This window comes from Danaus plexippus (genome assembly GCF_018135715.1).
Source record: "Danaus plexippus chromosome 9 unlocalized genomic scaffold, MEX_DaPlex mxdp_24, whole genome shotgun sequence".
In the NCBI taxonomy this organism is placed as follows: Eukaryota; Metazoa; Arthropoda; class Insecta; order Lepidoptera; family Nymphalidae; genus Danaus; species Danaus plexippus.
The window spans coordinates 81-144,259 of NW_026869847.1; the positions used below are offsets into that span (position 1 = coordinate 81).

The 144,179-nt window shown below is 33.9% G+C and overlaps 6 protein-coding genes and 1 long non-coding RNA gene across 10 annotated transcripts; 2 read left to right on the forward strand and 5 right to left on the reverse strand.

Annotated features, from left to right (window-relative positions):
• Positions 1–4,513: 4,513 nt before the first annotated feature.
• LOC116767623 (uncharacterized) lies at positions 4,514–7,823 on the reverse strand. The gene is made up of 2 exons (XM_032658034.2): positions 7,339–7,823; positions 4,514–5,300 (listed from the first exon to the last, which is right to left on the reverse strand). The coding sequence occupies exons 1-2, from the start codon at positions 7,614–7,616 to the stop codon at positions 4,694–4,696; spliced, it is 885 nt and encodes a 294-aa protein (XP_032513925.2). The 5' UTR covers positions 7,617–7,823; the 3' UTR covers positions 4,514–4,693.
• Positions 7,824–9,782: 1,959 nt separating this feature from the next.
• LOC116767689 (ubiquitin-conjugating enzyme E2 S) lies at positions 9,783–12,065 on the forward strand. Its single transcript, XM_032658134.2, has 2 exons — positions 9,783–10,305; positions 11,494–12,065. The coding sequence occupies exons 1-2, from the start codon at positions 10,158–10,160 to the stop codon at positions 11,964–11,966; spliced, it is 621 nt and encodes a 206-aa protein (XP_032514025.1). The 5' UTR covers positions 9,783–10,157; the 3' UTR covers positions 11,967–12,065.
• A 2,214-nt stretch (positions 12,066–14,279) lies between these two features.
• LOC116767679 (lens fiber major intrinsic protein-like) lies at positions 14,280–17,213 on the reverse strand. Its single transcript, XM_032658120.2, has 4 exons — positions 17,052–17,213; positions 15,180–15,721; positions 14,892–14,972; positions 14,280–14,818 (listed from the first exon to the last, which is right to left on the reverse strand). Exons 1-4 carry the CDS (start codon positions 17,062–17,064, stop codon positions 14,693–14,695), a joined length of 762 nt encoding a protein of 253 aa, XP_032514011.2. The 5' UTR covers positions 17,065–17,213; the 3' UTR covers positions 14,280–14,692.
• Positions 17,214–20,948: 3,735 nt separating this feature from the next.
• Positions 20,949–24,239, reverse strand: LOC116767745 (aquaporin AQPAe.a-like). The gene is made up of 5 exons (XM_032658207.2): positions 23,280–24,239; positions 21,871–22,301; positions 21,629–21,766; positions 21,228–21,308; positions 20,949–21,155 (listed from the first exon to the last, which is right to left on the reverse strand). Exons 1-5 carry the CDS (start codon positions 23,287–23,289, stop codon positions 21,015–21,017), a joined length of 801 nt encoding a protein of 266 aa, XP_032514098.2. The 5' UTR covers positions 23,290–24,239; the 3' UTR covers positions 20,949–21,014.
• Positions 24,240–32,040: 7,801 nt separating this feature from the next.
• LOC116767437 (brahma-associated protein of 60 kDa) lies at positions 32,041–36,061 on the reverse strand. The gene is made up of 6 exons (XM_061527243.1): positions 35,649–36,061; positions 33,624–33,826; positions 33,314–33,546; positions 33,158–33,240; positions 32,469–33,068; positions 32,041–32,403 (listed from the first exon to the last, which is right to left on the reverse strand). The coding sequence occupies exons 1-6, from the start codon at positions 35,787–35,789 to the stop codon at positions 32,107–32,109; spliced, it is 1,557 nt and encodes a 518-aa protein (XP_061383227.1). The 5' UTR covers positions 35,790–36,061; the 3' UTR covers positions 32,041–32,106.
• A 3,074-nt stretch (positions 36,062–39,135) lies between these two features.
• Positions 39,136–46,064, reverse strand: LOC116767471 (uncharacterized). 4 transcript variants are annotated; one of them, XM_032657799.2, is made up of 3 exons: positions 45,776–46,064; positions 45,136–45,211; positions 39,136–39,735 (listed from the first exon to the last, which is right to left on the reverse strand). In XM_032657799.2, the coding sequence occupies exons 2-3, from the start codon at positions 45,201–45,203 to the stop codon at positions 39,477–39,479; spliced, it is 327 nt and encodes a 108-aa protein (XP_032513690.1). In that variant the 5' UTR covers positions 45,204–45,211; positions 45,776–46,064; the 3' UTR covers positions 39,136–39,476. The 4 variants fall into 4 exon arrangements, 2 of the variants coding, with proteins under 2 accessions (XP_032513690.1, XP_032513689.2); XM_032657798.2 differs by having other exon boundaries at positions 45,756–46,064; XR_004353309.2 differs by lacking the exon at positions 39,136–39,735 and adding an exon at positions 43,912–44,120 and having other exon boundaries at positions 45,756–46,064.
• On the forward strand, positions 39,792–55,383 carry LOC116767472 (uncharacterized). The gene is made up of 2 exons (XR_004353310.2): positions 39,792–41,514; positions 54,901–55,383. It is a non-coding gene; the product is annotated as an uncharacterized LOC116767472 (long non-coding RNA).
• The last annotated feature ends 88,796 nt before the right edge of the window (positions 55,384–144,179 follow it).

The following is a 144,179-nucleotide window of genomic DNA, read 5'->3' on the forward strand; positions in this document are numbered from 1 at the left end:
TAAGAGCACACATATGAAGTGACTAAAATTGATCCAGAGGGTGTCCTTCTAAGTATTTTTCCGATATTTGGTCTTGGGCATACGGGTCCGCGATCCCGGATCCTCGATCCACCACTTTCATACCTTTATATCCAGTCCATAAAGGTGGTGTCTTGTACCTTCACCCCCCCCCCCCTATTCCCCTTCTTTCCCCCTGATCGAGGTAGTCATTACTAACTTAATTGGTGATGGTCGCCGTCATACAGAGGGAGAAAATATTCTCAGAATTTGTATTGCGTCTGACTTAGCTGTCGTGAACACGTTCTTTCAAAAGACTGCGCAGCACCTTATAACATATAAGATCTGGTCCCACTCAACTCAAATAGATTATATGCTGACCAGACGGTTTCATTTCGGCAATGTGACTAACTGTAAAGTCATTCCTGGTGAAAGCCTCAGGGCCCAAAATCGTCTTCTTGTCATGTACTATGTCGTCACCCCGAAAAAGAAAGTAGCCGAGAAACGTAAGCCTCGATCAGGTGTGGTTGCTGAATGGAACGATGCAGACCAACTTTCGGGCAGAGGAAGGTCTGACTCTGTCAACTAATACCGAAACTGCGCAGAAAGTTTGGGATTGAGCCTAATCAGCAATTATCAGTCAGCTGTGATAACACAGCAGGTAAACGAGTTCTAAGCCTTTAAGAAAAAAAAAAGAAGACTGCCTTTTAGCAGTGGCAGCAATCAAACTCTCCTGAAGACAGACTAGAGAACATAGCAGCGAAACTTGCTAGTAAAAGGGCTGTTTCCAGATCCCGAAGTGACAGGTTATCATCGTTATATGATACACTTGAAACTACGGAGGGGCGCAAGCTCATTTACAAATTGGCACGAGCATTTATAAGTTACATTAAGTGTTTATAGAGTAATGAAAATAATAATAATAATAATAATGTTAAAGTTGCAGTAAAAGCTTCTAATGAAAGTTAAAGGTGAGTATTTTAAAGTCAAATTTGCACACACTATTTCAGCATTTCACGAAATGGTGGAATACTATTCTATCGGAAATATCGACATCCTCTAAAATATCAAGTGAGCCATCTGTGATTTATCTTAAAGTAATAGACTTGAATGAACTTGTACAGTATTTGTATTTTAGTATAGCCATCATTTTGAACGTTTTATGTGTAGTGTCACTACACTATTTATAATGTGGTGTAAGTGTGTCCGTGTAAAGAATTGTAGTGTACGTAGTATAGTTAGTTGTGTAGTGTAGATGTGAATTACTGTAGAGTAATTTAGTGTAATAGTATAATGTGCTTCACATTTTCTTTTTTAAGCTCAGGGACCCCACAGATTTTAAGCTCACTTTTCAAAGAATTTTGATTTTGTGCTTCGATGTCCTGTTCAAGCTGAGCGACTACTGTTTTCAGGTGAGATATTTCTAGGTCCCCAGATTTAAGTAGTTTGCTTAGTTCAAACTTCAAACTGGGAGATGACTGACAAAATACTAGCCAAATGCGTCCTTAATTCTTGAACCTCTTTTCGGAGCAAACCAATATCTTGGCCGCCTTGCTTCATTTGCCGAAGTTCACATCTTAGCTCTAGCATTTCTTTGAGTAGATCCGCAGTGTTAGGTCGGTTCAGTTATAATGTCGGGGGCGTCTTTAATGTGCCACGTGAGCCTCGCAACGTGATGACATTATTACATGAAATTGTGTCACTCAGTGCATTACGAACATACTCTTCATATTTGACTTTTGACTTTTTGACAAGAAACAAACAAAGCTGTACGCTCTTATAGAAATTTATAAGCATTACGGATCGTACGGCTTATTACACTTAGAGCATTCCATTAGTTTAGAGTTCCTTATTGGTTTTCCACATGCAGAGCAATTGGAAGACATTTTTAACACGCTTTTATTAGCTTCACCTGTATGTTTGTATGTTTGTTTGTAACCGACTCCTTTGAGCTCGATTTTGCCATACTTTGACCGATCAGATTTAATTGAAACTTTACTGTCATCATTTTGTAATGTCCATAATATAATGATAACCGTGATTTAGGAAAAAACTTTTTATTTACAACAAAACAAAATATTCAGGATAGAATTTTCAATTTATTTATTTGGCGGAATAAAATTCGATAACCTGCATAACCTTTGATTTACAGTCGATGAAGTCACCAACGTTAATTAAGATGAAATTTTCGGAGGAGCCTGAGAAACGGCTACCTCATCCGAGGAAGGTAGTAGGCACTCGATTTACCCATTCCCAGATAGTTCACGGCGTCTTGTTCCGTATGCATACAGTCAAAGCACATTAATGTCTGGCCCGGTTCATGTTCTTAAAAATAATAGTTTAAAAAACTAAAAAAATCACGCTTTTATGGAAAACCCAACGAAAAAATTCAACTAAAAAATGAAAAATAAATAATAGTTTAAAAAAACTAAAAAAACACGCTTTTATAAAAAATCCAACTAAAAAACAGGAAATAAAATTTAATACATTTAGATTAAGAATAGTGTAAATAAAAAATAAATGTACATTATTGTAAAAAAGCGTGGGGTGCATAGTGTCAATAGTTATAAACATTTAAGAGACAGAATGATCTTTACTTTGATAATATTATAAAAAAGCACTGTAAATGCACCCCACGCTTTTTTACAATAATGTACATTTATTTTTTATTTACACTATTCTTAATCTAAATTTATTAAATTTTGTTTTCTGTTTTTTAGTTGGATTTTTTATAAAAGCGTGTTTTTTTAGTTTTTTTAAACTATTATAAAAAGAAGGTTTGAGCATAAATCACGACGCTTGTTCAAGGCGGATTAGCGATTTCAAACTAATTATTTGAAATTATCTATAATTAATAATATTTATTTAATTAACTAAGGAGGAAACTTAACATTAATATTAGTTACCCAAAATTGGTCTTGGTCTAGTACTTGCATTTTTTTGCAAGACCAAGACCGCGTAATTTTAGCAAACCAAAGCCGAGACTGACTATGTAAAATTTAAGCAAGAACAGCACCCAGCCCGCGAGTCCCTTATGTCTTGCATTTAGGACCGAGTGTCTATTCAGGGAGTAAGTATAGGAGTTCGGGGTATAGGCTTAGGCCTTAGGAACTTTACGAGACACAAAAAAATATATATTTTTTGGAAATTGTACTTATTTGAATTACGAACAGTAGATACCATAAACAAAATGCATAACGATTGAAAATATCCATTAAAAGAAAAAAGAGTGCATCCTTAGTTTTGAACATCGGTATTGTGTGAGATAGTGTGCGGTGCTTTGTGCGCATCATCAAAGGTCGGGTACTGGCCTCTCATAGAAATTTTGCAGCTATTCGGAAATACAAGGTTAAGATACACGCGCCGGCCGCATACAAACAATCGTCGCCGCCGAGCCGCATACAAACAATCTTCGCCTCCAAGCTGCACGCACAATATTTTACACTGATTGAAGTCACAGAGTACAAGTATTCCAAAGAATAATATAAGTTTTCGAGTACTTAGAATTGACACGAATACATTATGCTGTTCTGTTCTGTGTGGTTTTGTATTAATATCTAAACTAACGTTTAATAAATAGCGACAGGCTAATATGTAATTCGTATAGTAGTGGTGGCCTGAAGGTTAAAAGCCCGCCTCTCACACGCGAGGCCGCTAAGGGTTCTAAACCTGGCAAGTACTAATGTGATCTTTTCCGAGTCATAAGTACTTTCGAAGAGTATTTAGACACCACTGGCTGGAACAGACTACAGCAAGCCTTGGGGTCTAAATAGCCCAAAAAAATTGCTGGTGCAGACGGCAAGAGGAAACCACTGCATTTATCTCTTCCCATGAAAGTCATAATGTATCACGGTTCACTGATACACGATGACCACGACGAGTCTGCAGAGACTCTTGCGACGAAGAGAGAGGAGGAATATGTAATTGCAAGACTTGCGAAACTCTTGCTGACCAAGACCAAGACCGGGAGTGTAATACCAAGACCAGGTATAGTGATGAAAGACCAAGACCAAGACTGCCCAATTATCATCTTGTTCTTGCATTTGGACAACACTCATGACATAATAAAATTAAAAATATTAATTATATCAAGTTTTCCGTCACCGTCTGCCATATGTATGCCATGCCATGGTGTATATATACTCTTAGAAAGTACATATGACTCGGAAAAATCACATCGGTACTTGTTAAGTTTCGAACCAACGCCCTCATGCATACGAAGCGGGTTTTTGCCTTTTCTTTATTCTGTCTTTGCCTTTTCTTTTTTCTGTCTGTGACTTCCCATTTCTAGGTGAAGTTGGGTTCCATGTTTTAGCATAGCGCCCTCCTTGTTATGAGACAACATTAGCCATACATTTATTCGGTTGCGAATTATTTCGAGACGGGCAATGCTTTGTAAATATCGGCCGGAGAAATCAACAAAAATCTTAAATGGAATATTAAAATTTTAAAATTATATAAAAGAAATTGTTTTTTAACACAGTCCCTTTATTCTTTAATAAATAAATACACATAATAAGCTTACACATTTCTTTAAGGTCATTTATTTTAAAAGTCATGAACTTAGGTTACAAAATAGTTTCGTTCGACTAAGATTTCTTTTCAATGCTCTTTCACGTTCATCGAAATGATTTGATGAGACCTCGCCTCTGACACCCACTTCCCACCGCCAAATAAAAGTTTAGAAAGGTCCAACTCAATCTGCGGCCAGCGGTCTGATGACCCGAGGCAAGCGAGCGGTCACCGCCTCGTTTCGTTCCACGTCCAGTGTAGCGGGTGAGGAGGGGGCAGGGGGACGAGACGGGGACGGAGAGGAGAAGCGGAGATGCGGTCGGACCGGAGGGGGGAGGTCGGGGACCTGGGGAGGAGGGGGAGGAGACGGCGCCGACAGGTCCTGAGAGGGACGCTTACGACGACGAACGCGGCGACGCACTCGGCGCTTCGGTTCGGTTCCAGCGTCGAGCAGCATTAATGCCTGTTGTTTCATTTGTTGCAATGAAGCTATGGAGCCGTCCGCGTCATCAAATGTACTTTGTTTCGTAACTTCCATTTCATTTTGTAGTGATGAAACTGATTCAGGTGACGCAGCTTCCTCGCGGCGGGGGAAGTGAATATTCTGAACGGCCTTTTCACTGGATCGCTCCAAGTCGTTATCTGAAGGGTTATTTGGTGTCATATCACAAATGCCGCGACTTGAGTTGGTGGCGGTTATTTCACAGCTGCTGTTATAGATGGTTTCCATTCTCTTCGAATTTCCATTGCTCAGATAATCAATATTACTATCTTCTTTCAAAGGAATGACTCTAAAAACAAATTAATGCATCAATTAACAAAGCAATTTATATATAAAAATATAAAGTGTCGTGAAATAATGAAATTAACAGAACAGTGGAAGACAATTTAAGATGAAATTTACATTTCTAATACTGTATTTCTTCTAAAATAAAGAAGTATCAATATTATTGTGGAAGGATAACTTCTACATATAAAGGGTAATAGAAAGATAAGAGAATCTTAGTCATTATATAGGGAAAGTTAACAAGATGTGGTTTAACAATAACCTGTGAAGCATGATGCCATCAAAGTAGACTTTTCAAATCTGTTTGAGAAGTGTAAGAACAAAACCTTTGATTGCATTGAACATACATAAGTATATAGAGCCCAAGAAAATCATGCAAACTCTAGATACATAAATCGTTAAGGTGATGTACCGTTGTATTACAATTTGATAAATTGGAAAAATATAAACAATCCAAAGAGGTGTCTGACTAGCCGTCTCTTTATTCCCAAAACTATACACAGCTTTTTTGCCCAACATTTTTTAAACCTAAAAAAGCGCTATGGAGTCACTATACATGGAACACTCTTAAACCATCTGAGGTTGCAGATGATCTCATACTATTCCCACAAAATCTATTTTTCCCACAAATATATTGCAACAATTAACAATAGAAAGTAGTAAAACAGATGTACCAATTAAAAATGAAAGTAAGAAGTAACAACTTGAGAATAAGAATAACTGTGAGAAATAAATGGAGGGAACTAAGATGATTACATCAGTGTAATTCAGCTCCTGTCCCTACACTACAGAGACAAACATCAAAAGAAGAGTAAACTAATCTGGAGTAAGTATGGATCTCTAAAACTGATTAAGGATACGACAATAAGCAAATGTGAAGGAGAAAAGAGATTTCAATATATACATAATACCAGTACAACTTCTTATTCGCCATTAGCTTGGGCTAACTAAACAATTTTTACAAGGAATAGTGAAGGTAAAATAAAAAAAAGATTAAAATAAAAGACATCAAATTAAAAATAAAATATGTGGATTCAAATGAAAAAGTGAAACATATTAATATCCACAAAATATGAAACGACCAACATGAAGGCAGACAATATACAGTCTAAGCTACATCACTGGAAAGATTTATGTAGATCTGTTTAATTGTTTTTGTATGACAGAGTAACATTTATATGTCTTCACATGCATGTCCGATACCTTCGATATCAGTAAGTTTAAAACAATATACCATTTCATTCATCCACACATGCATGACAACTGCCAACATTTGGACAACAATGTATCCTAAGGTTTTTCAGACTTGTGTTAACGCACCCTCAATCTATAGATTCTGACAATATTGTCAATCTACTTTGTTAGGAATTATCTGAGTTATGTGTATTGACTATGTAGCTGTCACAAAATAATATTTTAAGAGTTCTCATCTACATCAGTTATAAAACTGATCAATATAAATCAAGTAATTGTCAAGATACACTGCTTATAGAAGCAATGTATCTTGACAATTACTTGATAAATCAGAACAGCACATTATTAATTGCTTAGACATATCTTTGGTCTCTTTTAATTTTAAGGATTTAAGTATGACCCTCCCATCAATCTGTTTTAAATAATATTGTCATAATAATTGGTCTGATGAAGTTTTATTACTTTCTGTGATGTTAATTATTTCCTAAGCTAAAAGGCAACCACAGAGAAATATATACCATGATTGGACTTGACACCAGAAAATCACAAAAATCTAATTCCTTGTTACAAGCAGTCATAACTTATACATATATATAATATTGAATGCTTCCATGTTGGTTGGCTGGAAGAGACCTCTTGTCAGTGATAAGGCTGCCACAATTGGTCATTTATATCTACTATAATTCTAATAGTTGTTAATTTAAAGGTGTACAATGAAAAGTATTATTATTGTTATCGCTGCAGCACCATTAAATTTATTTCAAACCATACTTGGCAACTTAAATATAATTTGAATACATTACATGAATGTTAAATTCCATACAAGCATATTTTGGATTTATACCCACTGTATTGTCTCTCCTGGAACGAGTAGGGCAAGAGGCTCGCTGGATGGCAACATGTGCCCGTCAATAGACAGACAGAAAGCATCAGTTATTGAGAATACTTTTTTAATTCGTCTCTCCAACCACCTCACCCGTCGACGCCGCGGCACTAGCATGTAGCAACGCGAACGATGATCTTGGAAATAACGCCGCAAACACACACTAACTCTGAAACATGCCCTACTCTTCACGGACGAATCTGATAATTCCGATTCATTTGAAGTATAACTACAGTTTTTCATGTTTCTAAACACCTGACTTTATAGATCTAAAGTAGAGCTTTTTGTAAGAGTTTAGACTGAAATAGAAAGTCTAGATAGTGTAGACCAATTTTAAATTTCGATCTCTCGAGAGTGATACCTACTACCTATAAACTATAGCATAAAATATTTAAAATACATATGTATAATTCTTTATTCTTGACTGTCTATCAATGTATTAACTATTAGACAATTGTGTCCTGTATTGCCCGTCTTGAAATTCCTTCGATACGTGTGCAAGCATTCTATTCGACAAATACAAATTTGTAAATGTACCTTTTTAGTTTTGACATAAATCGTGATAACAATTGCTTCAAAGAAAAAATGTAAGCCAAAAAAAAATTACATTTTAATAGGAACCATTCAGGTTTTCGGAGGCATAATGTTACAGCTATTTAAAAGTTAAATTCTTGATTACAATTTGAGTAAGAAATCATAGAGAACATAACATTATAATTTCATAGCATAAAAGTTTTTGTAGTCATAGAAATATACTTACTTAAGAAATAGTAATTACTTTTGAAATTGTAAGTAATAAAAATTATTTATATAAATATATTTGAAATATTTTCCAATATTTATGCAAAAAAGCCATCTTACCTAATATATGTTATCGTTAAAAACAAAAATATAATAGTAAGGAAAATATTACTCTTGTTTAGCTCTTTCCTCAGATTTCTAAGAGTAACAACATTTCGTCTTGAAATTTATAATTGTCAATATGTCTAAATGATCATAGTTGCAATATTATTTTTATCCAGTTTTTGCAGAACCTTCCGTTTCAGATGTATCTATAATATAAAATTAGATTCTTATTTTGTTACCCTCCTAGTATTGAATTAAAGTAGTATTTCTTATACACTACGTATAAAATGTTAGAATTTCTTTCTTGCCTATAGTTCGACTGAATCGGAGTATAATTTTGACATATTTATTTCTTTATGGTAATTACTATTTGTATAACTATATGTGTACGCATACGTGTATATTGTAGAATTGATTTCTTTTCATTAGGTACTTTTTATTATTACTTGAAAAGATGAATTTAGAATGGAAATTAAAATGTAATCTGTTAAATTTGGAAACTGAAGTTTAAAACAAGCATATTCTCGTATATTTTGTCTATCTTGAAAGGATATTAATTGATGTGCTCTTATGAACAAATCCAAATAATTAATTATAAAAATATGAAAATGTAAAAGTCAATTATCGATTTATAGAACAGTAATACAAAATCAATGACCACCTCAAAGATACTCAATAAAATTTTTAACTAATTATATCCATCAATGCCACAAATGCCAAATTTTTTAATATTGCGTCAAAAGGGGAGTAACAGGATGAATTAATTAAAATGTAAAATATCGAAATGATCCTTAACTTTGTATCCAAACTTCTTCAATATTGTACTTATAACATGAGTAAGGTCAGTATTGTGGTACCCCTTTATCTAATTAACTGTGGAATTTTATAAAACGTTGACGTCATAGTTATTTGTTAATGATCCAGCTATATTTATTTACAATGTAATTGCTACTATTTCTTTAGTTGGAATGATCTTTATAAACTTTCCAACTAGTGTGGTATCTCTACATTTATTATATCTCAAACCAGGTCTACCAATTGAAATTTATCGTTATTGATGGGAAAGTGTTGGAACCCAACAATTTATCGCCTTCATTTGAGTATTTAAGGCATTTAAAGGGCATTGAATAAGAACCACGATTTTAGGGGCGATTTTAATTAACCGACACGCATACTTATATATATATATAATAGATTTTTTACTTTGAGTAATATTGATTTTATGCATAATCAAGATGGAATACAATTATAAGTGTGATATTAACGTTGCCAATAATTTATAATTGATGCTAAAAAAAATATTTTCGGGGCCCTTAACTAAAAAAAATGAATTAAACTATGAAAAAAAATTAAACATGAAAATATAATTGATATATATGTTTTTTATTTTTATTTTTAAATATTTGATTTTATAATACGTAAGTTTAATGTATTTGAAATTAAAATAACGATACTCAACTGAATATTACTCAGCAGAGTATAGAAATAAGTATTTTAAAAGATAATGTCTATCATGAAAAAATATTTCAATTATTGCCAGATTAAATGAAAAACAAATTCTAAAGTAGCAACTTTAGACAGATATGTCAAAAGGCGATTTTCTTTAACTCTTTTTCTAAATTTTAACGAACTCCAACAAGCTTCTTTATTGTTATGCGTTTATTTTTTTAGTTTTAATTCTTATCCAAAATATTTTACAATATAAGTTATAATTGACAGAACATAGTGCATTCACTCTAAACTGGAAAGTCACACCATTACTTATTATAAATACTCAATAGCTGATAGTTGATTAGTTGCTGTTATTTTATGTCAATAAGAGAGGTAATAACGTTTTAAGTTGCTCTAATCTTGGGATGGTGTAGCAGCTTGCAGTCGTGAGCGGTGCTCACCCAAAGTACTATCCATTGGGACACTACTAAACAAAAATTCAGTAAAATGTCAAACGTGGAGAACGTTTGCCCCCAAGTTCTTCGCGGAGTGACGAAGGAGCTACGGCGGCTGGCAGCTAATCCTCCAGCCGGCATCAAGCTGGTGCTGCGTGATGATGATATCACAGACGTGGTGGCGCTCATCGACGGCCCCGGTAAAGACTCATGAAACACTTCCTTACATTTACAATTATTGCCATATCGATATACATAAACAATATACCTTCTCAGGCTTATACAAGGCACATTGAATAAGTTTTCATATAATATGTGCTTTAAAAACTTTTTTTACAATATTTATTATGTTCTGTAAAAGTAGTACACTTAGTATACATAATGCAAACATTAATGGAACTTTATCTTAATGTGTTTCTCTTCTCTGTCTTAATGTATTTGTTCAAAATATGACTAAACAGATTTTTAATAAATTAGAGTATTATTATATAACATGCCAAGTATCAGGTAGTTTAGGTATTAGAGAGGTTTTAATATTTTTGTTGCTAAGACAATAGTCAGCAAATGGAACTCTAAAGATTTACTTCTTGTTAGTACATTTATATTAAATGTTATGTATGTGTGTGAGGATCCACATATTGAATGGATTTTGATAATTATCATGTTTGTGGTTTAGTTTATTTGGTTAAACACATATTTTATAATCCAGTATCTAATAGATAGATTACGAGGGTCACACTTGTGTCTGTACGATACAAATATGCTATACATTTATTTGTTCTGAATTTTCTTTGATGCTTGCTAGTCAACTAAACAAAATGAGATATGTCCATTTAATACTATATCTCTTGTTTAAATTTTAACAATTAATTCAACATTACTTTAATTAAAAAAAAAGCAATTATACATAAGTTCTTAACTTTTTAATAAAAAGATTTATATAAGTACTACATATTCAGTAATGCTTTTTTTGTACATAAAAAACATTGTTCATATAAGAACCAACACAGACGAGAACAAACTTATTAATTCATTTTGGTAGAGCATAGTAGGACCTGTTACATCAAAATTGGTCTCGCCATTTCAATGATAATCTTGTACTAATAGATTAGCAAAAATGTTGAAAATATCATTTTGTAAAAATTGATGTTGTGGTACAAACAGACTCTCATTGAAATTATTTGTAAGGATGTCTTGGGTAGTAACCATTTAGAATTCTTTTTTGATCAAAATTTTGTTCAGTTACAATTTTGGGCACATCATTAAATCTGAGAATAAGAGACATGTGATTAAACCGAACTTAATACAATAGAACAGGTCATAGCGCGTTTTATTAATCCATTGTTTAAAAACTGTTGTGCTACAAGAGATGCCTCATGTCGTTTCAGCGGACACGCCGTACGCTGGTGGCGTGTTCCGGGTGCGCCTGTGTCTGGGGCGCGAGTTCCCCACGGCCCCTCCTCGCGCGTTCTTCCTCACTCGCATCTTCCACCCCAACGTGTCGTCGGCGGGTGAGGTGTGCGTCAACACCTTGAAGCGCGATTGGCGGCCAGAGCTCGGACTGGAGCACGCTCTGCTCGCCGTCAAGTGTCTGCTGATCGCCCCCAACGCAGACTCAGCGCTCAACGCGGAGGCGGCCGCCTTACTCAGAGACCGCTACGACGACTACTTCGCCCGCGCCAAGCTCTACACCGACATACATGCGGGGGTCGGGGTGGCCGCGGTGTTTCGTGAGGAGGCGGCTGCGGCTGCGGCTGCGGCTGCGGAGGGGGACGGGGAAGGGGGGCCGAGGGTCAAGCGTGAGCGGCGCGTGGGAGCCCCGCCCGCAAGAGACAAGAGACGTATACTGAAGAGGTTATGAGAGGACGGCGACTGCTAAGATTATAATAGGAATGTAAAATAATGTCTCTAATTTTATTTAACTTTTAATATGTGATAATAAATTTTGATTTTCTTTATATTTGCCCCATGTTTTATTTGTTCTTGGATAATTTTATTTTTGATGTCATCGGATTAAATTATTTTCTTAAAAATTTTAAGACGATTGTAATATGAACTATATATAATAAGAGTATGAATGCGTGTTAAAGCGTGTAAAGCGTTTTGAGTCTTTCATTAAGAAAATGGCAGCAGATAATAAACGGATTCTAGAATTATATTTTGCGATTTCTGCTTACACTGTCCAAAGTGTATTTGTGTTCCAAACAAAGGAGCTGTCCGAGCATGTAGTACTGGCATACTTTTCCAAGTATGTGGAGGCACTTTTGCAGTTGTCTTAGTTTTGACTGAATGAACCGGCAAAACTTAATGTTAGAGAATACTTAGATACCTAATAATTGAAGACTTCGTTGGAAATAGTTGAAGTCAAGGTGAAGAGACTCTTCCGGGCGGACCAAAAGACCTGCTTGCGTTTTGTCCAAAATTTGTTTTTCCTTTCAGTTTAAACTCTTGCCGCCAAGAGGGGTATTTACGTAAATATCTGTGTGTACGTGAGCGGGCGGCCCTTTGTGTGTGTTTTAGTATCTGTTTGTGGCATCGTTGGTTTCCAACGGATTGACCGATTTAAATGCGATTTTTGCATTTGAAAGTCGGCTTCCTTTCGACGGTTCTTAACTGTTTGGTTAATATCTGTCTAGGAGTGTAAGCGTATCAGCTCTTTTCCAAATTAATGTAAGGCATTTTTGGCCTGTGACTACTCTATTAAGCGCCTGACACGTTCTAGTACAACCGTTAAATAATAATTAATGTATAGGGGTTTTTAAAACTGTATAAAATTTGTATAAAAAAACGAAGCCTGTATTTAGCCTTACAACACGGCCAGACTCGCTGAACCAGTGGGGGATTGATCTGGAAACTGTGGAGATGTCCGAACCCCTCACATGATCCCAATCGGGTCTTCTCACTCGGTTTCCAACGGGCAGGATGGAGTCAAACTAACATTATATATAGTTGCGGGGCAGCCTTTCACGACCTTTTCGTATGGCGGTGTGAGTTTGGTCTGATGTGTGGGAACATAACCGTTAATAAAAAGAAGTATTGAATAAATTGTTTTTAGAAATCAATTTAAGACATGCTGAATGTTGGACTCGAGTCACGACGGACCAAACTTCGAAGTTGGTATTTTAGTGCTAGAGTTTAGTGCAAACAAAATTTTCAATATGTACTGATTAATTATTTGAGATCATAAGTGCCGACCTTTTGCATATGTTAGTGTAGCGGGGGGAATAACCTATAAATAGTATGCGACTACTGCTAATGAGACTCAATTAAATTTACCTACAACATTACAAAATATGTAATAATAAGGAAGTGTATTAGGACTCTTCTGTTTTATATATAGGACGATATTAAAGACAGGAGTCACAACCACGTCATAAAAAGAGGTGCTTAGTAAAGTGTGACAGTTTCATGTCCACGCAGACCTCAATGTAGTTCACCGCGAACAGCTGGGGGTTTCAGAAGGACCACTTTCGGGATCAATGATCTAGATTCTAGAGTGGTAAAGCTAAAGTTTTTATGTTCCTACTTCGTATCGACGAAGTAGGAACATAAAAAAAAACTATTGAGTAAGTTGATATTTTTATTTAACTTTTGCATCGTAAATTACTGAGAACCATTAAATATACTGGAAAAACTAGAAAAGAAATCGTGTTAGAAATGTAAGATTATAACTTCTGTTCTAAATTATTTATTGCTACATTAGGTATTGTTAGACTTAACAGATTGTAAGTACGCCTTGATTTTCATATAAGTGGTTGATATAAAAAATTTCCATACTTAATTTAAAAGTAAAACTATACGCCAGCATGTAGCTTTTTCATGTATGAGGAATAATTTTTATTTATACTTGTGAGTTTCTCTGTTTTAGGTTAATATATTCTTTAATTTACCTACAAGCTCGCAAATATTTTTGATGGTCTTATAGAAATAAAAGAAATAATCCAAGGTTTTGAAAAATGGTTTCTACTTTTATAAATGAGACAAAACTAGGGGTCAGCATAGGTACTGACAATGACAGGTGGGTACTACCTAGTTCGTTCTCTGTACTGTGTAGTGATGGTGATTCGTATGTTTTTCCATTTTCTGCGATTTTTTGTTGGACTTCCATTTTTATCAGGGTGTAGGTGATTAATTAAATAGTTTGGGTATGATTTGTTATTATAAATATACAATATAATATGAAAAACAAATTTAATTAAAAAAATATATTAAAAAATTGTCTCAATTAATATTATAACAATTATTAAAATGTAAAACTTTTTGAATAATTAACAATAACAAATAATTTGAATCCCTGTTCAACCGTCTTATAACCTACGTCACCTTCATTTGTACATGTTACCTCGACTAGTGTTGACGTGCCGTGCTTTCATATACCGGAGTCATACAATAGGTGTAATTCGTTTAATATATATGTGTGTGTATATCAGTCTACATTTCCATGAGAAGACGTTTCATGTAATCGATCCAGTGACCGGGGTGAGTATTATCGTTTCAATCAGAGAGCATATTTTCTATATCATCTGCTTCCAAAGAGTTCATCTTTTTGAACGTTCTGGAAGTAGATACTTATCCCGGGTCAGTATTCTAAGGTTTATCGTTGAGCGGCAGTTCCTCAGGCTGGGCGAGGGGCGCGGTAGGTGACGGACGCAAGGCGTGGCGATGCAGGAGAGTAGCCAGCGCCGAGCCTCCCAGCGGACCTACCCAGTACACCTGCGGCACGCGACATGGAGGTAGATGGTATTTTAATTTGTGATTATGAAAAGTGAAAGACGTCGTCACTCACCCAATGATCCGCCCGAAACCCTTGGAGAACGGCGGGTGCGAAGCTGCGAGCGGGGTTAAGACTCGCACTCGACATTACGCCCTGTAAAAAAATACGATAACAGATATCACCATGAAAATTATAATTATGTTTGATTATTTTTATCGCTATTTAAGAGGTTATCGTAGGTTTCCGTCAGTTCAAGGTTTTAAACTCTTTTATAAAAATTTAGCTTTAATAATAAATTCAAAAATTCGCTACCAGGTACCGGAGCTACGCAGATTAAGATGATGATAGACCGTGACTTACTCCAGCGTAGATGAGTCCGGCGATGGTCAACCCGAACTTAATGGAGACGGCGGGGTCCTCCTTGCCCTGTTCGTGCGCTCGCCATACACCGCAGCACAGTAGTGCGAGTACGGCGGTCAGCAGCGCCTCCACCGCGGCCGCCGCCACCGGACCCACGCTCCCCGGGGCGTTCCCACCCACAATGACGTCACCGACGAAAGTTTCAGGCGTCAGTGCCATCAGCAGCCCGAAGCCGAGCGTGGCGCCGAGCAGTTGAACGAGCACGTAACAAACAGCAGGCAGCAAGGCCAGCCGGCGGTCCAGCACGGCGGCCAGTGTGACGGCGGGGTTCATGTGCGCGCCCGACGCCGGACCGAACGCCTCCACGTTGGCGACCACCACGAACCCGAAGGCCAGCGCTGGGTGAGTGAGAGGAGCCGGCGCGCCGTTGACGGGCAACAGAGACGCCACTCCCAGCAGCACGAGCAGCGCCGTGGCCACCAGTTCGGCCAGCAGGGCCCGCCACCAGCGACGGAAGAATGACGCCACACCGGTCGATGACTCTGTTACCACAATTTTTCAGTACTGATATGTACTCGTACCATTCTTTTAGTGGCTCAGTGCTGTTTATTTTGAGCATGTTAAAAGTATCATTGAACAAAATATTGACCAAGTCGGCGTTCATTGGAAACCGTTTGCTATAGAATCATTACTTAACGATATTCTTATAATCAAGCATTCTTACGAGATCTTCGATATAATCTCATTATCTAACCTGACAGGTTAGTGGTGTGTAATTTCTACGAATTTAGTAAGTATTTTATATCTCTAGTGATTGTGAAATCATATATAATAAATCATTTTTATAATGTTTAGCGATAAAACGAAATATTCGGTAGCTGAAAGTAAGTTATTAGATATTATATCTGTAATAATGTGAGCCGGCAAACGACTCCAACTGTACTCCGGTAAGTTTCGTGAAATGAATGAAAAACAACTAAAACATTTTATTGTAATATGTTTTTGTGTACGTTTAGTTCTGTTTACGTAAACTGAATATCTCGTAATAATAAATCAATGACGTTGTTAATTATGTTTATGATTATAATAAAACTAATTACTAATTGCTAAGTCCTCAGAGAGCTACTACCTACATCCTAGTGTACTGTTTGTTTGACAATAACAGAACGATAAAGACTGCGATGTAATATTATGTAATTATGTAAAATAAAATGTTTTCCCGCCATATTTATATCGTTGTATTTAAATAATATTTAAGTTGTAGTGTCGGGTGCTATTAAGCGTAAATGACGCAATACTGCGACCTTTCGGCTTTGAGTATTTAAATTATTCTTAACGTTATTTTAGTAAATTATATCAAGATTATTACCATTGTATTAAATAAATTATGTTCGTACTAGCTCATACAATCAGTCGACGAACTATTGACTTTAAGAAGTAAGTAGGGACCTTTTTGAAATTGAATTGAAAAACGAAAACACCAATTTTTATTTACACCGGATGCAAATATGAAAAGTAAATGTAGAAGTCGCAAAGGTTAGATACAAACACGAAAATAAAAACGTTCATTGCGAAGAATGATATTATATTTTTATAAGATACCTAATTCAAATTTATAAATAGTTTGTAAGGAAGCACGAGGCGACGAAAGCATTATCACCAGATACAGAAGCGCGCCACGACAAACAAAATATTTTCATACACACGCGAGCTTTTTTAAGAAGTTTTTATGTAAATGGTAAAAGGTCAGAGTTACAAATAAAATATACAAATATGTACACTAAAATACTATCAAATGCTTTGAGATTTGTGGATTGTTTCAATATTTTAATTTTATCAAGGAAGCAAGAAAGAATTCACAGCCATACTGACCGTTGGCTGGCATCGCGTGTCCGGGGAGTGAACGTCACCGAGTACCGTGAGGCGCGAGCGTCGCGACACAACTGGCTGTGTCCCCAAGCGCGGGCCCGAGCCTCGGCCTCGGCCCCCGAGGCCCGGACCCGCTCCCTATGTCCATACATCGTACACGTACTACATCACCCTCATTGAACCTGAAATGAATTTGTGACCAGTACGGAAATAATTAACTACAATTGTTGTACATAATTATTTTTGAAACGTTTTACGGAAGTTATTAACAGTATTCTGAGATCGAAATGGGACAAATCAAATGAGCTGCGTGACTCGCTAGGTCAGGAACTGATTAGAATATAAAGTACCCAAGACCTGTTTAGTAATGTTTATTTATATGATTTTAAATTAATCTGTACCTTCTCTAGTATTACTTTATAACCATTACTCACAATCGTATATAGTAGGTAGTCATCTCGCTCTCTTCTCTCGTCAATCTTCTTACATCGAAGCAATATTCTAAAGTGAAATAACAACAATAATCGTTGTTTTAGTTTTTCATGACGCTTGACACATGTAATATTAGCAATTAGTAGTTTTGTTAATAATATGATATCTATTTAATAAATAGGTACAAGAAAATAAGAACAGCAACATAATAGGTTCTTCGATCTCGAGTTTTCAAGTATAACAGGTGAGTTCCTACTATTGTACAGATTTCCATTTTAACTGTAAGGCTGGCCAACTCACGGTAATAATATATTGATATATACGTATATTATCGATTTAGTTTGAATAATACCAAAAAATCTTTGGTTCAATAACAGAAATAAATGCGCGCATTTTGTTTTTAAAATCAGCATCGCGAGACTCCTCGTGCGACTTTGAATGGTTAAGACATCGATGGTGTTGGAGCTGATGAGCTCAAGCATCAGTCATCTTGATATGATAGTGAATGTTTATATTTCGGAAATGGCGCCGATCACTCAAAACATGTCAGTTGAAACATCTCACGTGTTCTGAGTCGGCCCAGTTAGTAGTGAATTGATTACTGCATAACAATGTCATATTATCTTTGAGAAAGTCATTGTCCACGGAAAAATACCTATAGCTCTGTATTGCCATTTTCTCAGTCGTGGATTTGAAGCTGTCATAAATTTGATAAGAGAAAAGGCATTAAAACAAGAAGTACTTTTAAATAAAATAATTTGTTACATAATGGCGGCAGCTTATATTATAATGAGATGGTCTTCATACAAAGGTTAAAGCGATATAGTTAGTTTTAAATAAGATTGTTTAAATAGTGCTGTTATCTTAGTTTACTTCATGATAAGTCCCAGTAATACTTTAATGTAATATTTTAATTGTCGCCACTTCATTCATTTGAACAATCCGTGTAGTGCACACACACCTACATATATCTAGCCCCAAAAAACAGCAACAACTTAGTGTTATTATTTTGATTGCTTGTGTTATCAGTTATCAGACTGAGAGCGGAGGGTATCGCTGTTATCAGGAGGAACATACGTATGTGATACTAGTTGCGCTGAATTACTCCCGAAATAAAACATAGTTCACATACATTCGTTCATGTAAACATGTTAGAGCAGTTACATTGAAAAAATCCGCTCGATGTGAAGGAATGAGACTTTATTATATCTTTGTAAACTCCTTTAATGCCAGAAATGATAAGAAACATGAGATCGCACCTGTACATATTTATGTATGTGTGGGATCTGCCCAGCCCAAGATTACAGAAAACTACTAAATCTTATTTAAAAGTACATTATATATTATAATAAAAATTTGTAATCTTATAAATCATCTTTTAAATTAGGTAATTTTTTAATCTTAGTAGTTATCTTCTTGGTTCCTCAAATGATGTGACGGGAATCAGCAACGATAGATATTTTTCCATACAAAGTGGTTTTACTTAAACGTAAATTAGTAATGATTAGGTCAGTCGCCATAATTTTACCAGTTTATCCTGTCCAAGTAAATCATCCCAGGTCGTATTGCTTTTCAGTCGCCCTGGTCAAGGAGGCCGGAAGTACAACTCTAATAAGCTTAAGTGGTAAATTTCTCGCAGCAAGTTGCTTGTCAAAAAATTGTAGTCTAATTTAATAATTTTTTCCTTCCTTCGGTAGTGGAGGTAAATCATAAGTCGTGACTTATTATTGCGAAGAAGCAAAACATCATTGCTCTAGCACTTTTATTTATCGACGTTTCAAAATAGGTAGTAATTTGTTCACACACATTGTGAGATTTTTTTTAAAAGACTTTCAAAATAGATTTTCAGGCATGTTCAATATTCAATTCAACGACCTTCATCTATTTCGAGATTTAAGATTAGAGCTACCTCCTTTTCAATTCATTGGAGCAAAATCTTATAAGGGCGTTTTGCATCTTTAGCCAGACTCCCTCTTTGCTAGTACTTAATACTCTTAGGGCGCATTTTCATTGGTCGATAAGGCCCGCATTCGGGGTGCGGGAGATTTCTGTAACGCATGCCATAGGGCCCGCAAAGAGTTTATCGTTTTCACTGGTCGTCAGAGCCCGCATACGGGGTGCGGGTGATTTCTATAACGCATGCGAATACCGTTATTCCGGAATGCGGATATCACCCGCACACGTTTAATCGACCGAGTTATCGACCAGTGGATTTCATTGGTTGTTAGCTCGCATGCGGGTACTCCCCGAATCGGGCTAACTGCCGACTTATCGACCAATGAAAATGCGCCTTTAGTATTTGAAGTGCTAAAGCACTAGAGAGTAGTGAAGCTAACGTTGTTACTCCGTATAATACGACATTGTATAGATTTTTCAACTTCTAATCTTAACTTTATGAAACTCGATACATGCTCCCAGCTAAAATAATTCCAAGGTTGCGTGTACGTGTATTGCACCGCAAACCGTTCAAATTTAACAAAAACATTCTATGACTGTAATTTATGCGTAGGTAAGATATATTAATATTAATATTTGAAAAGATTGCTTTGTCTACTTATTGTCTGTATCTGCTGCCACGCTCGGGGACCTTGAATTCACTGGAGACTGCAAGGCACTGAATAGTCATGGCTGCGATAATAAACGGTATCATTCGCCGTCGCTTGGCTTAATTAAAATTTTCCAAGCGGAAGTAACAGTTTTTATAAGCGGGTTTGTTTAAGTTTATTTGGTTTAAAGTTTGCCTTCTATGGTTTCCATCGTAAACAGCAATCGTGAACCGAGTAGATAACTTTATAAATAATATGTCAACGAAGAGATCTAGTTTCATGAAGCGATTGTTTACTTGAGTAAATGAGATCATTTTTAATAACACTTTGGATTAAAAACATTCAAAAGTTAGAAATGACCTAAAAAAATAATCAATTTTTTGTTTCATAGAACTTACTAAACATTAATGATGAAGATATAAGACAACCAAAACTCTAAATGTTAAATATGCTTACTGCCCGCGGCAGTCCTCATCCGTGTTAGTTCCACATCTTTGATTTGTTTGTAGTTTATTATGAAATCACTAGTTTTATAATTGCTCCTATTTTAATTTCATAAATGTATATTCAGAGAGAAATCAAAATATGATGATCGTGATACAACGTCCCTTTCATGTCTAAGGCTTGTTGTCTTTAATTCTTACTTCAGCGTGCGTTTCGCTTCACTTCAAACCTTTTATTTCATATTTTTTTCAGTCAGTTGTTACATGACACTATAGCTCGTGAAGACACGCCTTGCCATTAGTATTACATGGTCATTGTATCAAAATGTAAAGAAAATGTATCGTGTACGAAATTCAACGCAATGAACGAAAAAGTCGGTCGAGATTAAGTTCGTTTTAAATTTAGATTAAAAAGAGAATAGTGAAATTTTTCTTTTTTTGTTTAATATTTTATTAAAAATATAAAAGTGTGCAGAAATCAATCTATAAAGTACTATGCTTTATTAAGTTATTGGCGGCTCGTCGATGACACCTCATCGCTCGGGCTACGTCTTGTTCTGTTGGTGTGTGTAGGTGCATGTAGAGGAGGGTGCGGTCCGGCGCGGGGCGGCGGCGGTGTCCCGCCACAGGGCCGCGTACAGCGCCACAGCCAAGCAAGAGCCGCTCAGGGGACCCACCCAGTACACCTGCGACCGCACGAGCTCTCGATTATTATTAAAAGTGAACGGTTAAGTCACCGATGCGGCGTTGGTCCGTACCCAGTGTGCGGTCCAGTTTCCACTGCAAAGGGCGGGGGCGAAGCTGCGTACGGGGTTCATACTCGCACCGGTCAGGTCGCCCTGTAAATGAACCGGAAATTAGTGATTTTATTATTTTTACTCCCCTTGATTAACTTTCCCCTTTTCAACTCTTGAACGGCCAATATTCTATAGAGGCGTATTTAGTTCATTGTTATGTTACAGGGACATCGAAAGGAAGGAAGGCGATAAAATGCTGCGGAACTAATTCAAAGTAGACAAAATATGTACGAAGGACTTGTATATGTCACTGTAAGTACTTCCTAGAAGAGTTAGGTGAGTTATATTTCTTTGTTACTAATAGAAACTAATTATGACTACACTTGAAGACACTAGAAATAGTATTTTGATAAAATATTTACTGCTACGAGGGAGAGCGATGAGACGGTGAAGCCGATGCGGAGTGGCCAAGAGTCGATGAGGTATTGATTCCGTACATCCCACGAAGACAAGTTAGCCAGCGCCAGGCAACAACCCAGCAACATCTCTATCACCACCGCCTGAGACATACCGTAATTGAAGAAATATTAAAACGTCGCCAAGTTACGAGTACACACTAAATATCGAATGGATAATCAGGAAATAATGGAAAAGTGCCTATCACCTGATATACACTGATATGAGAAGCGGGCGTCGTGATGCAAACAGTGATGATGTCCCGCGAGGAGAGAAGGCGAGCGGCGACTGCCCCCAACGCGGAGCCCGCCAGCTGAGAAGCACACATAGCGGCTGCCACGGGCAAGGGCGTTCGTCCGGACAGGGCGGCCGCCACGGTCACGGTCGGGTTGAGATGAGCTCCGGACACGTGGTCGAAACACTGCACTATAAGAGCCACCACCAGGCCCGCCGACAGAGAGCGCTGCAGCAGGCCCGGCTGGGGGTCGGCCGCCGCGGGCAGACATGACAAGAGAACAAGCAGCGAGGTGCCGCACAACTCGGCCGCCGACACCGACCACACGCGACACCACTCGCCAGCGCGTTTGCTTCTGGCGCTCCCATGGCCTCCCCCCACTGGAAGGATATCTACTTCGCTGTCTGGCACATTCAAGTATTCGTTAACAATTTTATTATTAAGAATCCATCTTTCATCCCTATAACTACTTCTTGATTCAGTTCTTAAATACTTCTTACTAATATTATAATTGCGAAAGTAACCGTCTGCTACCTTTTCACGCCTAAAGCAATGAACCGATTATGACGAATTTTGGTATAGAAATAGATAGAGTCCTGAAGAAGGACATAAGCTACGTCTTATCCCAATAACGATCCCAAAATTTCACGGGTGGAACCATGAGGTGCAGTTCGGGTTCAGTGGTCGTAATGGCAGAGAACAACTCTGATGTCCACGCGGACGATGTCACGGGAAAAACCTAGTGAATAATAAACAACTAACGAGTGTATGTGGTAGTCGCAGACCTACTTGTCTTGTTCGTTCCATAATTGTTAGTAGATAATGTAAACTTATCTTTATCTTTAATGTTGTAGTCTTTATAACGTTACTTACAGTCGTCACTATGTAAACAATACACCGAGGTCAAAAAAAAAATATTTTCACAATATATTATATTAGGCATTAAATACGTACTGACGTTTTGATATTATCACTGATAAAATGAATTTGTTTTTTTTTTATTTTTCGGTCAGTTGATGTGTCTAAATGTAGGAATTACATAAAAAATTTAAATCATTATTCCCGGAGGAGCACGAGAAAGACTTCAGCGAGAATAAATTAAGCGAGTAAATAATAATACTTTAAACAAATTTGTGAAAAAAGACGATCCGCTGAACTCCGTTAAAGTGAGGAAACAAATATAAATATGATTCATGAACCGGTCTGTAATTAAAGTGAGATTACAAATTTTCTAATATATTTATTACTTTCAAAAAAAAAAAAAGATCTTGTAAACGAGCAGGTTTATTAGTATCATAATTTTTCAATAATTTATTAAATAATTTTTTAAACTAAGAAAACAATAATAAAGTCTAGCAAAAAGAAAATTGGTATGTACTTACGGTCGACCATAACGGAACACTCCGATACACAGAAGTATAACTAAATTAGATTTTAATAAATTTACAAATTCATTTTAATATTGGTCAAAATAAAAAATCCACTAACTAAGACGGCTATACCTCTGATATAAAACACGGCCGCGTCGCTCGGAGGAGATGGTTAATATCATCGTAAGTGTGTTTTGTTACAAAAGGACATTACCATTTGAGTTACAAATGAATTGTCTGCGGTGATAGAAGACTGTTTGTTCTAGTGCTTATCGAGCCTCTCTACACTACATTTTATATAACTATTGTCTTATATTTACAGAAGCTATGCTTTGCCGATATTAAATTACTCTATTTTAAGAAAACTTCATGTATCCATAAATCTGGAACATTCAGGGCGTCTTAGGATTAAGGAATTTGATATTTTTATTTTCCTGAAATTAGAGGTACAATTGTCTATCAATAGACAGTTATTAAAGCGATTGTTTGTAATTTCAAATTATACACTTTTCACTGAACGCATGTCGAAGAATATACGATTCCTCCTTATTTTTTTTTTAATTATTTGTCTCTCCGTTCGTCTTTTCGTTCCAGCTAATCCTTAGAATTCCTGGACCGGTTTTGACAGAAATTTCATTAGCAGGTAGGTAATGACTAATGTCACAAGGCCTTTTAGCTATTTGGAAAAGGAGGAACTTCTCAATTCGATTATATGTTTGTTGCGCTATTACTCCTACAATTAAAGCATGATTTTCAAAATATTATTTTATTGAAAGGGCTTTGTCTTAACGTTGTTAAAAGGATCGTCTAAAAATCGTATTGCAACCTCATAAGGATGATAGCTCGTATTTTAAAGGGGATTAAATATGTAGGCAAAGCCACTAGCCAATACCTAATCTTCTAAGAAAAACATGAAAGTAACAATAAGTTTTGTGACAATAAAATATTTATATATATACAAGGTTTTGCCCCCGACTCCGTCCGCGTGTCTATTAGAACTGAACTCAGAGGGAAATGTAAGTGTAATGTGTGCTAAAACATAAAACACGGATGTATTGTGCTTACTCTGTCTTGTTTCTACCTACATACGTTGCAGTTTTTTCATTATAAATAAATGAAGCTACTGACTGCAGAGCCAACTGGCGCGCTAATTAAATATATAAAGATATATGGTTAGAAAAATTTGTGACTCAGTAACAAATATGGTTAACAAATATTTGTCTCCTCACTTCGTAAACTTCACAGTGCTATAGCTTATTTATCCACAAATACAAAATACAACTATTATCCAATTACTATTTACTACGTAAAGACACGAAACATATTGTGGTGTCTGTCACAAACCTCTTTATAATTTTATAAAATACGTAGGTACCGTTTTAAAAACTGTGCCGCTAGTAAAAACTGTCATTGTACAAAATAAACCTTTTGGTTTCATCTCGAAGACTTTCTTATTAAGTGTAAGATGAATAAATATTTGTTTCGTTGGCTGGTTAGGAATTTGCGACACCAGTTGAAGAAATAAAAAAGGTGCTGCAACGGAATCATATATTTGTCTCAAAATGTAATTGACTGTCTTGTATGTATATTACAAATAGGTAAAATGTTAATTCTTTAAAGGAACTGTAACATACGTAGTAGAAGTTTCTTCGTAAGTAATATTAAGTTCTCTGTATCTTTGTAATGAGCATGTGCGAGCAGACTCGTGACGCCTAGCCTGAGAGAGCTCGACCTTGCAGAAGTAGGGATTTTAGAAAGAGAACATAAAAATTTTCTTAGTTGTCCTTTAAGGCCTGAATGAAAGAAAAATATAATCATACAATGTGCAGTATACTAGAAGCAAGAGATTGTCTTTTAAAAGGTCTCAGCACAATCTTCTGCCGAAAAGAACCACAAATCAAAACATTATCAGCGAGTGAAAGTGTGTAACCGTAAATTTTCTCAAACTTTATTTGGGCTTCCCGCAATTGTATCTGATACCAAAGGGAACCCCAAAACTAAAACATTTATTGAAACTTTCGTACAACAAACACAAAATAAAACGAATTCAAATTGTTTAATTTTTGAAGTCGTTTCACAATTTTCCTTGCACACTTTTCATAGTCTACATTATTTTCTTAGTAATTCACTGCCTACTAAATCCGAGATATATTTTTTTAAACCTACATCGCAAATTGTATAGCTTGATTTTATACAATCCTGTAATACTTTAAACGGACGCTCTATGTCGAACTGCTTAGATATCTTCCCATTACGGGACAATTTTATTTGATGCTTTTTATCCTAACTTCCAACTTCTTTCCGTGTCATTTCTTTCCGCTTCAGTATTTATATCATTTTAACTGTTTTTTGAGATGACGATTTGCTTTAGTCTTAGGTTGAGTTTTCATTGTAATTCTTAATACCAATCGTTTATTTCTTTATTAATTTTTTTACGTCGACGGGATAACGTGAGAAGTTACGTTGACGGGATAACGTGAAATCACTCGGAGTGTACAAAGACTCGTATTTTTTTTTGGATGAATTTATTATTTTTCAAAAAGACACCACCACTATTAGATACCAAGATTGATTTGTTTCTATATGGAATAGTGTGGTTGAATAAATTAAGTACATAATACTTCGTCTGTTCTGAAAAACAAAAAAAAACCGCTGCTGTGAAGTCTGGAATCGTCTTTCTAAGTTAAGTTTGTTCGTCAACGTTAGATACTTTTATTAGTTTTTTCATTATTAGTAATTATAAACGTTCTTCGCGTAATATCATTTTCACGACGGGATTTTCCGGATTTTTGATTAGTGTAATATATTATATTTCTTCTCACATTTATTTATTACTAAGTCTTACGATCTAGGTAGATACAAAAGGACGAAAATAATATAGTTAATATACATACATATTATGCAAAGTAATCAATACTTTACATGTATATATGTAAATAGAGTATAGTTGATAGTTACTCTGTGTGTGATTCATGGACCCGTGTGATGTCATCGATTGATTTTTCTATTATAACCAACTCGTCGAAGCGTTGACGCTAAGACGCGTCTGAAGGCGATCAAGTCTAGTTGTGTCGAGTTTTCTGAATGCTTTTTTTAATTTAACACCGTCGTTATAATTCACAAACTTTTAATATAGTATAGTGTAATCTGAATTCTAAAAATATAATGTTCTAAATAAGGTACAGCCTTGTCGGCGGTAGTACCTACAGGGAATTTATCATTACATAAGTATAGGTACATCTTTTTCCCAACAACCATAATAAACTCTCCTTAAATCATGAAAACTAAGTAAGCTGTTCACTGTAACCCTTCTTTCCTCTCTGTTTTAATAACTCTCTACAAATTTTAAATAAAATATTAAGAATAATATTATTATTCTAAATTTTATATCTATCACGTTAATTTTCTACTTATTTTAATAGTTTTCTCACTTTTATATAAAAACATTATAAATATAAATACTTAACACATTGTGAATCAACATACCTACGACTTCCAGTACGTGATCAACCATACGGCACAAATAATATTAAGGTATTAGATTATTTAGCATTGTCATTTTAGAGCTTAGTGATTATAATAAACCTAATTTTCAAAATTTATTTGTAATACAGATACTGTAAGAGCGCAATATAATATAAATATCGACTTATTCCCTGGCCAAAGAGAAGCCTGGTTATATGTACATATTTAAAGAAAGTTGGTATAAATAACAAGCCACCTTGACGTGTCGTCTTAACCGACCGCCATAATCACAGCCTCTTTTTATTTAGGTGCGCTCTGAATTATCTTTTATAGACCTATAAATCCTATTCCATATAATTTTACGATAAGAGACTCGGTTTCCACCACATTCTTTTGTATTATATTACACATGACTATTGATATTAATATATGTCACTTTGACTATTGAACTGTCGCTCCAGTCATTGAGATATCAATCAAACTATTGAAATGTCAGGTAACTGTTTATGTAGTTACATTTGTCACATAAGTTATTGTCACCTCACACACGACAATATTATATTAACATTCGTATGTTTTCGCCTTGCGTATGTTGTGATACCGAAACTAAATTTTTCGCAGATAACTCGGTGTGCCTGCGGGTGACCAAGTCGGTGCCGCCGGCCGCGTCTCTCCAGGTTTATGATGGTCTAAGAGCGTCGTGCGACAAAAGAATGCGCCGGGTTACCACAAGAGAAATAGTAGAATATTTGGTATCCAGTTAATGCAATTTATGCAAAGATACCGATAGAGGGATAGAACAACATTTCCACCTACCTGAAGGTGGAATGATAGTTACTCGTTATCCAGCTTAGGTGTATAAAAACAAACAGTAATAAAACTATATTCCTAGAGTCCTCGAGTGTGTAATACGAGTTTGACATATTTCTCAGTAAAGCTATTCATCCTGGGTGAATCTCTTCCACGAGTCAATGTTTATCACTAAATGAGCTATGAGAGGCCGAATGAAAAATAGGAGAAGGTGGATGACAACACACGCGATGAGTTAATGAATTAATAGTCACGAAAATGCAACCACAACCAGCCCGAGCTCCCGTATTCATCTGTACAAACTTAATTAGATGTTTAACATATCCATTTCTATAATGGATGTGTGATCAATGGTTGTCCAAAACCAAAAACTCAAACGCAGACTTGGACCACGCGGCAGGTTTCATAAGTTTGCTGAACTTAAAATAATAATTTACTTTGTTTATGAATCCGCCGGAGGTGTATCAAGGAAATTAGATCATATTAATTATTATTCATAGATTTATATACCAAGGGCAGCAGGGACGGTTCTAACAGATCAGGACAGGGTCGCGATGTACTTGTATAAATTTTTATACCGTCTTCCCGCTAACGCCAGTCATCTCCTGAGATATGTGAGCTACAACTTGGTGGAGGTAACACACATGTGTTGAATGACGTCATTCTAATTTACTTAATCGTTCGAGCCAGCTTGTTCCTAACGCACAAGATATAAATATCTTAAGATAGGTCTGACTACACGGCGATCATCACAAGAATGATATTAATAATTGGCTACTTGACAGTTTATCGGAAAATATTTTAAATTTAAATGAAACTAATATATTTCGGACATACTATGCGAATTTTATTATTTTAAAACTACATAATCCCGACGTTTCGGTTACTTTTGAGCGGTTGCTAAAAATAAAATTCGCGTAGTATATCCGAAATATATTAGTTCAATTTAAATGAATTAAACTCGCGATAGTCTTAGATCTCATTACATATTTTAAAACTGTCTTATGTTTATTTTATACCTCTTACATTGATCTTATTTCATAGACAACAAATGATATTCTTCTCCATTCGTTTGATTTTCGTGCTTAAACAGTCAATCACGTTATATTTGCGAGTTGTGACTTCATACTTAGATAAAGTAGACAAAGACAATACAACCTTTTATCTCTTATGCCTATTTTAAGTGGAAAGTTAAAAGATTTTTTACTTAAATTTTGAAGCTACAAGACATGTGCTGTACCTATATACATAAGTAACAACAATTAAATATTACAATAAACTGTTTGTACACGTTCCTAAATGTGCTAAACGTCGTAAACAGTGGTTACAGTTAGCACGCCGAGATCCGCAGTTTACATCTCATAAATGTTTTTTTTGGTTGTCCAATAAGGACTTGACAACTTTTTGTCAAAATAAAATAAAATCCATCTGAGATATTTCAAAAACTTTATTATGGGATTGAAGTCTATTCAAAACATTCATGAATGGAACTCGACTTCGGTCACATGTCTCCCGCGGGCAGGTTTGCTGCGGTAGACCAATGACTTGACGTAGCTCCAAAAACACCTAAAGGCGTCAAAACGCACGAACGAAACGGCCCCAACCGACGGGTCCATTTCTTGACATAACACTCATCAAACTTGTTCTTCAAAAAATCGATCGTATCGTGTGCTTTGTAGCTTGTGGCGACCTCTTGTTGAAACCACATGCCGTCCAAGTCCATATATTTCCATTTCGGGCCAAAAATAATCGATAATAATGGCGCAATAACGATCACTATCGTTGACGAAAAGATACGCCCCTATGACGCCGCCAGCGCGCGAACCGAACCATACAGTTATCGTTTGTGGATGAAGTGGTTTTTCAACAGCATTTTGTGACATTTCAACAGCTGCAATATTTCCGACACTACGACCGACCGGTAGCCTCACTGGCACGGCAACATCACACAATAAGTGGACTCAAAGTTTTTCACTTAACTTGTTATAGCCGTCTTTTGGAAGGACCAGCTTTTGCAGTACTATCAGTAGAAGTCTTTCTTTTCTGACTAGCATCTTTCATTGTCATCAAGCCTTGAGTAACAGAGCTTCGAAAATCCTTAACAGTAGTCTGTTTCATTATAAGTCCACGTATGACGAATGAATTTACAAATGTAACGTCCAGAAGACCCCAAAACAACCTGTGCCACCATTTCGGAGATTTGCGATCAATACAGTAAATGGCTCTCAAACGATCAGCTGTATCTACGCCGCCCATATAGCTATTATAATCTTTAACAACTATAGGGCATGTTATGGTAGATTTGGATCCATTTTTAACTTTACGTGACACAACTGCCGTTTCATTCTCATGGAAATTTGATACTAAATGAACCACTTTGTTATCCTTCCATTTCCAATATCCAATGTCTAAATTTGAAAATCGATCATCACTGTCGCCCCTTTTCATTTTAGAATCAGCGAGCATATTTCCGGCCAGTCCTTTTCTATTACTTCGGATAGTTCCACTAGCGTAGGTGTTTTCAGTTTTCAGTTTCTCAAGCAAAGCAACAGACGAGAAAAAGTTATCAAAATAAACTATCTTCCCTTTACCCCAATCTTGTTCTGTCAACTCCAAAACGACTTTCTCTCCCAAGCCATAGCCGGTAAATTTTGAGTTCAGTTCTTCGTCTTTTCCTTGGTAAAACTTGAAACTTCTTTATATAGCCTCTCTGGTCAGCAAGACACCACAACTTGTATCCTCTTTTTATGGGCTTCATAGGTAGATATTGTTTCAAGACAGACCTACCCTTACATTTAATCATAGACTCATCTACACTCAGTTCACGAGTACCATGATAAACCTCTTGAAATTTTTTATTGAGTGCATCAATCATCGGTCTAATTTTATATAACTTATCTTTACAGTCTTTAGGCATTTGGGAGTTATCATTGCAATGCAGATGAGATAAAATAATAGCAAATCTATCTCTTGGCATTGTTTTGCAAATAAGTGCATTGTTGAGATCAGGTGCTGAAGAATAATGGTCTCTCCACGCCGGACGAGTATTGTAACCCATAAAAAAATTCTTACCAATAAATGTTAGGAGTTCCTCCTTTTTTAGGTTTAATACTTTGCCTCTCTGAATAGCATAAAGGTTACTTTGGTACACAATATTATCAATAATATCTTCAATCAAGACTAAAAATATATCAGTTGGGGTGCTACAGTGAGCAAAATCGTCTTCTACTACTCCAGTATCTAGAACGTATTCCGGTATGATTGTATCTAGGTCCCTCTTTTTCCATTTGCGGTTTGGTTCGGGTAATCGCTGATTAGTTTTGAGTGAAGACGTATTTGTAGACGGTAGATCAGTCTACAGACTAGATCCAGGTACATCTAGTGTACACACTAGATCCAGGTATTGGAGATGTTGGTACCTGATTTTTAGGGCACTCCAATTCATCTTCTCTTGAAGGCGATGATGGTGGAAATTCGGTAGAAATATTTTCTAGAGCTCTTTCAAAAACCTGATCGAAGCCTCTTGGTGAGGGTAGTTGAATATTTTCCACTTCATCATCGGACACACCTGCATCAGAGTCTTCGTCACAATCCGGAATCTCTTCTAATAGCAAGGCTTCAATGAGAGCAATATTGTTTGTAATATCCATCTCAATGGCTAAAACAATAAAAAATAGCTCAGAACAATAATTTAAAAAAAATTAACAAAAACATTCATTTACGATAAAACAAAATACCCACATCATAGAGTATGTGTTTTATGAAAGCCCATACTTTTTTAGACTATAATCACCTGAAGGTACTTTTAAGTCCACATAAGTTTTTATCAAATATTCATATAAAATAAAGTGGAAATACGTTATAACAGCTTTTATAATTGTAGTCTGTGATATAAACAACGTAGTTAGTAACAAAAATAGCACTTACCTATGATATTCTATTCATGAAACTTTTTCAATCACACCGCACAGGAAAGTGAAAAAATGTGCGACAAGTTGTAACTCGTTACTCAAATTCTTCGGCAATGTCGCGCGGTATAACAAATAACGCGCTGTGATTGGCTTACGGAAACGGTACTCTAAAGGATCGTCAGTTGTAGTTAACATAAAGTGATTTCGTACTTAAGTTATTAGACGAAAAATGTGGCGGTACTTTTAAGTACCGTAAGGAGGGAAAGTGTTAAATAGCAAATTAATATACATATCACTTTTTCAGAGATGAAACAAACCGGTACACAAAAATTAACAAAATAAAATAGAAGTAATTAAAGTTCGGAGTTGATGTTCTTAAACTAATTCACACAATTTAAGTGACGTGTCGAGCCGCGTGCCGCAGCTCACACCCCGCGGGTCAGCAGAGGCAACGCGAGGACTCTAAGGCGCTACCGATGTATTGAGTCGTTGACCACCAGTTCTTTGAATTCAATAGAAAACCTGCTGAGTAGCAACAGTGAGTTGTGAACTAACTAAGTCGGGTTCCGGGAATAAGACAGCGGACACTCGGTATTCAAAGAACGTATAATATAAGAGTAGTGTTGGTGCGGAGGTCACAGGTCAGTGGTCCCCTAGAGGCGGGTGAGGTGATGGTGCGGGCCGGCCAGCGCGTGCTCCAGGTCCCTGCGGCGCGCGGCGAGGCGGCCGTGCAGGTACCGCGCCACGCCCTCGCCCGCCCACGCCTGAGAGTAGAATGACGACCGCCGCTCCTCTTCAGGGTTCCCGCCGCCCCCGCCAGCGCCGCCGCCGCCCATGGTCTTGAGGTCGCGGGACTGAGATACCAGCCACTTCTGGATGAACTGCTGCGGGTCCTTGCTGAAGCTCAAGAAGAACTCCCGGTTCGTCTTGAGCTGGTTGATGGTGTCCACCTGCGAAAACACGAGGGCTGTAGTGACGGCTACCAGTGACCGGTGACCGGTCTCCGGAGACTCACCGTCTCGTGTATCTTGGAGTCGAGCCCCTGTATCTCCTGCTGGTTGGCGGTGCTCATGAGGAAGCTGTTCATCTGCGCCTTGAGCGTATCGTCGACCTCGACGTCGATGTCGTAGCAGGCCGTCTGCTTGGCGTCGTGCGGAGGTTCCACGGAGATGAGGTGGTTGATGACGATGGGGTCGGGCGCGTGCAGCAGGGCCCCGAGGCGCGCAGGGACCTCGGCCAGCTTCATGCGCGCGCAGCCGAAGATCTGCTCGAGGTACTTGTCGCAGACGACGTACTCGCGCTCGTGCGGGTCCTGCAGCTTGTGGGTCTTGACGTACTGCCACAGCGCGTTGACGATGACGGGGCGAGCCTGCGTGTGGACGCCGAGAAGCCGCGCCAGGCGCGCGTCCAGCTTGAACTGCAGCGGCTGGTAGTCCAGCAGCAGCAGGATGGTGCAGCGCACGTTCTTGTAGCCGGGCCGCTTCACCTGGAACCCGTCCGTCTCTTGGGTGGTGAGCGTGCGGTGCCACTCCACCAGGTGGTTGTCGGGTCCGTACAGCTCCTTGTCCAACTCGATCACCAGAGACTTGAAGAACGACGAGAATTTGCGTTTTACCTGCGGAATGTAACACTCGTTGTGACTCCATGTGACCGTCGACCGCTAGCGACCGCTCTAACAAGTTTATGTAAGAATCCGACGCGGACCTTATTTGGATCATTTTTGGAGTCGTCGAGGAGACGACCTTCCACTCTGAGTTCCCAGGAGGCGACCGCGTTGTCGCCCTGACCTGAAATGTAAAAGGATTCGAGTGAAGTAGAACCATGAAGTCTGCGTGACGATGCTTGTGCCTGGAGTCTCACCGGGATAAAATGTGTTGGATATGAATATCCGCAGCTTCCGCTTCTGCTTCATGGGTCTCTTAAGCGCCTCCTGTATGTCGAGCCTCTTCCTCATGATGGTGGCGTCCAGCTTCCTCTCGAAGGCCAGCAGGTCCATGTAGGCCTGAGACTCCGGTACGAGGTCGCGCACCTTCTGCGGCAGCACCTTGTCCGCGAGTCGTTTCTTCCGCTTGCCGGCCGCCACGTAACCCTCGCTGAAAACGAACCGGTGACGACTAAGTAGGAACACGGTCGAGCGTTCACCTACATCTGACCGGGGATGGTGTCGTACCCTCCGTAGTGTGTCTTGTGTGGCGGCGGGAGAGGAGCGCGTTGGTCCGGTGGTCGCTTGACAGAGGGCGCGGGCGCAGGCGGGCGGGGGACGCCGGGCGGAGGTCCCGCGCCGCCCGGGTACTGAGCGGGCCCGCCGGGGCGAGACACTCCCACTGACACCGGACCTGCGCCCGCCGGCGGGGGGGTGAACCCGCTGCGGGGCTGAAACGACACAAACAATACTTTATACTATGGAATACTGAATGGATTTGCTTATATGTTTTATAATAATTAAACAATAGTATGTTAAGTGAGGTATCCCGTATCATAGCATCCATCCATAGGTTCTAGAATCAGATATCAGTTGACATCATAATGGTGTAGTTGTCTTAATGATGTCTGTTACCTCCAAGTAGAAAGTTTTGTTGTGGAGTTAATTGTAAAAAAATATGTTTGTTTTAAACATCAAACTGAATAAGTTTTATAATAATACATTAACTCAAACTCGCTCTTGTGTATCTTTTAAAGCCTAAACAAAACATTGGTCTCATCAAATGTCTCTTTTTCTATTTAAAAAAGGACATCACAAGAATATATACATCGTCCACAGTAACCCCGGTTACAATATAGACTTAATAAATTAAGCTATGATATATATAACAGTCCATCATGCGTCTATGAACATTCACACCTTCACTACTCTTAAGTGTTATTTGTTAATATTTTAAGATAGACACTATCATTATATATTACTAGACACTAGTAGACACCACACACACCTTATCCTGTCGTGTCAAAGGTATCACTCACACAAGGGAGCCGGGTGATGTGATATAGTTCATTAAAAAACCATAGATAGTGGATTTCAACAATAAATTCCTTATTTTCAACTTATATGTATAACTCTCATTAATGCAAAAAAGCAATACAATGTTACTTTAGAATTATATATGTTCATAAACAATACTGAAGGTGTGCGCTGTGAATTCTATCTGAAAAACTGAAAGACAACTGTCAAATAACTGATTTTTGTTTAAAGATTGAAGTAACCTTCTTATGCAACTGCCAAAGAAGTTGTGTTAAATGTTTAACACAAGAGGGAGGGAGAAAGAGAGATACACAAATGTAGAAATAAGGGAAAAGAAAGAGAGTAGGTCGGTACATTCCAAGTACATGTGCATGGTATTCTTGCTTTGCAGCAAAGTCAACAATGTGAGTGAGGTAAATTTCATATCGTTGTTCGATATTAATTCATTTCTAATATTCAATATTTTTTTAGTTTTACTTGATATATACACATCTAATACAGCAGTATTTTATTTTCGAATATAGTGGATAATAATAGTTTACAATTACAAAGTTTCAATTCTTCCAAGCGAGAGGGTTCACACACTATTTTTATAAATATGATTATTTTATATTTTCCCCACAATTTCTTTATTTCTTTCTTTCTTAAGAACTTTCTTCTGCTAATAACAAACAACAAAAAAAGTATTGCAATCAGTCCAGCCATGTCTGCATTATGTTGTGACTGAGGGAAATAGGATTTATTTTTATACATGGAGATGACATCTCTCTTAGTAGGTTAGCATCTCTCTTGTAATTGAAATGAAAACAGGCAGACTGTGTTTTTATAACATTACAATACAAATCTTATAAATTGTTCAATTTTGTCATTGTCTGTATATTTTATAAAATGTTGTTGTGAGTCATTCAAAACATGACTCCAGCATGGAGACGACTAGAACTATCTATATGAATGATAATTTTCCCTTCCACATTTATAACTTTACTGTTTATATTTTATAAACCAATTGTGATATTTCTTAGTTTATAGGGTCAAAAACTTTACATGTTATTTTTAGTGTTGATAAAGTCTAGTGAGTAAGACAGGAAAAATATTTTTTTATGGAACTAATATACATATGAAATAAGATTAACACAAAAACAGTTATATTTATGGTTTGAACTACCTTAATCACAACCTATAATAATACTTTTGCTAAATGCGTACAATACGGTTTTATATAAATACAACACGTACAGGAAAAGTAGGGCCAGCATAAGGACGCGGAGGCATCGGCGAGCCCGGTGGCTGTGCGGGCCCAGGATAACGCTGTTGAGGCGGCATGGACCCCGCAGGCGGCGCCGGGCTCGGCCCACTCGCAGGGAATCGTTGGGCCATCACTATTCACTGAATTCTAGTTAAAATCAAAACAATATTCTTATAGTACTAAATGACACTTCATTGTATGCTGACACAATAAGTCAATTCCATTCATATAATGATGGATTAATTTTCAGAAACTAATTATAAGTTCAATGGTGGAAGCTTAAAATTTGAACTAGTAACTTGTTAAATATTAAACAGGTGGAAGTTAAAAGTATTTGATATAATTATTTAGATTTAATACGCTTAGGACGCCATTATGACAGTTGACATTGGCATGACACAGATTAAAACTACAATATTAAATATTGAGCATAGATAACAGGACTCACTAGACACTAAGTACCCTATTACATGACAAATGTAGTGAAAATTAGTAGATGAGGAATAAATTTGTACGATACGTACATATATGGTTTTGGAAATGATTAATTTATTTAATAAATTAATATATATTATTAATAGTCTTCGTTTAAAGAATATACTAAGTTCTCCCTTACCAAATTACAAAACGAAAAATCTTTTTTCTTTTTCTTTCTGACAATATCAAAGAGTACCTTCACAGTGGTTTTGCGAAATCCACCGGAGTGGATCAATAAAATATTTTAATAATACTTTTCAATTATTACATTAAAGACCATACCATCAAGGTAAATAAATATTACGAGCTCACTAACGAACTCAAAAGAGATAGGTTCGTTGTGGATTTGTACGCGGTAGAAGTGGGAGCGAGAGGTATAACGGTTAAATTACTCTACAACCTTCTAAAAGACTTGGGCCTATCCAGAACTAATATCAATTAATTCTTGGAACGTACTTCGAAGGCAGCCCCAGTAGGTTCTTTCAAATTTGGATAGGTAGAGAGAGGAGCTTGGACGGTTGAGGTGAGCGTTTAACGAGCGTTAGATAGGGACCCGTTAAACCAACACCTGGGTCGCAACCTTCAGGGACTGTTGAAGCTCCTCTACCTGCAACGCGATGGACCCGGCACCCGCAAAGTGAATCCTTTGAATGCTAAAAGTTTTCGTCTCATATTCATCTCTGAAAATGAATGAATGGAGTACCTAATAAATAAATTTTAATTTCACGTATCGATAGTGTTTCCGCTACAGTATGGAAAGGAAACAATTAAACTTTGAACATGTGAACCAAACACGTATGTTAAATATACATATTTTTAATGATTGTCACAAAGTATTTTGAGTCTCACATTAGCCAAATAACATATTGATGTGCATATTGCAAATTTTACGCTTAAACAAATGGTTTTCTGATTTCCAGTCAAAGAGAATCACTTTAGAAGACTCTTTAAAATCCTTACTTATTTTCAATTTCATATATTAATAGCAATTCTAAATGGAAACTAGTTGAAGCATTATTGATTTAAGATGATAGGAATGAGGTACGTGGCTGTCACCGCGTGCCTCAGGGGGCAGCGGCTTTTGAAAGGTTCTGTAAATTCTGTCACACGTCGTGCAGAAGATATATCAAATGAACTTAATTTGTTTAGGATATAAAGAACATTATCCTTAATTGTTTTGTTAAAACTAAGCATTTAATGTATTTATTGATATTTGATAATTTGAGAAACAAACAATTTTTTCAAATTACATGTATAAATTAACATATATTTATACATAGGTACTGTAATATACATTTTGGGTACATATATTTATGCAGAGATGCATCAGTCCATTAGTTTCAGATGTGCCAAGATCCCTGATATAGAGGTATTACCCATTATTTAGGAGATATGTTCCTGATTACCAGTTAATTCAAATACCCTTGGGATCCTCATAAGTATATACTACATTCCAGAGTATAAATCTGCTCATTGTCAAAATTTAATTAGAGCGCTATTCCCTTCGTCACATTGTTTGAGCTCTGAGGCAGATGTAGCGGAAATGTCATGAAGAAAAATTTCCCAGATATGTGGTCCACGCGCCTGGGGATTCGCTTCTTGATGTATTTTTAAAGCAATCCAAGAACAAGAAAGCCTTTGAGAACAAGAGAAAAGTTACACAAACAATTTGTGTAAGTGTTATGCTATTAGATACTCTATAGAAAATGAACAGCCTCGTCTTATATATCCTTTTAACGTTCAGTATTGGCATCCAGAATCGACTGGTAAAATAAAAATAAATGTAATTTTACGACAGGATTTCAATCGGATTACAGAAAAACTAATCCAATAGTTTCCTATGAGAATAGTTGATTCATGAGTCATGATAGGATTACTTTTTTTTTAGATATAACTGTGGTAGCTGTTGTGACGGTTCTTCTGGACCTGTAATGTCAACGTTAGTCAATCAGCTGGCCAATTAATAACTCCAGACTACAGTTGTAAAAGAAAACCGGGCCTGTGCTTTATAAAAGACAAACGCAACATTGCAGGACCTGCGAATTGCAAAATTATCAATTTTGATCCTTGTTACTATTCATAAGGTAATTAGCACTTTTATCAATTTTGTTCAATGTATTGCAAAACAAAAAAGATGATGCAAAAAATGATTGCTGCCAAAATTTTACAGCATTAATTATTATATGACAAAGGTGCAGTAGATCTTATTGATTCATACTTTCATTAATATTAAATAATGTATAATTTCAGTAAATCTATATATTTCGTACTTTGTCTCTGACATGTTATACGTGGTCTATTTTTTATGGGACGACAAGTCATAGAATCTTATATGTCAGCGTCCGAAATGTCCCATGCCTTGATTGAGGATACGATAAATCTAATTGCGATTGTTAGACAAATTTTAACCGACAACGACTGAAACCTTTTAAATTCTAAAGCTAATTTTAATTACTTCGCTTGGACCTTCGTTTTCTCTTGAAATACAAAAACCAATGAATAAGAACATTTTGAAGCATTAATGCTTACTGTACCTATATGTCATTGAATATGTACTCGTATGTAACATGTATAGAAAATAAGTATTATTTAAATAGCTATAATAAGTGTAGTAAATAAAAAAAAACATATTTTTTAGGCAGAACTAAAAACGATATCAGCTAAACAATGTCTAAATAAAATATTATATAATGAGAACGACATAAGGTTACATCAATAACGTTTTTATAAACTGATTTCAATAAAACAGATAAATTATTCATTAAAAAAAAGTTAAATGAAATTATAACTGGTTCCTTTTGTATTTCAGCTCGTCCTTATGTAATGTGGAATCGTCCTTATGTAATGTTTTATATTCACGTCACTTTTCGTTGGAGATTTAAATTTGGATTTTGAGATATATTACGAGCGTATTTACATCAGGCTTTCAGTAAATATATTAAAATACGATTCATTTATACAGGGTGATCATAAAATTAAAAAGTTTTTTTTTATGCTAATTTAAATTTTATTAATTTGACTATACCAAAGGCCGCCGATGGACGTCGGTGAAAATATGTAGTTTCCTTCGAGGTGAGACATAAGGCCGGGTAGTGGAACGAACATGATGTATGTATCGGCGCGAGGTCGGTAGGTCGCTCCTGGAGGCGTGGAGTGCGCGGCGCCGCCCCCGAGCCCGTAGCCCCGAGCCGGCTGCGGTCAGCCTCGCAGGCCGCCGTATTCAGTCTCCGCCGCGCCTCGTCCTCGTCCGCACGCTCGCGCTCGTCTCCGCACCGTGCTCGCTCTCTCGGCCAGCAGGAGTTGCGGTTCGCATCTTACCGGGCAGCATTAGAGTCGTTCCGTTATTTTCTAATACTGTCAGGTAAAGATGTCGTCCGCGCTCCACGTTCTGCGATGTCGAGGAAGGATCGTCTCGTCTGAGCGAGTGTCGGCAGGTCTGCTGTTCTATTTGCGAGGAGTTCTGTCGGCAGAGTGCTCGCGGTGCTGAGGTTATGACACGTGTCGGCGGGATCCTCGGCCGACGACACAACCGGCTTCTCACCGTCCTCGCACGTGTCCTGTCGAACGAATTCAGGAAGTTTCGTGGCCGACGAAGGTTGTCTACGGAGAGTATGAGAATTCATTTAACATTTACACTTCTACAATTATTTCGATATTGACGGTACAGTGACTCGTTTTTTATAAAATTGATCTAATGTTACATTTGATTTTTATACTTTAATTAAATGAAAAATCGTAATCGTAAAAGTTTCGAAATTAACCGCCGAAGTCGACTGTTGAAACGAAGTCGCGAGGAGGCGACCGTCACACGTGTTGTACTTTGTATTCTCCATATAGACGTTATCGGTTTATTCATATCGAGTGTACTGTGAGAGAAACATATTCGGAGTCACGAGTCCGATACACCTAGTTACTGTAACGCTTAGAATTCGACAAATTTAATTAGAGTTATAACTGATGAGAAGGGAGGAAGCAACAAGTCTCCGACCCGCCGCGGCCGTCCTCGACTCCCTTCATTCTCGCATCCATTTGAGTATGTGGTATCGGTATTGGTTAATGCCTTTTTGGATTGATACTGGGAGTGAACGGTGACGCGTTACTTCCTTTTATGTTATAAAAAATGTAAAATATGTTATTGGCTTATTACTTCATTTCTGTCGACACTTCGGTAGTGGCAGGCTAGGATGGGTTAAATGCTCTAGTCGGAGATGCGGTGCATTATTCATCAGCGGGTGGAAAGTTTTGTCTTTTCGAATATCAAGATGTGGGTCAAGGCCCTGGTTGGCCGGTCCGCTACTCGCCAGTCGCGATGCCTACTTGATGTTCATTTAGATGCAACCTCGTTCAACATTGCTTAATTACTCATTATAACTTCCGTCTCGATAATTCGAGGAAAAGTTTCTCTGTTTCAATTCAAGATTTAAAATAATAGATGTTAACTTAAACATTTATTTAAATAACCTACCGAGATTCTTATTGGAATTAGACATGCCAAACTATTTGTAGTCATTAAACTGTATTAGCACCAGCATTCACTGAAAATAATTTTCAAACGCAAAATGATGTTTTTGTTGTGTCAGAACAAACGTGTAGATAAGAGTAACCGAGCACTGACTATCAGCTGGTGTCGAGGGTCGAGCGATACGATATTGTTTTTGTCGGAGCGGGAGACCGCAGGCTATCGAGGGTTATCGCACTCTTGTTTCGAAGTTTGTAAGTTGGTTCCTTCCACGCGGTTCTATCGTGCTCTTTAAATAAACACTATGTTTTATTTGGTTTCGGCTGAACGTAAAGCTGTGGAGGAGAGCAATCAGGAGACTGGTGAAAGCAGCTATAAATTAATCGCTCAAGTGGATTCCACTTTCGAAACGAATTCTTATAGGTACCGGATCGTCGCCGCGGCGGGACCGGTTCTTAATTTCCTATAGGTGTGCGCGTTATGCATCTATTTCGGGAGTCGATGACCGCCAGTTTGGCACTGCGGCCGGTTTCACTCTGTCCGGGACTATCCGCCGCACCTCCTCGGTGTTCGTGTCGAAGGCACGCGTGCGTATTTTGAGTGGGTGACGTCACGAGGCGTCCCCTCTAACCCTCTGGTAATAAATGATCATTATTCGTTCTGTGAGAACAATCCCGCCATGAACATGATATCCCACGTGGCGATCGCCCCGAGCATTGTTGTCGGCTATTTTTGTCATCCGCTAAAATGAGCGGCAGATCGCTCGCCCGTCGATCTCCGTGACGGGCGCTGGCGCATTATTTGTTTCTTTATTTACGTCAATAGTTTGTTGCACAAATCGCTACTGCGTTATTTATGCGAGGACACGTGATGTGTTAAAAAATAACCTTTTGGATGTAGGCATTGTGAAAAATTAAAAGGTTGGTATAACAATGTACGTCTAAAGAATAACATTGTGTAACGCATAAATTATTTGTCCATCGACTACATCTGTCATTAGAAACATTGCTTATATGTAAGTGCAACGGCGGTCGCGTATGGTGGCAATTCATTATCTCGGCGATAGGAAATGTATGTGGATTGTGGAGGTACGGACGTACGTCGCCGGAGCCGGTCGCTGCTGGCAAAAACAAGTCGATGCGTGGAGCGTTGTGGACGAGCGACCCGACAGGTTGTTCGTCGACTAGCTTTCTCCCACCGCGCTGACTGTGGAACAACTACACACATCATTTAATTTCGTTCAATTTCGACATCGATAGATAGATATAAAGTAGGAAAAAGTTTTGTAAAACATGTGGATAAAATAGGTCCGATAAAAATGTCATCACTACTAACCTTATCTAAGTGATGAATGATCGAATTGTAATGTGAGTTCTTACAAGGCCAATATTTTTCAAATATATACAATGTGTCGTTACTCCTCCTGTGGGCAATCTATTTCTAGTTTAATTGGAGATCATAAACGAAAAACATGTTTTGTAAGTCCCTCGGCCGGACACCTCGCCAGCGCGACGCGGCGTGCTCGTAATAAAAAGGCTGTTTCGACATTGTAAGTGTAGATCCTCACGAGTTCACTTCTTGAAATGGGATTAGCTTGCCACATCTGGTATGGATTTTTGAAAATAATTATTGAGTATCGGGAACAGTAAAATGATCATATATTAGGGCATAAATAATACTCCACCTAATCTTTCTCTTTTAACATCTGTAACATATTATGGACGAGGTCACTTGTTTTAAAAGAATCAAAGAAAAACAATTATTTACTAATGTTTTAGGCTTTTCTCTAACTTCAATGGATTAAAATGTAATGTGTAGAATCAATTTGGGTCTCAGATAAGGAAGGGCAAGCGATTTAGATATGAGAATCATTTTAATACTCGATAACGGACGATAAAATATATAGCACGGTCGAGGGGTTTTTGTTTTATATAACACACACACACACACACGGACAGATTGGACTCTCAGGGAATACATACATGTGACTTTGGCATATTGAGAATTTGTTATAAAAGAAGAAGACTAATAATGCAAACGAATCATTATTTCTCCCGATACAACCGAACTTAGTTGATTAATATTTTGATTGAAATATATTAATTAAGATTAGAATCTAAAAATCAAAACAAAACACATCGGTACATACTTTTTCTATAAACGGAATGTAACTGGCGCTAGCCTTTCTTTGTCCCAGTAGCCATGTATTGAACGGTCGATCTTATCGAAGGGCCGTCAAGTCATACTTATTCTCTCCGGTTCTACCAACTTTATCCTGAGCGCGTCCTGACAACAACCGCCACATCTGAAGGATTCAGTTCAAATGATTATTTCCTTTGCTTTATAATATATTAATTTCTGAAGTTAATTCTATATGAACTGACACCTCTATATGCCGTCCATATCTTATAGTCCGGGTGTGTCTCAGTAGGCCGCTGGTCGCGCTCCTCTCCCGGTTACATTAATCTGTAATCCTACATTCAAGTAACGATCTGTCTGTGAGTGGTGTGTGGAGATGGCCGTCCGTGTGCCTGCGACCAGTCGTAATAAACTCAGTCCGGTCGCTTTCAACTGAACAGTTACTTTATCTGCAGCTCTCGTAATCTTATGCTAATGCAGAGCTGTTTTATTTAAATTTCTCTCATAAAATATAACTCCTACATTAGTTTGGAGGCGGTTCGTCGACCCGCGGACGCGTATGCCTTGTGTTATATGTTATGATATTTATGGGCTGACATTAAGAAGAATTTTTAATATGGAAGTGTGTGGTGTTTCGACAGAATACCTAACTTAAGTTTTATCATCGACTTGGTTATAATGGGCATCTCTTCGTTGTTACATCTGTATATATATCTGTGTGTGTATATATGCAAGTCCTCGTCACGGCCGACTCCCTTCGATACTTGGCTCGGTCTAGCTGCTTGCGTGTTCAAAATCACGCTATTAAATGCTAATTGCAACTTGCATTTTTATTTACGGAATTTCTTGCTCTATACATTATTTATTACTTTTTTTTATTCACGCTTCCGGATATCTAATCCATGACTTGGAAACTGCGCTATTGTGTCCGTTGCGAAAATGATGGTTCCAGAGAATTAGCTCTTGTTTGTAACGATGGCTTATTACTTAGCTATGAAGTAGTCTGGAGAACTTATTTTCCTTGTAGTAAAATATATACAGACATAACAAAGTTAAAACACTTGCTCTTATAATCATTATTTTATTTCAAATAGATTCCCTTCCAAAGAAGTTTTAAAAGTAATTAACAATGAAATTGTATAAGATTTTCAAAACATATCATTATTACATGAGGAGTTTTTAACAATGGCCTTTAATGAACATTGGCGTTACCATTATAACCACGAAGTGAAATTAAAGTTTGAGGCGGAAATAATAAAATGACGCAGGTAAAGTGCACCGTTGTGGTGGTTTAAGGCGAGAGAGAGACTCCTCCAAAAGACTTCAACGACACGCGGACCGAGTTCAACGAGTGTAGGTTGGCTCGACGTGGTGAGGAGGTTGCAGGCTGGGGGCGAACTCAATACTCATACCAAAAATATATGGAATATTAGAGTCCACTATGATTTCTCATCCATAGCAAAGAAAATTAATGTAGTTCAGGAAGTTTTATACAAACAAATATTAAAAATGTATAAATATATAACACGATTAGGACCGTGACTGAAGTTGTGTTTGCAAGTCGTTCGTTGTTCTTGTAGTCATTTATTTCATATAACGTGTAACGTCTAAGTATGTCTTGGATTAAATATTTTTGCAAAAATAATAAAATAATATAATAATGAGAAAACTAATCGGGAGAGGTAGAAATAGTTGATATTATTTGAAACAATATCAAAACTTATCCAAGGCGTATGGTCGAATGTTTTGGGGCGACCACATGCCTTATATCACTCTGTTCTTTATAAAAATAATGATGTATGTTTTTTGTTTGTCTGTATCACTGCCTATATCTTCGACCTAGGAGTTGATGAGGTCGAGTCTCTTAAAGTAATATGTAGCTCTTTATATTCCTTTTTTAACTTTCCATCCTGCACCAAACTATTGAAATCAGAGTACTACATCTTCAATGGAAACTATAACTGTTATAAAGGACTATGTTTCAATGCTTTATTACACAAAATTCCAAAATTCATAATTAAATTGTGTATTCTTTTTACGATAATTAATCAACGGAATGTAATTGCATGTTAGCGAGTAATGAGCGAGCCGTCCAGCGACTTTAGACGGGCGAGGGGAGGGATCGGACGGCCCGAGAGGGAGGTTGAGGGGAAGGGGGCGCTACTAAAAACTATTATTAGAGACATTTGCAATTTAATTAACGTAGCTATTACAGTACCAGCTGTGTTGTACAGAATGACCCTCTAACGGCCGGAGAGCCCTCGCTCGTTGGAAACGTATTCTCGAATGAACCTCATTTAAGTTTAGTGTTCAACGACGTGTTGCTGTTCCTAAACTTTAGAGGCTTCTTTTTTAGCTGTCGATGTTTATACACGAACTGATCACAGAGATAAGCGATTTACCTTAACCGATTTGGTAGCAGTGTTGAGGGGTCCTCAATATACAGATCTTTTGAAAGGCGACAGCGCATTCCGTTAGCTGAGGACAAGGAAAATTTATTTATAATTAACACCAGAACGGAGTCAGTGAGACTTTGTTGCTTGTTTGATCTTTTGTTTCCCCATCGACGGTCTCTTAGATTGCATTAAATCAACGGCCTTCACAGATACTTCTGTCCATCGATTCAAGGCGGTATGATCTAAATATTTTGTTAACAAATTAATTCAATTCGACAATTTATTACAGCCATCACGATCATCGAACGATATGGAATTAGGACACAATCATATTAACCTTCAGTGTAGACGGTCTGTTTGAACAAATGTATCGGGTCTACGTAGTGTCGGACGAAAAAGAGGTATCGATAAAATAATGAACACACGGACGTCCCTATCATTATAGTATCCGTCTAGAACACACTGCAGTGACAAATGGCAGTTTAGCGGACGGTATGTGAAGTGAGTTGGGTATATGGTGTGATGGCTCGCGGCCGGCGCCGGTCGGTTGGAATACTAGTTTTGAAGCGGGTCTATTCCACCGGCCCCGACGACCCGCCGTCCACCTGTCGCACGCCCGCTCCTACCTCCTCGCACCTCCTCGTACCTCCTCATGTTTCCTTGCCCCTCCTTGCACTTCCTCTACTCGCCCGCGCGCCAGCCAGCCTCTGCCTGTTGTCTTTACTTCCATCGGCCACTGTGTCTTATAACCTGTTCCGCTTCCTTTTAATTACTTCGCTTCGCCACCAATACGGTTAAGTTTTTCCAGGTGACGAACTTAACCTCTAGAGAGAGGTTTTAGTGTTATTGTATACGCGAGGTCCTCCACGTTGTTGCTAGTGTCAGACTCATTACGATGACGAGGATCGCAAAGTGCTGAGTTGGAGCGGTGTATTTTTAGCCGTTGGCTTGCGTGGCGTGTGTGATAGCGCGCCGTGGTGTGCGTGAGGCCTGCGTGTGTGTGTGTTTGTGTCTGTGTGTGTGTACGTGTCGTACTTTACATACACACTAAAAATACTCGGTGGCGACATGCGTGTGACAACGTGGCGCCCGCGCATGTCTCTCTGCCTGTTTGTGTCAATACATTAGGAGCCACTCAATGAGTGGTTTTATGTGACGAACATTCTGTACTAACACACAGAGCTGGTATTGATTGGATGTTTAGATCGTTTGTCACTTAGATAATCTTTCGAATCTCTGTTACTGATATTGTAGAACATTACATGTGGGATTTATTTAAATCTATTTAATATATGTATGTTTTATACTTCGAATTCCTATCGAGCGTCGAGTTACGGCTAGATTCAGCCATTAGAAAGTTAATTAACCATTCGGTTTTTTACATACTGAGTGTCCAAAAGCCAGTTATACTAAAAACACAATTCTCTTAACTTTCATGAAGCACGCCGCGCTGTCCCGCTCTCTCCAACACCTAACGAGTAGAAAAGAGACAAGGAAATTATTTAAATGACAAATAATTTTTACAATATCTGTATGTTTGAACGAGGACAAATAATGAGTGGAGTAACTTTAATTGTAGTAAAATATCTTTGGTAGATATTTAGTCAATCGATAGAAGTCGACCTTCGATCACACGATATAATATTTAGTTTGGAAAATATTTGACGCGTCTATTTATTTACTTGCTCATATAACAGTTATTTGAAGTGTATTTTTTCTTGTTGAACAGTTATTGTTATTATATATTTTACAGTTGTTCTTTGTGTTGTAATAATTAGTAGGTGTTTAATGTTTATTGTTATTTATATAAATTTAGTTTTCTTTTTATCTAATCAAATTATTTTGTATTATGTAATAAAGTCAGAAGTCCAATTCGGCCGCTGTCAACATATTTTATCCTTAGTTCGAACTTAAATCGCCACACTACATACGAAACGTTTCCCGTTGTTCATTCAACAACCTTCGTCAAGACCGTGATGTAACGAGATTTATTAATGTCAAACTGTGAACGCTCCGTACGTACCGTGACGATGCCGACTTGGACTAAACAGACTGATCATTAAATTAAAAACATAATCAGTTTTTGTTTGTAATTTTTTTGTAAGATTCTGTTAATGATTGCATTCGATAATCTTGGACAGCAACACATCCAGGTGATCCTTCAGATATTATATAAATTGAAATTTTCGTCTATTTTTATATTTTTTCTCGTCGCACGTTTGTTTAAATCAAGATGTGATTGCACCTGGACAACTTCACAGGCTGTATATGGTGCGAGTAAAGGTTAAATTCACAGCTGTCTCGGTATCGAGTTCTTTATTATAAGGAATATGAAACTCCGATCTTAAACGGTCACTAAGAACCTTTTAATAAAAATGACTTCTCTCCTGACATCCTCATCTCTTTGTGTTTGAATTTCACTAAACCGGAATGAATTCTGAAATGTTTAACTTTCAATAATGATGACTATTATTATTCCAGCGGCTTCTGTATCAGAAGTCGTACGGAGCGTTAACTCGACCGGGGCGTCTTATCAATTATCGTTTTCTAATCGAAAGATTAAATTTTTTTTGGGTGGTAGGATTATAATTTAAAATTATATTTTATTCGTGCTTTGTCGCGATCCGTTCTTGATAACAATATTTTATTAAACTAAACGTTATTTGAAGGCCAAATACGGATATATTATGTCACTGTCTCTAACATAATGTACTGTAGTAAGTTACTGACTTTACACAAACGTAAATCTACTACAAATATCAATAATTAATAAGGTCGCACCGGAGCCAACACGTCCTCGGCGCCGGGCGTCACAGACCGGCCTGTCATGTGTATGTTACGAGCCACGAGGTTGCCATCACAACACATACAATACAAGTAGCTTTTATTTTTTGGCTCTCATCTGTCACGTTGGATCACATGGGAATTCATAGTACATCAGGTCCAGGCCCGAATCTGTACATCATACTAATAGCGGAGTGTTTAGGTGGCCGTCGCGTATCAGCCGGACACCTGGACAGTCGGGATGACAGGCAGCCGGGTAGCTGGCGGTCGTTGACCCACCATACCCTTCATAACACATGACTATATCCACATACCACTGGCCTTTAATGTCCCGTTACAACACAGTTCTGAATCTCGTTCTGAGCCCACGTTTTCGACTCCAGCGGTTTCGGTCTGTATTTATTACGATTTTGTCGCGCGCAATTAACTCAGCTCACTCTGACACTATATTTAATTACAGACTCCGTCTACTTATTTGTAACGACGTATAAATATAATGAGTGTGTGTTTCTTGTGCCAACATAACATTTTTTTCATGTTGATAGTCTTATTCTTACTATAAACATTCACTTTTTAGTGTCTCGGTCAACATGAGGTCAAGTCGTCAAAATGAGTAACGTTTGCAAAATGTTCTACGTTTGCCGTTAAAATGCTAACCATTCAGTCCCACCTCGAGCTGGAGGAGGAGCGGTCAGACCCGAGGTGTTTGTGAAGACCTCCCACCTCACCAATATGCCATGCCATGGCATACTATTAGCTGACTTTGAACTGACTTCCATTTAGACTTATCAAATAGACGTTTGTTGTCAAAGAATAATTCTTTGAACTTTAATCAGTATTTTTGTGAAGTAACAATTAGTTTGTAACTGAAAACACCGACGTCGTAAGAATGGTGTAGTGTTTGTGGCGGCGGATTTCGTCACCGCGATGGTAATTGAGGGTAGAGTTCACGTTACTTGATGAGGATTGAATTATGAATATATTTAATATGTCGCAGCTACGTGGTGCCTGTTACTTAGTATTGGTTTTACTAACAGATTCATTAATGTCAAAACAATTATTGAAATCTCTAAAGATTTAAACTAAACTTGACATTTATTTTTATCATAGAACGAAGTTACTTGGCAAAGGGATGTCGAACTTTGTCAATCGTTTTCCTAAACTAAAAAGAAAGTGTAATCAATCAATCACTCTTACGACAAATTCTATCAAATTAAAATTTATGGTCAAAATCAAATTCATTATTGAAGAAACCAGTATATGTAAAAAGAAATAGACTTATTTGTGTACAGATATGTGTAGACTAATCGGCTAACTTCTTGTTTTTGAATATAAAGATTATAATTGAAGTCTAGTGTGTCATTACTTATTGATAAACATCGCGTCCGAAGGAGAAAGATTCGTTGTTTTATCAATAATAATGATGAGGGACGTGTTTCCAACGTTTGTTTCAAGCGAACATTTACAGTAACTCGGTGTCAGTCTTCAACAAGGCAAACGGCCGCGGCCCTGTGAACTAATAGACGGCGTGGATATTAAATTATAAACACTGAGAGTTTGAACCGATTTCAATATTAATAAAATATAAAAACTGTGACGAGACAAACAAACTTTGAAATACATATACCTAACACCTCCAAGTGATGTAATAAAGACATATGACAATAACATGTTGTTATAAGTTTTATTCTAATTTAATAAAGCTGTTGTTTAAATCAATTCGAATAGGAAAGGGAGGTTCATGAGTAATATAATATATTGTGATAGCAATGTTTGAGGTCGGATACTTCGTTCTCACTAACGCTGCGTCCCTCGTCCATGGGTCCTGTCGAACGGTTATATACGTTTTACGAAATACTGAAAATATTGAAGAAATCAGAACAGAGATTGGAAGTGGAAACCGAACTCCACGGAATCACAAGCCGGACTGTCCCAGTGTCTAGTAGGTAGCTTCTGGTCCACGGTCCCCAGAGGCTTGCTTTTGTTGATTCATTTTCATTTTGCAATTGATACCGATCGCCTATTCAAATACTCCGCGTCCATTTTATCTTCTGACCGGTAACCCATTAAGATTCGTCTTGATTTATAATCAACGATCATTTTTTCAAATTACTTTGAAGATAATATGAGTTTATTAAACTATAAAATTTACACATTTTGATTTAAGCCTGTAATCTTAGAAATAAACGTTAAGTTATTTGAATATATAAAGACGTGTTCTTAATTAAAATCATTCCTTTGACTTTTGGTACTGTGAGGTCGATGACAATTATCTCATGGATTAAGATTTTAAAGATTAGACGCACTCGTATTATTTAAATTGTAAAATTTTGCTTAATATTAAATATAAATTATAAAACTTTCGAGTTCTTCTTGTTCAGTTATTCCTGTGGTCTTGGTTTCGACAGTTGTGTTAATAAGAATATAAATAAACGTTGGATACAAAGCGTTCATTTAGTTTCATCGTTTACGTACTTTTTGCGTTAGAATGAATATTGTTTTCTTACTGAATATATATTTTTTACTGAATCGAGAGCATACAGCAATAACTACTGCGTCATGTCGTAATGTGTCAGTCTTAGCTCGCGACTTCGCCTCGTCTATTATGAGAAGTCATTTATTAATTTATATCTAATTCATTGAATTGTGTCGAGAATGAATAAGTAGCAAGTAACACACACCTGTATACATTTTAATATGATATCGGTCTTATAGCAGGTACAATGTCGTCATGATACTGTCCCTAGTACGACAACGTCCCTGTGTATAACTAACACTAGTCAAGTGGAAAACAAACGATACTTTTATTATTCACGTACAACAACACAATTCCTCCTCAGTGTCTCGTCCCTCGCCCCTCGCCCTTCGCGGTCATCCTTCACTCACCGCCACGTTAATGGCCCCAACAATTTATATCCATTACTATTCAATTCGTTAACCTTTAAGCCGCGCTACTGAATACATAACTAATGTATGTACGATACAACTATTGGTAAAAGTAATTGTTTTAAGTTTTCATTTCGAATGTTAAACACTTGAAAGTGATCGGGCGCGTGTAATTTGTGTGGACTCCCGAGTTACCCGCTACTTTGATTCATAAAGTATGTAGAAAGTAGTATTTGAGAGTCGTCTGTCTGACAAGACGTATTGAGAGGAATCCCCTTTGTTATATGAAGAGCGAGTTACAGTTGAGAATTTGTCAAAGACGAGTTAACAATTGGATGTAAAAAACAAACCGCCTCGGACTACTCGTGTTCCGCGGACTCGATACAACGGAATTAAATATTAAATATGTCTGAAGGAATTATTTAAATGTAACTAGAATTTAAATTAACTAACACACACGAAGGATACGCAGAGTGGAATTACTACAGAAACTTTAAGCCAATAACTGGAAAAAAAAATGTGTGCAATTCGTATAACAAGATCACGTTGATTATGAATCATAAAGCGAATGCATCCGTGAGATAAACTCGCATACCACGCTCGACACTCGACGCAGGCTGCGAGCGAGACAATATACACCTTATTCACATTGTAATTAGGAGCAATCACACAGACAGAATACTCATGTAGTAATCGTCTATAGCATTGTGTTATATCCAAATGAGAATGATTTTTAGTATCATCTCAAAAAAAATATAGTCTGCAGTTACAGCTCTGAGGATCACAGTTACATTCTGGATCAGCGAACACTACAAATTAATTAAAAATTCCAATAAATTTTTGAAGACATAACCACTGTTCACAGTCATTAGTCACATATGAGTAAACAGTTTAGTGTTAGTTGTACTAACAATTATATACTTTATGAACTATGGAATTTATATAAAATGTATATAAATGTCTGGGAAATAATAAATTCAAGTCCGATGAGACAAACATAACCATAAGAATTATGAACTCTAATAAAGTAAAGCCGAGGTTACAGTTAGACCTTGAGGAGCGAAAATTAGACGATCGTAACAAAAGTTCAGGTTTACATATAACTACAAATATACATGTGTTATGAAAGAGTTTTATTTACTTTATAAACATTTATACTTTTTAAAGCCAAAGATGAGATACTCGTTACAATTTAGGAATTTGCCTATAAGTCATCTATGAAGGCAACATTAATTTAGTAAGCTTGGGATAATGTTCTCGATGTGTGTCACAGTCTGGAGAAGCCACATTAATTTGTGCGGAGTTCAGCGGTTCCGCATCACGACGACACAATACTAACTGGTCGACTTATTAATAGACAGGTGTTGTTCCATAAATAACGAGATATAAGATGACCGGCTCTCACGAACATCCGAAAGAAAGTTCCGCCGTAAATACATTGTTAACGCGTTTGTCCCCATCACATATTTTTATAATGATCAATAATATTGACTGCAGTTGATGTTCAAACCTTTCCCCCCACAATGTAACTGACAGTATAAGTAAATTAATATTTTTTATATTCCAAACAGCAGCTGTACAAGATAATTGAACCCATAGAACCAAGATTGAATATAGTGAGCAGCACGTGGTGGTCCAGTATACCTACTAAGGAGGCGAGCAAGGTTTTATGGCTTTCAAAGATGTTAAAAATATATAATGTGATGCTCTGAAATTTATATTCATTCCGTTCAGAATTAAAGTTGAAAATGTATTTTTTTTAATATGTTACTGGGTGACTACAACAAAAATTTAACATAGTTGTTGAACCAAGTGAAAGTTGTCTGAAAACGGCACTGGTGAGTTTGCGATGGACAAGCGCTGGTATATTACAGGTTCCGAAAATGTCGCCAAATATTAATATAGAAGGTGAATGTTGTCAATAATTACCAGCTATGACAGGGATGTTGGCCGTCCATCGAACGGGGCGGAACATTGCTTTCCTACACGAGCCGTGGTGCCTGATGGTGTGTGTCTGACACTCTCCGAACTCTCCGACCTTGATTTAACCAGTTACCACTTCCTTCTGAATTTAAATTATTCCTTACGATATAAAAATTTATTTTAATGAGGTCGTCGTCGGCCCTTTCTTTAATTTCTTTTTCTTAATTAGTGTACATATTTTGTAATTTAATATTTGTTTAGTATCTGTCATTAAGTTAACGCTGGTTCTTTATCGGAACTTCAGTCTCCTTAGAATTCTAGGACGTGATATGTTGACGTTGACACATGCACAATCTCGTCCAGACGCGAACTTCAGAGATCTTTAAACGCGCTATCTATTAACATGAATAATGTTGTTTTTATCTTTATGTTAAATTAAAAGATCGTAAATATTAAGCCATTTTTTTAGATAAACCTCCGCATTGAAAAGATCATTATAAAAAAATTATTACATTTTTATAAAACTGCAAAGTCCATCGATTGATTAAAAGTATCAGCAAAATCAAAACATTGATGTTTGATTAAATCAAAAAATATGGAGCGAATCGAGAGAAATCAATCTGATAGGATCTCGATTTATGTAAATGCGTGTTCTCGATCACGACGGTTTTTATGCGGAGTCGGAGACAAGTGGTATTTACAGTTACGACTGAATCAAGGAACAAGAGAGCGAATGAACGAACGAGCGATATGTCTTACATGGAGGGTGAGGTGCATGTACATGTTGGTACCAACTACTGCGTACTGACACCATTCAATGACTCCTTCACTTCCAAATGAGTAGCTACAAGAGAACTCGTTCTGTGAGACCTCAGTAATGATAATTATTATTTATCCTTATTAAATATGCTCTTTCCAAATATCACTACTGTATAAACTCAGTTTTATAATATTCTCTGTAAAACTCTTGTTTTCGAACTATGATTACTTTTTGAGTTCTAATGAAAAAATAAAAGTTAATGTATCTGTAGGGTTGACCAAGTCGTAGCTGACTGTCTGATTGTTGTCTGTCAAAGATAGCTGGAACATAGTCATGGTCATAGTGTGTCTAACGATATTGTTGCAGAGTTACACTTTACTTCATTGTTTATTATTCGTATCGTGTTTACACTTTGAGGCATAGGAACATCCAACAGTTTATGTAGTCATAATTATTTAATATATTATTTTCTCCGCTTGTTTAACTAAAATGGTGTTTAGGAGAGAAGACTGGTTGGTTGGTAGGTTTTTTAAAAATATTTACAGATGAATAAGAAATACTATGTATATGTGTTATTATTGGGCTGAGCGAAGGCTGTGAAAGGAAAATATGATTATATTAAAAAGCTAAACTATTAAAAGTTGAGTTGTGAACAATACTTGTCTTAAAAAAGTTTATAAACGTTTAATTACTAAGCAGAAACGGAAACCAGTAGCTGTAAAGGAAAGCTTTGTCCGAACAAGTTTTGCGATAGATTAATAAGAATAACTTCGATAACCTTAAAATATAATAAGTAATACAACCCCAGCTGGTTCTGAGTTATTATTGGTCGTTATCTCGCGCGCTGTGGCCGGCTTGTTATCACGATGAATCACTGAACTCCACTCATTGTTTCATTTTTCGTTTGACAGATAACAGTCGGATATTAGAGTAGGGTACATACATTTGACACACAGACCGACACACACCGACCGTCGGCCGGAGACTATTACGACAATAATATTTAATGTTATTTTTATATCATCTTATGAGCGAGTGTTAGAGTTATGGTTTATGTTTATTTTATTTAGTGTTTGTTACGAGAATGACTAGCTCTCGTCATTCGTTCTAAAATTATACTTTGAGGAATAGAATTGTTGTAAATCACACAGAATATTGTTTGAAACAAACTAAGCAATAATTGAGACAATATGATGATAAAAGATGAAATAATAATATATAAATAAGTATATATAAGATGGAAGTAATCAATTCTCGTTCTCTACGCGATATATTTTTTCCTTTGTGTCTTAATGATTTTGTAAACATAATTTCTTATTAACACAGTATCGTGTCATATATCCTCTCTGTTGTATTTAATGCCATATTCTCTAAATTAAGTGACACAAAATATTTAACTATCGTATTCAATGTAATAGTGTGCGGGACAGTCATCGACCGTGGAGCAACAACGTGGAACATCCGAGGAGGAAAACAGGAGAGGAAACAAAAAAAATAAATACATCTCGTGACGGCGCAAACACCGCGTTAACAGAGAAACATTGGAAATGAAAATAATTATTGTTATACTCCGATGACTTCCTTCAAAGACGTTGCCGGAGAAGGGTTCAAAATAGTAGAAGAGAGTGCTTAGAAAAAATATTCTGTATTTACTTATGGAACACTTTGAAACAAAAACATTTTGATCCTTATATATCGTAGCTCCAATCTGCAAAGAGTTGGGATCATACAAGTGACACGGACTCGAACAATCACTAAGTTGCAAAGATCCGTGGGTGACGAGCTGCTGGATCTATAGTCGCTTGTATCCTGAGGAGAATTGTTGATTATAATTAATATGAAGTGTTCTTAAGCTTTTACACTAGTTTGTATTCTGACGAAATATAATGTGTTTTATATGATTTGAGTTTTTTTTACCATCTGCTTGAAAAGGGGACCTTTTTTTTGTATATTTCTGACAGCTTTACTATTTTTGTAATGATTATTATTTTTTTAATTAGTGCCATTATGAATAAAGAAATATTGAGATGCGTTGGATTTTAATTCTTTTTAAAAACCATATTCTCAAAAAACTGCATTCAATAATCTTGCAAAACATTACAAACAAAAAATGTTGATAAAGACGTACAAAATAAATGTAGAAATATTTAAAAGAAACACAGTTGAAGAATCTCAAATAGCATTTTAACAATAATAATTGATTATACAGCTCCTAATCTGATTTTGTTTATTATACACCAGTTACTGATTCGGTTTCGGTCTTGTCATACAAAACATCTAGAACGTTCCTCTTCGAAGACGTTCCTATTCACAGATTGTGATGATTAATTTGCATTATATTATGACAGTGTGTAACATTTGACATCGGAGACAGACATCGTTACCCTAAATTATATTGATGTAAACGAGCTCCGTATCGAGCGACGAGGGACGAGCGGAGAGCGAGTACCAGCGAACTATGAACCAACAGAGACGAGACATCTGGACGAGAACAATAAGGAGTACACTTACACTGTGTCGCTTACACACTCCGAAGTTGACGGCTGGATGTGAAGTTACCTTTCAATTCACATTAAATAACAATTAATACTTCAGGTCAGGTCTTTCAGAATGATAAAAAAAACCTTTGAGAGACGGAGGAAGTTCTATTTGTTTTTTTATTGTGGGATTTAGTCTGTATAGTAAATATTTTATAATATTACCGCTCTCATCTTCGCACGCAATTTTTTCACATTTACCGAGACACGTCGCGAGACATACAATCATTATACTAACTCTATACATGTTTAGAAAATTAAGAACATGATTTTCAAAATTGTAACCCAGTTTCGTCGGCGGTCGTATAACGCATTAGCTCGCTGTTATGTCATCGGTGAATATTTTCGAGCATTAAATAAAGATGAAAATAAACCTGTACACTATATTTTATGTTAATATTCAAAGGGTTATTCTGAGCTGAATGAATGGGTTGCACTACTAAATATAACACAGACACCTTCACACTGTAACACATCGAACTAGATCTATCTAACGGAATGAAGATATCATTGAGGGTATAAAGTAAATACAAGTTTACCATTTCTCTCATTAAAGGCTGGTTCTTGCTACATTAAAATTTTGCAAAAAATTTAGGTTAATGTAATACAAATATTGTTTAATCCAAACATTTTTCAACCTTACCCTAGAAGTCCACACAAGGGTTTTACTATATAATGGTAAAATATGCAGTGAACTATATATTATATATTAAATATATTTTTCCAATAGAAATTACTTGAGGTACATAATAGAACATACTTTAAATTATTAAGTTAATTTGAACTTATAAAGTTATCAAAATGATATTACAATCTCTTGTCTACACTCCACTCAACCTAGATGCCTTAACGCAGCTTAAAATATCTTTAATTAATATTATTTTTAAATCAAACCTGCCCTCTGTTTTTTTTGTCATGTAATAGCGGAGTATTTATGTCAAGATTTTTTTTGCTCCACTATTATTTCATCGTGAGACATGAACGCCTCTGCGTCTTCCGTTAGTCTTAATCTATTTGTCAGGACTGACAACATTTATCCTCAGTCTAACGCGAATAGTTGAACAACTCTTTCCATTCTATATATAGGTTTGCTAAAACTTGGTGTTTCAGTTTTCCTGTCAAACTTGTCCTCGAGTTTAAATAAACTTTATCGTTTATTTAAATTATCATTTTAATTAAAATGTCTATAAATTAATTTAAGACAAAGGAGCACGAGTCCTAAGTAAATATATATTGTTTTTCTTATAAACAACTTCAGTTTTAATATTTTTAACCAATCAAATCAGATTTCAAACCTTTATCAATTTGATTATTTATCCTAAAATCGTGTCTGAGCTATTTATGAGTTGACGAGCTAGTATTCTATGTTTGTACAATTTAGTCTGACGTCACAACATGGCGTCAAAAGGTGTTTAATAACACTTAATAATTTCAGAAACTCAAAATCCTCAATTTGTTTTTGGTTTTTGCATATTTAGCTGTTTGCGTATCACCAATATATTCTCAAGTCGTGTGAAATAGTTCGAACATAGGAATTTCCATTCTTAAAGTTAGATAAAACAGTTCAAAAAACTGCTGGTTCTAAACGAGATAATTTTTATTACTCAAAACATGAATAATTTTGTAGGTGTACAAATTTTGAATAACAAGGGGTTATTGTGGTTCTACTTCCTGCCTACTTAATATTAATTGAAGTAAGTAAAATAGATTTAAAGCAAACAGTTTTGCAGTGAAATATATATATATTTAAATAGGCAACCCGAAAAGTTGATAATTAATAAAAATAAAGGATTCTCATCAACAAGTCTTTCTTCAATCAAAGTATCGATATCGATAACGATAAGCCGAACATTACTGAACATCTATGAGCATTCCCTGGCTGCTCTGTCTGCCCCACATGAAATGTTTTAATGGGCAATCCTATGTGATAGACCCAGCGAAGGGATGAATTTCTGGGCCTACAATGTTTATAAAACCTGAACGCAGCTCTAAAGAAGTGTAATAATTTTCACAGAAAAAGTTAATTGATTGATAATCGTTGAAGGGAGATCGAACGTGATGTGTGAGTTTTGCGTCGTCGATCTTTGAAATAAGACCAGAACGACTAGAATGTAATTACTTAATAAGTCGTCACGTCAACGATCTCTCTAACTTGTTTTCACTCGTTGTAGGACAAGTGGTGAAGATGATCTCTAACTGGTCGCTTTTCTGCCAACATTCAAAAATTTTTGTTCATATCGGTACAAGCTAAGATTAAAATATAACATGAGATTCTATAAGTATCGGTGGTCCTAATATACATCTAAAACAGTTTATTGAGCTAACACCACTTGCGATTAAAGATTTAGCGTTAGCTACAAAGTATTGTGAGGATAAAAATTCAAATTTAATAATGTAAAATCCTTAACTGTTTTCTAATTAGTTACTCGTCATTTTCACTAATAGGATTTGGTAATATGTGTCACATTAATGACGGCCAATTTGAATCTGTTTTCATAATGACGGCCAACAAAGGCACTCATTCAATAAATAAGCTAGAACGCCCTCACTCAAACAGATGAGTGGTGAATTCTTTGTATTTAAGACAAGAATGAGGCATGGATGTGATATTATAGAAACTGCAGGTTCAGGGTCTTGTAAATAATGCCATTACATATTAAGTTTTGTTATTGTAGTTAAAAAAATAACTTTTATGTGATTCAAGTAACAACCGATTATATTTTGGTCATTGATAGACAGGATGGTAATTTTAAAATCAGATTCCTAGCGGACAGTATGGCAGTTACGAGTTTATGACTCTGCACAGCTCTGAGAATATCAAAGGATGAATGTAATTCACGCCTCACGGTCCACGGATTGCAAGCGATGAATGGCGAATTTGTGACACTCATTTAATATTTATGTAATGAGTTATGAGAGTCACAAGCACATATATTTTTATGAAACTGGTGTTAAAGACTTTTAGTCTGAGTAATGATAAATATTTAACTGTTTTCATCCAAACTTACAGCAGATAAATATTGATTGTATTTTCTTAAAAATAAATATTACCCATTAATAATTATAGCACGCAGGTATAATGACTTTAATTCATCCAATGATTTGCTACTTTTAACATTTAAATATACATCGGAAGACGAGATTGCTGCATAAATAATATTATTGCATTTCAATGTAATTGGTGAAATTATAAATACTGTTTTCAGGTCAGGAACTACTGCGACATCTCATGCATAGGTGAGTTAACTTCACAGTAAGCGAAACAATTCTGAAGGTCTATAACAATTTCGTATTAAATTGATTTAATTTAAAATTTCTTTAACATTGTGATGACATAAATGATTTAAATTAATTCAAACGCTTGAACAATCAATTAGGAGGCTTCTCGTTTAAAAAAAAGATAGATTATATTATTTATTGATATTATACCTACACGAGTATGTGAGGCAATGGGTTAAGATATGTAAGTAGAAGAAATTAAATTTGAGTCGCAATAAACGATAAATAGAATTATAAATTGGGTTTACCAAGATGTTGGTAACATGGAATATATTCAGGGAGCGGAACAATTTAATGCAATTAACCTAACACAATAGCAAAATACGTAAAACCTTTTCGTTAAGAAATCGTTATGGTATAATTTATTTTAATATATTTTCGGCAGTTTAGTAAAGATGAGTAAACATTTAAAGGGAAGGTTTTGAACCTGTGATACCCGGGATTTCCCACCGTAACCGTTTTGCCAATAAACCTATCGTGCCCCGTCTCGCTCGAGGAAAATTCACCTAAAAGTTTCAACTCGTACTCGTAACGAAGCCACGTTTTTATAGTTTATTTACGTTAATTTTAATTCATACTCATATTATTATAAATAATGTATGTATTATAAAAAAACAGTTTTCTATTTGCAAGCTTTTTTAGGTTTTATTAACCCGAACCAAAAAGAAAATGCGGTCTGTAGAGCAGTTCAGTAAAATATTTTCTATTCAGCTATTATTATCAACAAATAAACATAGATACTACAACAAATATAGGTACATAGATATTTTTACAGCAAGACTTAAAAAAAATAGCTAGAAGCTGCTTTTTATAAATATAGCTGTACGTAAGAATTAAGTGTGTGCAAGCCTTTCATTGATTACACCATCAAGCAGTGCTAATTATCTTCTCGACTCTTATTTGAGTAAACAGAATCGGAAGGTTGAATAATTATAAAAATTTGGAAATTCTTTATAGGTGGGAGTGCCTCAAGGTCTTGTTTTTGAATTTCTTATTTTTAATGTAGGTATTGAATCTATTTAGTATTCCAACAATGATGCGATACACCAATTGAAGGGTTTAAAAGTAAAATAAGGATTCCGGTAGACTTGTAGAAAGGTATGTGAAGTAGGTTTAATGAATTGCCTTTAACAGACAGGTACAGTACAGTCCTCGAGTCCCTTGTGGACAAACTATAGAGAATCACAGCTGCATGTTATTAGCATAAAATGTCGGTAAATTAATTAATATTAAAGTGATATGTGTTTCTACTTGAATTAAGATATAAATATTTGAATGTTATTATAGCTTACTCTTCCATATTGATATTAAACATGGTATTTATTTCAATACATCTCTTAACATAAAAAACAAAAGCCAACAAGTTGAAAGAAAATTAAAGTGTTTTAAATGTTTTCTTTTCGTTGTGAAAGTGGAGTACCAAATAAACATGTATGTATATATGTATGTAATTAATGTATGTATATACATTACACTTTAGAAATTTGTTACAATGATTTCATGTTAAAAACAGGTTTTCATCGGTCAAGAGAAAGTGTGCGTCCGTGTGGCTGGGTGTGTGTACTGTGTAGGGTGGTGTAGGCCGTGTCGGGTAGGGTGTAGGGGAGGGTGTAGTCACTTCGCTAATTAACGCCGGCCGGTCGGGCGCGGCTCACTCTATTACGGAGTGTTTATTGTGACAATTATTCCGCCGCTCCCCGCGACCACGCACCCTCGGACCTAAAGCAAGTTTTGGAAATATAAAACATTCTTCACAGTTAGTTAGTTCTAATGAACCTTTAAAGACTTCTTGTGGATTGTGGTCCGATTTCAAATGAATTGATAAGTATGTATGTACTTCGAGGGCTCTGTTCCAAATAAGACGGAGGCTGCTATGTTGTGACTGTTTTCGTATCAAAAGTGACTGATATTATGTTTATGTCAAACATATAGAGATTTAATTTAACCCACCACACATTTTAAACAAAGAATGGTGGGTCCCTGTGAAACTTTCTCCCTACAAATTTCTTGAAAATATTTTCGTTTACAAAACAGGCTTTATTGTCTAAAGTTTTTACGCCACTTAACAAAGCTTGTTCCACACTTTGAACATTTTTTTATTCATTTATTATATTCTCTTGTAAATCACATTTTTATTGTCTTAAAATTAAATTGAAATTAAATGAAACTAGTATTATTCGGATTTACTACGCGGATTTTTATTATTTAAAAACTACATAATCCCGACGTTTCGGTTACTTTGCAGCAACCGTGATCACGGGCAGACGAGGTGTGAATGTCTGTCAGTTGGTCCTTGTTATTTATCATCTACCGCCATCGATTTCTTAATTTTCTGGCGTACCGCTCTGGATGCCGGCAGAATGCGCTCACGGTGTCTTGAGGTCCTGCGGTGTGGTTTCGGACATGGGATTTTATATTTTTAAGAACGCGGTCCCAGGTGTTTGATAGATTCCAGCCATCTTCTCTATTGAAATTGGGATGTTTTTTAATTTCAATAGCCTCGCGAATTAATCTCGGTATATACTTGTCTTCCCGAGCGAGGATTTGAGGTTTATCAAAACGAATGTAGTGGCCTGGTTTGTCCATTGTGTGTTCACACACTGCTGACTTCGACGCGCGCCTGTTTTTGATGTCTGAGATGTGTTCCTTAACCCTTGTACCGATGCTCCTCTTCGTCTGTCCAATGTATGACAAGCCACAGTCACAGTCGAGTTTGTATACACCCGCTTGTTGTAAAGGAATGTTACTCTTGATTGGTCTCAAGAATTGGCTCACTTTCTTATGTGGTTTGTAAATAGTTTTAATGGAAACCTTCTTCAAGATGTTGCCTATTCTGTCAGTAACTCCCTTCACATATGGTAGTATCGCAGGTTGTCGTTCAACTGTGGGTGGCTTCAGGTGGTTCTTGCGATGCTGGCGAGGCACGGGCAGGTTGTTGATGGTGAGAGCATGTTTTACATGCTGCAGCTCGGCCTCTAGGTGGTCAGCATCACAAAGGTGTTGGGCTCTCTGTAACAAAGATTTGCCAACGGTAGCTAACTGTATAGGGTGGTGGTGCGAGTTACCGTTGAGGTACCTGTCCGTGTGTGTGGGTTTCCTATAAACAGTATGTCCCAAAGTATTGTCAGGATTCCTAACGACAAGTATATCAAGGAAAGCTAAAGAATTATTTGCCTCCAATTCTATAGTAAACTGAATCTTACTATTGATAGAATTAAGATGGTTCAGAAAAGCAGATGTTTTATTTTTATTTAATATTGTGAAGGTGTCATCTACATACCGTTTATATATTAAAGGTCTTATAGGAGGAGAGCAAAGGGCTCGCACCTCGAAGTCTTCCATGAATATGTCAGCGACAACGGGGGAAACCGGCGAACCCATTGCAACTCCATCTACTTGTATGTAGAATTCATCCTTCCACATGAGGTAGCCAGATGTTAGGCAATGCTTTAATAGTTCTGCATATTCTATAGGCATATTGTTATCCTTTAACTTACCTCTTACAATCTCAATGCAGTCAAGAACAGGTATACTAGTGAATAATGACTGTACATCGAAACTGACCATACTGTCATTGTCGCTTAATTTTAGGTGTTTTAAATCTTTGACAAATTGGTAGGAATCCTTAACAAATGACTTTGTGTGGCCCCGGAGTGGTGATAATATCTTTGAAAGAAATTTAGCCAGTTTATAAGTTGGTGAGTCAATCTGGCTTACTATTGGGCGTAATGGAACATCTTGTTTATGGATTTTAGGCAACCCATACAATTTTGGAGGTTTTGCACACGATGGTACGAGTGATTTGATATCAAGATTAAGTTTTGAACTGTATTTATTTATTAAAAATTTTGTTTCTGTTAAAACTTTAGTTGTCGGGTCTTTGTTAACTTTTTTATAAATAGAATTATCTGAAAGTATTTCGATTATTTTATTATCATAATCACTCGTATCCATTATTACGGTCGCGTGCCCTTTATCTGCACGGAGGACAGTCAGGTCTTCATTGTTGCGAAGTTGTTTGAGTGCAACCGATTCTTGACGAGAGATATTTTGTCGAGGCAATTTGCTCCGGCGCAGAACATACGAAACATCCTGCCGGATTGCTTCAGACTCTTCTCTTGTGACATGATTTTTATGAAGACATTCCTCAACGTTACAGATAATGTCTTCGAACGGTAATTTTGATGGCACTGGTGCAAAATTCAATCCTTTTTTAAGGATCTTTTTTAAGGATCTATACAGTTAGCTACCGTTGGCAAATCTTTGTTACAGAGAGCCCAACACCTTTGTGATGCTGACCACCTAGAGGCCGAGCTGCAGCATGTAAAACATGCTCTCACCATCAACAACCTGCCCGTGCCTCGCCAGCATCGCAAGAACCACCTGAAGCCACCCACAGTTGAACGACAACCTGCGATACTACCATATGTGAAGGGAGTTACTGACAGAATAGGCAACATCTTGAAGAAGGTTTCCATTAAAACTATTTACAAACCACATAAGAAAGTGAGCCAATTCTTGAGACCAATCAAGAGTAACATTCCTTTACAACAAGCGGGTGTATACAAACTCGACTGTGACTGTGGCTTGTCATACATTGGACAGACGAAGAGGAGCATCGGTACAAGGGTTAAGGAACACATCTCAGACATCAAAAACAGGCGCGCGTCGAAGTCAGCAGTGTGTGAACACACAATGGACAAACCAGGCCACTACATTCGTTTTGATAAACCTCAAATCCTCGCTCGGGAAGACAAGTATATACCGAGATTAATTCGCGAGGCTATTGAAATTAAAAAACATCCCAATTTCAATAGAGAAGATGGCTGGAATCTATCAAACACCTGGGACCGCGTTCTTAAAAATATAAAATCCCATGTCCGAAACCACACCGCAGGACCTCAAGACACCGTGAGCGCATTCTGCCGGCATCCAGAGCGGTACGCCAGAAAATTAAGAAATCGATGGCGGTAGATGATAAATAACAAGGACCAACTGACAGACATTCACACCTCGTCTGCCCGTGATCACGGTTGCTGCAAAGTAACCGAAACGTCGGGATTATGTAGTTTTTAAATAATAAAATCCGCGTAGTAAATCCGAATAATACTAGTTTCATTTAAATGAATACTCGCGAAAATCTTAGATCTCATTAAATTGAAATTAATTAATTTCGTTTATAAATACATTCAAATTGATTTCAATTTTATTAAGACGAAAGCGTTCTTATATATCTGTTTGTCACTTGTTACCGAATTTAACAATCGATTTTTACAATACTGTCGAAAAGAAATTCTCAAGAAATAAATAGGTTTCTAGCTGGCGTGAGACGTCCTGTAAATAAGAATAAATTAGAGATTAAAAAAATAAAGTAATTTACTTAAGTTTCAATTATTTAGTACTGTTTTATTTTCAGGTCCCACTTTGAAATTGAAGTTATTTTATAAGTATGATAGTTTGTAACAGCCAAAGTTGGAAATAAGTAAATACAAAAAAAAAAGGTAATAAGATGCCCAAACAGTGTATTTTAATTAAAAATGTCTTTATCTTAAATATATCCAATGGTTTTGTATAAAAACTATTTTAAAGTGACCGTTTTATTATCACAAGGAAATATTTTTTAGATGACAAAGAGTAGTGGCGCTGACGACTTATTCTGAAGCTGTACAGACAGACAGACAAACTAAACTATAATTGTAACAAGTAAAACAGTTAAGTACTTAATATAAAATCGTTTAGCAAATACTTTAACAAAACCGTTTAAAGCTCTAAATAAGATGTCTATTAAGGACTCTGAATACTTATTTAATATGTACAGAAATACAAATGTTAACTGTTAAACAACTGAATGTGACTGCTTAAGCACACAAAACTACCTAAATATTAGACAGGATAGAAATTTACATTTAAAAAAATACTTTAATATTCACTTTTTACGTGGGCTTACAGAAACAAGAAGAACTAATTAAAATATTATTAAGAGAGCTATAAACTTATTGAGATTATTAATCTCCTTGTAACCGATGTGCTCACTGGATGTAAGGGTCCCATTATTCCGTATACCACATATTGCATTTCATTGAAGAATTGTATAAAAATGTTGAAAGTGTTTTGAGACGCTGAGTTGCTTTGCTCGTTTGATATAATGAATGTCGACAGAATGTGAACGCTTGGGAAAGGTTTGCTGCGACGACATAAGTAGTATAATTTAAATATTGTAAGTTAGTAGTCATTCAAAGTGTTCTCGCTTTAGTTCAATCGAATTCTCCTTAATTATTATATTTATATGCAAGACAATAAATAGGCTTGACAAACAAAGTAGCTCGGTTCCTTACATTTCGTGTGGAATTTACATTACGTTAAACGACTAATGTTTGTTACAAGGTTGTAAGCTATTGTCATATCCAGAAATGAATGAAAACATGCCAAGTCCAGCGTAGTGTCGAGAATCAACGCGAGGTGTCAAAATACACAGCACCCGCGTTACATCGAGGAGGCATGAGCGGTGCGCGGTGAGCGGTTTGTCGAAATAATTAGCAGCAATGTGAAGAGCGTAACAAACAGTGTCTCTGAGGTTCGACAAGTATGAGACTCCTCTCCGTTGATTATAAGTATAATTTCATAGATCGACAGATAATGTAAAACCAGTATCCCGGACAATAATATCACAATATAAATTATGTTTCCTATTCGAAAGTAAAGAGCATGCGACACCGTCAGCTGCACATTTTTGATTTTGCGTTATTTGAGACGATCACGGCCGTTTGTTACCGAGGAGCTCGCTGAACGGCTCGTCTCATGAAATTAGAAACTGCGGCGTTAGATGTTTTACGCTCAGTTAGCTAGTTAGTATTACTTACAGCTCAGTGTAAAACGCAAATTTACTTTAGAACTTAAAGTTTAGTCGACAGAATATGGAGATTAATATTGCATAACTGTTCACTGTACTTAACAATGCTGATAAATAATATGAAATCAGACAACCAAAGGTTTTTACTATTTATGATGATGATGATGTTTAATTATATAAAAAGATATAACGTCAAAAACCACCACATGAGATAGTTATCTGAATCTCTTTATAAAAAATATGAAAAGGTAATAACACACTGCCATATAATATGCAAATCAACCAGTCCATGGCTGATTGACGATTATTGCATGGCGACCACGTTACTAGCTACTAAAAGATTCTACTCATTTGCAAGTTAATTCGTTGTCCATAGGAGAATGTCACAGGTAGGTTAAGCTATTGAAATATAATGCTCTGCGGAGGTCGAATTCGTTTTGTAGAACACCAATAAAAGCCGATGATTCCGTCAATCATTTTAAAACAGGCTTAATAAAACATTACACTTTCAATACCACAAAATAACGTAATTAAGTGTCCTCTCAAGACTTGCTTTGATATTTGGTGTACATTATTTTCTAAAAGTTACTTGTGCCTAACCGAATCAATAATTATCTAAAAATATTATGTGTTTTGACAAAGTTATTAATATAAAGGAATATTTTAAAGCAGTCGAACAACAAACATTATGCATCGTCCGAGTATGTTACATTTCACGATCAACGACACACCAGTAAAAGTGTTACGATCTGAATGTTTGATGAAATCCAATGTTCTTGGCGTTGCTCGCTCTGTTCATATCGAAACAAAGTGATCTCATCAAATAAATGTCATGAATGTATTATAAATTGAAAACTTTCGTATTAGTGTAACATGTAACATTACGAAGAACATTTCCATTGATGTTATAAATGTTCTCGAGAATGCAACAGATCAATAATTTGCACAAATCATAACAACTTAATTTGGGACGAGATTGATTAAGAGCCGGACCCTGTGAGGTCGCGGGCTCGGGCGGGTTATCGAATGTATCTGCAATAACTTCATATTTATTAACGTTACTGTTCCAATTATGTCCAAGTAAACTTCAATATGTCGATGTGTGTTTAAATTACTCGGACACATACACATGAACATTATAATAGAACTAGGACAGTGTCTCCACCATCACCGATGCCAAGGAATCCCAACTCCCCGTTAGATCACAATACTGGTTCCCGAATCTCGTTAGTCAGTAGCGTCAAACGAGAACTTTGTTGCAACCTGTTAATGTCGATAATGTTGGTCGATTCATATTTTTCTTTGCTCTAATTACAACCGAGGCGGCGCAACGACACGCGACCCATTTCACACACAACACGTTGACACGAGTGTGTGTGTGTCTGTCTGTTTGTGTGCATGTGTGAACGGGGTGAGAGTGTGTGAGTGTTTGATAAGAGGTCGCGCGATAACCCGGCCGAGGCCAACGAAGACTTGGCAACGAAACAGCGAATGTGTCCTTTAGGTCGTGGTGATAGAGGCGGTAATGGTATACATGTAATCATTGTTGTCAAGTGCACATCACGCGTGGGTAACAAGCTCCTTGGGACGTTTATTTTTAACTGGATCCTGTTAGTATTAATGAGTATTTGCCCGCGAGTCTGTCACAGGCATGTGTCTATTCCCGCGCCACGTGGTCGGACCCGCTCGTCGCTCGCTAGAGAGACTCACACTATTAATAAACAGGAAAACAATAAATTTCATGAATGAATCGCTTTCCACGTCTTGTTGGATGTAATGGAGTGATGATGTAACGAACATGATCTAGTCTCGCACTCGTATTTGGTCCGCATCTGTTTTATTATCTAATAGCTACTAATAATCTTCATGTTATACTTCTCTATAGAACTTATTCCAACACATTAAAATAGGAATATTTTGCTCGTGTCCGGTGTGCAGGGAATGTAAAGCGTCCATTGCTCCTTTTAAAAGACGTTGCAGTCTCGATATTATCGAGGGACTATTAAGTAAATTGAGCGAAACCAAATGTCAATAAAGGCGGAGCTGCCCTCGGGCCGGCTTCATGGCTTGTTAGAAAACAAAATCGAAGGGCAACGTCACGAGTATTAGGGCGAGGGTGATCTCTGGTGCGACTATATTGTTATAGTTTAATACGTTACATGATAATATACCCGGTGAATACGATATAGAGTCGCTTCATGAGTCCCTGTTAGGATGGTAAACTGAAGAAGCTGCAATGGTCACTCCTGAGTTCGATCCTAGACGACACAAGTGTGTGTATAAATAATAAGAAAACTTCTAAGACACGAGCTAAGACCCCGACTTATAGTATAACATTTATCAATAATAAGGTTTTGCCGGGTTCTTTAATCAGAAAGTTTTTAAATACTTAAAATCATACAATGATTTATTTCAAGTTAAAAAAGTCTTTCGACTTTAATTTTATCTGAATTGGAAGTTGACACTATTTTGCTAATACGAATTCCTTCTTACAGAAATACCTCACCGATAAATATATATATAACACATCTTAAACAGTATTTCAGTATAATTGGTTATTAAATAACACAGTAAAGGAAGGAGTAGTGTTCTCTGTTGTCATCAAAAATGTATAATTTCAGTATTTTCCATACTTACTACCTTGACCAGGCATTCATTTGACGGTGAATATATTAAGTTGCGCAGAGTTATTCATATCGACAACAAAATATTCCAAACGAGATGGGTTTCCATAACAACAATATTATATCTCACTAGACAACAGAACAGATGTTAGGTTCTAATACGAGCAATTACAATTTTTATTGTTTAGGATGTTTAAGACACTGAAAACAATGCAGTATTCACACTTGTGATGTAGGCAGGCATCATGCAAGTCTGCTCGCTATAAATATAAAATAGCACTACGAGATGAACTTAAGCTAAATAAGTTACACTTGCTACTTTAATTAAAACACTATTTTAGCTTTTAAAGGAACGGAATTCCATAAGGCTCGACCTACTCGTGTCCGGTTTTTATGCAAAATAACTCGAAAAGTTAAATCTTCCAAGAGAATATTATAAAAAAACATATAAACGTATTAGAACAGAATTGATATTTCAAATCTTAGATTATCAGACTTCTTATCTCAACAAAACAATCAAATTATTAAAACCTAACCCTAACGTATTTTTTGTATTAGGTTTTAAATTCACAGTTTTATTGAATATCGAAAATAATAATAGAGCGAATTAGTTCATAAATCTTCTTTTATAAACTCTTTATTGTACGTCTAATGTGAGTCGTAAAGAACGGAGCAGCCCTCCGACTATTATTGTAATTAAGCTGCACTCAAACGAATTACCTCGGACGGTCGAAATTCGTTCATGACACACACACATACACAAACTTACTGTTAATATCACGTCATACATCGGCAGTGTGTTGGTTTTCTAATTTAAATATAATTATAATAATTAATTAGTGTGACTACGCCCAGAACAACATGCGAACACAGTGAAAATATAATACGGGCCGCGAGCTGCTTTAACTCATATTATTGTTCAAACGAACTTTAGCATTTGTTATTCGTATGGGATTTTTTCTCCCAATATAGATCGTCTATGACCTAAGGGATTAGAAGAATTAATAAAAAAATACAAAGTTAAATAATCGAAATAGACATACATATGAATAAGTACTGTATTAAATGCACAAACTGTCGGAGTCACAGCGGTGCACATGTAACAAGGGAGAGAATACAACTTGGACACATATTTTCCCTTTTAGATAAATTTTTACTTTTAAATAATTTTTCTATTTAGTTCTCTTATTTAGATAGCTAAAACAATTTCTCACCATAAAGTTTTCCAACTATAAAAGGTTACGTATTCTAGGTCTCTCTCTATAAAATCTTTATTGTAAGTTGACTCGGTGTCTTGAATATATTTATTTAACAAAATATTTTTGCTATCCATTGTATACGTCCGTGTTACATAATATCATAATAATACATAACAGTCTATCGTTATATACTTGTGCTGTGTCAGTGTAACTGTAACAGGACAACGACAGACGTCACGCAACATATAAATAGTTATAAATAACAGGTATTGAGTCCACTACAGAGCTAATTAACTTTAAACAAATCATTGATGAAATTTATCGGGTGAGGCTTGTATGCCGTTGTCGTATGTCGTTCTTATCAATCAAGTCTTTTTCTATTCCTCTCATTATTTTTCTTATTTCATCCTATTATTTAAACAAAGTTTATAAATTAAAAAATTTGAACATGGTATTTGCACTTTAAAAACTCTTCTCAAGAATATGTTTTACCTGTTTATAAAATAAAGTTGTTTTAGAAGGAAGCTCTTTCTCATTAACATATGGTAATGAGAGGTAGGGCTAATAAAAATATAAGTCGTTGATATTCGGAGGTCGTTAACGTCTTAGCTACGATCATAGATACCACGGATAGCAGATGATTACAATATTTTAAGATTTTTACATAAAATTCTGTAACATACAAACAAGATTTATATATATTACATAATTTTAAGTACTTTTTTTTCCTAACATATGAATAATACATTCAGTAATACTGAGGTGAATGGAGCTGCAGTCTGCAGAAGTACATGTCACAGGCTTAGCTTCATATGTTATAATACTTATTAAATATTCAGCATTTCTTTCTAGATTTGATCTTCATCATTGAAGGCGGCTGTCACTGTCTCCTGTCATGCGTCTCATCACACTTGATGTTCTTTTCGTAAGTACAAGAGCTGTTTAATGTTCCGACAGTGTGTCCTGTACTTTTTAATAACTTTCCTATTATTATTTATCTGTCTCCGTCTTCTCACCGTAATTTTCGGTTGTCACATGCTTCCGTCTACGGACACGGGACAAGTATATTATTAAAACTCTAACGCCGCTGTAGAAAATTTTGTTTTTATTGTTTCAAGGAAATTTACTATTGCTCAGAAATGTAAATCCATTTTTTATCCAAATCTTTAGAGGTTAGATGTCATGTTGACGCTAGTTTTTGTTTTAATTCATAGTATTCATTGTCTATATCTGGGTAGGTGCAATTAATCATGAATTAATCGCTAATGTCAAGTAATAAAGAAGCAAATGATGGCCAATCAGTTAAATTATAATTAGTTTGAGGCGCGGTGTTCTAACATGACGAATGGCAGTCGACCGCAGCCCTCGCGGCCCGGGGGCTCGGGGGAAAACGCTATTTGTCAGTACGAGGCTCGAGGACCGCACCCCGGCGACGTTCCTTATACACATTCATAGGCTAGGTTTAGGTCAGGAGACGCAACCATTTGAATATCGTTCGTTTGGAATACAAATCATTCCGAAGAACACTTCTATATTACGTAGTTCATTATCGTAACTGCATCATCATCACCTTCGTACACTGCTCGTATTCATTCGATATTCGTGTTAAAGGTGATCTAATGACATCATTTGTCCCTAGTTCTATTCATAGTCGTGCTACAGGTGGCCACCGTTGACCCCAACCCTCTCCCTGCCCCTCATCCTCTCACCTCCTCACCGCCTCATCGCCGTAGTCACTGCTGAACACCGCTTTTTAGTAATTTCAGTACAATAATATCATAAGACCTGCATCATACTGTGATGCATTAACTTTAATAAATTGAATTAATTTATTTATTGCAGTTTACAATTGACATTATATAAGAGGTATTTCTTCATTTAAATCGACTTTTTTAAAGTATAACACACTTATAACAATATTAACGTTTCGTGTTTCAGATGTACATAAATTGTAAACTTTTTTTAGAATTTTGAGGATCAGGAATCAGGACTCCAAATTCTAATTGCTATAATTTGAAAATGATATATTGTTCAGTTGATCTTTTTTCCACGTCGTTTTAATACACAAAAGGTACTATGATGTGTACAAACTGAAATACCGTTCAACTAATATATCTTCGTGGCGGCCATTTTGAATCTGTTTTCGTTCATATACTGTATTAGTATTATTATAATAAATCTTCGTTTAATCCCCGTGTTAAAGGTTATTAGAGGAACTATAAACAAATGCACTGTTGAGGATCGTGTTGACTATTATTCACCGACTCGTAATATAAATTTTTCAAGCGTCATAAGACTATGAACAGTAGGTATAATTCGTTCAAGATCATTTAAACTATTTGATTGCAAAATACTTTTAAACCTGTTTGCAAGTCGACGTCTATGAATGAATTAATTCAATAGTAGTCTGTTTGCTCCTTGACAGTCATTAACGAAATGAAAAAGTGATAAAATTGACTAAATGCAATCTTTCTGATACTTTTCTCGTTCCATTAAACCGAATGTATAATCCTTACCCTTAAGGTCTTCAGCTGTTGATATTATTTACTCTATAAAACTTTACATTATATGCAGACATTTGAGGAGAACCTTTTGTGGGTGATATCAACTAGTTTATAAAGCTAAAAAGTTTTTTGTAAGTAAATTAGGTAATTATGAAAATCATGTTTTAGTGTTATAGTACAATGTACAATAGAATGAATCATTCTACTTATGAAATTATTAGATCGTGAGGTGTGAAGCTTTGTGGTGCGGTGTACACACCTATTACCATAAAACGAAGGTCGGAGACGAGCCTCTGCTCGGAGAATAGTAATCGACGATTCTCGCTTACATTTTAATATGTTATTTATAAAAAGTTGAAAATATGTTTGTGTTCAAGTTATACGTTAATAATAATAATAAAAATATTATCAAATTTTAGTTATTTCTTAGAGTCCCCGCTAAACGTTACATCACATTCCCCCTACATTTCCATTCGTGGCGCCCTCCCGGACCTCTGTTCTGTTATAAAATGGACTTTGAAAACGTTATTGTAATGAGGACCTTATGAAATGTGTTCACAGGATATTGTAATTTCAAATGAGTGACAAAACTCTAGTATTTTTTATGTGATATATTCAAAGAGGTATATTTATAATTTCCGGTTGATCTAAATTCGGCTGGCAACAGAGCACGAATACCGAGCGGCTCCCGAGGAGCTTGAATATCTTATGTCACTTGGTAATAGTAAAACTTAACTTAGAGATCCTTCCCGAGGTGATTCGACAATAGCTGAGCTATATAGATTACTTTGGGTAGTGAACGTTTAATATATGGCATTTCATAAACGTATATCAACAAAGTAATTGGACCACACGAAGTTAGCTGCTCTTGTTTAAGGACGTTTTTATGACTGTCCTTTATGACTCGTTAATTTAATTTGATTTTAATAATTTCATTGAATCGTGTGATTACTTCTGTAACGGGGCGTCATGTTATAAAAAACAAGAAGCAACACTCTGGCTAACATTGAACTTGAAACTGGACTGCGACTTTATTTGAAAGTCAATTAGCGATTTTGGATTCAATTCGGGCGCGACGTTCGACCACGCTGACACCTACTTACAATAATATTAAAATATTCCGACGGTGGCACATCTGTCTGCGCTTTTCCTAAAGACGACTACAGTCTAGCACACAGATGTGCCACTGGTCTTACCAGTAATATTGTGATGTCGTTCTATTAATAACAGAATCTTCTATAAATGGTCAGTTCGCAGACGACCTCAACGGATGCCGTTTCTCATGATATTAAACGTCAGATACAATCAGTAACCCGATGAAAAAGAAATTAATTATATAAAAAGATATACATGTAGTTATTTAATTACTTTTTTTCTGGTTTTCTGGTTTGGAAGAACTTCCACAACCGTACAATTAATTGCATATCCGATTATTGTCTTTGTTCTAAATTGATAATTCACTTAGTTCTAAGACGATGATGATATTAATTTTTATAGAAATATAAAGTTTAATCACAAAGAGCTCGACACAGAACATTGCCGTCAGCGATCGCACGGATGTCGGATACGCGTACTCCTGAACTCTAGACGCAGCTCCTGTGTCCTAGCACCAAACGAACTGTAAATTAACAAACAAAGTACTTATCATTAAGATATGTAAATGCAAATGATATGCAAACAGTCTATTCATTTTATTCACAGGAAATACTGAAAAGAAAATATGTAAAACGGAGATTGGTTAAAGGTAGTAATGTATGTTCCAAAGAAATGGGAGTTTTTAAAGTGCTCATTAATACTTCTTGATAAAATCAAATACTTATTTTACTTTTTTGACACGATTTTTCGATTAAAACTAAATAAAACTAAACTGTTTTTTTATGTTTTCGCGCGTTTCACTATTACTATTTAAATATAATAGGCCTTTTGTGAAAAATTTCTAAAGCCTCCTGGATTTATGATATTCATAACTTCAAATTAGATACAGGTTATATTTTTTTATAAAGATCTCAAACTCAACAGAATCTTTGATGGCAAGTCATAACTCTTACAAGGTAATGAAGTAGAGTCAGTATAATTCGTTTGAACAGGGCTAGTGTTGTTTGTTTAACTCGTCGGCCCTACCCTGAAGAAATGGAGTACTGAGAGCAATATAAAAAATTACTCTGAAATATTTGTTTGTAGACTAGCATAAACAAAAATTAATGTTAAAAAAGCTCCTTATTTGAAATGAGATTAATAAAATCTCCGATATTTTCCATGTGTGTGTCGCGCACACGGGACAGTGCACACAGAAATATCACAAATTAGTTTCCTATATCCCCCTTCAAACCATAAGACAAGCAGACTCGCCAGGGGCCTTAGAAATCCAATACAAAATATAGAATGTAAATATCTTCAGAATAACTTGTTCCAATCGTTCTTCGCGATGCCGATATTCCGGAGTGTGTAATGTGGAATCCTGTTTGTGAAGATGAATTTTTCATTCTATAATTACTATTTGAATTTTAATTGAAGTATTATCTTAGCATTGCTTTGATGTTCAAAAGATAATTATTGGAATCGGTTGTATTCAAAGCAGGAGAGAATAAGATTTGGCTGGGAGAGTGCATATACTATTTACAACATCATCTAAGGCTGGATATAACAATTAACTTATTTTGGAGGGCATATAACATTGACAATTTAAGAAGACAGGACTGGGATTGATTTAAATGAATCTGTAGCCCACTCAGGTGAATGTCAGCTCATGGTTCACCTCGTATATATATGTAAAGTAATGTAATGTTGCATGACTGTGTCCGCATCCGCGCGGCCGGAGCAAGCGGGGGACCTCTAGATGTAGTTGTTTAGCAATCATCACCAGACTGCGTGGTCATTAATTCCTCAGAAAACATCCGCTGATGCTCAGTGCAGGTGGGACTCTCGAGAGTAAAAAGTATTTTCAATTGCTCTTGTAAGTCATAAGATAATCCTAAGGTACTAATTATTATTTTATTTTCAGTTCAAGAGAGTTTCCTTTCGGATAAGTTATTTGTCATAAACAATTTTCATTGCACCGCTCATCTAACTTGGAACTTTTAATTACGTTTATGAGTATTTTAATGTCAGTGAACGTTAATTTTATATAACTTTATAGAATTCAATCCCCTCGTTGTTGTAAATTTTGTATTCGCGGTAGAGAGTCGTGCTTCGAAATGGAATGATAGTTTCTCAGAAGATGAGACCCGATGAGAACTGAATTGTAACACGGCGATATTAAAATTGTACTAACGTGGAGGATAATAATAGAATAACCTTCGTCGTAAAAAAAGAATTACCTTTTTAAAGTTATATATTGTGACAATCTAATGTTGCTACTAAGTCATTAGCTCACCAAATGGCGGAGAAATTACTTGATTAACTTTATTTGAGGTTTACGTATTATTGTAAAAAATAAAATACCCAATAAATGATTCCTAAACCATGGCGTAACCATCATCTGCGGTTTAATATTTTTGAGACGATATGAATGTAAGTAGAAACAATACGTTTGGTCGGATGTTGCGACCGGGACGTTCTTGAGATAACTCGGAGAAGGGTTCAAGGAGCACGTCTTATCACTGACTTAATTATTTCAATCAAATTAGGATTCTATATGACTCGTACAGAGATTATTTTATCGTGTATTCTGACGACATTAAAACTGTGCTCCTTGTTGTCACTCGAGGTTTGGTATTTTCCGATCACTGATTATATTAATAAATACTATTTGCGCTCTCGATAATGAGTTCAACTCGACTTTGATTTTATTGTTTCTTCGTTTGATTTAATTATCAAACATAAATTATGATATTTAAGTTATTATAGTTCCTTTGGCGAGATTTGGGATGTGGCACTAATTTATACCTTATTTGGTAACATTCATAAGTTTTGTTTAAAATAATACAAAAGTTTTATTATAATAAGACGTTTAGTAACTGAAGATCTTCTAAAATGTATATGATATGTAGCTTGCGTTTCAATAATTTAAGTTAATCAATACGATATCATTATCATCTTCTCAGGCAAGCCTACAAAGACAAGGGACTACAGGTGTCGGACATCTTGAAGTCTTGAAGATGTTATAAAGAAAATTAAAAACATTGTTTTATGCTAAGACGACCCAAACATTAAAACTGTATACACTGACTCCGATCAAGCCACACCAGTGTCAGCCCTAATATATTATATATAACAGTTTATGTAATAGAGAGTATCTAGGTATAAAAATTCGGTATATATTTGTGGGTGATTATTTAATTGTTCTCATAAAAGCTAAATTTCTAAATTTTAAAAGTGCTTTATAATTATTTGTCAAGTCTTTTTCCAGGTGTGGTGTGTGTGGTGTGTGTGGCCGTCACCTCCAAAACCGGTTTAGAGAGATTGATTCGAAATCAATTAATGTATATTTTGGTAATTCCTGGATTTACATCTTTTTATAAAATTCTTTAAACTTTAAATTTTTCTTCCTAAACATAAGATTTGTAAGATATTATCTTACATTAAGGATACTTGTAAGAAAACGACATATGTAAATTTATTAAAACGAAACGACAACTTTTAGGGTTAAAAATGATATGTCAGTTTGTTAGGATAGAGTCAGAGACACATGCACACATCGTTAGGAATACAAAGTCCGTCACTAATGAGCACACGTCCCCCGTCACACGTGGCCGAGGGTAACTTTTGACAATATTGTTTAAGAGTAGGTTCCTAGTAGTTTTTGTCACCTGCATACTTCTAAGACATATTAATTGTAAATAAATTGTAATTTTTATCTCAAATTAAATTCTTATCTCAAATAGTTTAGTTTCAGTATTAATACAAGTCTTCGTAAGATTCTATCGGATCATGTTTGGAAGTGTGCGCTACTTTAATATTATTCATAAAAATTAATGTAATTATCCAAAATATATTTTAAATTCCTCGGTCGGTTTTAAATACAAAATCGTCACTTAACCTATACATATAGAAATTGAGAAAGATTTATCAGCGAAAAAGTGTTGAAAATGTGGTTTTATTCTTATACATAATATGCGTAGAAAAAAAATTATTTAAATTAACTTAATTCTTCGTCTGTTCCGAAATTTCTTAACAATTGTTTGTCATTATATTATATGTATCACAAGTCATTCAGTTAATAGCCCAAACGACCTTATTATCATCTAAATCATATGATGTGTAAACTGATATCGTTATCACAGTGACCTCTCACCCTTCAACTCGTGACGATAACGCCTCTTCTTGTCACCAGCTCCGCCTCTTACACTTTATCAATAAGTTATTCATTTAACGATAAGTATTAGTTAAGTTTAAATTCAACAACTGTATTGGACAATATATATATATATGTATGTATTTAGAATTGAAATTAACCACGATCCTGGGCTGCCCGGAAATATTTGATATAAACACATACACAATCAAGTCTTAAGTATATTAATAAACTTTTGAAATGTTCAAACTATTTGTTTCAAGAGAATATTCTAGAATATTCTAGAAATTTATAATTGAAGCGAAGTCGTTTTAAACATAATGACTATAGAACTGTATTCCATTGCGTAATAAAGTAGTCTATTCATTATATTTCTGTATAGAAACTTAAATATAATGTGAAATAATTATTTTAAAAACTTGTGTGTTATATATTATTATATTGCATTTACATTTAATTTTGCCGTGAGACGACCTCTAGTTTTTAAAAACTTGAAACAAAATTTTCAAGTCTACTTAGGCAACGACATCTTTTGACAACATTTTAAATTAGTTTCTGATACAGCTAACGTGAAAACAGTTCAATACATACCTTGTATGGTTTCAAACTTCGCCACTAGGTGGCGTTGGCCAGTTTTAATTTTATTTTATATAATTTCTAAATACTTTTTACAATAACTGTACGTCCTTCAAACATTTAACAAGAGTTTGTTATTTGTATGTACTATTAACTTTTTACACTAATAAGTGTGAAAATGAGAATTTATTTGGTTGTACTTTGCATTTATTTCATATTACTTGTCCCCGAACGTCATACGCGAGGAATAGTGAATACGTAGTTACACCTTTAATATTTATCAATAAAAGTATGTATATAAAAATCTAAGAGAAAAGTAATTGATCTCAAAATCAGTCTAGGCTTCTCAGAGATGAGTCAAAAGCCTGTCCGTTGCTTTTCGGACTCGATCGGATCGAGGGTCGGACGATAAAGCTTTACAGTCGTCTGATACTTCCAGGGTTTGTTCCACGAGTGCTTGTCAAGATTTTGATACAAAATAGAAAAGGAATGTCAAATAGGATTTGGATAAGAAGAATGTGTGAAAAAGTTAATGTTAAAGTTAACTTGAGAATGTTTTCTTATAACCAATACAGCAAAGTAAAAAATTACCCACAAGTAATATTATATATGATATTCAATTGGAATTTTAATTTAAATGTCCCAACTAGTTTCTTTTTAAGTTTTTGTGATGAAAATTTAAAAATAGAAATGCTGTAGAAATTTTTAACATAATATCTTTTGAGGTTTATCTCAAGCGTGGGCCCCCGGAGATGAGTCATTTTATAATTTTGTTGAAATTATATCACATCTTATTATCTCATCGTAAAAAGCGTTGTGAAGGTCTTAATTAAAAAGATTATTTCTTTATTGAGTAATTTTATCTCTTTAAACACTTTTTAATAGCTTAAAAACAAAAACAGTAGAAGTACAACATATTTGAAGTAAATTTTTAAGGGTCGATCTTAAAACCCACCTGGAGGGTAAAAATGTTCTCGTTATTCCGCTCCGAATCCACTGCTTTGATATTTTTTATAATAAGTATCAATGATGCTGGCGCCACAAAGACGAATCTAACGATGTACAATTTATCGGAGTGCGATAAAGAGACACGGAGAAAGTCGTTTACATACACACTGACATTCTCCTTTCTTTTGTTTCTTCCCAGTAAGGTCATGAAATTAACAGACGTACCTAATATTCAAAATGCTTTTAACACGACATCGCACCCACCCACCCACACACACACACACACACACACAGACACACACACACATACCAACATTAATTGTTAGATGAGAGCAATAATTCATTTTCATCCTAACTTAACGTCTGATAAAGATGTTCAAATAAAATTAAAATGACAATGAATATGTCATAGTACACACACACACACTCACATTCACGCTCACACAAAGAACGTACAGTCATGAAGAAAATATATTTGTACAGAAGGTTATCTGTAATTATTATTAGGTAATTTTTTTAAACTACGGGACATTTACATGTCGATGTATGTGATTTTGGAAAGAAAACTTAGTGCTGGTGGATGGGAAATATCAAAACGATGTAAAATACAGTATTAAAAATGAACCCAGACAATGTCACATGTTGAAAGTAGCAGGTCTAACTACCTCACTTGATAATTCTATACACAGACAAAAGATTCAGAAAGCAGATTGTATCAATGTGATGTATTGTATCGATGCCACATGTTGCCTTAATGAGAGATGGTTTTGTTTGATTGATTTTTGTGATGTAATAAATAAATAGGTATGTTATATTTGTAGCTACGTTTTGTTATGCTTATATTTGTTAGAGTTATGTTTTTTGCCGGTTTTGATGGTTGATCTTAAATTAGACTTATACATCACTGATACATACGATGGTTTACAGGAACAAACATCAAAGACCCTGAATTGTTATTTTGAGTTGATAAATATGTAATAACATATTTAATAAATTATTACAGCTTATGAGGAACATCATTAAAAGTAACTCCTTAAATATTTATTAGCATGAAAATCAAAAAGGTTCAGTTTTGAGGAGAACACAGAAATAATACGTGCATTGATAATGAATTAATGATAAATGGCCGAGCTCACTTGATGGAGGACTCCTTCGCCTCGATATTACTATATAAATTCTTTGTCGGTTGAAGTTTAACAATAAATAACTAGTGTTAAAGCGATTGTTCGGTTTCAAATAATTTATTACAAATCAAGTGATTGTGAAATGACTAGAAAAAAGTTTCGATCATTTATGTGTCGAGTGAGATAAATAAATATGAGTTGTTTAGTAGCTCTACTAACGTATCTATCATTGCGGTTTCCTGACGCGCGACGGGCTGGCTATATTCTAAGAAGAAGCGTTCACCTGGCTCAGATTGTATTTAAAGTTATTATAATTATATAAGTTAACTGAGTTAACGGGCTCTTAAGTTGATAACATGTCCGCCAGACCGTCATCCCTACCGCCGACAGTTCCTGTCTAATGACCGTCAGTTTGTCACGTCTCCTTCAAACGCTTCTTGTTCTTAATAATATGATCATAAATTATTCCCGAGTCTTTGTAAGCCTCATGTCTATCTTTTCCTCGGGAGCACTTTTTATGATCATGACAGATCCTTGAACCTTTGTTATGAAGACTGAACTTTGTTTGTCAGTTGTGTGACAGTGAAAGTGAAATTGAGTGTTCAACGAAAAAGAGAATTCAATAAAGAAAATTTCAAATATAATTGTGTGAAAATCTAATAGGAGTATACAGGAACACTGTTGATGAGTTCACGAAACCATAACTAATAATAAGTTTAAGACTGCAGACTGAGGCTCAGGAGCGATGCAGCCTTATATAGTTTATGTGTACCTAATCTTTAATTCAAAGCGAGATATTGTTGTTTGAAATATGCCCCTTTAACATCATATGTGACTTTTATTTTAATTGAATACATCTGGATACATATCTTTTGTAACATTTCCATGTAACATAATAATGGCCTTTTTTATGTATATTTATTTTATATAATTTATTCGTTGCTAACAGAGAATCTAAGCGAGCGAAAAAAATTAAAAATAATTGCATTACCTATATTTATCGCTGTTAGGTGATATTAGCGTCCTAATAAATCTATCTTAAACATGAATTTGGTGTTCAATAACAAAGATTTTTTTTATAAATGATAGAAGCAACAACATCCAAATTCATAATAATAAAGTAAATAATTCCAAAAGACGTCGAATGTGGATAAACAAGTGTTATGTTATGACGTGTTGTAAACTTGGAAGAGAGTCTCCTATAAAGACACATCGCCAGTAAGTAAAGAAAAGCTTCCTCTACTCAAATTACTACATACTAGGTAATACTAGAAAATAATTTATTACTTAAGAATGTGTTTGTTTGACGAGGTGATGAAAACTATGTTATTGGATTTACTTTTAATGTATTTTTTAACTATTATAATGATTTTATTAAATATTTGGTTTAATATGCACTAATGATGTCCTTTAAAAACGAGATGTAAACATTAAAACCTTATGTGGTTGCATGAAGTATAATTTAAGAAAGTAGATTTTCTATCAAGTTTTAGGAAAAAAGTCTTGTTCTAATTAAAGGTAGCGATTAAAGGCAATGAAATTTTTCTGTCGATAAGTTATTAAAAGTTTTGATAATGCTATTTTATAAAATAGAGAGAAAAATAATAGTTATAAGTCGTTCTTACATTTCAAGTATTCTAAAAAATCCTAAGGCACTTCATCTTATTACCGACCGTCGTCTTTCCTCTTTTTATTCAAGCTAATATTTTACAAACCCGTGTCCGAGAGACTAAAACACATTATCAATCATAGCTCGTATAAAAGAGGATTTGAAAAAGGGTTGACTGAAGTTAAGAACACGCCAGTGTTGGTTATAAAGTAAATGGAACATTCAAATACAAACTCGAAGTCTAATACAGATGACAATATGATTCTGTAAATCGCTAGAATCTTTTGTTTTTGATGTTTTCATAGTTTATAGCTTCTTTACCTTTACGTTACCGCAATGGAGGACATTACCTCTTTTACAATGCAAATAAAAACTGAATTAAAATGAAATGAAAGTTCAGTTTTTCATTTAGGATAAATGATATTTAGATTCTCTTAACATCTATACCAATGACTAGATAAATGAATTTATATGACTTTAAAAAAATGACAAGAATAAGCAGGAGCGTGCACAGACATTTCAGGATGGGCAGAATACATGATATTTATTATTACTATTATTAAATTTATTAAGGACCATGACAGCTCACAGCATGAATTTTACTTAAATAGTTAAAAAAATACTAATGACACGATTAAAATTTGTTCTGTTTGCTCTCAGAATAATAATCAAAAGTCATCAAAAAGCTCCCGGCCACAAAAACAAAGATAAATGTATGATGCCCATGTTCACTTCAAGATCCAACACACCTCAACGTTGGACTCGAATTGAGGGATCATAGGACTATCAGGTATGTATGAAAATATTAATAATGTATAATATCATTATCAAAAGAATCACTGAGTCGCAACAAAACTTATAATTACAAACCGTAATCTTTAAAGTCCTTGCTCGTACCTTCACACATAAGCCAGGAAGCGACAAGGTTCCAGGTGAGCAGTTCTTTTTGGCTTCATTTGCAATAGTCTGTTATCATACATTAAATGTGTAAGTTTGTTACCTCCGATTTATACGAACTTAACATAAGACTAATCACAAATAATATACTTGTAGGTCCATCTGTGACGTAGAAGTAGCTTTTTTTAACTTGTCTGGCTTTGGGACAACTTTCAAATACCCAATTGGTCACGAAACAAATGTGGACTGTAATAAAAATGCAAAAATTCATAATGAATTATATCTAATGAGTCAATTGTCTATAAGTCAGTGACGACCTTTAAAATGTAAGTGTCGCTTCTCACTAGCATTGACCCTCATCTGAAATCAATTAAGACTGTAGATGATCGTGTCACATTTACATTAAGTCTTCTAAATTTTTCAAACGAAAATGAAAGGAACTATCAAGTTATATACCGAGACTATTATCATGAGGGAGTCTTTATTTATTGATACACGTTATATTTTTTTAGTTTTCAGTTAATTAATTTCATAAATTATTAAAATATTCGGAATGTGACTTAAATAACAAAATAGTAAAGATCTTTAGAAAGGAATTTGTAAATTACACTCTCTTGTTCTGGTCGATTTTAAGGAATGTGAATTGCGTAAATACTTCAAATTTAAGGACTTTGAATAATATTTGAAATTTACGACCATATTTGTAATTAATGACCTTCCGATCGGTCTAGGGCTTGACCTAGATGTGGTAAGTATAATGTGGTGTAGATAAAACTTAACATTGCAATTTATTGTATTTTTTCTCTCGGTTAGCATCTGTTCTATTAACTTAATTCATTTGTATAATGTGAGTTGTGCCGATGTCCATATATTTTATATTTCTTACAAAATTATAGGAACATTAAAAAAAAGCGAAGAATCCTGTATATTCATAACTTATGTTCTTGATGAGATATACCGATTGTTTGGCAGTAGCGAACAGTGCCGTGCGTAAAGTTTTAGAAACCAGTACTTATTCTGAGCAGCATTAAATATTTTTTAAATTAATGTATTAAATATGTATATTTGATTATCACAAATACGTCAAAATATAAAGTATTTTGTTGGAAGACGATTGTAAACAATACAGTTTAAGGAAACAATTACTAAAAGTTATTCCACCAAAGTCATTTCAAAATCCTAAATCGAGAAGTTTTTGTTTATAACGTTTTGGAGATTATTTTTGAAGCAACGTTTCTAACCTAAGACATCCAAAGCCAAGAAGAATATTTATAAAAGAAAATATGAGTTTCCAAAATCTACAGATATCGATTTGCAAGAAAATTATAGGAGGTGATATTATTATAAAGAGAATCGAGATAATTGCGAAATCAATTATCATTAAAATATTTTAAAGCTGGGATGAACTGAAGTCGGAACGAAAACTACTAGTAAGGTATAGGTAAAGTACCCGCCAGATGAGAGAACATTTTAAATAATTTTATTCTGTCACAGCGAGTTAAAACAAGATCTTAATGGACGAAGTAAAGAAGGCACAATTGAGTGAGAGGTGTTCTAGCGAACTGTTCAATTTCGTTATGCTTGTGAGAACTTAAAATAGGTTCTCACTCAAGTCCAGTGTCTGTAATAAGCTTCGAGGCTTCGAGGCTAAGAAAAATAAAACGGTTCCTCTTATTTTTATAAAATGTTTATATTATTTTAGGTTACGAGTTTTCTCGATTATATTCCTTTTTATAATCTGACCCATTTTTGCGACATTTTCATAAATCATGTGAATTACTTGTATCACTGACTTTGACAAACACTGACAAACATAAAAAGTGTTCAAAATGGAAACGCTTACTAAGATTACAGTTAACATATTTTTGAAGATATATTTTTAAATGTCTATGAAACCTTTAGTCCGGATGTCTTGCGAGTCTCAAATATTTTATTTCGATTTAAAGTTCTAACTCGGAAAAGCTGTAGAAGGCCTTCCTCCGGGTTAAGTTTCTCTCGAAGAACAAAATATTTCTCGTGTTTAAATAAAAAAAAATTAATAACCAAGTTTAAATCATATTTAAAGTGTCATGACTATGACGAATATTATTTTACATATTGAAGAAGGGTCTAGAGGTTGGTCACATTTCGTGTCATAAAAATACTAATAAAGTAGTTACTAGATCAGCAGTTACTTATTATATCCAAAGAAACCTCAATAAAAACGGAATTATTCTTTTTGTGCTTGCTCTTCTTGTTCATAAATAACATATTTTCATTTTAGACCTCGGAAAATCTAATATACCTTTTTACTCAAACGATAAATGATATCGTATACTTTTATGAAGAGACATGTCAGAAAAAACATAAATGTGAAGTATTTTTTGAAAAAAAAAAACTCAAAGAAGTAATCATACACAAGTATTCGCAAAAGAACAATAAGATCGTATACAGTAATTAGTTTTGATGTCAAATATGACTCTTTTTTTGTCTTATAAGGAAAATTGTTTATACAATTATTTTATACTCCTACGCAATATTCCTCAAATTCCTCAAATTTGAGGAATATTATTTTAATGGAATTGTTTGGAATGGTTTTCGTATTGGAGTAAGAATTCCCTTATACCTTCAAGAATTTGTAAAGTTTTTGTTTAGTATCATAAAGTATTATTTACTTTTAGTTACAATAAGTCTTTTGAATTGAATATAAATGTGTATATATTATATGGCGTGTATAAAAATAAAATGTATGAAAATATTTGAGAAGTTTTTCTTGAATTTACTTCATAATACGGATAGAAAATAGAGATAAAAATGAGCAAACGATAACTAAAACCCTTAACACCAGGAGGAATATCCAGAAGCCCAAAAACAACATCAATAAATCCCATTGCGCCAGCGTCACACTTGAATTGTTCAGCAACCAGTATAATTTTAATTTGTGTAAGAGTAGGTATTGAGAGAAATGGGCTGTTTGCCAACAATTAAATATTATATTATAACAGCTCACAGTAAAAAGACGAGTTGACAAGTGTCAAGCCTCCATATTCTAGGATTAAAAAAAACACATAAATTTCCTGGCTTATCAAAAAATATAAAGAAATACGAAAAATGACGAACTAAGAGGTTTTGGCATTACAGAGGAAAACGGCTGGTTTAACTTTGGCAACAGTTCTCTGTCCTTACCAGTTTTGTTTCCTGAGCTAGAAAGAGAGTAGACTGCGAGAATAACTTTATATTTCACGTCCAATTTGTAGAAGGTGGCAATTCTAATATGGCATTAAGCATACTGTTTTCATAAGTTTCTAACACAGCTGACACTAGACAATTGACGATATTAAATTAAATCTAATGCAGTTAATGTTCCGGTAACATTGTTGTTTCGGCTCTGAGATACGAGGACTTGATTACTAAGTGACTTGTCTTGCGCGAGCCCCTCGAGGTATAAGGGGTGAACACTCAAAAAATTGTCGAGTATGTCTAGCTTCTGTTTTTTATCCGATATCATCAAGTCGGAGTACAGCAGTTTTTGAAGTGTTAAGCATATATTTACACTGTAAATGCGTGCGGCTGTGTGCGGATATGGTCCATTAGGATTTTAGCACTAAACAAAGCTATTAATTATACATTTTTTTTGTAGAAAACGTAGAGAACAACTAAAGTTATATTAAATTTCGAAGCATTAATTTAACAAAGAATTTATTTACTCCAGTGACTTTTATTGTCGGAGTTAATTTTGAGTTCACAGTTTCTGATGACACGCTACAAAACTGAACAGAAACAGTTGCATTGAGTTTAAAGCTGTGTTCTTATTCTACTCCGCAAACAATAAGTAAGTAAAGTAAGATTTATGTTTAGGGATAAGTCACTCCTTTCAAAAGTAAATTTCAGGTATTAATAACAATCTCAATTGCTCATTACTTGTAAATGCTGGTATATGTCTCTGTAACGCGGAAGTTACTTACGTTCTTTCAGTATATTCGTTCTCGCCTAAGCTTCACAATTATAGCCGAGCAAAGATATAAATATAAAAAGTATAATGTAAGATTAATGAAATAACTTCACCTTGACTTTCAAACAAAGACTTCAGTTGCTATCATATTTTAGTATTCAATTATAATAACCGTTTTATCATACAGCTACAGCAGACTAGGTTACTGAGTCCTGGCCTAGCCTGACCTAGCCCGGCCTGGTGAATAAGGAATCAGTAGTGTGGTTTTTTTATAGTACTTTATGTTGATTGCAAGTTCTTTTGATCAGGTGTGTCTTTATTTAATACAATTTTTTATACCAAAAATCTTTAAAGTGTGTTTTGTGCAAATTATATTTGTCTTTTATGTTTGGTTTGTGATTTATTTGTAGGTTGTGTTCCTTTATGTTTGTATATTGTATTTGTATTTATATAATTTGCTACGTGAGTTCCTTCCTACGTTCCTTTGAGTGAAATCTTTCATCTGATTTTTGATAAATACGTGGTTCATAGTCAAGAATACGAAAAAAAGAGGAGAATTTTCCAATGATTCTCTTGTATTCCAAATTATTGTGGATGTCATTAGGTCAGGTGTGTGACGTCATCTTCAATACAACATGGCGGACTGAGATGGTGGAGTAGGTATTTATATTGAACATCTATTACATACAACAGTATGATTATAACCTTTCATTTGATATCCATATCGAGAACGAGAATAATAACAACATAATACAATACAGAAACAATCCTTTAAAACGCACTAAAAATGTAAAAATAAAGTTTTCCGTCTAAAGTTTAACACTCAATGCCTAACGTCATTTTATAATTCTCATGAAATAAGTGTCCAACTTCACAACATTCAACAACGACTCTTATTACAAACAGTCTCTTATTTTAATATTAACCTTCACAGAAATATATATTGTTTTATAGGTACATATACAATGTTATAAATGACTCACATCTTACATACTTTTTTATTAATGAGATCTAAGACTTTCGCGAGTATTCATTGAAATAACTAGAATGAAGTAATCTTCTTTATAACAAACAAAGAAAATGTATGAGACATCATTATTTAATTTCGTATTTTGTTAAGACATTTTATGTGTAGTATAATGAATTATTAAAGATCTTTTGAGTTCGTCATAGAATATCATCTTTTGTGTATATGTTATTAATAATATATTTATCAAAGGTTAACTGAAATAGTTATAAAAACGATTTCATACATGTTGTTTGTAAGAATGAATACAAAGACACAGACATACATAGACGAGCTGGATAAAGGCGATCCATTAAAAATTCGTCTGGTAAGATATCATTTTCCTCTCAGACTGGTTTTTCTACAGTCCTTAGAGGTGAAGGTGAACCGAGGGGAAAGTAAGTATGAAGCATCTTTTTATCAATGTTAAATGGCATTTTATAGTTTGTGTACGAGTGTAGAGTCACAACAACTTTCCAGACACGCGACAAGTCCCATAAATATCGAAGGGGGCGATGTTATTGAACTGCAATGAAGGATATTCTAAATCGACCATCAGGCATTATATGATTTAGTTGGTCGCACTTCATACGACAGTGTCCTTGTGTTTTTTAATATTTATTTGAAGTGTTCTGTCCACTCTGCCACCAATAGACTACAGACCGTAGATATGACGCCGACGTTTCAATCCGCAACGTAACGCTTTTACCATCGGGAGGACATACTACAAATGTGTTATGCAAAAAAAGATGAAAATAAGGATGGAGTAAGACAAATGAGGATTGGGGTCTGGAGATGCGAACACAGGAATGGACGGATGTAATATGGATATTTTTATCTTTTTCGAAGAAAGTTAGAGTAATATTGCAAATATATATGTATTACATAACGTCCGGAAATAATAGGGACAGCATTTAATGAGTGGTGACATTCACATAAAAGTTTCTTATTAAATAGATGTAACAATATTTCGAATTTTTTTAATGATATTTGTTATCTTTAGATTTAGTTTTTGATCAAAATAGTGCTAACATCTTAGTTAAATTTTCAATTTTCACATTTAATATTTTACATTCAATTATATCTTATCAGATAGTTTACACTTAAAATATTGTCTTTGTATTAAATAAAAAATATATGTTTAACTAGGTATGTGTAACCAGTCCTTGTTAAATTTGACCGCATTGCGTAAAAATGACCGCATACGGCTTAACAACGTTATATTAAAATTAAAGGCATTACACGAATAATTACTCTCGTCGATGAAAATTTGAAACAAAATTGTATTCCAGTTTTAATTCTTTTATTAAAAAAATTAAGTTGTTAATACAAAAAACAAAACTGTACTTATAAAAACCCTTTGCTTATAAAATAAATTCATCTTGCTGCTTGTACGTAATCTTATTTTTTTCTTTTAAGTTTGAAATTAATATTATTACATATTTGTTTTTATTACATCAAAATTATATTTCGATAGATCAGAAGACTGATGCTGCCTTGTCCTCCTTCAGGTAGTCGGGGTAAAATTAGTAGCCTAGCAACCCATGAAAGTTCGCTAGCTATACCTACAGTAATAATCCCAGCGTTGTTCCGTAGTGCCGGTTGGCGAGCGGAAGAGAGGACCCGATGACGATCCCCGGGGAGATAGGGGCGACCCGGCTGTCTGCAGATCAAGCTCCCACTGGCACAACTGGTCTGGCCGTGTTGTTAGGTTGTAATTATAAGACTTTTTCAACTTCCATTTTTACCTCTCTCTATACATTTTAATTAAAAATAAGGATTAAATAAGCCAAGTTTTCCTGGTGGTTGCAATTCCTTCTCTTGCAAAGTGAACCTCACTAACAGAAGAAGTCTGCGATGCATTCTCTAGTCTAGTGTGTTGCTACTCCATAACCGTCTAGAGACTAATAAGCCGCACTATTTATTTTTGATGGAGACCCTGATCCTACGCAGTACAGACGCGATGTACCTCATATATCCCGGTTAGACTGGCGAGTATATATTTCAGCTCGCCGGGGTATGTTTTTAAATCCGTAAAGACATCACCTGAGTACTCAATATTATCTGCCTTCTGGATGCTTGTGGACACAGGTGTAGTTAAAGTAATTTATACCGGTGTTGTCGAGCGCACAGCGGTCAATAGGTACCCTTCAGCACAGCAAGGTTTTGATATTTTATTGCGATTTTCGTTATTTCTACTTATTTATAATGTTTTGACTTAACCGTCATTAAGATAATCAGTCAATAATTAAGTTAATGATGATCATGAGAAGTGAAAAAGCATGCAGTCCTCCAAATAAAGATCCAGGGACGCTCATTAAGAATGTTGATCTGATAAAACTACAGGGCATTGTTTTTAAAGAACCCCCGAACATATTTAGACTTCTTTTTAGTTGTAATATTGCAGTTACGTTTTTTCTAACACAATGAAATAAGTCCAATGAATACGATGAAATAAAAAAACGTGTAAGAATAATAAGAATGTTTAAGCCAAATTATGTCGTTTGAGATATCAAATGTGTCGTATCTCTCATACATATCATTAATCATAACTGCCTATTCACATGGTCCAGTAGAACGTTTGATCCCTTAAATGTAAAAAGTTACTTTTACCTTTAATAATCACAATCACGTTCTTAAGCATGTCTGTAGGAAGGTGTTGGTAGTTTATAGTAATATAGTGGTACTGAAATCATTTCATATCACTAACTTTTTTTAAAACCTTCCCACAGTAATTTACATTCAATAACGCAATCAACAATCACACGTACTGGCAGTCGGTGAGAAGACGTAAAAATTTCGTTCTTTCTATGGATATTGCTAATATTCTTCTTACTATTTAAGCGATGGTATCGTTTAGACATTAATTCGCTTATTTCTCAGTACAAGCATTGTGATTCTTAGTTCCTATTATTAGCTTATTGACAAAAACTTTTTCTTGTAAAATACTCGTTTGTGTAAAATATCCATCACGTTGTTGGTTCGCCAATGACCCAAGTGAGGTTTGATTAACCTGAAGCCCAAGTTATCTACAGATGACTTTTGATACCGCATTATTTTAATTGTCCCTCTTTGCTGACGATGTTCCATACCACGATAATATTGGATTATAACTTTTCATTAGCGAGAAGAATGATGCCATATGAGACAGGTAATAATCTCATTTGAGATGTTTTTTTAGTCGCATTCCTTAAATGGTAATTTCAAAAGATTGGTAGATGTCATCGTGAATTATATTATATTGTTTTATATTAGTGCCAATTTTCAGTAAATAGAATAAGATGTGTCCATCTGTAGGTTTTTTAGTGTGTAACTAATAAACAAATTAATTTTTGTCCTCGAGACGTGTTTTGTTGTTGCAGTTACTTCAAATTTGGCAATACAAATACAAATACAAATAGCAATTATAAACAACACTGCTTTATTATCCTGGCAGTTAACTCGGAATTCGTTTAGAAGTTTATTTTAAAGGCTCCTATACTTTCCATTAGCTGTAAGCGCCATAAAGTGATCATAAACCTACATAGGGATCGACGTACACCCCTCGCGACTCGCAATCATAAGACGCTGGCTTTATTATACAACAACAGATAATATAATAATGAAAACACAGATTTACTTTCTGCTTTAAATTATAGAAGAATATATCTAATAAAAAAGTTTTACGACTCTTTCTAGTTTATTAAGACCTCATCTTCTAAGATACCTCTGATATACTGTCACGATGCTTGTCGAGTGTTACAATTTAAATAGTAGAGGTCTAATGTAGTGATTGAAATTAAAACGTCACTCAATAACTACGTTTTTTATGGTTAACTATAAAGGTCTACGTATGGTTTGTCATTTTGTTAATGGATTTGGTTTTTGACGCATTTGATTTTGGAATCATATTCACTGAGAAATAGGATAAGAAAGATGTGGTCAAATATAATCAATCTTTTTACTGTACTTACATACATATGTGATAAAATGACATCTATAAAATGTATTCCAGGCTTAATTTGTTTTTTTAATTTCCGTTTGTTTAAATAACGATATAGATGTCGCCTGTGTCGTCTAAAGCGTTTAAGCGATTTGTGAAAAACAAACAAATTAATTCATTTTAAAATGATTGCAAATACACGCTCCTGAAGAGTTTCATCAAGTTGATAATTCGAGCTTTAAAGTAAAATCGTGTCAACAATCTCAATTTACACTTTGATGAAACACGTACATGATTAAGACATAACTCGTTAAGGAGATGTTTACGGCGGGCTGGGATTTTCGTATCGCTATGAATATAAATATTTCTTTGTAACATTTATTATTTTATTTCATTTTATTTTATTTAACACAAATGTTAATAAGTATTAGAAGTAGAGTCAATTTCAGTTTACTTTGTATTATTTTTATATTTGTTATCTTTTATACCTGCTTCATAATCTGATGAAACAGGAATCAAAGATGAGAAATATGTGTATGTGTATGCAGATGTCCGAGTATCTACATCAATCGATGTTTCAATGTTTTTTAAATACCTTATAGCATTCTGTATATTATACCAAGTTTCAGATATCTGTTATACAATACTCTCTATTCACAATGAACAATAGTTAAAGTTATATATAACATGGCGTCACTATGTCCTTTAATTCATCTAATTTAGTTTTTTTATGAACTGAACGGTTTATAAAATAATTGAATTGATATATTTTTTTGACATTAAAGTTTATTTTACAAAAATATCGATCATATAAAGTAGTTGTAATACTGCATTCCTTTAAACATTTTTGATTTTATAAGACAATTGATAAGGTTTAAGGTTTCCTAGAAGATATTCCTATTTATGAGCTATGATTTTGTTTTTCCCTTTTGTTGTACAAAATAATGAAACTACTTTGCATGTCTCAGCTATCCAATACAAATTTTTAAGAAAACCTTGAAATTTGGTATTGGATGGTTAGATTGCATATGGCACCGTCTTGTTTATTTGAAGACGAAAAGGAGAAGATATTAGTTACAAATTCTCTTGAGCAGAGATACAAATATTACATACGGAAATCAGAAGGTGTCTCCTTGGCTACAGTCAATGTGTGGAATAAAACAGAAATAAATGCATATTTTCAAATTCTTTAAAGCTTACTTATGCATGACAATAACGTATTATCACCAAGTTGCGTATATTAAAGGGGTGTGTTAGGTCTGAAACTAATTGTCGTCCAGGGCATCTACTTACAAAATTATTATGAAACTAGTCTTTGCGAGGCATGGCTTCGATGCTCGGTGTATCAGTATTGGTTTCATAAAAATTGCACTCAATTTGAAGACATGTGTTTTGTATGTGGTAGAGAGCAAAGGCTGTCAAATAAAAAGAAATAAGACCAAAACTATACTGCGAATAGAATTAATGATAAGGCCATCACACCCGGTCGCTTTGGGAGAGGTCGCCAAACGTGATTTAGAAGAATATATTTCCTTTAAGTGATCTCGTTAGAAATGGTTATTTTTGTTATTATAATTTCAAAGTCAAAGTCAGTTGACTTAAAGATTAATTACAAATACAAAGTTCTATAAAAACATGTAGGGATTTTTTAACAGAATTGAAGAAAATTGGGCTTACTTACCTTACTACTTACCCCGGACTTGCTCTAAATATTTTATATAACTTTTTGGCCCTTTAGTGATTTTATTTGTGACAAAACCATAGCAATTGTAAAAACATCTTTCTAAAAGTAAACAAGCCTTTCTATTAAGTAATGTTAAATAATACCAAAATCAGTAATTGTTTTTTCAGAAAGAGCCTATGAGACTATAAGGTTTTGTAATTAATATTCATATCACTCGTTCTATAATAACCTGTCTTATAGACTTGAAATTCATAGTAACGAAGGAGACTATCCTTAAGTATGACTTGAATCCTTCATCAGATATTGATCCTTTTATTATTGATTCACAAAACAGATTTATAAAATGGAAAGACGATAAACTTTGCAACAATATATGTTTGAATTTTGCTTCTTATTTACGATTATATAATTTGTTATCATCCATACATATAAAAAAACTATAGAAGTCGAATTTCAGTTCAATGAATAATGCTATGAACTGAGTCAGAAGATGTAAGAAGTGACTAATTTATTTGTTTTTTGTTTCTATATTTGTTTGTAAGGGCTAACCTAATCAACGGGCTAGGCATCCAATTCCATGACAGGCGGGCCGGGAACCGCTCTTCCGCCATTGGCCTTGGGCTTTTTCGGCCGGGCCTTCCTTGGCGCCCTTCTTGTCTTTGCTGTCGTGCCGGGGAGAGACGGCCTTGCAACGCAGCCGCTTGCCCCCAGCACGTGTGCCCTCTCTTGTTTTGCCGGCAGCCTCGCACAAGAAGCAGTTTGGCGCTGCCTCGCACTCGGCCGCCTTGTGACCACCAGTTTACCCGCTCGAATGTCGCCGACCGAGCACCGTCCTTCCTTTGCGACCGCTTGGATGACGGCGGTGGTCGCAACGGATTCGACCAGCCCGGCGATGCGGATCTCCGCACTCCGAACCGGGCGGGCGACTTTCACGACTTCTGAGGGCAGGACGGACCTTAGCCGCTCAGCGAAGGCGTCCGCCTTTTCCTGCGCTGCCTCACCGTCGATGGTGAGGACGCGCGCATCAGTTTCGGCTAAGCGGAAACCGAGCCTGGGAATGCCGAGTTCCCCCAAGTCGATCGCCGCTTTACCCTGCGTCAGCAAGGCGACATATGTCACCCCCTTCTCCGCGGCGTCCGCTGCTAAGATGAGCGTGACTGCCGAGGTAGTCGGTGAACGGAGCTTCACCTTCCTCCTCTTCTTTTTCTTCTTCTTCGGGGTGGCTTTAGCTGGAGTAGCCACCCCCTTCTTCTTGCACGCCTTTCGTGACCCGTCTGTAATGTGCAGGCCTTCAGCGGTAAAGGGGCTGGATGTGGCCCCGTCATTTCTCTGCGCCACCTCTTGAGCAGTCAATGATGGCTGCTTTGTTTGATGTCGCCTCCTGGCTGGCGCAGGGCGGGCCGCTTTCGCGGCTGCAGCGGTTGTTGTAACCGCAGTGATGTCTGCATATGTGGGGGGAGCCGTCACTTTTTGGGGCTCTGGGCCCTTCCGCTTCGGTGCCTCTAGGGCACCTTACTTCTGCAGCCAGAGCAGACCGTCTTCGAGTAGGTAACCCTATTTCATAATAAGTAACCCTCTTTTGTTGTAGGTAACCCTATTAGGTAAGCCAGACAAATCACACTAGTGTCACTTTAGGTTGGTAGCACTATAGTGTCCTTTATAGACTATGGTATAGCTGTCAAACACAATTTTAGGTTATATTCCGTAAAATGATTTCGAATATTTTGACGAACGAAATGTTTGTTGATTGCGATTATTCCATTTTGCTATCACTTTGCCCTTCGTACAAGCACCGAGGACGTATTTAACGTAAATTCAACACTTTTAGCACTGAATTCTTATATTATTTGCGGAGCACTTTGATGTACGTGTAAGCGGTACGATCGCCGGAGTGAGAAAGTTAAAAAACTGTAATTAATTAAACTAACTTATATATAAAAACTATGAACTTCATTGAGTAAATTTCGAACGCTGATAACTTAACTTGCCGGTTAAACAGTGTGTTCTAAATGTTGATGTCTAAAACTTTCATTTAAATAAAACTATGATTTTTTTTATATTATAACTGCTTTTAAATGAGAAAGAGAGACGAGACGAAACCTCTTAGAATTCCATGGATTTATCGTGCAGGTGCCGAATCCATCGCTTTGCAGGGAGCGGACTTTCAACAGTGCCTGGGACTAGCCATCCAGGTATAGGTTTAAAGGGCCCGTATCTAACGCGCGTTAAACGCTCATCTCCACCGTCCAAGCTCCTCTCTCTACCTAAATAAATTTGAAACAAACCTATTAGGGCTAACCTTGAAGCACGTTTCAAGAATGAAATGATATTAGTTCTAGACAGTTCCAAGTCTTTAAGTAGGCTATAAAGAGATTTAGCTGTTATACCTCTCGCTCTCGAACCAATTCTTAGTGAGTTCGTTAGTGACCTCGCAATTCTTGTTGACCTTGATGGTATGGTTTTTGGGGATATTGGTTTTCCGAGGAACTGTCAACTCTATTAACACAATGCGCTTTAAAATTAGTTAATATAGAAATATGTCTGATCTGGACACTGACGCACAGATATCCTCTAGGATTTTATATTGTTTCTCATACGTGTCCATCACTACAACCCAGCCCGGAGTCGCTTTCAGGGTAGAGTAAGGCTTGACATTTGATTTTATAGCCCTAGTGCCTTCTCTGACAATACAAATTGATCACTCGTTTTCTGCCACTATGATCAATAAATCCGCACTGAACTTTATGATTCCCGTGTAGTTTTGTAATCGTGAATGTTATAAAAATTAAAAATTTTACAACACGGCCACTGAACTCTAACTATACTTTGTGCGTGCACTCGTGTAGTTTTGGGACCGAGTCTGGGTTCCACCTATATCCATACCAAAATACACTAAAATCGGATTAGCGGCTTACGCGTTAAACGTAACAGACAGACAAACAGAGTTACATTCCCATTTATAATATAAATAGGGACTAAGATTTTATTATTTGATTATTCCAACGACAATTTTGTTCAAAAAAATTAAATTCATAAGTAATTTTTGTTTTTGACTAATATGTAGGACATATTTAATATATTTAAGTTATTCAAGACTAAATAATTAATTCATGTATACCGAAGTAAAGTAATTAGGGCGTAATCTAATGAGACTGTTCTCGACACTCCACTAATGATATCGTCTACTACTGTCATGCCGTTCGTTCTATAGGGACTTTGGGTAAAAGCAGAAGCTTGTCATAATTACTATAACTTCAATTAATATCCTCAACATAATAATTTGTAAAGCATAACGTTATGTGAAAAAATATATAGGTTAGGAAAACAAAATTAAAATATAATGTAAAATACATTTTCAATGGCATTTATATTCCGAACTAGATTTACTAGAGAATGTTGTGAGTTGTTTTCTGAATAATAATCAGTTTCCGTTCTTTTTTCATGTCGTTTTTTTACATTTAGACGTGTATTTATTGTAAACAATCTAGTGTTCCCTTATCTACATATAATAGCAATTATTTCCCTTCAGTAAGTACATTATTATTATAAGTTGGGCGTTTTGAGTATCTGATGTTGTCATCCATATTAACAACATGTTTTCATTGGGTTTTGATCACAATTGTGAAATACTAGGAACATTAATATGATCCAGAAAGAATAAAAAATTTATCGATAAATTTCGCATCATTCTTTACAATTTTGAAAACGAGTTATTTAAGATGATTGTTTTTCGTAATAACGTTCATCTTAAAAAAATAGCACAAAAGGTGAATAAAATCACCCTTAAAATTATATTACCATCAATATAAAGCATCAGTTTCGCGTTCGTGATTCCGTTACGTGAGTCGTGACATAGATTGAATTGTTTTCCCCGCATCGAATTGTCGTACGACTGATTAATCGCTCGGTGAAATGACGAATGAGTATGAGAACGTCTCCGTCAAGCGCTTTAAACTATTTACTTTTTATGAGAATAAAACAATATTGGAGAAGTGAAGTTCCTTTATACTTCCTTAATTCAAAACGGCGTTAAAAGACTGCTTAGCTTTGAAATTCTATACAAAGGAGGAAGAGGAATTATTAAGACCGGTTTGTGGGAAATCCTTTAAAAAAAATATTTATACATTTTAAAAAATCCTCATGTTTAGGATGGATACATCGAGAAAATTGAAATTCTCTTATTTGTATATGTGTCGACTTCTGTGGCAATTATTATCTCATATTAGGTTTATAATTCTCATATTTTTTTTATCAAAGCTAATCATCTGTTTAGTTACTTTTAAAAGACTGTTTTCCGGTCTTTTAACAGACCGTAACCACTCAGCATCGAGCTTTTCGTCTATTCCTTTGACATTTTTCGATATGTTTTTGGGTTTTTTGAAGTGTTATCTCTATTCGTCTGACAGTGGCATAGCTACAGATTCCGCTTATTTAGGAGACGGCTTTATGCCTGCTAACGTCCTCTCAGCAGACACTGCTCGTGGCTCCGTCGTAATATAGTAAATGTTAAACCGTCTCGCTACATCCGCATTCATGAGTGTTAATCATTGCAGATCGATGTTAAATTGATTTGACGTTATATTGTTTTTTGTTTTGTTATGTATTCAAATTTACAAATATTTAACAATCTATCAGAATACCATAGACCGAATACAACCAAAAGTGACTTTTATTTATTAAACGTTATATCGGGAAAGATCATCAGAGATAACCTTTCAGGTTCTTAACACATTATAAACAATAGAAGTTCAACGTACAGTCGCAGTAAAGCCGGACTATTAATCACCGTCGTCTGGAGCGCCCTATCATCACCACTCAGACCTCTACTGTTAGATAAACAGCGAACGGCGAACTGAAACGTCTTCTAGGATTCAAGGGTTAATGTGGGGCAGATTGTACAACACATTTAGAGCGTGGGGTCATAGTTTAAACTAACTTTTACGGTAGAACAAGATACGGAAAAGATAATTGATATATTTAAAAATTATGGCATCTAGAAGTGATCTGGCTTTCCGTTTGTATTTGAATGTTTTATTAATGGTATTAAGCGGTAACAAATAAAATGCTAAGTTCAGTTTACTAATGTCAATGTATATAGTACTGTTACAAGAAAACAAAAAGTAACATACGTTAATATGTCTCATATACTTTAGATAAAGTCATGTGCTTACGGCTTGATCTAATAAAATGATAGTTTACATGCGTTACCTGTCATAAACTGTGACCCTACTGTGTTTTCTCCAAATCGTTGCTCAAAGCGAACTCTTTATTCACCATCATAAGTTTTTACTTATTCAATGGGGGCTGCAGTTAATTATAAAGTTTAATATTTGCTTGTGGTGTGGATGTTACAATTTTGTAAACAACTTGCATGACAATATTTGTGGTAGGTTTTAGATCTTTCCTATAAGCTTCACGAGTTTTAACAAAACCAGAATTACACTTTTCAGATTATATAATTAATGCCAGTCACTAGTTTTACTAAAAGTGATTACTTAAAACTTTTATAGAATACAAATATTCACTTTGACTTAGCTAAATTCGTATACTACAGATATCCTAAATTTGTATGGAGACTTTCTTCGGGAAAAATATGTAATAATCATAAGACATTAAATAAATACTTATCAAGTAAGTAATGAGAATGTTAAAGGAATTTAAATTCTATAACTTTATTTGGTATAAATATACTTAGACTATTTAATTAGTTTTTAATAAACGCAACCAGAAATGTATCTTTACAATTAGCTACAAATATGATTAATTTTATGATCCAGTTTAAGACCCCGGTAAGAAAAATTGTCTTTACAGTAAGCGTTCAGACATTCCTGGAATAACAAAGTAATTTGTGTCGTAAAGTTTTAAAAACAAGTCAAGTTTTTTTTTTGGACTCGGAAATATAAAAATATTTGATAGATTAATTTAGAGCTTCCGCTGACATCTTTAATATGATAAGGAGACTATGTATCTACAATGAATACCTATGTAATTGTCACCTTCCGTACTAAATAAATGTTAAGTGTTTGAGTCTATTCAGATTATTTTGAAAGGGATTCGCTAAATTCATTTTTGTAATCTTATCACTTACCCTAAGCATCTTAATAAAATATAATTAAAACGGCTGTGGTACTCGAGGGAGCTGTCCAAAAATGAGCTCAGTTCAAAGTTACAAGTGAATTAAAATAGGGGCATCTTCTGGTATAGGCTGAAAGAGATAGAGAGAGAGAGAGAGAAAGATGGAAAGAGATACTGACAAAAACAGTATGTAAGTGATGAGTTGCTGATATTTTTTTGTTACTCATTATCCAGAAATATTAACAATTCGTTTTAATTCCGTATAAAGTGATGAACCTGTAAGCATTCTCCATATATACAGAAAATGGCGAATCAAGAAAGTTTGACTTTCATGAAACTTACAGCATAAGAATGTTTTTTAACATACTTTTAGAATCCAATGTGAGGTTTCCCGTTTATTTTTGTTTAAGATTGCGGACAAGTAATTTTAATAGACATTATGAGTATGAAACGAACGGACTTGATAACTCGATTAACTGGAATGACTGAAAAGACTGAAGTGTCAACAATGAGTTAAATTATAAAAAACCCTTTTGGAAAAATATTTTATACTCTAAAACTTTTACTTATGAAGTTATGATGTAACTTAAATGACATGAAAGCTTGTAAACATGAACTTGTGTAGAAGATCTATTGGATTGAACCACTATGTGCTGATTTAAATTATTTAAAAATATTCAACCAAGATATTGTGAGCGAATATCAAAAGTTCTAGGCGAAATTAATTTGGCTTTAGTTTACTTTGTAATTAGGATGAATTTATTAGAACTCCATATTCAATGAAATTTCTATGGTTGTGTTGACATGCGTTGTATTATTATCACTTTTATTATATTCTAACGGCCCCCGAAATCAGCTGCGTATAGTGGTTAACATTCAGTTGATAGTAGTTGAACCGTCTTCAACAATATGAACATAAAATTAATGGCCTGTAATAATTTTATATAGCGATATAAACACATCGGAGGCTTAACTTGATAGATAAGCCTTAAAAGCAGGTTCTGCATTGCTTCTATTCTAGTTTTTATTTTTAATACTATTATAAAGAATGCGAGAAACAAGAACTGTCTGAATCAAAGAACCAATTGACGTTCCATCACTTCACTGAGTAACGATGCTCGTTACATACATAAATGTACTTTAAAAATAAAATAACTTTACTATAATTTTTTTTTCCAGTTCAATGGCATGTAAGTTATTCCTGAAAACGCGACTGTTCTAATAATTTTAATCTATACTTAAAAAGGATAACGTAATGTGTCTATCACATGGAGAGACGAAACATTGAATTGTTAAAATTGTTACGTTCCAAACCAAGATCATGTAAACCAAAATACAAATGAGCTTTAAATATATTTTAATTCATGGCCTGATAATGTAAATGTTGCAAACATTCACAAAGGACGACAGGTACGTTAAACATATTAATTGAATTTTAAGAAAAACAAGTGACAGTAGCAGATAAAAATTAAATGTGACTTGTATTCTTATTACACTGTCATAGTGGTGACACGGACAATAGATTATGTATCTACTTTTTAGGAGATATTGTTCAGCAAATCAATGTTATTTTTTATGTCTTTAAAGTAAATATAAAGTTTCTAGGAAACACGTAAAAATAGGGATAAAACACACTAACACATACATCGGTAACAAAGTGAAACATGTTTTTAGTATATAGTGAACGTTCAGATAATTTAAGAATAAACATCGAATATCTATACAGGCAGACCAAGGCTGAAGACACGCGTGGAATAAAACATATCGCTGATAAATTTTGAGATTTTATCCTTAACTATATTGTTATAATATAAATTTTTACTTATCATTTGAATTGACTAATGGATCGTAAGTTAAACTTAATAGTTATCTATTGCCGCTGACAACAAGGTTATAAATTACGAAGAAATTTGTTACTTGGTCCTTTAATAATATATAATATAAAGAATTTGTTATTCTTGCTTTAGATTCCATTTCACCGAATGCATTGCCATATTTTTATGATCATAAATTTCATGAATCATAAAAAGGGCTCAATGCCGTATCGAAGACGTACGTTTCAGTGTTTTTGATAGCTCGTTTTATAACCATTTCATTTTTATAATATTTCTATTCTACATTTTTTACAAATATTATTAATGAGGAGAAAACGAGACAAACTCTGTTTTCCGGATGGGATAATTTACAAAAAGTTATTAAAAAAGGAAGCGTTTACCATAAATATAGAATTTCAGTAGGAGTTGAAAGAAAAAAGTTTCTTTTTTAAGAAAATAACAAGAAACAATTCAGATACTGAACCGGCTAAAGAACATTAGAGGATTTTAAATACGATTACTTTTTTAAATATTTAATTTCTGAACGATGTTTCTAGCGTATAGTGAAATCCAATACAAAACATTATGTTAGGAACATCATAAATTGCATCCATTAGGATTAAAATAAGAGTTTATGTTTTAAAATGGGCAGAGAAAAAAAGTTATTTTAAATGACATTCTTAAATATAAATTAAAAAACCGTACGCGAACGACTTGTTGAATGAAAAATTAAAATACAACCTATATGTTTTATTATTATAATTTGCAAATATATAGGTTAGAAATTAAGTTTGCAAAGAGTGAATAATGTGAATCATGTTTTTCATTTTAATTTCTGAAACTAAGAAAATGGGAATGATGATTAATGTTGAAAGAAAATACTTTAATCACCAACAAAAAAAAGAATCGACTAGAACCCTCCTAATAACACAAAAAGATATATTTTTTAATAATTGGATTTTTTATTCATTTTTCTGTAATATTTTTTTTATTTTAAATGCAATTTTTCACATACCCTGCAGGTGTGATACGTTCATTTACTAATTATCAGGCACGTGGGGAATACAAAAGATTGGAAGTTTTAACTTAAAAAGAAAATAAGATTGTTTCTTCGTAACTGATCTTTCAGACTGTTGTATCGACAGCTTATGGAACATAAAATATGAATTTGTGCTACGAAGTAGAGTTTGTCAAAATGTGCTGAAGTTTATTTTTATATAATGGAGTTAATAACCGAATACAATGAAATGGTCGCTGTAATTATTTAAAGCGGCCTTTGAATAACGCTGTTGTGGATAGGATTCTACTCTAGCTTCTTACCAAATCCTCGAATCTATGAAAAGACAAGGTGGTGGTCACTCTTGCAAGCCCTCCTTAATATAGAAGTTGAAATTTATTTACTAAAGTTATTATTAAACTTTCTATATGACATAATTAGTAATCGTCCACTACGTTGTTGAAGTTTTATTACACTCTAGAACTCTTTGGTCGTCATTCCACTAATGGTCTGAGAAGTTTATCCTTTGTGTAAATTGTTATTCGTCGTTTTGGAACCAGTCTCATTGTTTACAAAATAATTTGGTTTCTCACGTTCTCGATTGAGTAATTAAAACTAGTTTAACGTAATAACGCTAGAAGCATGTGTATGTCTTTTCATAAATGATAATTAAATACTAAAATACACATCAAATTATCTTTTTAATATTCTTGAACATAAATACAAGATGTCGGTACTAACTATCGAGAACTCTAGAACGGTATTGATGATACTTTCTTTCATTTGAAACCGAACATAAAATGATATAGCTTCATTCAAAGCTCGTTATGTTTTACGACGCATTGATCGGAAACCAATTACGATGAATGCAAATTAAATTAAACGTTTATTGTAAACACAGAATTATAATTATAATTAAAATCTTAAAATGTATTTTATGCTATTGTATTTTTTGTGTATAATTAAACATCATTTTAACAAACCAGAATAAAAGGAATCTTTAATGTATACATTTACAGTGAAATAGTGAAGGAAAATATACTTACATATAGACTACTCGAATTCAATCGGTTCGTTAGACATTATTCTGAATACTGTGAAGATTATTTAAAATATGGACTGGTGTTACAGAGATTTAATAATTCATTTTATTTTTAAGTTAAGGTTGTGTGAACGTAAGAAAGAGACTTTATGCGTACAGCGAATAAATTCTTAACATACATTAAGCATCTCAGAATAATACTATTGCGTTAAGAAAGATACTTTTTGTCTCTGTTATTGCCGTAGCATCATTGCCTACAGCAACCCACGAGCAGACGAGATAAAGGATGGATGAATGATGTCAGTCCGTTAGTCCTGTTTAAATATCACTATGCTTGTTTGTACGGAGAGGGAATTGAGAATTATACACCGACCGGTATAATATATACAAGTTTTACTTATTTTTAGTGTTTATAGTGAGAGAGTCGGCGCGTGTAAATATTCACTTCGAATATTTGTAACATTATAACATAAACCTTTTGTTATCAAACTTTTGAGTTTGAATCCTACTTCCTTTTCTATATTCCCATTCAGTCAGACGTTTTAGGAGTATATTACATTTGAGATTTTTATTTCAGACCATTGGTTCGGAGTTTTTGAATGACAGTCAAAATGAAAAGTGCTATGATTAATGAGTAAACCGATGTAAGTTATGTGAGTAATATTAAGGATTGTTAAATAACGTTATATAACAAGCAAGCCTCGCCTGATGAACATAATACTAACATCAAACATTTCAGTAATCGTTCCTCTCTGTCAACACGAGTTTATATTAATAGTGTATTGTGTTGCTGAATGTTGATGTAATTTAAAACTTCGATATTACTTTATATTCAAATAGTCTTACATATGATGAGAATGTTTAAAATTCGTTCAATTTATTAGGAGTCCTCGTGATGCTCGTATTGCGCGTTATTACTGAACTGGTGATTTTTTTGGCCTTATTTAACATTTACTTTTATAAATGTCATCAGTGCTTTTAATAATTTTGAATAATTTTCTTCCATTTCCTATTTATGTAAGATAAATTGTTAAACTTCAATGTTTTATTTTTTAGAGCACCTTTATAAAATTTGTGGTTATAGAAAATTATATGGTCAAATTTTCTTATAATATAAGAAACTTTCTTTTTAAAAATTACCGGAAGCTCGTCATAATTTTGTCATTTAACTGGTCTAATTAAAATTTTAAGACAGAATATTTAAATAAAACTTTAAGTATATTTTTATCTCAATTTTTACACAACGTCCTTATTACTTTGCCATAATCATGATCATAGGATCAAAGACTCTCAGATACTCTTTTTTTTGTGATCTACCGACAAAGATTTTTTCAATTTCTCACGTACTGCTCTGGACGCACGTGCTTGTCCCACAGATCTTACAGTGTGGTCTTTGATAGAGTATTTTATAGTTTTCACGAGTTAAATAATGACCAATTATTTTCTTTTTTAACATTTAGATGTTTCTTAGTTTCAATCATGTTAAAGTAATTTTCGGTATATACCTGTTTTCACGAGCAAAGTTCTGTGGTTTGTCAAAAAGGATGTCGTGTCTGACACTTGCAATTCGTCTGCCGATGTTCACGATTGCTGAAAAGTAATCGAAACGTCAGTAACATATCTTATAAAATAATACAAAACGTGTAGTATCCGAAAAACTTATTTTTATTTAAAGCCAATACCACATGGCGTATTTTAAAAGCGCAGGCGACGCGTAGATACGCGGGTATACGAGATTTGAATGCAACCCTGTAACTTATGCACACAATGCGGTCGAGAAACGCGCTTCTATTGCGCGTATAAAATACGTCGTGTGCTATGGGCTCAAATGGCTGGGTCTGTCTCTGATTGTTCACACATTTCTGACTTCAACGCAAATCTATTTTTAATATTTGAGATATGCTCTTGTACTGATGGGCTTATTCTTTTATCGGTTTTTTTAATGGAAACCTTTTGAGATGTTCACTAAGACCTCAGTTAATATGTTCACACATGTTAATATGGCAGGTTGTTACTCGACTATGGAGTCTCAACTTAGCTCAACTGAAGCGGTGTGTGATATGTACAATAATAAATACGAGAAGTAAATTGAAAGAACATAGTGCAATTCATAAATGTCGTCGCAACAGTCTCAGATGTCATTATAACAATATTATATAACATTATTTCTCTTGTGTATAAAAATCGATGAAATATTTTGGTCATATCATCAATTACAGTTATTGGTTAAAATAATAAGTCCCTTTATAGACAACACGTGCAATATATTTTTAGTCGACGAAAATAGACGAAGAAAAAATATATTTAAAGGAATATAAATGTATTCTATTTATATATTAATTATCCCTTAAAATATCAAAGAACTGAGCTGAATTTATATTTTAAAAATAGCTTGATATATTTTCATGTAAATATATTATACTCAATATAGTTTTTTATACCCATTTTAACTACAAGAAAATGTTACGTATTTCTTATAGAGTTAATTTTTCGGATATTATGTATGGATTAAAAAATAGGGAAAAACAAGTTGAAAATATTTGCCCACTAAATCGGTATAAAAATCTTTATTTGGTGCATTGGGTAGATTATAGACCATGTAGTATAAATGAGGGACAAACTGGTTTAAAACTTGTCTTGTCTTGGTCTTGTCAATATCAGAGCTCTTGTAGCGAAGGATATTATATTATTCAAAATTATATTTAATCAGTAAGCTGATAGCCGAGGCTGCCTTTAACAGTATGATGTAACATTAATTTTAGCTTATATTTATGAGTGGGTGGGGCCAAAAGAGATGTTATCTAATTGAAATTGCTAGTACTTAAATTTTTCACAGAAATATTTTCTTTGAATTCATTTGTGATCTAATTTATTTACATTTTCATAAAGTCGTATTTAAGAAATGAGAATTTCTCAGACGATATCAAAGTGAATCTCACAGAAATAAAAAATGTATTCCTTCTGGCGAATAGACTTGCCTTCAAAGTAACGCATGAAACAGATACGGTTTATAAGATAATTAAAAGAAACAAAAATTAAAAGCATGAGAAAATAGATATTTCGTTAGACTTTAAACAATCTTCGACATTCCTTCATTTCTGATATTGTTATTACATTTGTCTTACTCTTATTTTCTGAACGTTGACAAAAGTAGAGACTCCAATTTTTTAAATGAAAATGAAAGGAAAACCTTTTAAAGTAATGATATTGAAAACATTTCAACCCTAGTAAGTGTAAACGACTCCAACAGTTTTATCATTCTTAAATGTAAATGGAGTCAAATGTATATTTATTTTTGTATTCATAACCCAGGGAAATTCAAAATATTCTAAGAGAGGTATTAGAGATTTTTAATAAGAGTATTTGCGATTGAATCTAACCTTAAAATAGAAGAAAGAATTACAATCCTCACTAGGCACCAGACTACTTTCAACCGATTAAAATATACTGTTAGTTTTCGAATTCTCTTTGAAATCTAAAAGGATGACGTCATGCCATATATAATATGTTATGTCATATCTCTATCGCTCTTCTCTTCTCAATACTTTATAATTTTCGTAAATGTATTTTATATCCTTCTTTATTGTACTCTATATTTTGTTAAGTAATTATACTTGTTATTTTTGGACAAAGATGTGTGTATTTCTAAGATCACTTGCCATTCATTTTGCTAATCATTTACGGCTATTATGAAATAATCAACCAACCTCGTTTCCGAACGAATTTTTCGTGGTTGTGGTATTTGAATGAAATATTTAGTTTATTCAACTCAAATTAATTTATTGCGAGATCAATTCAAAAGTAAGTACAAAAGATATTTTTCAAGTGACAGAAAGAGCGCCAACGGTGACAGAAGTAAGGAACTATAAAATAGTTGTGTTCCATCACATCAATTCTAACAGTTTCAATTGAAAGTGATTCAATATACGTAAATTATATGAAAAATTGCTTTCAATGAATGTTTTGCTATAAATCCACTGGACTGGATTTTATAGTAAAACAGGAAATATTTCGTTTGAGTATAACGTAATGTTATTTCCCTGACCCAAGTATGGCGGCTGTCGAGACGTTTTTAGAATTACGTGCTTACAATAGCAACATCAGCAAAAAGTTTCCGTAGCAAAATAATTTAATTCTTCTCCATAGTAAAGACAACAAAATTCATAATATTAGTATTATGTTTATTATTGCTGAACAAACTCTATCCACGTTACTTATTTTTGCTTGTATCCAATAAAGGCGCCCGAATTTATAGTCTATTATGTTGAATACACGATCAAATATCCAATTATCGTCCAATTCTATAGATGTCTAACTAATGTCTTCTGATGTCTAACAAATGAGTGACGCAAGCATTCAGTGCTTTAAAATTATTCAAAATACACAACGTGCAAGTTAGAACAGGCAAAATTCGCGACTTGACAACAGCGATCGCACACCAGTTTGTTTACTTGAATGCGGTTCTTTTATGACGGACGTCTTCATTACTAATAAACAAGCACTGAAAACTCTACGTAGTCTCGACACGAACAAGTTCAGTAGCCCAGTTTGCCAGCTTCTGTATTTCGTTCCAATTATAATTTGTCCAAGAAAGGAGAGAATAGGCTTTATCTTAAACTCTGCGTCACGACCATAACTCCATTTTCACCTACGAACGGGTGGGGATGATTGAAATGAGAGTCATGTACTATTCAGACAAAAAAAAAAAAAACAGTACTTCTAAATATATCCCATAAACTTCAAAATAGGTCTTAAAATTAACAGATGACACTTAATGCTCTCTGAAAACAATACTCATTATAAATCAGACAATGTTGCTTATGTTCTACATTTAATATACTAAATATTCTTAGTAAAAAATCAGTTCCACCAAACGTATTAAATATTTTTAGAAAAATAGACGTGAACATTGAAGCGGACAAATAAACACCGCAACGCCTGTTCCCCAGAGTGATTATGTTACTCAATTGACATTTGGAAACGATTTGGTTGTTTCAGAATATTTGTTGTTTTCACATTAATTACTGACCGTAACATATTAGTGTTACATTAAAAAAAAGATCAAAACCGTTTACTACATCCCAAAATTTAAGTTAATTTTTATATAAAATCTTTATACTTATTAATATAAAGCTTTTGCTCTGTATTTAATGGTGTTTGTCCCCGCTCGGAATCGATACTATTCGCAAAGTCACTGAGCACGGTTCTCAGATATATTTAAAAGGATCATTTTAGTAGCCTTAATGAATTTGTGTTGAATATTTCACATAATACTTTGATTGCTTAAAAAATATGAATTAGAGTATTAATAATAGTGTAGCACCTGTGAGTGTATAACCTGTGGACCATACAATGACACTGCTAACCTAACCTCGGGTTGAGGCTGTCACGTAGGCTTAGGTACGACGACGAGGAAAACTTAGATTTCCATGGATTCACAGAGCGGGTGCCGGGTCCATCGCCTTGTAGGGAGAGGATTGCCTGGGCCTTGCGACCCAGATGTAGGTTTGAGGGGCGCCTATTTAACGCGTATTACTCATCTCCACCGTCCAAACTCCTCTCTACCTAACCAAATATATAAAGAACCTATTAAGGCTGCCTACGAATAACGTTCTAAGAATGAATTGATGTTAATTATTTCTGGATAGGCCCAAATCTTTCAGTAGGTTGTAGAGAGATTTAGCTGTTATACCTGTCGCTTCTCCTACTTTTACCGAGTACAAATTTATGAAGAACCTATTCTTAGTGAGTTCGTTTGTGAGCTAGTAATAGTTATTGACATGCATGGCATGGTCCTTGGGGATGTTGGTTTCCAAAGGAACCGTCAGCTCTATTAACACAAAGCCCTTTAAAATTTGCAAATACAGAAATATGTCTGGTCTGGACGATGACTCACAAATATCTTCTGTGATTTTATATTGATTCTATGTTCCAACCTGGAGCCGCTTTAAGGATAGAAAAAGGCTTGACATTTAGTATTGCAACCCTATTGCCTTTTCTTACAAAACCTATTGAATTCTCGTTTGTTGTTAATTTTTGTGTTCTGGCTACCGAAAGACAAACTTAGTCATACAAAAAATATAAATTAAAAGTACATGTAATTTAAAAAAATAATATACTCTTAAGTAAGTCTCCGCGGCATATCCGAACCTCTGGCCGCCTTTGGAGATAATTTTTTCTTGTTTACCTCCGTAATATTGGAACTTGTTTCTGCAAGGAAAGAAGTTTGTCAAACTTCTGTAATAAATAATATTGCCATAATTTATTTCATATGGTACGCGGGAGTTATTCAGCAGTTTCCTCTTAAGTTGCTCTTTTGGTAGGAAATCTTCACGCGTCATTACTTTTTCCCATAAACATTTGTATTTAATAAAATGTAAGGAAAACAAGGCAATTATACTTAAGTTATACAGGCTTTTTAAACGAAAATGATATTAAAAAAAATTTAGCTAAACAGGCCATTTCCAAGAATGCTCGCTCATAATATTTTTTTTTGTTTCATCGTATTGTTAATTTCCAAATACAAAATAAAATTTAAGATGCCACTTTTTAAAAATTACTATTTATTTGACCATAAAGAGTAACAATTATCTTTTATATATTTTTGTTAATATGGACGAGTGACGCATGATTTACCGACAATTTGCATCGAAAGATAAATCTTTTATATTGGAGAGCGTTCGACGGGAAAGTACTGATAACGCTGTCATTGACTTTGTCTACCGTCCATACATCAACCCTTTTGCTGATGAGGTTAATGACCCCTGTTTATTTATCCCTGTAACTTTTAACTTAAAAAAATATAATAATAATAACCCCACTTATTTAATCTATCGCTTGCACATCCGTCATCCGACATAACATTGTCCTCTCCTCGTTTATTAAAACAAAAGTTTTAAATATTCATGAAAATCATTATAAGTATCTATGATATTTTGTTATAAACCTGGACTCAATCTATAACCTTCTCTGGTGACATAAAGGTACATACAACAGATGATCCAGGAGCTAAACAATGTGTTTTGAAACAAAGCTTTGTTATAAATGCATGTTGCAGTTGTCGGTACATAAATTTATATTTGACAGATATAAAAAAATATAATGTTCTCCTGTGTTACAACGAATTGCTTCATTTTCAAAAAGTTACGTTTAAGGAAATTTAGACTATTTTAGATGAAAATTAAATTAACAATAACAATCAAGAATATAAGTCACTTTGTTTCACCATACCATGTTGCTTATATAAATTCTAAACTTCTAAGCAAAATAACAATGAGTAAGAGTCTATTTTATCAATAACAGCTATACACCGATACAAGGTATAGGTATTTGAACTATAAAATGTTTTCCTTTTCTATTGATCTTTTTAATATTTTCATATTCAAAGTATTTGACAGCAGAAAGTTCTGGACAGCGGAAAGTTATATTCATGTTGTTTGTAATTCCTAACTATTTGAATATTTTGCTTTTTTGTTTTAGTATTTATATCTCACCCTTCAAATGTTTCTTACCTTGTTAATATCTGTGTTGACCGTCTGACCTTTGCATTTCATTTTCTGAACCGTGTTAATTCAACTTGAAAGATTTTTAAAAGTTGTTGTTTAAAATGAACATCGCTGAATTAATCCTGAGTCCTAAATTAAATGATCTCTTTGATATGTTTTATTCTTTGATAAGTTTTTTAGATTTAATTAATATGTAGGCAATTAGAAGAGACAAACCTGTAGTTTACTTATTAATAAGGATAGTAAGTAATACATTTTTATTTTTCTCTCTTACCGTTTATTTTTGTTTTATTTAGTAGTATTTCAATTTTAATAAAACGTTCTGTTACTATAAGCCAAGAACATTATTAAGGATTCAATTTATAGAAAATATAAAAACACTTCACAAATGATTTTCTACGACGAGCATTTATATTAGTCGACGTCATTAACTAAACAATGTTCAAAAGAATTCCATTTTTTTTAATATAATTATATTTATATAACTAAAAATTATAGAAATATTTTATGAATTAATCCTCAGTCAAATCCAATTTTACATATTCTCACAAATGAGAAAAATTAAGCAGACGTTCCCATAATTTAACTGAAACAAAGTTTTACTCGATCTCTGCCTGATATGAATTATATCACGTTGTTATCATTATAACTTTTAACACTATTACATATTATCGCACAATTTATTTAGACGACGTAGTAATTTAGTTCCTTCAACGAGATATTCTTTGAGGTTTTTTGAAGGAAGATGAAGTTAAAAAAATTAAGGAAACCAGTGCACTTAATAGAGCGTTTTACCTTAAATTAAAACTTACCTATTATTTTTTTCATCAATATCCGGAATCCAGGTAAAATCTACCTGGTGCATCATGAGTCTTATAATGAAAAATAACCATGAGTTGGGTGTTTTACATAAGTCTCAATATAAAGAAAGAGGCGCCGCCTATACAGAGAGGTACTAAAACTGCTGGCAAAAGGCAGAAAGATGGTCGCTTGACTCCAAGATGGATTCCGGATATTGATACGAAACAAATAATAAAAATATATATAAATTTACAAATTACAGTATAAAAATGCTTATCTAATTCTGACAAGTCTCATTATAAAACTTCTACGAGGAAGTCATGGAAAATTATTCTCAAAGGGATTTAATGTCATAACACGAATCGCAGTATTGATGAGGGACGGATCTAATTAATCTCAGTCAAGTTGATGTGAAATTGACGACCAAACCATAGATCAACTTCTAATTTTATGTGTGCTTGTGACCTGAGATCTACATAATAAAGAATAATATATATACATATGTATATAAAATATTAGTACGATAAACCTCAAAATAATTGCAATTTAATAAAGACAGCCGACTTTTCAACTAAATTCATAAGTTATCACAAAAAAATATAATTTTGTACCGAAAAAATTTGCTATATCTGTGGGAAGGCAGTTGGAACTGTTAACCATTTGCTGGTGGGATGTAATCTACTCCTGGATAGCGGTCAATACTCGAGTCGTCACGATAAGGTTCTGGAATTGATATGTGAAGTGGTTAGTCTTTCGGTAGCCAGAGCGCAAGAGAGAAATAACCACAAACGAGGGATCAGTAGGTTTTGTTAGAGAAGGCACTAGGGCTTGAAAATCAAACGTCAAGCTCTTACTCTATCCTTAAAGTGGCTTCAGATTTGACTATAATGATAGATACGTATGAGAAACGATACAAAATCCCAGAGGATATTTGTGCGTCGGCCTCCAGACCAGACATTTATGTATTCACGAATTTTAAAGGGCGTTGTGATATTAGAGCTTACGGTTCCTTGGGAATCCGAGCTTGGGATTACGAGCTCACTAAAGACCTCACTTGAAATAGGTTCGTCGTGAATTTGTACTTGGCAGAAGTGGGAGCATGAGGTATAAGGGCAAAATCTCTCTACAACCTACTAAAAGATTTGGGCCTGTCCAGACCTAGTATTAATTCATTGTTGGAACATACTTCCAAAGGCAGCCCTAGTAGGTTCTTTTCAAATTTGGTAAGGTAGAGAGAGGAGCTTGGACAGTGGAGGTTAGCGTTTAACGCGCGTTAGATAGCGGCCCCTTAAACCTTCACCTGAGTCGCAACTTCCAGGGGCTGTGGAAGCTCTTTTCTCTGCAACGCGATATACCCGGCACCCGCACGGTGAATCCATTGAATGCAAAGCGGTTTCGTCTGTGTTAAAATTTATGTTATATTATTCGAGAGAGAACAAAAATTATTAATTTAAAAATACTAATTGATATTTTTGAAATATTTGGTTTTTACACAAAAAATACTTTATTTTTTTAGGCTATGGCTTAATTCATAAGTGTGTTTTATATATTATGACGTCTTTGTATTCGTCAATAAAACAGTCACTTATGCTTCATAGACTGTATAATTGATTGATGACGGTCCAGTTCTACAGCGTTAGACTTACACACAAAAGGAATCGCCCCAAAAATCATTTGCAAATATTTATATACTTTTCCTAATCAGCCTACTATCAAAAAATATACATATATAAACGTACCTTCACAATTTTTGCTGATTAAAATAATCTCCATAACTGTCTTTATTCTATATTATATTCTATGAGGTTGTGTTCAATAAAGCAGTCTTAAAACCGCTTACTATTTGTTAATATACTTAATAACATAAATATTTCAATAAAAATTAAATATACTTATAAGTAAAAAAAATAATGTGAGCAAGGTGTGTTCCCATTGTTACCAGATGTACGATGAACACATGTTACAGATATCACTTACCAGATAATAACGTCTGTCTGTCAAAACTTTTATATTAATTATAGTATAATGTATTAAAAACTTAGACCTAAAAGCACATTTAGATTCTTCACTTACTTATGTTTTTATTAATTTCTGAGTTGTCTTCATAACTTCATTGATTTCAACATTCCCTTCAAGGCGATGGCTGACACAACATACATCGCTGCGGTCTCTCAGTTATTATTACCATCTAAAAACTTTCCTTGCTTTTATGCAATACTAAATAAATTATAAGTTGAGCACAAGTTTGTTTCATTAAACTAAATCACTATCGGGTTTTAAAACCGGTGGTAAATATAGTTCTGTTACAGAAGTTGATCTTGATGTTTTATAAATAATTTATTAATATATATTTATTAATATATATTTTAAACTTGAATTTCGATAAATTTGAAATAGTTCAACTAAAAAAAGTATAATTCTTGTTAAAATGTTTATATTAATCGAGACATGAACAAATAAAACTCAACTTGTTAGGTAAATATAATATCTATTATGTATATTAAACCACAACGTGCCTCAGGGCGAAGATATTATAAAGTTCTTGTTAACTTGCCCAAAAGATTTAATATTTTTTGTCAAAGAAAATATAGAAGGCTAATTTACTTGAGAAAACATACCTTTCACACCAGAACAAAAGTTTGTAATTCAGTCTCTTTAACAAATGCATCTTTTATAGTAACATGACGTTTTTTTCACAGATAGCTAAAACCATTAAAATTTTAAGTGTGGTACTTGATAAAAATAAACTAATAATTAGGTATTTAATTTTTTAAGGTTTAAATAAAAAAAAAATTTGTAATTTAAAAAATTATACGTACGTACGTATACATAAAGTATACGTTACAAGTTTCCTTTAGAAAAATAAAAATTAGGTTGAAATTAGATCCCCGGTACAGTAACTAGCATGGAAACAAAATCATTATGTTCTGTCTCTAAGGTACTAGGAATAAGACCCATAGAGCTTTTGGTATTTTTGACAATGTTCGCTATTGTGTTGTAGTAGTGTCGATAGAACGTGTGTTTAGGTTCACGAAAGAGAATAGGAGCTAAAAACTAGTAACGTCTTCTCTAGCTGAAGTCCTCGTCCATATACTTGTAAATTACAAATACGTATATTTTTTTTCATTTTGGTTCAAAGGACTCTTTACAAGGAAACATTTAATCTCCTATTATGTTTCCACTTCAGTAAACAATCCCTCTGAAATTTACTGAAGTGAATTGCCCTCAGTTTTTTTTACTTTCGGAACTGATTTTTAAATAAAAACATCCTTGTAATATTTCCGTAGAGAAAAAGTTTATTTAGTTAAGTTCTATTTAAGAAAGTGAAGTTTGATTTTAATATAAGAAAATGTGAAGTCATCTTATTCATTGAAAAATATATCTTTTTTGATGTTATATTTAGAAATATGTTGTTTTTCTGTTTAGGTAATATTCTTTTTCAAGTTAAATTTTTGCTCGAGTTGTCCCTCTATATTATTAATTCCTAAAGAAACCTGTTGTATGTTGGATTAATTCATAGGTATCATTTATTATTTTAAAGTTTTACCCCAAGTTTCGACTAGTTTGCAGTAATAATGATGAGATGGAGGTCTGTTGGTTACTCTCGTTTTTTATCATTTACTGCCAACAATTTCTCAATTTTTTCGTGTACTACTCTGGTTATACACAGCAACAGTCGACTAATCAATTGAAATTAGGATGTGATTTAATTTGAATAGCCTAGCGTTAATATTCTCGCTTAATCCTGTCTTCGCCATCAAGAATCTTTATTTTGTGGATTTTTTTTTTGAAAATTAGTTATCCACTGAAAATACACTGAACATTCAACAAACCAATTTTTCTTCATTTGTCCAATGTATCATGTTTACAGTCACAAACAAGTTTGAATACACACACTTGTTGTAAAGGAATGGTATTCTTAATAAGTCTCAAGGATTCGCTCACTTTTTGTGGTTTATATATCGTTTTAATGAAAACTTTCATTAAAATTTGTTTTTTCAGTAATTAAACTGTCTTCACATATTGTGATATAAGAAAGCTATCACTTAATTGTGGGTAGTTTCAAATGGTCCTTGCGACGCCGGAAACTTACGGGCAGGTTGTCGATGGTAAGAACATACTTTACAATCCACGGCCGAGAATCTAAATATAACATCGTAATGGTATTCACTCTCTGAAAGAAATATCTATCTGTTGTTTTGGGTGTCTAGAAACAGTATGTCTCAAAGTATTGTAAGGATTCTCAATGAGAAGCATCTCAAGAAAACCCAAACGAATAATAAGACTTTGATTCTGTAGTGAATTCAACTTTAGTATTAATAGAGTTAAAATGAAAAGTTAATGCGCGATGATAAACCTGACCGTTAAACCAAAGTTTCTTATAGTCAGAGGGTTCATACGTCAATGCATCCCGCATTAACGATTTACTAAATTGTGAATAACTTTTAGCTTATCTTTGTTTTTGGTAATTAAAAATTATTATTTTTTTACTTATTCAATTACGCACATTTTTTGTTTACTTACTCAATTTAAAATTTAATTCGGTTTGTGATTTACATCGACACCAATACAGATTCTATTACATTCTACAAAAAGTTGCTGTTATATATGTGTGTATGTCATCTGTAATACTCATAATTGAAATGAATACTTATATTCAATATATAGGACTAAGATTTGCTCCTTTATAATGTTCGTTTTTTATCCTGTAGAAATACGAAACTGATTGATTGAAAGGTTGTAATTAATTTCATAAATCATTAATGAACCCTCGATGTTGTATCTCCATTATCTCTTGCCTGCTGAGTTTAAACGCTTAATTAATTTACTCTGGTTAAATAATAAACTATATCTGTCTCTATATTAACAAAATCTGTGTTTAAGGGCAATTCTATTTATAAATGTTTGACTAAAATGTTTTTTCAATATAAATTATTCGTCTTGAAACTAAGTCTGAACTGCTTAATGCTCACATCTCGTCTGCCCGTGATCACGATTGCTGCAAAGTAGCCGAAACGTCGGGAGTATGTAGTATTTAAAATAATAAAATACGCGTAGTAATATGAAGCATATTAGTTTCATTTTAATGTTCATATAGTATACATATAATTTTTCCGATATCATCTGTCTCTGGTAAGTAAGTAGGAAGTTGCAAGAAGGTCTGTTTCTAAAACAATTAAAGTTTTATTAACAAACCTATTTCAAAGACTGTAATGATATATTCATAATCGTCTATTGATATTGAAATGTTTCTTACATACGAAGGACGAGGGTTGACGTTTGTGCCATAGTAAAATGGTCGAACTATCAATAAGGTGGTTTTTATTTTTATAACTAATAAAGTCATTGAAGGCATCTCATTTATAATTGATCGCTGGTTTGTGGTTCTTACTTTTTGCGCTCTTGCTACAGAAAAACAAACCACTTCACGTATGATTTCTAAAACCCTATCGTGACGACGCGAGTATTGACCGCTATCCAGGAGTACCCTACATGCCACCAGCAGGTGCTTAGCAGTTCCAACTGCCTTCCCGCAAATGTACCAAGTTTTTTCGGTACAGTTACCCTATCTAACTAACTTACCCTGATTTAAGAGAGTCATCTAAAACCCTTTGAAATGAAATTTTAGCAGTGCTGGGAACCAATCATGAATTAAAGTGCGCCATTTTAGTGGGATGCAATTATCTCCTATGTGTAGCCACTCATTCTTTATTTCTAAGGTCTTTACATGGATCTTATACTTAGAATTAGCGTCTTGCCGATTAAAAAACTTTAATATATCTTTGGCCTTTCTACATGATCCTAACCCTACTCTGTTACTTTGTGCCCATATCATAAACTGTTTATGGAAGTGAATTCTTTGTCTTTTGGAAGTGATGTAACGAAGTGATCATGGGATTTTTCCATTATACGTCTCTTGGAAACTTTTAGATGTTTATAGAGCTCCGATGGCCATTAAGATTTATCCCGAGATTATTGCGATCCCTGAATAACGCCGACCAATCAGCCGACAGCGCTAGCCCGAGCCACAACATCAACACCTGTATGACGCTTGCATCTACCTTTGAGAAAAGCGTTTTATTAAAATGATAGACGAGGAAAAGCCAATTCAAACGTGATATTAGATAATTATCGTATATTCAAGCTTTTTTGAAGATACTTATAGGTCGGTTATAAACCTTCGTTAGATCGTTCAAAAAGCGATCTACTATTCCTTCTAAGGATGGAGTACAACTTACAATATCTATCTTTCGACCGAGAAATTTAAAAGGTGCATTTTCCGAACCGTAGAAACGTATTGCCCGCCTAACGATAATTCCGGATCGTATGAGGTATTTTTTGTACTTTGTCTATTCAGACACCAACAGTCACATATATTTGATTTGTCCTCAATCCATTCGTCCACTCATAAAATTTTAGCTTTGGTATTTGTTATCACTATCGGTCTAGTGTCTTTTGGATCCGTTACTTGACCTTTTTTGGGAATGAGGACAAAAATTTCTGTCCGGATTAGCTTCTTCGATACCGATGTATTCTATATGAAAAGACTTTCTGAAATAATATGCAAACGTCACTTTGAACTTATTTTCGTTTTACGATGCCACAAATTAAAATATTTAATTTTATCTATTCATAATCTAATAAATTACAGTAAGTGTACAAATAGCGTTCTTGTTTTATCTATTTGAAGTCATTTTAGGCTCAATATATAATATTATTCGTATTTCGTCTTGGTACGATCTTTCTCTTTTTGTTCTTGTAAGAGAACTTTGACAATTTAACTTTTTAAATGTGTAACGACAATTAATGTGATAATCAACCTGATGCTAGTAACGCGAAAATAATAAGTTGTACAAAGTGGTCGGCTGTTAATGAGCGGAACTTTTAAGAGACATAATCATAAAATAATGTAGAACGTTAGTGACTAGAAGTTTATTATAATCTAATCGAGATACCAATACCACTATACCAATACTTAGACGCCTTCAAGAAACGCACACACACACACACCCGTGCGCACGCACAGAAGCATGCTTAAACTTTTTTTTATAAATATTCCATAATACATAAAATTTCTGAAACAACTTTACAAGGTTCCATAGGTTTTTGTTATTGTAATATTCATATTTTCATACATAATTTCAAAATGAATGTTAAGTTTAGTTTTCCTTAGCTTGGAAGTGTTTGTGTTTCTCTCAACAACTTCTACACTTTATTTATATTGTTCCTTAATGTTGGTATTTCATATAATGTTTCATAAACTTGAAATGTTAATATTTTGATTATATTTATCTCAGTAACTTTGTTATACAGAAGATTACCAAAAGCTTTTAATAGGTGCATAATAAAAAAGGCAGTTTTACTGTGCAAAATTTACAGAACATTCTGGTTTTAGACCCGTACACATACGTAAAATCATAGTAATTTATTAATAGCCTATTTTGATATTTACATAGACGAGAACTAAACAAAAGGACTAACAAAAAACACGATCATGAAATAACCTTATAAATCAATACATATTATAAAACAAAGTCCCTCGCCGCGTCTGTCTGTCTGTTCGCGGTATACGGAAAAACTACTGCACCAATTATCAAACAGTTATCACCACTCGATAGCGTGATTTGTGTGAAAGGTTTTAGTGTATAATTTGTTAAGTTTTTGTGTTTACTTGTGTTTTACATTAACGATATTTGTTGAACATATCGGGAAAACATGAGCCGTCTGAGAGCTTTTAACGAAAACGCTGCCTAAAGTCTTTAAGATATAACAAAATAATTTATGGTGGAATTGTGTATCTTACATAGGTATACAGAAAAGTCCGCGGTGGCATATGTCTATAAAGCGTTCATTGGAAAGCTAAATATAAATACGGTATTAAGTCTTTTTAAAATAAATTACTTTGTTGTCAAGCCTACATCAGTATCTGTAAATAACTTTTTAAATCATTTAAATCGGGCGTACCATTTCAAAGTTACCATATTAAAAGTTTAATAATTCTCAAAATTAAATAGGCTTTTTTATATTTTTTGTAAAGAGCCCGTGCGAAGCCGCGGTTAGTACCTAGTCTTATAATAAATTCTAAATATCTACACAAAAATCGACTGAACACTTAATGTATATAAATGAACATTATTTTTATTTCCTTTCATGTAATCTAATTCAATACATAATTAAGTATATAAAATTGATCAATATTTAATCACCTTTTGGAGTCGGTGCCTTCCGCAGATTAAGTAACTAAACACTAATACATAATAGTAGAAGAGTAGTAGAATAAAACTAGCCTAAACCTAAATTCAGATAAAAAAAGCTTTTCAAAATCGGTCCAGGTGTATTCCAGAAATCGGAGAATATACATATAAAAAAGATTCCGACGAATTGAGAACTTCCTCCTCCTTTGAAGTCGCTTAATAACAAGATTACGAAATCGGTCTTCCGACAATGAAGGTCAGTTGTAACATGTAATGTCAAGGTTATGCCATCACTTAATGTGTTTTATGAATTCCTATACATTTTCCGGATTTTCCTACGTTTTCTTTTGTGAAGTCTACCCTTTTAAATAAATAAATCGAAATCGGTTAGCGTTGAAGTTACTCGTTCATTTGTCGTCCACATAATTAATGTAAATTTTTGGACTTATGTAGTTTTCTCATGGTTGCCATTGTCAGAACTGAACCAAATTAAAATGAAACTAAATGTGAAGTACCAGCTTTCAAATAAAGAAAAAACCATCAAAATCGCTTCGCCCAGTCTAAAGTTATTTTTATGATTTAAGATTGAAGTTTGAGCGATGAATAACGAGTATAAACGTGAAGGTTTTAGTTTTGTAATTAAATCTCATAAATATGATTTTCTTAAAAACATTATACAAGCTAAGACGACAAAAGCTCATTATTGTGATTTTTCTCTCTGCTCTTGACTCACAATGCCATGTTACGTTACAATGTAAAAATATAATTAACACACGAGACATGTTATAATGATAAATATTTTTTAGAAAAATATTTAATTATTCAAATTGAAAATATTTAAAAAAATATGTAAAAACATTATTATTGAGCAACGCTTTCTTCATCTTGTTAAATTTCGTGAACTTAAATTTTGTAACTGATATCTAAAAAATTATATAAATAAGAATCAAAACTTGGATAAAGTCGTCTGTTATATACTCGTAAGTACATTAGAAAAAGGAAGAGTTCCTAGAAATATTAAACAACATACATTTATACTCAGAAAGGCAGAGATTAGGCTAACTGCTTATGCTTGTCGTTTGATACTTAATATCTCTTACGTTAGAAAGAAATATTCAAAGGACATGGAACAAAATTCAAAAACAGCTCCTCTTAACGACATTTGAATGGTATTTTTATTAAGTCTCTAACTGCTACAAAATGAATTATATAAGTTGTTTAAAAAAGAGGATTTTCTTATTTTGTTTACATATTAATGAATATTAATATTAATCATATATTTTATTGTTAACGAACCGATAAATGTGCTTATGTATTTGCACTGTGCCTCTTGTCATTATAATTTATCAAAGTATGGTTGTAGTTATTCTATATAAGTACCAGTAATCCCGGTGGATAAAAACGCGAAGACCTGAACAAATTCTTTATCTCATTAAAGGTTAACTTAAAACTGAACATTAATTAAAATATTTTGTAACCTGAATTTTCCGTCCGTTTGTCGGTAGCGCATTTCTTAATACAAGTCTAAATGAGAGCTCATGATAAATGGTTTAAATATAATTACTTATTTCTAAAAGATCAAAACAGCCTCCGTCTAATTTAAACAGACCCGCTCTAAGCGTTTGTTTTTGAGCAATATTTCAGTCTCCGCTTTCTGCGGAAATTCGAAATAATGCGAAAATTTGTTATTTTAAATTAATTTGTATTATTTTTATAGTAAATACAACTACGAACGTCCAATAACAATATTCTAGATATTGATTCAAATTGATTTCATTCATTGACTTTTACAATTGCCTTATAATTAAAAAACCAAAATATAACTTTTAAAAAATTTGTTTAATTTGAAAATTATCATTTCAAATCTTCTTATAAATTTTTCTATATATTTTGTCACTTTATGTTCAACTGGTTGTTAACCTCGACTCATCTTAATTGCCGGAGAGATTCAATGACATAAACCTCTTCTAAACTGTATTTTAGAAATTAAAGAATCGAACAAATATTTTATAGGGCAGTTCAACATCTAACTATAATTTATAGCTTAAAGTCTAAATCTTAAATCAAGCTAAACGTAGTTACGTTTTTTTTTCCTTAAACAACCATTATTTTTCGCTTCTAATCTGGCTTATGAGATTTCCATCCTTCAGCTCATCGTTTATTTAATTAACATATGTTTGTTTCATAAACTGATGTACATTTCTCATTGTCCTCGCCACACCGACGACCACAACTTAAATGTCAGCTTTAATGTATTAAACGCTTTTAACTTTGACGATCAAAGAATAAAGCATTATAATGTCTTACTTTATGTATTTTTTTTAATTATAAAAAAAAATAGCAAATATTTATTTTAAGAGATTTTATTTAAATTATGACTTTAAAATCAAACAACTATTTTTAAATGAACGAATCGTGTTAAAAGTTCATTGCATTTGTTGTAATTTTTCTAATAATTATTATAAAACCATCAAAAATAGAAGCATCACTTACAATTTTGTACTTAACGAGAAACTAGGTTTAGAAATTAAGTTGTATATGTCACTTATTTCTTTTCTTGATTTCTGTTACAAGCTTTTGTATTTGAAAAAACCCGTTCGGTACTTTTCTCTTAAGCAAGCAAAGAAGCCGTAATTGCATCATAGAAATATTCAACAATTGTGGTTATGTTTAAGAAAAACTGCATTTACATCTTACCCGGAATTTACACTCGCGTACGAGTCGCGAAACGAGGCACAACCCGAAGCACAAGGTGACAGTTTAAATAGTCGCTCGAGAGTGTAAATTACAAACGATTCCAGTCTCAATACACTCGTAATAAGAACGGTGGCTTACACTCTCGAGAAACTATTTAAACTGGCACCTTGTGCTGCGGCTCGTGCCTTTACTTGCGACTCGTACGCGAGTGTAAATCCCGGGTTACAAGATATTTGAATGTCACAAACGTTTGAATATTAAATAAATTGTAATAGAAGACAAACAACTGTTATGTGTTGGTCGAATTTGAAAGTAATTTTTCACTTCTGTTATATAAGCTAGAAGTACCCCCTCCTTCTATTATAAATTATAAAGTCTTGCTGCTTTATAATACCAAAAGTATATAAGTAATAACATTTGATATGTTTTGGAGCAACTTGTATTCATATTTCCGTTTTTCTCTCTAATATAACTTCAGGTTATTTTCTCACATTCTTCATTACATCAAGTTTTTTTGGTATTGAAGATAAGTAAAACAATAATTCAAACCTTTATAAGGTTGTTGAGGAACAAAATCGATTGTTAATTAGTTTTGTAATTTGATTTTTACCTTAAGCCAAGCAATCATAATAGAAATTCAATATTGAATCTATTACATTGTGATCTGACACCGGCTTAAATCAGTAAATTAATTGTTTATTATTTTGCAAGATGGGCATTCAAAGAGATGAACAATAATATTGTAGAATGAAAATTAAAAAAATCCTATGCTGAGGTTTAATTTTGTTGCGTGCCTCTAATAGATAACAGTTCTGAAAAGATGAGGTTATGATCAAAAGTATAAATTCAAGATTAAATGGTAATCAGGGTTACAGATCTATCTGAGGGCCATTCGTTAAACGTCCAATTTTTCCTTGGACACGTGTAACCTAAATATTATACAAATACGAAATGGGCCTCCTAGGTTTAATAGATGCTTGAGGTTCAAATTACGATGCGATAGTGAAGAACGTTTTCCTTTGAATAAATACGTCTTACAAATTAAAAAAAAATTGGAACCAAAGACATAAGGGTGGTGATAAATTTAAAGGCTTTTTAATTGTTAATAATGTTAATAATAAAATGATAAATCCTTATTCACAATTCTGATCCCTTTCTTTAAAATATGTACAAAGTATTGGAAAACATTAAAATATACAAAAATGTATCACGAGTACGACAGGCATTCCCTTCCTTACTTACTATGATCGTCTTTTAATTTTTCTAGAAGCAAAGTTTACGAGATATTACAATCAAAGGCAATAATATTATATATTTTTTATCTTACTATGCTGTATTAGTTGCTGAAACTTAGTGCACCCTTAGATAGAGTAAGACATCTGAGATTTTTTCTAACAAAGACTCATTTTTTTAAAGCGCGCAAATAAACATCACACCACCTTTCTTGGAACCATCCGTGTCATTGGATTTTAATGTGCTATTTCATAACTTAAATCCTTATCAAATAAGCTTGTTCAAGACACCATAGAACATAAGTCAATTGTAACTTACGGAAAAATAAATGAAACTGCACTAAACCACACAAACATTACAGCAGCTTAAAATGTATTAAGGTTTGTTTTAACAGTTTGTCCGCTTTGGTCAAGACATTTGGGTGAGTGGAGAGGGGAGAAAGCAGCAATGTAGAATTTATACCTACAACGATAGCATTCCCTACAAGTTCCCAGAAGCTGTGGACGCAATGAGCCGTTATGAAGTTAACAACGGAGAGACGTCATCTGCTATTTTTGAAATAATAACATTCCCAATTTCAGCACACAAACCACTAAACATTTCATCAACCCAGAAGTAGTTTGATCTTATCTTCTTCACTATTTTTTTCTTTTTATTGTTAAGCTTTACATATTTTTGTAATGGCGCACAATAATTTAATAAAAATTCTTAGTACCAAGTAATAAGCTATGAATACTTTGTTCTTTATGGAGCCTGTGCTGTTCTCATTTAATGAAAGCTTATAAATTCCTTTTTTATTAGCTTTTATTAAATGAGAACTTTTAAAATGTGTATAGTATTATATCACTTTAGGTTTTTTTAAAGTAATTGTATTTATTCTGTGCCTGTTAATATCATGATTACTTTATTCATTAGGTTATATCTGGAGGTGAGGCTGTCAGCTTAAACAAATAGCAAAGTAATTCTTTCCCGTTTTTATCCGTTTTTAACCAATTACAGCAACAGTAGCGTGAAAATAAAATATCTTACTTGCGTTGTCTTTGCTTATCCCATGAGTCCTAAAGTAACAGAGAAGCCAATTTCCTGTTCATTTCCTATCGCTTAAGACACTTTCTCTTAATTTTCACATCCATATTGGAATATATCTTGGGATAAAAATAATACTTCTAAAAAAATATTTTCTCTCAGAAATGTATAACAACTTTTTCCTTACAATTGTTTCAGACGTTTTCTCAAAATAAGTTACTTGATTTAATTTATATTTTTTGCCACTAACATTTTCAGTATATTTAATCTTATTTCAATATAATTTTTCTCTGAAAACCTTTGCTCGGCTTAATTAAAATTATTTCATTTTGAAAGTTAATCAAAATATTGTTTATATTGTTATAATTTGATATCTTTTTTATAAACAACTAATTTAAATATAGATCCTTAATTAAGCAGACGAATAAAAAAAAAATCTTTTTAATGTCTTATATTTTATATATTTTAAATCGACTCAAAACTGAAGGCGTAACGTAATATGGCACCTAACTTTAGTTCGTAGTCGGTTTACAGACGACGATAAGCTGATGGTTTAATCTTGTTTGCGTCACACTGAAACGAGAAGGGGTTCAGAATTAGACATCCGAACGCAACCACGACAACGCTCATACTTCGTTTAGAAGCAACAAACTCAAAATATTTCAGTACTTATTTGAATACCACTATCATACTACAATTACCCCATATGATATTAGACTTATAATATATTTATGTAAGAATTAAATATATATATTTAGGGAACACACTTTTAATTTAAATATCCGAACGCACCCGAAGTGACGTTAAAGAGATAACATCTGGTTGGCTCGCTTTTTACGCGGGAAAGTATCTTGTCGACGTGACTTGTGTTTTTGTAAATAGAATTTAACTTATTTAAGGTGTTTTGGTTGAAGATAATAATGAGTCTGTTCTAGTTAAGGTTGGGTATGTTATTTAAAAGTACTGGCTTTATAAGCAAACTTTATTTTTAATGATTTTGTTAGAAACCAAAATACATTTTTATATAATTGAGTCTTTTTCATCGATTTATCGAATAGAGTAAAATAGATCATCTCGGATAGTGTGAAGCATATAGGTATATATATAATATGTATGTAATATGTACATATGTATACAGAAGATTTACAACAACAGTCTCTCCTTGGTAATAACTCAAACTGCGGTTGTTATTTTGATAGACCCATTTATAAGTTCAGAATTTAAATCATCACAGTGAAGAAACAGCGATTAATATTCACTTCACGTTTAATCTTAATCAGTGATTATCCTATTGAAAGTTAAACATAATGCAGGAGATGAATTATCGAGCTCAGGACAATATAAATTGAATTAATTTACTATAAATATGTACATATAATATAAAATCAAGGATGACTCAGAGGTTTTGAACATGTTTCATTAATATCGCATTAAATTTTGTTATGTGTTATTTAAACAGTTGACATGTACGTTTCAGTGCTCTCATGCTAGGAACGACAGGTGGTTTTAAATGTAAACTTTATTATGAGAGAACACACAATAGATGTTTTTAATTCTTGTTTATTATAAACCTTTGTTCTCTTATATATAATGTTAATGTCCGTAATAATGCTATTGTACATGTGTATGTCACTGAACTCCACCTAAATGGCTGAAAAGAATTGATTGACTTAATGAGATCTAAGATTTTCGCGAGTATTCATTTAAATGAAACTAGTATTATTCGGATTTACTACGCGGATTTTATTATTTAAAAACTACATAATCCCGACGTTTCGGTTACTTTGCAGCAACCGTGATCACGGGCAGACGAGGTGTGAATGTCTGTCAGTTGGTCCTTGGACAAGGCCTTAAAATAATAAAATCCGCGTAGTAAATCCGAATAATACTAGTTTCATTTAATTGATTAACTTTTTTTGTATGCCTTTAGGTGGAACCGCAGATGGCTTAAGTTCACAAATCATTTCATCAAAAGTATGTCACGTAAGTCACGATATTTATTTTTTAATATTACTACAGTTACACTACTACATTTCTTTAAGAGGGCAACTCTGATATTTACGTGGACGCAACGGCGGGCAAAACCAGGTAAAAATATATTTAATAATTATTAATATATATACATGTGTATGATGCCAGTGAAGTGAATGGTGCCGTTCATAAAGCCCATACCAAAGTCTAGAAAATCACTCGTGAACCACTGTTGATAAAGTGGACATCCTTCGCACCATTGTCAAGAGTGACGACGATGCTTTTCAATATCAATACCAATGACGCCATAGGGCGCCACGTGCCAGATATTATCCAGCCTCGGGGCACGCATTGGTACCGCCCTCACATGTTAAACATAAAAGTATATTATAGTTATGTTTCTCTACTTTAATAAAAGAATTTCTACACTATTTAAACAGAAAATTATGATCAGTGTAAAGTTGGAGCTAGTAACATGATATATAACATTATTATAATAACAGTTAGTTGTTTTTTCTTTGTCGAGGATGCGCCGAGGAATGACTTTATAACATTTGCAATTTAAACTTTTGATATATTTTTTATCAGTGGGCTTAAGATTAATAAATATTGTATTCTTTCAGGAGTTACATGAGGTTATTGTTCTTTTTATATAAGATGTCATAAAAATAACAAAGAGGATAAAACATTATTTTAATTAAAATAATAATATCTCATCTCCTTTAGTAATCTACGAAATATTGTTTATTCCAATATATTTAATAAATTCACAAGAATATTATTTGAATTTTTGATGAGTTCAATCAAAGTTCTTCCCTCTTGGCCATTAAATTAATGTTAGGTTATTTTTTTCTGTTGATTATTTTTTAACAATATTGTGTTTACTTTATAAATCTGATAAGGATAAAGGTCTATAAAAAATTTAAATATATATTCGTTATTCTTGAAATAGACGTGAAATATGAAAAAAAATAAATAAAACGATTGCCTTCGAGTTTAATGTACTTACATATTTACGAGTACATCTCTATAGTTAAAATTTTTATTAAAACTGAATACATGATCAACTCCTTAACGCATATAGGACTCCAACCATCACCACAAGAGTCTTTGTAAAACAAATCTTGGAACCAACATTTATCACACCATCGTAATCATGGCGACACATCTTCACATACTCTACAGATGAATTTTGAAAAAACCTGATATACTTACACTAGTAGTAAAAGTGCGAACAAACTAAGTGCACACTAAATAATAGAAGCTATGAGATAATTATTTTTGATTTATGCATGTGACGGTGTTGCTAATAGTTTTTTCGGTTGTATCAGCGTTACGAGCTCTTTTCATAGGCTAGAACAGTCTATAAGTCCATCTTTAAACTATGTTATAAATATCGAAATAATTATCAATAAACGGTAGGATTTGTGGAAGAACAGAAGTTTACTTATGCGCAATGAAAACATCCCTGTTCCAAAATCGGGAAAAAACATAAGTATATATGTCAACTATCGTGTTCCAAGACGACGCTACGCCATGATTCAGAAGATAAAGACCACAGCAGCTGAATAAGATCACAAAAAAATTGTTTCGAGGATAAAATACACGATGACAGGAGTTAGTAATGTTCGTAACACATCTCATAATGTTGTTATTTAAATTACTAACCTCCATATTCACAAGCACAACAAGAACTTAATTTTGGTCTAGAATTTCAGTCCAGTCATAGTCTTATACAACTTTAAATCTTTACAATTCCTGCAATTTTACTTTCCATTTGTTTTGGCAAAAAATTAATATTACTATTTATATAATAATTCGAAACTGGGAATAACCTAATGTTCAAAAAAATTTCAACACTTAATCCTTATATTTTCTTTTATAATAATATAGTATTATGTATATAATAAAGTGTAAACTGAATATAAATGATGTATAAGGTTAAGGATAACAAAAAACGTAAAAATTCTCTTACATTATTTTGCATAATTGTATTAACTCGCAAAAGTATTTTGAGCGAAAATAATATCTTTCTTCCACGGAGTGGACGAATTTTATAAAAAGATATTGCCGTAATGAGATTGCGACACGGATTTATGACACTTATATTAAAATACAAACTTTATATATTATGTTGCTCGTAAATAATAAGTTTACATTTAATTCGCTGGAGTTTCATAAAAACTAACATCGGTTACAATATGAAATGTATTAGAAAATCGTTTGTTTTTTACAATTTAAATGTAATTGTATCGATGGACAACTTTTCAACGTACCGAAATTTAATTTTAGTCAATGCTATTACAAAAAAAAATACAATCCATTGACCACAACACAATGTAGTTTATATAGAATTATTAAGTTTACATAATACCACTTAAATATGTGTATTTTTTATGTATACATAAGAATTTAGAAATAATAAAAATGTACGGGTAGTAGTTACAATACAAGTGTTATTTAAAACGCTAATTTTTTCGGACCTTGAGTAAAATTTTGTTATTAACATGAGATACAATTAAGGCTCATAAATTGAACTACTGCTTAAGAACCTTCAAGAAAAAATCGAATTTAATTTATTTATCTAATCAATATTATTATTAAATTCTAATTTAAAACAAAACATTAATAGTTTTTGAAATCCAATAATAATATAACTGTAAAGACCGGCCAGAATTAATAGAGCTTTGTGATTCGAGAACTACATATACAAATAATTCACAATATTCTCAAATACAAATAATAATTATAATTTATTACAATACAACATGTAATTCTAACGAATCGTTACACACACATACACACGTACGTCACACTAAGTTAATATTTTCTTGATAATTCATGTTATTTTTGCATTACTATCTCACTCAACCCTTTCCGACCCTTTTTCATAAGATCCTTGTACACGAATATTCACTACATATAAATATTCCAAGTAAAAGTTGCTAAATGTTATATTTTTAATAAAATGTTTTGGCGATGATTAAATATAAAACATTGTTTTGGCGAATAAAATAAATTTAAATTTAAGGAAAATAATAAGTATTAATGTCGATGAGAATGTTTTTTGATATTAAGTATAAGTATTCTAATGCTCTCAAATATTTACCGAGAGATACAAAACGCCAGCATCACTTTATTGCCATAGTTTATCACGTAATAAACATAAACGCTTCAAAGTGTGTGATGATAAGAAGCATTGTAGTTTCATGTGTTCCTTTGCATAAAATTGTTATAGCACTATCAACGAGAGCTCTCTATCTTAACATCATATAAATGTAAAAATATTTATGATTTGATATAAATATTAATGTGTCAGGGAACAACATTCTCTGGTAGTAATATATAAGGACGGGTCTTTCAAATATGTGTACATACATATATTTTTTATTTTTCCAATAACATGTCGTTATAGTTTTTTAAATTTTAATCTGACTGTGATTTGTAAGTTGCTATTCAATATAAACGTCACACAGTTTCTTGTATTTTAAGTGAAAGTTTCTAATCCGACACACTGATATAGCGGTTGTTTATTTTGAAAGCTTTATGCGTTCATTAGTTGAAGAGATAATAAAGCGTAATAAGTTAAGAAAAAATATTTACTTGACAGTTACTTAAGCATAGCTGAGGAATAATTTTATAGTACAACATACATAAAGTAATTTGACTTATCCTTAAGATATAAATAAACATACTCTAGTTTACTTTTAGGGATGTGTTTCGTACGCGATACATATGAAAAATGGAACGAAGATCGCCAGGGAACCACTGTTGTATGGATAAAATATTATATTACGATAAAAGTTGCTGACTCCGCGAAAAAAACATGGCCGTGTGAACCAGAAGATTTCTGACACCGAATAAGATATGTGATGGCATTACTCTGGTACATTGGGGTAATCATATAGTCTTAAGTACAGGTTATAAGTTAGCTATATATTTTTTTAATAATATCCGTCAAAGTCCGTAGGTATATGAAAAAAAAATGTATCTATTCACTCGAAATCACAACCGTTAAATAGCTAGCCTTGGTTACACTTACTCCGAATAAAAAAATCTTAAATAATCATTAATGTATTGTACGTAACAATAACTTTTGTCGTTATTTTACTCTAGAAAAATGATTTCATAAATAATAATGAGCATTGGAACTCTCAACAATAATTGAAATCTTTTTAATCTTAACTTACAGTTAAATATCTTTGCTCAGTATCGAGTCGCAGCTGTGACTGTAACCATTTTATCAGTTCAGATTTTTGAATTTCAATTAAAGGCAACTATAAGCACTGAAAAAGATTCGGAAATTTTAATTAAATGAGACAACTTTCTTTATGTCTTAGTCTATTCGAGACTAGAAGCAAAACTAACAAGATTTTCCGCCTTTGTTACTATTTCTCAAATACCTCTTTAATCACGCAATTATTTTCAAGTTTCACAAACTTTTTTAACTTGCAATGTTTTTGCTTGTATTATTTTCGAATTAAATCTTAAAACCCGAGTTTAAAATAAAAATGTTTTAACCGATTGCGATCTAACTCTGTACACCATTTCAGTACGGAGGACATGGCATGGTTTAATTAGTGAGGTTGTTTTTATTACAACATTGTGGCTTACCCTTAATGGCAGATTGGTCATTTCTATGAACTTCAACAAAAGTGGAATTATGTAATGATATTATAAATACATATTAAAGTAATGAAGTATTTTTTTACTTTTTAACGCATATAAAAAAGCTTGTCTTTATAAAAGTTATTTGCACTTTTAAGTTATTTTAATTCAAACCGGGGCGAACTTAAGTTAATAAAAAGTAAGGAAATTTATAACAGATTACATTTAAAATGAGATTAATTTTAGCCTGCTCTCGTATATTTATTGAATTAGTTGAATGTTATTCGTCGACAACAGGCCACAGATTTTTTCATTGTCAGTGTCCATGAACATCTTAACATACACCTTCAGTAAAAGGGCATTTATTTTAAAAAGCGGGTTTAATTCACCAACGTAAAACCGACCAACCTTGACTACCTATCTTAGAAGCGAAGATATGTGTTTTTTAGTTTTGAGAGATAAAATTTTATGAAACGTTTCGTGATCTATATTTTTTAAATTTTAATTTAAATTTCTCTAAAAATACGAATTTGAATTAATAATTCCTACAAAAGATTTTTCAAATACAGCGGAGACGAATGTACGAGTCGTATGTTATTTGTGATATACAATATTTGACTTCAATTCAAAGCTCATTCATTATTCCGTTCGTCAAACGCCCAATATTATGAGCTCCCAGCGTGAGCTGAATACAGTTGTGTTTTTAAGATTGAAATTTTCTATATTAAAATCTCTTTGGTTTTCTCTTTATATTTAAATCTATATTATATATACACGTTTTGGATATACACCGTAATAAAGAAACATTTACATTTTATACAAGTTCTAAGAGCCTTGTTCTTAGTTTAAGATGTATGTAACAACTAACCGAAATTTCCATGAAGACATATGTAGGTTGGAGTTAATAGTTTGTATTAACCTGATATTACTTTACATACACTTATATTTATGAACAATTTTTGGAATTTCAATGTTACCAAATAGAAAATATTCAATGAAAAAGTCGTCAACAATACCAGGGTTAGAACCTACAACCTCGGGATTACCACACTTCGGTTGCTTTACTAATTTAGCCAGCGTGCACTGATCCGTTTCTGTAAAATAAGCATTCTATATCTAAACTTTAATGTTGGGGCCGATGATGGGACATCTGTTAGATTTTCGCCCTAAAACCCTAATCAATGGTTTCTATGTTTTCCCTTTAGAAGAGACAATGTTGATATGTAACCATCGATATTAAATTCATTAAGTAATTGGAAAAACAACAGCCCAGAGGTCACAGGTTTTAATCCTGTTAGTGAAGATGAATTTTCCAATATATATTTTTTACTTAAATTTTCATTCAAGTCATCCTCATCTTTTTCCGTTACATTCCACCCTAGATGGGGTCGGCCATACTAATAAGTGTTTCGGCTATCCCTATATATCCCCGACCATTATCCTCCTTGGGAGTTCTGTTGTTGAGTTATCATCCTGGAGGTCGTTAGCCATCAGAACGTTATCTGATGCTCAACAGGGTATTCCTATGGCAGATGAGGATAACAATCGGGCTGGGAAAGGTATTAAAAATGTTAAAATGTAGATTAATTCCAGCTCCTTATGACCTCGAAATAAAATTTTAATTAATATTATTTAAATGTTAAAAACATAATTATAATAATTTTATACGACTGATGCGATCACTAGTCTTTCTATTTATTTAATTATTGTAAAACTAGTAAAATTCTGTAAAGTCAAAGTGTTAAATTAAAGACGATAAATCTCAATGTGACTGAAAAAACCCGAAAAACATCTATTCAGTATTATTAAGAAGAGAGAAAAGGAAAATTACAATTTTAAAAAAAGTATATGATGACTACACAGATATTCTGTTTCATTCATCTCTAAAATTCTTTCTGTTGAAATTGTTGAAATGTTCATACCTCTGTACATTGTACGAGTATGTAGCCGTATCTTGGTATCGTTACGATTATTGTCTACATTTCTTTTGTTAAACAACTGCCGTTTATGTATTTGAACAAAATGGCAATAGGCGGTGTCATCAAAAACACTGAACTGAATATCTTTGATATGAAATTGAACCCTTTTTTATAGTTCATAAAATCTGTGATCGTTAAATTATAGCAGTGCACCGGCCACCGAGTAATATGGAATACGGAGCTAGACGGCTTTTAGATATCGCTTTTTATAGTTTACAAAAAATCTGGCAGAAAATCTAAAATTGAAGATTCATCAATAACAGTTAACATTTAATAAGTATATTAAAATATATAAGATTTTTTTTCCTAAATTACAAGAAAATCCAATTTAATAATATTTATTATAAATAGCTGTGTTTTAGATGGAGCTCTTTATGTATGTATTTTCTAAACAAATACTGAAAATTGCGTGTACTCTTGTTATTACATACTTGTAATTTAATACGAATGCGAGCCCAAGTTAGGAAATTATATTGTTTTATATTGAATAACCTTTAATATTTAACGAGCGATTACATTTATGACAATTTTATTACCGATTTTATTAACATAAAGAGGTCAGATTAAAAGGTTAATAGCTCGATATGTTGAAAACGACCTCTACAATATAGGTACTAAGTGATTTAGTTTACAAAATACTTTAACAGACACAGAGCAAACATCACAGTATTATTTGCATACAACTAGATTAAACCATAGCGGTTGTAACAATATAAAGTATACATTATAACAATAAAAGCTTCTCAAACTAAAATAAAACATATCAAAGGATAAGAAAAAACCTGGTTCAAGGAATATCGCTATACATAATTTAGTGTTTTTTTGCTATCAACATAGATGTATAGAATAGATCTGTATTTGAAATTGTTTTATTTTCATTCGTATGTTACGCTTGGATTAAACACAATCTTTTTTAACGAGTGTGTTTATGGTCCTCTGCTGAGTTATTATAGGCCGTAAAATATATGTTCGTATGTTTAAAAAGATTTCACCAACATTCATTCACAAGGAGCTGTAAACCGCGAGAGGCGTTTGATTGCGAGAGCTGTTAAAGTGTAATAAAAGAGATAAAGCGCGCCACAAAAAAGTTATGATATTAATGTATTACCTACTCCCACTGAATAAAATTTGTGTTTGCAAACAACCGCTTGTGTCACGAAATTGTTGCATTTTTTGTTTTTAAAGTAGTATTAGGTTTATTTCACATTTATGAGACGAGCCATGTAATACGATAATACATTTAAAATCCAAGAAACATAAAGATATTCATTTATATTCCATTTTAAAATAGTTTTTATTCTTGAGCTTAGCATATAAACTTAAGGAGGTAACAAAACTTATTGCTATTTAATGAGACTTTTAATAAAAGTCAAAACTTAAGAAATCTAAGTAAATAATTGAAGTTTGGAGTGACTGCGCTATTAAAAATGCAGATGCTGAACTTTGAAGCCAGAATATAAAGTAAATTGTTAGTAAATTATTTAGCAACTTCACTCGATGTCGTTTGAGGAGTCATTTTATATTTTATTTATTGAGTTCAATTCATCTTTAGTTACTGTCACTCTTCATTCTCGGAACAGTAAGCAGACTGTTTGTTGCGACGGACATGCACGTCCGTAAAGAGTTTCATTCAAATAGATTCAAATAGAATCTATTCGAATGAAACCATCCGGTTGGAAGCCAATATTGAATAGATTTTTCGTAGTCCTGTTGTTTTAGTTCTGATAAGAAGAAATTTATAAATTTTCGGTGGAAAGGAGACTTTTGTGATTAGAGGACTTTGTTCGTGGGCTTTGTGCACTCAAATTAGTAAATGATAAATTCAGTAACACATGTGTTTAACTTTGATTGTTAAAGACGTGTGATGAAAGTCTGCCGACATATTTTGAAGTTAGTGATCAGTATTTTTCGGGTAATAAGAGTTATTAGAACAACGTCTTGGAACTTTCATCTTTGATATTTTTTAAATCATTGCAGCATCCACCGTTCAGCAGCAGCAGCAGCATCCAGCATTTACATACGAAGAAATTTATAAAAAAAATAATAAGTAATTTTTCAAAATATTAATGGGTTCATTTGAGTTACTATATAGCTGTATGGCGTATGTATTTGGTTCCTTTTTGGTTCGGATAACCTCGTCCGGTTATTAGAGTGTCGTACTTGATAATAGCTTAGTAATAGTCTTTCATGCGGCTGGTATTACACACTGTTTGGTGTCTAAACTGCTATATCTATTCCAAGACAAAACAAAGCGCAGGTTATTGATTGATTTGATTTGATCTTAATTCTTCAAAAAATGAAACCATAATCCTTAATGATAGGATTTAATAATTTTAATTACTCTATATTAGACTTTAGATAGAGAACATATCTCAGGTACTAAAAAAAGGCATACGTGCAAGTCAGCAGTATGTGAATGGACTGGAAAATATGAAGTCTTTAGATCCGGCTTAGTAAACCACGTATAGTCTCTAGTGAAGACGTATACATAATGAGTTTCATTAGCAAGGCTGTTGATAAAAAAAACTTAAATGGAAAGGATCGCTGCTAATTATCTTATGTCTGAGATCACTTCATTAAAACTATAAAATTCTATATCCTTAAGAAAAAGTCAATGTATTCTGCGTATATCCAAAGGAATACGCGGGGAAATTAAGAAAGCAAAGGGGTAAGATGACAAAAAATATTGCAGACTCACAAATATCTTCACCTGGTCTGTCCGTGGCCACATTAATGAAAATTAGTTTAAACTAAATGTAATAAAATTGAATAGTAAATTTGAAAACCATAGTTTCATTTAAATATGTACTCGTGAAAATTTTAGATTAAATGATGACTATATTATGTATCTTCCACGGGATAATTTTTTTTTCGGATAAAATTATCAATTCATGTAATTTAATGGATAGTTGTATTGCTGGATGTGGGTGTTTGGGTTCCTGGTAATCCTACGTATATAAATACGTTCAAATTGATAATAAAGATATATCCTACGTAGATATTAGACGCGTTGAACAAAAATACTATTTTATATAAATATTTCCATTTACGATATTGGCTTGTTAATTTACTAATGACGTGATTGATTAAATGGAAGTTTTATTATGGCTTTAAAACACTTCCTGACCAATTATATAAATTGTTTGAATAAAATGAGCCAAAAGACTTAGTGCTCGTGAGCTTTAATATGCAAAAATATATGCAATTGGTCTGCGTTTGAGTTTCATTAATTATCTTAAAAGGTTTAATTCCGACTCCAAAGATTAACGTTATGTATAAAGTTAACAAACGAGCTGCTATCTTGTAGAATAAATTTTAGAAAATATATTGAATTACTTTATTTCATTATATTTAAGGATCATTCTACAAGTTTGTCTTACTTCTATTTAACTATATGCATATGCAGCGTTAAGATTAATATTAGAGCAAAGTTTAAATAATTTAGAACTTAATTTTCAAGCTGCAGTATTTTAGTTGAAGCTTTAATTAACTACCTTCATAACGGCACCGTTATACAAAGAAGTTACAGGACACTACCTCCCCCTCGTGGCAGCGTTGGCATTTGAGGTTTATTTTAAATATTTCAATATAATATTTAAAGGATACCTATATCCACATCCCTCTTAAACTACTTTCAAAAAACTTTACAATTTTCTTAATTTGCTCAACACTTGTTACGAAAGCATTAACTAAATAAATAGCAATGAGATTTAAATTGTATAATAATAACATTTCAACATACTGTATCGTAAAATATGCATTATGTTTTAAGTCTGAAATCAGATTAATCATATTTAATTCGTTAAAAACTTACACCTATTCACCCGACTGATTTCAACCAGGTCAGGAGGTATTATAAACAGAGACGTCTGCGGTCAATCTAACCAACACCTCCTTAGTCACGTGAAGCCAATCTCTCTTTAGCTCGTACGACTGGCAAGTGTATATATATACATATATATGTATATATATATTTTGATACAACACTCGATGTGTATAGAAAACGTAAATGTTTTGAGCATTACATATAGACAAAAAGTCCTTAATTTTGGTTTTTAATTTTTTTTTATTTTACACTGAACACAGGTAATTACATATTAAGAATATTTAATTTATACGAATAGTGTATTTAAAAAAATATATTGCTATAACAATGCCTAATATAGATTTATCACATAAAAACAGAAACAATATATTAAACCATAAATATATTAAAATATATTAAACAGTCTGAAAAAATATATTAAACCATAACTTTGGCGGATTTAGATTATTTAAAGTGGCGAAAGATTTTTATAGGGACATAATATTAAGTGTTCTGTTAATCTCGAGATAGTGCCTCTAAGCAAATATATATTTTTATCAAAAGTATTGAATCAGATTAGATAATATAAAAATTGGTTTCTTTTTCGTCAAGAGCCAATCTCTGAGAAGCAAAAACTTTAAGGAATTCCTGTAGAGTTGTTATCACATCGAGCGTAAAGCCCGTGAGTGCCTTACATTTACAGTTATAAAATTTAATCTAGAACACCAGTCAGTGTTACAGTTACGTAGGTACGTGTAGTAGAGTAGAAGACTAGAAGTAGTGCTACGCAGTTACGTAGACACATAAATGTTGTGTGTTCCATCCTATTCAATATGAAAATATACATACATATTTAGCTCGGTCTTTCAGCTTTTTTACATTAATACTTAATGTGTCGACTGATTCACTATACGACTAGTAGCTAAATAATTAAACGTTTTTTGTCTCAATGTTTGAAAATTAAAAAACAAATTTTATATTGAATAATAGGATGGGTTAAATCCTAAGCTACGTTCCGGAGCGTCCACTCCGTTGACATGCACACAGCGTGTCTCGCAAGTTGGATGCTGCTTGACACATTCTCTAAACTTAAATTGTGGTTAAACGCTTCTCCCAAAATTCAGAGGAATGAATTTGTTGGACCTAACATACCGTCAGCACTGAAAGCTTTTGTCATCCTGTTTGAAACATCTAAACATCATTGGCTAAAATAAAACGATGTAAAAGTTTTAGTTCTTGTTACTACCCTTAATTGAGGTAAAGAACTACGTCTCGGAAATAATATTTAAGATCCCTCTCAGTGAGGATTATAGAAATAATTTTCTACGATATTAATATTTACATTTCTTTATTTATTAACATGTCGTTCAATAAAACAAGTTCGTAGTATAATTTTTATATAAATATAGTTCATGATCAGTATATATAATGTATATTCCATATTAGTATCACATGAAAAATGAAATGGAAAAGCGGCAGAATTAGCTTCAAAACCCTTAATATATAAAGGGTATGTTATATAAAGATTACTTATATACTGATAATACACTTGATATGTAACTATAACATCTACACAATATTACATAAAAATATTACTTCAGCTTTTTCTTATCACCTTCATTCTATTAAGATTCAGTTCACTATAGAATCAGACGAAAATAGCTCCTTATATTTTCTTGATATACTTGTCATTAAGATTTCCTGAAAATTCTTTCGGTCATTCTGTTTATAAGCAACCAACACATACAGATACCCATCTCAACGAGAAATTACGTTAAAATTTTAGGCAGCTAGCTACTATTGGCATATGTTTGTTTGAGAGGGCCAACACCTTTGCGATAGCGAACACATAGGGTTCGAGCTGCAGTATGTAAATCATTCTCTTACCATAAACATCCTGTCCGAGACTCGTCAGCTTTGCAAGTACCATCTGAGGTTACTCCCGGTCAAGTGACAGGGGCCCATATTACAATATGTGACGGAAGTTACTGGCAGAATAGGCAATATCTTGAAGAAGGTTTCCATTAAAACTATATATAAACCTTATAAAAAAGTGACTACATTCTTAGGACCAGTTAAGGGTAAAATTGATTTTCACCAAGCACGTATATGCAAACCTTATTGTGACTGTCGCTTGTCAGATATAGGACAAACGAAGAGAAGTATCAGTACAAGGGTTAAAGAAGATATCCCAGATGTAAAAATTAGGAGTGCGAATTCTACAGTATTCACAAACATACTGGACAAGCCAAGACATTACATCCGGTTTGACAAACCTCAGATCTTCGCTGAAGACACCTTAATATAAATCCCCGAGGCTATTGAAAATAAATTAAATTAAAGGTAATTGATTGAATTGATCAACAAAAAAAGGTTACAGACCTTATATTCGATTAGGACCTCGAAATTTCTTTCGAAGTTATTGGGACATCTTTTTGTATTTCATTTCATTTATTTTCGATACATAATTTAACTATAATAATTATCAGAAAAACTATCGCAAGCTTTCCAAATATCACAAATAACTTTAGTTGAACATGTAAACTACTTTACTCCTGTCCTCGTAGGTGTTATTGAAAACAATACTAATGTATTTAGTAATTAGTGAATTTCTTGTCACCTCATCTCAACTTTCCCTTACTCTGAGCTGTTAGTAGTTCCCTCTCATAAAATACCATAGAGATATGTTATTTGAATATTTTTTATGATAAATCATATTTCATTTTGCTTCGATTTTGAACTAATAAATGACTTTTCAACCAAAACTAAATTTTATCAGGTATAAATAGACTGCAAGTTCTATGACTCTTAATACATGTATTTAAGATAAATTTCGATTCCCTGAGATTTGGTGAGATTTGATCTAGTTTCAGAAATTATTATAACATTATATCTTATGGAAATTTTAACCTTTGCTTATTATTGCGGTCGATCTAAAAGTATAACTTGAATGCCATTCCTCCTTATAAAATATCGTACTCTCAGAGATCAAAGGCTCCGCTTAAATAAATAAAAAGAGCCAAAACATACAATTTACTGTTGAGTAAACTTTATTTATTTGTTTATTCCATCTGAAAAAACGAAGCGATTGTGTGGCATTCTTTTCTTTGATACCCAAATTATTTATATTTACTGTTTTTTGAAATGTTAAAAAAATATTAATTCGATAAAGATTTTTTTTTCACAACATATTTTCTATAGATATGTGTTTTTGTAAATGTAGTAAAAAAAATTATTATTTTTTATTGATATTAAAGTATCACATACGTTTAGGGTTAAGATAATGTGGAAGTTCTCAGGAACTTCACCTGATTTACAGCATATAGGCACGAATGTCGCTCGTGTCCATGTATGCGTATATTTCTCTTTGAACATTATCTGTTTAAATTTTTATTTGCTTTTTAGTGAGAAATACAGTTACAATTTTTTTTTTTGGTTAGAATATTGTCGGTCAGGTATTTTCTGAGTAATATAGATAATAATAACATACCTAAGTAACATTATAATAATATTGCAATGTTTGTTAAAAATATTTTGAAGTCGAAAATTATTACTTTAACAAGTTCAATGATTTATACTATGTTTTTGGCCTTTATGGCCTTGGCAGTCAGTAAGGAGCACTGACGCCGGGCATCAGTGGATGAGTACGCGTTATTCATTTTATCACGTCGATAAAAAAAGAAGAAAAAAATACTATCTTTATGTTTGTACACATTTCTATAATTCATGTGTTGGGATGGTTATATGTTTGAAGTATCAGTTGACATACCCGGGTCTATTACTACAGTAACAAATTAATTTCAGGGCTCGTTTCTTCCTTCTAGTCCATAGTTTCTTAAGACTTCGTTAAACTTGGCAAAATTTCTGCCCGCAAACAGCCAGGGAGATCCACACTACTACCGTTCGTGACCTTTTGTAAAAGTGTAAACTTTTTTAGGTTTGAAACCATATAACACTTTTTGAAGTTAAACTTCACTATCATACTTACATTTTAAATATAATACGTTAAAAATTACTAGAAAAGATTGCACTACGCCGGGTGTACCAGTCTCAGAAAGTAATATAGTCAGCTGGACGCGTCACGCTTTCATCTAATAAGCACTGCAAGTATTGCTGAACTACATGTAACAAGATGTAACCACATAAAGCATCACATTAACAAATTGTCTCAAAACAATCGTTTGTTTAAGACTGTTATCTTTCTCTACTCTTTAGGGAAATAAATACGAAAGGGGTTAATGAAACAATAATCTTTCTTTTGTTTCTTTACCGTTTCTTTACAAAGGAACCACTTTTCTATTTTCCTCTTATTGTTTCACAGAAACACAGGAGACGGTCCATGTCCCCGGGTACACTGAATCGCTTACAAACGATATCATTCCGACGTGATGTAACTTATATTTTTCATTTGATAAATTGTCTAATCTTTAACAGTACGGATACAAACATTTAAATTTAGTCTTGGTTAATAATGTAAATAAATTGGTTTTGTAAAATTCTAGTAAGTAGACTTTACTTAAATTTAAATATCACAAAAATGTTACAAAATATTATATTTATAATAAAGTTAATATTTTATAAACTATTCTTATTTTTATTCACAAAAAAAAATTGCAAAGGAGTATTATTGAAACTAATTGTTACGATTAACTCATACGATATGTTTTGGATATCACTAGCTCACTTAATGTTTTAGATTTTGTCAAACGTTTTGGTTTTTACACGGCAACTGAAATCATTAAGTGTCTACACTCCAAAACATCACATACCGTGCCGGAATGCCTTGTTAATCTCTGTTTATATTTTGTTAGCTACAACAGACATAAGTCGAATATGTCATTGTGTCACTATGTCAGTGACGGATGGGTTGTCGCGTTGAGACGAGTGGGAGTGAGGCGGCGAAACGATCGCAAACTGATACAATACAAAGGGTTAAAGATTTATCTTGACTCTCGCAATCATCGAACGAAAGTTATTTTTAAAATTGTATTAGTAATATAAATCTCTAAAACTTTACCATTACACTAATAGTTAGAAGCAAATTTCCATTAAATATCTCCCAACAATATTAATTTTATTTAGCAGTTCATTATTTGTTACAACAATGCAGGATGTTAATGCTTATATTTATATACTATATTTCTGTGGAAAGCCAAGTGAAGGATCACCCCTTCACAGCGGGACGATCGAAAAAATTGGCTTGATTAAGTACCGAAAAATAATTATATACTCAGGGTTAAGTTGGGTACTAAAATAAAGTGTTAATAGAAGAATCATTTCAATGTTTCATATATAACTAATGTTCAAGTTAATTAGGTTGAAAGTGAATCTTAAAACTAATAGTAACAATAGAAATTGATATTGACGTATTCGTTAGTGATTCTGAAGGGTCTGTAAGGCTAGATTGGAGATGTTCCAAAATCGGTAACGCTGGTTAAATAGTTGTTCAATTAAGAGATGTCCTATCTTAAATGGCTGCAGACCATTCTTGTTTAACAATTTTATTATTTAAATGAAACTAATATTTTTCGGATAAACTACGCGTGATTTAAATTTCGTGATCTCGGTTGTTGATAAGTAATCGAAACGTCGGGAGTATGTAGTTTTTTTACAAAATAAATCAAGCGTAGTATATTCGAAAAATAATAGTTTCATTTAAATAAATAAAACTCGCAATTTTTTTATAGCCTTTTAATTGTGAGTATTATTATATTTAATACAAGCGTATCGTATCCGCGAATTTGTCTACATCGAATAGTCACCTGGCTTTATTTTAGATTGTAAATACCTCCCTACGTCCTATGGCTATCCATTGGCTACCAAAACTAACAGGTTTCTACGATTGATAATCCGGGACTGAGCTCCATGGAGTCACATATTTTTCTTATTTACAAATATTACATGCATGTACAGACAGCGATCCATCACATTTTATTATATGTAGAGACCGAGAATTTAATATTTTGTCACAATAGTGATTGGTAAAAATGTTATATTATTATCATTTTATTTCTATAATTCATTTATTCATAACAGTAAATATAAAAAAAAATTATTTTATTTATAGCTCTTTGATAAACTTCCTTTTTTGTTGTTTTATTTTCGTGTACAAGAAGTAATCTATAAATTGATATTTTACTGTACGGTACATTACGTCTGCCTTAAACAACAATAAAGGTAAGAGCATCAAATCCTATTACGTTAACTTTTACTAGGAGGATAGTATTATCTACGTCTGGACCGTTTACCGAAGTGTCGCTCTGTCGGGCGTCTGGCGGGAAACGGTTTTTACCTAATGAATATCAATAAGCTTTATATCACATAAACATTTTATTGCACGTTGTAATTTCTAGGTTTTCTACTTGGCTTCGCGCTTGTAACTCAGATGATGGCTAAAGATAAAAAAACACGTATATATAGCTTAAATAGCTCATAAACACGTACCTGTACAAAAGGAAAGAATTTCCTGCGGGTTCTCTATCTTAATGAAATATTTGAAGTTATTTTAATATATCATACATATTAAAATTTGTTTATTTGACTATAAGTGAACCTTCGTTGTGATTTCTGAGTTTTAAACATTAATCAAAAGTATTGACAGTTGACTAAAATACGAAGTAATGACTGCAAAGACCATTTTATTCAAACAGTTTCAATAAAGTCTGATGCGAGCTTAAATATAAAGACTTGTATTTATTAACCCTTAACTTCTTCCTCTCAATATTTCAATTGATATAATAGAGCGTACAGGACCAAAGCGACTTATTAACTAAAAGTTACTTATGAGGCGAATGAAAAAAAATGAAAACTCTTTTTTCATTGAAAGCTAAGAAACTTATTATAGTAATTGGAATGTATTGGGTCTCACAAAATGTAATTCATCAGTTTCAATACAACCTTTTGTTATTAGTAAAAGCTTATATTCCTACGGATCCATTAATATATAATCGTACAAAATGAATATCTTTATAAATAGTTCGTCTATTGAAGAAATAAAATATTTGGTACGTTTTCAGATTGGCATAA

What these genes read in the sequence shown, in the direction of transcription:
- LOC116767623 (XM_032658034.2), bottom strand. Translation starts at nt 7,616, where the DNA reads ATGAAAAACTGTAGTTATACTTCAAATGAATCGGAATTATCAGATTCG. An exon ending in GTTCCAGGAGAGACAATACA is followed by an intron (nt 5,301 to 7,338) that starts GTGGGTATAAAT and finishes ATTTGTTTTTAG; the next exon opens with AGTCATTCCTTTGAAAGAAG.
- LOC116767689 (XM_032658134.2), top strand. Translation starts at nt 10,158, where the DNA reads ATGTCAAACGTGGAGAACGTTTGCCCCCAAGTTCTTCGCGGAGTGACG. An exon ending in GGCGCTCATCGACGGCCCCG is followed by an intron (nt 10,306 to 11,493) that starts GTAAAGACTCAT and finishes ATGTCGTTTCAG; the next exon opens with CGGACACGCCGTACGCTGGT.
- LOC116767679 (XM_032658120.2), bottom strand. An exon ending in CCGGACTCATCTACGCTGGA is followed by an intron (nt 14,973 to 15,179) that starts GTAAGTCACGGT and finishes ATTTTTTTACAG; the next exon opens with GGCGTAATGTCGAGTGCGAG. An exon ending in GGTTTCGGGCGGATCATTGG is followed by an intron (nt 14,819 to 14,891) that starts GTGAGTGACGAC and finishes CGCGTGCCGCAG; the next exon opens with GTGTACTGGGTAGGTCCGCT.
- LOC116767745 (XM_032658207.2), bottom strand. An exon ending in CTCATATCAGTGTATATCAG is followed by an intron (nt 21,767 to 21,870) that starts GTGATAGGCACT and finishes GGTATGTCTCAG; the next exon opens with GCGGTGGTGATAGAGATGTT. An exon ending in GAAACTGGACCGCACACTGG is followed by an intron (nt 21,156 to 21,227) that starts GTACGGACCAAC and finishes GTGCGGTCGCAG; the next exon opens with GTGTACTGGGTGGGTCCCCT.
- LOC116767437 (XM_061527243.1), bottom strand. Translation starts at nt 35,789, where the DNA reads ATGGCCCAACGATTCCCTGCGAGTGGGCCGAGCCCGGCGCCGCCTGCG. An exon ending in CACAAGACACACTACGGAGG is followed by an intron (nt 33,547 to 33,623) that starts GTACGACACCAT and finishes GTTCGTTTTCAG; the next exon opens with CGAGGGTTACGTGGCGGCCG. An exon ending in CCAAAAATGATCCAAATAAG is followed by an intron (nt 33,069 to 33,157) that starts GTCCGCGTCGGA and finishes TACATTCCGCAG; the next exon opens with GTAAAACGCAAATTCTCGTC.
- LOC116767471 (XM_032657798.2), bottom strand. Translation starts at nt 45,783, where the DNA reads ATGAGGAGGTACGAGGAGGTGCGAGGAG. An exon ending in GTACGAGGAGGTGCGAGGAG is followed by an intron (nt 45,212 to 45,755) that starts GTAGGAGCGGGC and finishes CCTTGTCCTCAG; the next exon opens with CTAACGGAATGCGCTGTCGC. An exon ending in CTGCTACCAAATCGGTTAAG is followed by an intron (nt 39,736 to 45,135) that starts GTAAATCGCTTA and finishes TACTCTCCGTAG; the next exon opens with ACAACCTTCGTCGGCCACGA.